Source organism: Electrophorus electricus, chromosome 3, assembly GCF_013358815.1.
Source record: "Electrophorus electricus isolate fEleEle1 chromosome 3, fEleEle1.pri, whole genome shotgun sequence".
Classification (NCBI taxonomy): Eukaryota; Metazoa; Chordata; class Actinopteri; order Gymnotiformes; family Gymnotidae; genus Electrophorus; species Electrophorus electricus.
In genome coordinates, this window is record NC_049537.1 from 8,100,570 (window position 1) to 8,209,036 (window position 108,467).

Genomic DNA, 108,467 nt, shown 5'->3' on the forward strand with positions numbered 1-108,467 from the left:
CATCACTGAGTGGCCTTTCACTCTACTACAGGGTGTGTAGTCCTGCATTCTCTACATGCAGAAATGCTTTTATGCCCTGGTGTGTGCGTGCGTGCGTGTGTGTCTGAGTGTACAGTGCAGTGCAGCTTCCCAGTATACCTGCTTTGACACATAGGCACACAAAAAAGTAATCTAAGGGCAGTGTGGTAAATGTTTAATCGCCTATGGGTATTTGGGTGTGGCCAGGGCTAGGGCAGGGCTCGTACTTTATCACTTTTAGACAGGATTCCAGGGCAGAAGGGAAAACCGGGTCGTTCTTCTCACGGAATTAGTTTATTCGTGTACACAAGTGAGGTTCAAACTACATTTAGTGAGCAGTACTGTCTATTCGAAATAGCAACATACAAAGTCATAAACATATAAGAATAAACACCTATCAAAATAAAATATTATAAGAATCATATAAAGTACACTGTGAAGTGCCCACAGAACTGTTCTCTGAAATGGGCAAAAGGGTAGCAAAAAGAACAATAAACGGTGTACAACAGTTACAGCACTCAGGTAATGGCCTTACATCTGCAAGTGAACAAACTCATGTGCACAGCAGGTTCCATTTCCATAGAAATAACTTTATTTATTTATTTATTTTTGGTAAAAATGTATAATTTGCTTTTTTGTAATAATTTATAATTTCTTAATGTAGACGTTTAGAGGACCTCACCTTCTGATTCAGCAGACCACTGATGACACACATTTGGAAGCCGTTAGGTTGCTTAGCACTCCGAGATATTGAGAATAATGTTTATTTTGTTTACACATCATTTAGGACAAACCTAAGGGGAGACACACACACAAATACACCTGCTCACGGAGGAGCAGGAAAGAAACTTAATAGACCTTGAACAAGCTTTCATTGACTGTCGATTGGTATGTCCAAATCGTTGTTACATTTTCAGTTTGTCAGGTTTTACAAAAAAATATGTCACAATCTCTTAGAATGTGCAGTATGCAAGAGTTTTACACATAGATACAGAAATCAAACACAGCAGTGTATTTACAGTGCATGAAAAAAGTGGATAAATTACATTTGCCATTAGCCATTGCAGAATATATCAAATATGTACCACAAATGGACAAGTTCAGTTCTTAAAAGTAAAACTTCTGCCATTATTTTGCATCACCAAGATTAATTGATTTCACTATTATACCTGCTTGAGCTTGAGCTAATTGAACAATCCATGCATCTGGAGTAAATGCTGAGGACTTTCTGAGCCTCTGCTGAAGAGCTGATGCATAGTAGCATAGAGTTGGAAAGTGTGTGACACATATTTTAGAGAAAATAAAAGAGATGTTATCACACCTCTGCTAATTAAATTAGTGGATTTGAATGACTTGTTTTTATAGAGACATGTTTGGATAACACCCTTCTTACATCTCTGAATAACAACATTTGTACATACCACTCATTCATACAGTCCATCAAACATCTCAACAGGTTGGGCAGGCTGGGGTGTGGTTAAGCATGTGCAAGAATGTCAGTACTGCACCAGGGAAATGTGTACCCCACCTTATGATCCAAACCAGAGTGGCCATGTTCAGCCTGTCACTCAGCCACACTGACCTGCTGTTCAAAAGCTTGTAAGAAGCCAATTGCTGCAAGTATTGAAATCTTAAACACAAAATATCTTTTATGAGATTTTATCTTCTAACAAGTTAAGACAACAAAAGATGATGACCTATGTTTTGAAAACCTTACAAGTTTGTCAGTTGGGCAACATGCTTGCTCTTGCTTCTGTATCATATGCTGTGCTGACCTAAAGTTGCAGGCTAATTTACTTTTAAATAAGGCTCATGTGCTGCAAAAACTGCCTGTTCAATTAAACTCAATGAATTCAAAGTGCTCAGCAGCTGATGATATCAGATGGTTCACATGATGGTTCAACCATAGTAAAACTCTCTCTCTCTCTCTCTTTCACACACACCCACACACCCACACACACACACACACACACACACACATCTCCTGGCCTCAGAGGTGTCATATTTTTGTCAAACAATTACCTCCTCTCATTATAAACATTCATTTCATTATTAAATACATTTTGCAAGGTTTCCTAGGAGAGTTAATGCATGTTAAGGATATTTCCCACTAAACATTCTGCAACATCAGATAATGCAGCTTTTTTTTTTTCCATTTTCAAACATTTAATGAACATTTAAAAATGTGCATTTCTTCAGGTGACAGATACCTAACAAACTACTCCTTATGGATGTAATTATTGGAACACCTACACCTTACACATACAGGAGCTTTTATGACATCCCATTCTAAATCCAAAGGTATTCATATGGAGTTGGTCCACCCCTTTGGAGCTATAACAGCTTCCACTCTTCTGGGAAGGATTTCTACAAGATTTTGAAGTGGGTCTGTGGAAATATTTGCCCAGTGATCCAGAAGAGCATTTGTGAGGTTAGACTCTGATGTTGGATGAGAGGGCCTGGCATGCAACCTCTGTTCTAGTTAATCCCAAAGGTTTTCAGTGGGATTCAGGTCAGGGCTTTTTGTGGCCTAGTCAATTTCTTCCACACCGAACTCACCCAACCATGTTTTTATGGTCCTTACTTTGTGGACAGTGGTACAGTCATGATGGAACAGAAAAGGGCCTTCCAGAAACTGTCCCCAAAAAGTTGGAAGCATACAATTGTCCAAAATGCTGAAGCTATAAGATTTAGGAAATAAGTGGCCTAAGACAACAGCTGAAAAACAACCTCCTACCAAAAAAAATCCCTCCTACCAAACTTTACAGTTGGCATAATGCAGTCAGGTAGGTAATGTTCTCCTGGCATTCACCAAACCCAGACTCATCAATCAGACTCACAGATAGAGAAGTGTGATTTGTCACTCCACAGAACACAGTTCCACTGTTCCTGAGTCCAGTGATAGTGTGCCTACCACTCCATCACTATGCATCTCAGCACTAGGTGACCTTGATCTGTAACTGTATGTGGTCTGCCACTTCATGGCTGAGTTGCTGTGGTTCCTAAATGCTTCCACTTTTCAATAATACCACTCACAGTTGATTGTGGAATATCTAGGGGGGAGAAATTTCACAAACTGACTTGTTGCAATGGTGGCATCCTATTACAGTACAATGCTCAAATTCAGTGAGCCTTTAGAACAACCCATTCTTTCACAAATGCTTGTAAAGGCAAACTGCATGGCTAGGTGATTAATTTTATATACTTGTGGCAATGGGACTGAATGAAACAGTTGAATGCAATAATTAAGCAGTGTGTCCCAGTACTTTTGTCCTTATAGTGTGTGGATAAATAAGTAGACAACATTAATCAACGTAATTAAACTTGTGTAGAAAAAAAGCAAGGTAGTTATTTTTAATTTTAATTCTTTTAGTTGCATGCAGATATTAAAAGGATTGTAATTAAAACTGAGGAGTGTTGGATTGTGAGAATCTGGGTGAGTGCTGAGTTGAAATACCTGCTTTCATTGTTAGTCATAATTTAACAACAAGACACACCCACCCAAAGCATCCAAGTGAGAGTGAGAGAGAGAGCCAGAGAAAGTAAGGCGGGGAGAGAGAGATGCTTCTAATTATGTTTGGTGTGGCTCCCTCTCCCCTTGTTAAAGCAATAAGAGGAATTCTAGTATATCAAACACCTACTGAAGATGACAGAAAGACAATATGCCTTCTAGTAAGGCTTTTGGAGAAAATAATGCATAAGAGCAAGAATAAAGAAATGCAGATATGGTCACTTCTCTGTAGCTTTATTTGAAAACATGCATTGGAAACAAAATGCAGATAGCTGCTCATATCAAACAGGGTGTGTTTACCACACTTTCATTTGACCCCTCACTTGTCATGTACAAACTCAAGAAGGGTATTATTTCATGACTGTAAATGGAAGAGTAAGTGACTCTCATATTGTTTGTAATAGAATTCAGCTCTAGGCAAAGCTCACCTGTTATACCTGCACAATATTTATTTATTTTTGTCTGATCCTCTTTTACCCTTAACATTCACTCTGTCTCACCCACTCACACACACACACACACACACACACACACACACACACACACACACACACACACACACACACACACACTATATATATATATATCTCTCTCTGTCTCACTCACACACACACACACACACACACACACACACACACACACACACACACACACTAAATATCTCTCTCTCTCTGTCTCACTCACACACACACACACACACACACACACTCACACACACACACACACACACACACACACACACACACACACACGCATACACACATGTACAAAATAAAGTCAAATGCTTGTGTATCAGTATAAGTTGCAGTTCAGTTATCATAGTGTGAGACTGATGTACATGGTTGGTTAGAAGGCAAAGGCTTAGGCTGCTCTATAGCTCTCTATAGCTCCCAAGACTTGTTCATTAGCAGTTAAGAGGGATTTTGGGAAAGAAGAAGGTGAAACAGAGCTCAGTGACATTTGGAAAAATGTAAAGCTGATACTTATAAATGAGCTGCATCACTCTAAATTAATTATAAACTCTGCTAACGTGGCTAATCCACTGAGTTTCTGTTACCACTGAAGGTAGGATTAGACCTGTTGAAGCTTGTTTTGAGAGAGGGTCAGAAACAAAGAGAACGAGAGAGTAATCTTTTTTCTAACATTTCACAGGACACATTGAAACTTAGTCATCCACTAACACTGATGCCTGGTTGAGTGGGTTTAGGGTGGAGCCTTTAGGACAGGGTGAAATGCTTGAGGCCAGTGTGTGACACCATAAATCTCCAAAATCACCTCTCTGCCCAATTGTGAAAATGTGAAAATGTTCTGGATGGACATCCTTTTTTCCTAACCTATGCCTTTCTTTTCTGTTTCACCCTGCTCCATTCTTTCCAAGCAGTGTGCACATATTGTGTCATGACACATGTAAAATACAAATGACCTTTTTTTCCCCCTACTGCCTAGGAAATATATCTGTCCCTGCTGTGGCTTTGCTTGCAACTCCAGCAAACTAATGCAGTCCTTCTTAACTGTGTTTATAAGGGCAGAAAACAGGTGTCATGAAGCAGTTGTGTGTTCTTGGGCAGAAGGAAGACCTCTCACTTACTTATAGCATCTGCTGTCTTTCTTCCCTTATACTACTTCTGTAATATCCAAGTGATGCAAAAGCATATTGCAGTAGCAATAAAATTGCTTTGCTGCATCCAAAAAGACTCTAGTTACTATGGGTTTTCCATAACTGCTCAGGGAATCACTGCCAAGTTTAAAGTGTGTTGAAATGTGTTTTTAAAGTGTGTTAAAGTGTTTTCTCCACCCAAAATCAATTTGGGGTTTCCATCATGTTTTCACAATAAGATCTGTTGCACAAGACGTTATGAAGTGTACTATATGACTTAAATACTGAGGAGTACAAAAATGGGTTAAAATGCACAATATTAAATGAATTGTAAAATGTGCTCTGTAGCATTTCAAAATGTGATATATTATGATTTCTGCTGATGCATTGATAACGGTTGTACATTAATACATTAATTACTTGATTAATCAAGTATTTGTAAACTCTCACTCTCTATATATTTGTTCTTTCATTATATACAATTAAACATTATTTTGTAAGTATAAGTATCCAAATGATACATTAATAGACCTTATTTTTATAAGATTGTTTTTCTTTAGGCTCCCTCTTCTGTTTTAATAAGGAAATGCAAATGAATCATTTCCCCAATTACCCTTATCACTAAGGAAAGGTATGACATCTATCATGGGACAACCCCCCCTCTCACACACACACACATACACACAAGTCACGTGGTACGGCCTGCCACGTGCAGGGGGAGTTCACTCTTGTTTGTGGCCACACCCCTGTGAGGGTACGCTGCTGTACGCTGCTGAAGCGTTAGCGTTCGTTAGGCTATTTAAACTGTGATCAGTGCGCCCCTCACTGTTGGTCATTGTTGTCAAAGCATATGTTAGCATCCATGTTTGTCTAGCCTGTGTTCATGTCACAATCTTTATTGTTAGTGTTAAGTGTGTTTATGTTCACTGTTAATGTCATGTGTGAGTGCCACCGTTGTCTGTTACATGTTGTGTTATTAGATGTTTTACAATGTCGAGGGAGTCTGTGTGTCCTGTTCTGCTCCCTGCAGTACTTGGGCTGTTACACATCACAGTACCAGCATCCCCAACTAGTTTACTTCTTTAAACAAAGAAAAAGCTTTGTGCTTTGTGATGAGATATAAATTGAGTCTTTCTAATGAGATGCAACAATGTTAGTAGTTCTTGAGCGAGGTAAATCAACTTTCCTTTACTCTTCTTCAAATCTTCTGCTTAAGATTACTACTGAAATTATAGAACATGTATGACACTTTTCACAATTGTAAATGGAAATGTTTTTTGTACATGTATGTATGTTTTCTTTCAGACATAATCCATTACTGCTATAATATTGCCTCTTTAACCTGAGAATGAGGAAGTGTGAGTTTCCTGTGCTCTGGAAGACATCTTGCATAGTCTCAGTGTCTAAGAAAGGGTATCCATCAATTCATCCACCCAATGACAATAGACCAATGGATCTAACATCACATATGATGAAGACCCTATAGAGATATGCAATCATCTACTTGCTGCAGCAGGCTAGTCACACCTAGATAAAGCAGCACTGTAAGGGTCATGTTTTTTAGCTCATTCCGTGCCTTTAACACCACCCAGCCTTCTCTACTTGATTAGAAACTAAGTGGGATGCAGGTGGACATCTTCACCTTCACCTGGATCAAGATCTGACATTGAGACTCCAGTTTTTTGCAATTGTAGAATGACATGGTACTCTCACCTTTCCTGCTCCCACTCCACACATCTGACTTCAGGTACAACACAGAGACATGTCACCTACAGAAATTTTCAGACAGACAGGAATTGGAGTACAGGGGCGTGATGGCAAGTTTTGTGGTGTAAAAGCTTTGTGGTGTAGAAATAACTCCAGCTCAACTTCAGCGCCACCTCAGAAAGAGCAAAAGCTCACCGTCTTCTGTCTTCATACTGGTCCTTTCACTTTCTATGAGTAAATTACAAAGCACTTTTGTAAGTCACTCTGGATAAGAGTTTCTGCTAAATGCCAGAAATGTAAATGTAAATGTACTGGGAGACGAACTGGCGACAGTGGCACACAAGTACTTGGAAGTGCATCTGGACCACAGACTGGAGTGGACATGTAACACTGACTCCAAAAAAGGACTGAGCAGATTCTACTTCTTGAGAATTGTATATAATGTATATAACAAGATGCTGCAGATGTTCTTTGGGACTGTTGATTCTAGTGCTATCTTCTACACAGTATGAAAGTAATGTAGGTCAGCACACATCTTGCTCTCTTTGGAGTCAGTATTTCAGAAAAGACCAGTCGAAAAGCTGCTGTGGATTAGGACAACCCCTCCCACCCTCTCCACCACCGTGCGATCACTCAGAGGAGCAACTTTAGCTCCAGACTGCTCCAGCCCTGCTGCAATAAAAAGCGCTACAGAAGGTCCTTCATGCTCACAGTGATCAGACTGTAGAACTCTCTCTCTCTCTTTCACTCTCTCTCTCTATCTATCTATCTATCTATACAAACAATAAATAAATGTGATACGTCTTCATAGACAAGCTTTATTGTTGGTTACCATAATAGAAGTTGTTATTCCAAGAGATTCTTAAGCACGAGTTACTGACTTTTTTTACAAGGAATTATCAAAACTGGGCAGGCAAAATATCCCTGCTATGGGGTATTAGAACAGGGGGTAAATCATTTGTAGAAATAATTGAAGGGTTAATAGTTTTCAAAGGAACTAGTTAGACTAGATGATTAATACAAATACAAATTGGATTTTGTTTTAAGGCAGCATAATTAACTTAATGTCTCGGATTATCAGTTCATCTTTTCAAAGAGTATGAAGTATTATGGAATCTTTAGTTTTTCTTCCTGGACTGAGAACTTTGTATTGGCTTTGGCAGCTGCTTCATGAGTCTCCGGCTTGCTCTCCCTTTCCCGTGATAGCAAGCATCTTGGTTTGGATGAGAGCAAAGCTACTGGAGGAGTTCCTCTCAGCACCAGTGCTAAAAAGCACAGGGGTACCAAAGTCACAAACAGCGATCTGAGGACGAGTGTCAGGACTGTGGGGTGAGGCGATGCTGTTTTCCTGCATGTAGGACTGGCAATTCAAGGCTGAGAGGCATAAAGTGGTACAAAGTTATAGTTAATGTAACTACATAGACAGGCTGTCATAACTGCAGAAGGTAAAGTGGGAAGGAGGTGTAGAGCTAGAGAGAGAGAGAGAGAGAGAGAGAGATAGAGAGAGAGAGAGAGAGAGAGAGGCACTCAAACAGATGTGCACACTGGAACTTACAGGTCTGTCAGGAGATATTGACTGCCTAGATTCTAAAGAAAATCAAAGAAAAGGAATTTCTTTGGGGGGGGAAATGTATTTTAAAATAAGATAAATTATATGTTTTTATTGTTGTTCCTGATAAGCAAAGATAAAAATTCATTTGACCTTTGCCGTATTTATTTAATCCACCTGGGGAGGACACGCCCATCACCCCCCGCCCCCCGGCCTCCAGGTCTTCTGTTTCAGCGCTGTGCATTGCTTGCCTGTGCCATGCCTAAGACAATGGCTTGATACAACTCATCTGCATCTGCACGCTTTGAGTATTACTGCCAGCATGTTTATTTGTTTCTTGTGCTTTTCAGCCAGCTCGATGCTGTGCTCTTTTGCTGCCTTATTCTGATAACAGAGAATAAAGACACTCCTATTTTGCACTTACTTCCTCTCGCTCACTCCCTTTCCACGTCACGCCACCACATCATCTATGACATTGAGCTGACAGCAAATGATCTGAAAACTAGGTGATCAAAACTAGGTGATCCATCCTACCTGTTCTCCTCTCCCTCCAGGAGCTTCTTGTAGGTGGCGATCTCAATGTCCAGAGCCAGCTTGATGTTCATCAGTGACTGGTACTTACGCACCTGCAGGGCCATGTCCTTCTTTGTCCTCTGGAGAGCACTCTCGACCTCCTGTGAGCTGTCTTTAGCTTGTTTCATGGCTAGTTCTCCTTTCTCCTCTGCCTCTTTGATTTGATCCTTCTCACTACTGCACTATTATCATGAAGGCAAAGAATATTTGCAAGATAAAGAAACTTAGCTGAGGCTTTAAGTTTCTAGTTTACAATAAGTGATGTTATCACTATGCATAGGGTGTCCATTTGTTTCATATTTGGGATGTTTCAAAACACAGATGCATGCGCATACACACACACACACACACACACACACACACACACACACACACACACACACACACACACACACATATGCAGGCCCACATACAAACTTTGATTAATGTATCCTGCACTGTTAAAAAACTGTAAATCCAGCCATATAAACAAAAATGTTGTCATAAATATATTGTTTTTTTTAATGGTAAATCACAGTTGTATTACTAATTAAATGTTTGATGGACCCATGTCTAACTTTGGTTGCATTGGTTAGCAGGCTGGGATCAACATAGAATTGAATTAGGAATTGAACTGAGAAGTTTATATTCAGTTACTACATTTATTTTCTATGAAAGTCCCCAGAAAATAGAATAGAACTATTTAAATTAGTTCAGAATCTTTAGAAATGTAGAAATTGTTTTAAAGTTTGAAGTTGTACATTTTGTTTCCTCATTTTGCCATATAGCCAATAAACTAATTTCTCAAAATGCATCAGTTCACAAACAAGATAAGAACACTGGAATTCTGGTGACATGTTTTGGTGAATATAACTAAAGGTTGTTGCAAAATCCTACTTCAGTGCCTCAAAGTGACAAAACAGTGACAATGGCTGTCAGGTTGCTATGGTAGCTGGATACACATATACCTTGGCCGCTGACCAATACTACCAGTACTATAGCAGAAGCAGGCATATAGTTCATTTAGTAGAGGTCGGAAGCAAGCTATACTTGTGAGGTAATGGCCTGCTTGCCTAACCAGCAGGGAGGCTGTATTTTAATGGCTAAAACAGAAAATGGAAAAATGGAAAAATGGAAAATGGAAATGGACCTCAGTACCCTGCCAATAGTACCAATGTATTTCACAGCGGCAAGGCAAAATTTGGAGTGATGACAGGTTGCTAAGAATCTCGGGTACCAAGAAGCTGCCGAGTAAAAAGATTAATGACCACTGATCCTGCACCTATGTTGAGTAACTGAAACTCTGGTACATATGGTAGGGTATTGTTAATTGCATTTATTGTTGTCTGTTATAGATCTTATGTGTTTTGCACTTCTAGGCATCAGCATTGAACCCTGTATTTCAACAGCATTCTTGTTGAATGGTATCTTGAACTCTAACCTACTGTACTGGCTAGGATACATTATATGAGTAAATGACAAAGCGCTTTTGTAATTCGCTCTGGATAAGACTGTCTGCCACATGTCATAAATGTAAGTGTAAATGTAAATGTACATGAAGACAGGAAAAGGAAGGTGTACTGCAATAGGAACAAATAGCGTTCTTACCAGTCCTTTGATAGCATTTATCTCTGAATGCATGCAGTGGATTTTTCGCTTATATTCAGCAATCTCGGCTTTAGTGCTTCTTAGGACATCTGCAACTCATCATACTAAAATAGAAAATATTCACAAACATGAAAAATACATACAGACATACACAGGTGCATAGAAAAAAAGAAAAGAGGTGGAAAAAGAGATCATTTGAAAAATTTTGTTGTTTTGTTTCCTGCAATAAAAAGTCCTGTCCTGTAAAAGGTTCCAAAAACACTAAGTGCCCCAAGACAGCCAAAAAACACTTCTAACTGTATCAGTAATATGCACGCTCTCCTACTTTCTTCTTGGAACAGCTCTCAGCTTCACATAGCTGCCCGCTGTATTCAAATATAGTAGAAGGTTTGTCATGCTTCTCCTACCTTCTGTTGGTACCTGCTCTCAGCCTCAGCACGGCTGCGGTTGGCGATGTCCTCGTACTGAGCACAGACTTCAGCCACAATGGTGTCCATGTCCAGGTGCCTTCTGTTGTCCATCTCCACAATCACTGACGTGTCTTTGATCTGACCCTGCAGCTCCTGCAGCTCCTGTCCAAATGATTAAGAAAACGAGGCTATGGAACGGGCTGGATAACGCTCCTCAAACCAGTAAGCCAGTCTCTATTTATCTGTCTACGTTTATCTGTCTACATTTACTCGTCTCCATTTACCGGTCTACATTTACCTGTCTCCATTTATCTTGTTCCATTTATCTGTCTCCATTTACCTGTCCCCATTTGTCTGTCTCAATTAATCTGTGTCTATTCAAATGTCTCCATGACTTGTTTCCATTTATCTTTAAATCATTTCTGCTTAAAAACAAACAAATCAATGTGAAAAAAACATGCAAATTATGTTGATACTGCAAGTGTTCTATTATTTTTAAGTTGATTTAATTTATACTGCAAATAAAATAAAATGACAGACTGTTGTATTACAGCATAATAAATAATACCTCATTATAGATCTGTTTTAGGAAATCAATCTCATCAATCATGCTCTCCAGTGTAGCCTCCATACTTGCGGTACCTAGGCTTGCCTCATCAAAGTCCTGACACACACACACAAACACACACACACACACACACACACACACACACACACACACACACACATGTTCGATCACCTGGATAAATACTGCAAACATAACTTTCAGTACAAACATTCAAACTAAATTATGTGAAATGCTGTAGAAAAGGTGAATGATGCACTCTGGAAGATAAACACATCCTCACAAAGCTTGTGACTCACTTTTTTGATGATCTACTTCATACCTGTAAAGGTATGGGAATTCAAATGAACAATTTCAACTATTTTTCAGGTTTTCTTTTTTACTGACAGTAGCACCTAGCTGGAAGGATGATGATTAACATTCCTCTTTAGCATGTTTTATACTCCTCTGAGGTGCTGCTGTATGTATGCTGTATGTTAAATGCTGTCATACTTGTTTTTAAGTCTTCCACCAAGCCCTGCATGTTGTGCAGGTCAGACTGCAGACATAGTTTCTCATTTCCCAGGCTATCCAGGTGTCTGTGCAGTCTGGCGATGTAGGCTTCAAATATGGCCTTGATGTTGGAGTGAGAGGTGGTCTGCTCCTGCAGAAGGCTCCACTTGGTCTTCCAGCCTTTTGTTCTGCTGCTCCAGAGAGCACACCTGGGGTAGACCAGCAGATTCTGGTATTTCCATTTACATGTACTCACTGAGCATAGTGGCTCCCAATCCTGTTCCCAGAAACTCTCAGGCAGTCTACTTGTTGCTATTGTTTCAGAACCTGTAATGACTGATCAGACCTGATTACCTGGATCATTTGCATTGTCAGCTGGAACAGAGCAAAACTGCAGACTGGCTAAACAGTCACCCTTATCCAAAGCATCCCAGTTTTCAAATTCCCAAGACAGCTCAGACCATGAATTTCTAAATTCTAGAACAATTTAGAGACTAATCCAATTTATATCTGGTAACTACATCTCACATCTCACACATTCTCACACTTTCCTTTATCACCAGGCATGCCTTGACTTATTTACACAGGTTTTTGATAAATATTTACATGTGTTTTGAGAAAAACAAAGAGAGCGATAAATGAAAAGAAGGCACTCAGGTAATAGACACTAAACAGCATAGCCATGGGAGATGGAAATCAGTGAAAAGTGCTAGGTTACAGGAAGGGTACACAGTGCATTGTAGGCAAATTGTGCCTATATGAGTGCCAATCACTCTCTAGTCTACTAAAATTACACTTAAATACAGATCATCTATAAATAGTACCATATCATATTTTTCCTCTATAGTCAGTGGAACTAAATCCAACATTTTCACTCCTTTCACTGCTTCAGCCTCCACTCTGCTGCTGTTCTACTTCTAGATATCAGCATTCATCCCTGTATTCTACAGTATTCTAGTGCATTGGTATGTTGGACTCTAACCTACTGTACTGTACTTGGATATATTCTATGAGTCTGCTAAATGCCGTAAATGTAAATGTAAATGCTGAGCAATGTAATAGCTCTTTTATACTCTTTTAGCACAGAATCAGCAAAAATAGCAACATTTCTCCATGCATTTCCCTATACACCTTGTCCATTACTTAAATACACTGATAACCTCCTATAATACTCGTGAATCAGTTTTATTTTTTAACTCAATTCTGCTCCACCCAACTTCTTAAGAAATGTTTTTTTTTGTTTTTTGGGGGTTTTTTTGTCTGTCATGTCCTACCTTGTAAAAAAAATTGTGTTGCTCTTTCTGTTTCTACTTTTTCTACAACCATTGTTGTTAAACACCTTTCTTAAGAACCCTAGGTTACAACTTGGCTTTCTGGAAAATCATTAACCCATCTCGAATCTTTTCTTCCAAGTAAAAGATTGGGAAAGAGTTGCAGTTAGGAAGCTTTTGTTGACATTTACAGCTGTTATTACAGGGTACAAGATGGGAACCACGACCCAGCCTGCTTCCACAGTCATACTCAACAACCATACACCCAGGGCTTAAAGATTCACCCACCAGCAACCCTATACCCCAACAATAGCCCCTTATGTGTTGGAGGTTCCCTCATAGGGGTTGTGCACACTGAAGCTCTTCCTGATGGAGCTGGAACCTGAACCTTTGAAAGAGCAGCAGTTTTATAAAGCCCTTGAGGAAGACTTCATGATTTTCCACCAAAAGGCAGCAAAGAGGCAATAAGACCCATTTTAAATCTACTATATGACACTGACACTCTATTATGACACTGAAACTCTATTGTCTCTATACATGACACTGACACTCTATTATGACACTGATACTCTATTGTCTCTATATGTGACACTGACACTCTATTATGACACTGACACTATATTGTCTCCATACATGACACTGACACTCTATTATGACACTGACACTCTATTGTCTCTAAATGTGACACTGACACTATTATGAAACTGATACTCTATTATGACACTGACACACTATTGTCTCTATATGTGACACTGACACTATTATAACACTGACACTCTATTGTCTCTATACATGACACTGACACTCTATTATGACACTGACATTCTATTGTCTCTATATGACACTGACACTATTATGACACTGACACTCTATTATGACACTGACACTCTATTGTCTCTATATGTGACACTGACACTATTATGACACTGACACTATATTGTCTTTATACATGACACAGACACTCTATTATGACACTGACACGCTATTATGACACTGACACTTGATTGTCTCTGACACTCTATTATGAGTCCTATGTGATCTCCTTCTCACTTAAGCCCTGTATATTCTCTTCCTCCTAGGTCTTAGCACTGCTTTAATACACTAAATCATAACATACTATATTTTTGTCTCAGTTACTGGCATTACAAACCTTTCTGGTTTAGATCTTATCTCAACAACAGACCTCATATTGTTGTCATTATTAAGCATAAATCAACCATTTATTTTTCCCCATAAATTAGTCCTCAGCTCCTTCCTATTCATTACTTGCATGCAACCCTTAGTCGTATCATCTTTCTATGCCAATTCTGCTATGATGTTGATGATACTCAAATTTAGTATTAAATGTATCACGTATCACTTACTGCTACCTGTGGTAATTTGTAACATAAAACTATGCACAAACTCTCTGACCTTTCTACTGACATTGGAGGGGTGCTTGTTAAACTACCCCTTTAATATACAACCTTGTGTACAACCTCATTTTTAGACCTTATATTCCAACACTCTCCAAAAGTGCTTTCTTTCATCTTTGTAATATTGCAGGCTCTCACTATTTGCTAAACAGAAATATTGGTCTATGCCTTTATAATTTGAATAGTTCCCTTTTAATTGACATTAACCTTGTGTATTCTTAATGTATTCAAAACCTTGCTACCATATTTCCTACCTGTATGCATGTACTGTATGTATGCATGCATCTGTGTGTGTGTGTGTGTGTGTGTGTGTGTGTGTGTGTGTGTGTGTGTGTGTGTGTGTGTGTGTGTGTGCTGTGTGCTGTGTGTAGAGAGAGAGAGAGAGAGAGAGAGATTATGTAAGTGACCTTGGGGCTACATAATTCATTAATATTAAAGTTGAACCCTCTAGTAGCAATAATTGTTTGTTGGAATCAAGTTCACAAAGTGGAATATGCTAACTCTTCGCCTCTCCTTACTCAGTAGGTGTAGACTGCTTTTATATTTTAGTGTGGTGGGAGAAAAAAAGAGTGGCAGGACAAACCTGTGAATATATATCTGTGTGTGTGTGTGTGCATGTGTGTGTGTGTGTGTGTGTGTGTGTGAAGTCATTTGCAGGAGGCTCATTGAAATTGATAATACACTTAGATAAAGAGATAATGGTCGGAGTTGAAGAGAGAAAGTGAATTTTAACCCTGCACCTTTCTATCCATATAAAGTCAGCAAGATGTCTTTGACAAGTGGGTAAAAGCAGGCTTCAGATATTCAACCTCTTGTCAAACATCTGTTACTTTGCCATGTAGTCCACACCGGGACCAAGAAGTTGTAATGTAAGCATAGTAGGCTGATAAGTAATGTAATGGAAAACAGAATGTAAAAATTGGAGATTGCAAGTTGCAGTGTAAAGCAATGCAATGCAGTTTAGAACTATAGATTACAGTGGGTGCTCATAATAGTGATTATAACACACACTGTTCCACACAACACAGTTTAGAAACAGTATTTATGAACACAAACATTCAACACCGATGAAATATAAAAGTTGATACAGAAAGGTTCAGACTAAAACATTCAAATCGTAACATACATGCACAGAGAATGACAGAGGAAAGAGGAGATAGAACTGTTCAAAATGCCTTACTTTAGTGACGGAGTTCAGTATTTTGAGCTGCTCTTTTTCCTGCCTCTTGATGGCCTGGATGTTAGGGTCCATCTCCAAGGTCAACGGAGCCAGGAGGCTTTTGGTGACAGTTACTTCTGTCATTGGGGGCCACACGGTGGGACCAGCATGCCAAGCTGCCCCTATACCCATACCCAGCCCACTGGCAAGCTCTGGACTACTGCCATACACCCCACAGCGCAAGAGTGGACCTCCAGCAACCCTAAATCCTCCCAGTGCACCACCTGCTCTGTTTGAGCTTTCCCCATAGAAGCTACGCACACTGAAGCTCTTCCTCACAGTGCTGGAACTTGGGCATGTGAAGGAACGGCTGCTGAATGAGGCCCTTGAGGAAGACTTAATGTTCTCACCAGACATTAGCAAATGGCAGTTAAGGAAGAAGAGAGAATAGATTGGACAGAGAGTGGAAATGGAAGGTGCTGGAGGAGAGCCAGGCAGATGGAGGGAGAGCCAACCTCCTACTCTTTTTATCAGAGACAGGGAGCAGCACAAGTCCAGCACATTGGTTGATTTTTAAAAAGGGTTGGTACCTTAAAAAATCTTTACAAATCTTAACATTACATATTAACTACCTTGTGGTATTTACTGAGGATAGGCCACATGGCTTAAATGCCTCACATCTTATTTAACTGCTTGCCATTTTATCTAATTGTAAATGAACTGGGTTATAGGTTTATAAGATTATTCACAAGTTGCACAATAAGCAAAAAAGTTTGAGTGGGACAAGAGTCTAAAGGAGCTAAAGATTTTCAACTTTTTCATTACTAATTTAAATACACCAAGGTGTGTCACCTGTATGTTTAATGTATGCATAAACATTTCACAACTGAGTAAAACACACTCCTATAGTGTATGTTTTTCTTTCATACCTTTCTCTGTCCTTTCTGATTAGTATTCAGACACTGTCTACAGGATAAAATATCTATACACCTTTTCCTTTCTGTTTGCATCTTAGGATCCCCTTCAGCTTTTGTACTTCTATGGCTAAAAGTAAGAGCTGGGATCCCACTCCCACTCAATCCCAATCAACCATTTCACTGTGAGTTATACTGTGTATGACTATGTATGTGACAAATAAACTTGAACTTGAACATTGATAAATTGCTGATGTGTCCTGTAACTGTTGATCAAATTCCCATATTTAGTTTTAGGTTGTGGCAGTGACAATGCTGGTGGTGAAGTGTAGGTCTAAAGAACACAACAGTAAGTTAATAAAGATAAATAACTATACTTAGAACAAATTCATGAAATGTTTTACATTCACACATGTAAATGTATCTATTTCAATGCACTGTTGGCATTTAAGTCTTGAATATACCCCAGTACTCTAGATGAAGATCCTAGAACAACATCTTTAGCAGGTATTGGGATTTTAGGGGGGTCTTGCTCTTGCTTCATTTTTAAAATAAATGCTTTTTAGAGTGCAAAAATGGTTATGTATGAGAGCTGCACATTTGTTTCTGATCTTTATCTTCACATGTAACTTGTGCCTACATTTCTGGTCAGGGACTCCAAAAGTGTTGACTTGAGCAACTTTCATTTTTCACTGTTTTTTCGTGTGTGTGTGTGTGTGTGTGTGTGTGTGTGTGTGTGTGTGTGTGTGTGTGTGTGTGTGTGTGTGTGTGCGTGTAGCTCTCTCACTGTAAGTTTGCGAGTGTATGCCGGAAAGTGTGCTGGGGGGTGTGTTTGTGAGGCACTGCTCCTGACTGAAGTGGATGTGGTTAAAGTTAATACAGGACAGAATGGTCTCCTTGTCCTGCATGGTGGGTTCATTCTCTCTCAGACAGCTAAAGGCACTCAGAACCACACACATGGCACAACTCTCTACACACAAAGCCTGCAGATCTGCATCACAGAAAGGAGAGCTGAGTGAGAGATAGAGAGAGAAACAGAGAGAAAAAGAAACAGAGAGAGACACAGAGAGAGAGAGACAGAGAAGGAGTGAGACAGAGACAGAAAGAGAAACAGAGTGGGAGAGACAAACAGAAATGGAGAGACATCACATAAGCCTTTGTTCACCCCTTTGAGCAGTATATTCTAACAGTTACAAAGTGATTTGCTGAAATATAAGACAAACTCATATGCAGGTCAGGCTTCTCACAGGCAGGAAGAGGGTTTTGGGGTAGTAGTTAATATTCAGCCACTCTCTCCTGAAGTACTGTGACTCTCCGAGGAAGAACATGGTCTTGAGCTCAGGGACCGTTAGACTGTTGGCCCTCAGGGGCATGAGGAAGTCACCCAGTCGAAGCAGGCTGGAATATTCATCTCCAAACACACACAGCAACACATGGTTCCTCAGAGACAATGCACAAGCTGTCTGCCACATCTACAAAAGGTTGGAGGGTACACACACACACACACACACACACACACACACAGAGTTCAAAGGTGAAATGTTCAACTAAGCCTCAGCACTGGGGTAGGATTTGGAGGTATCAGGTACCAAGGTGTTTATGTGCACCATTAAGACAGTCCTACATTTGACAGGACGAGACCCCTACTCCAACCAAGACACATAAAAAGTCAGAGTGAAGATAACATCAGGTTAACCATCAGAGCGAAGACCTAACCTTCCATTAGCTGAGGTAAAAGGATGAGTCTTTTAATCTAAAGACCACCACCTGAGTTGTGACGTAGGCGGTGGTAGCACAATGCTGGGGGGTGTTTTGCTGGCACAGAGGCTGGTGCACTTTCAGAGATGGATGTATCCATGATGGAGGAGGATTGTAAACATTGAAGCAACACATGAATACATCAGCCAGTGTGCTCAAACCTGGTTACCACCGGGTCTTCAAGCAGGACTGTGATCCTAAGCATTTCTCCAAAGACGTGACAAAATGACATAAAGCCAACTAAGCCCTGACTGAATCTTCTATAATAAGATAAAACAGGTCTGAGCAGTAAAGTCTAAGGCATGAATGAGTTATAGCAGCTGAGACAAAGGCCAGTCGCCTAGTGACAAAGGCCAAAATAAACCACCACTGTCATCAACAGCTTTTAAAGTGAGCTACATGAGCCCAGAGAAGGAGGACATGCTGTGATAAGAAAAGTTTTTGGTATAGCACATTTGCTCTGAGAGCTTCCACTCTCCTCTCTCCTCCTTTCCTGCAAATGCATTTAGAGAACTGATGTGTCCTTAAAAATGGCAAAATATGACACCTTTACAGGAGACGGCTTGGAGGACGTAGGACGGAGGAATCGAGGAGGCAGCAGTTAAGAGATCAGAGATGCACCCTGTTCTTGTGCTGATGTGCTGAGTTCAGTTCCTTGGTAGACTGAGTACCTTTGGTGAATAAAGCAATTCTGCTTCTGCCAGAAGGAAGAGGCCAAACTTCCATCATAGTACTGCAGGAAGTGTCTGGAAGCATCCCATGAGCATTTCACTCAAGTTCGGTCATTAAAAGGCAGTGCTACCTTCTAACCTGTGGAAATATGTTATAGTGAATAAAAAGAAAGAAAGAAATCTGTCTTGGCTATGAATTTGAAGGTCTTATACAACTAAAACACAAACACTGACATAACACAGGACCCATGTGGTAACATGAAATGTGAGTTGTAAAAAAGTTTAAATGTCATTAGCTGAGGTGCATGTAAAACTTTGCAAAAGTATTCACTCAGGAAAATCAGAGAAACTACAGGGCTACTCTGGATGAACACTACATTTACTTTTACTTTTGCAGCATTTGGCAGACGCTCTTATCCAGAGCGGCTTACAAAAGTGCTTTGTCATTTACTCATAGAATGACACTACAAATGTGCAATATATACAGTATAAATATGTTGACAATCCACATTATTAGAAACATCTACCCTGATCCTTCAATCCCACTACTCATCTATTTCATGAGAGTATATGTTATTCGCTATCTGCAACCAGCTACAACACATCCCATCCATCACAGCTCAGATTGTGACCACAACAACACTGTTTCTCCTACTTCATCTTCTTCTTGCTGCCAGTTAAACTCGACGCCCTCACAACGGTGTAAGTCACCCGTCCTAATCAACACTCCAACCTCCCACTGGGGTAACATCCTGAAGTGGCACGGGGGCACACCAGTGGAACATTCCAGTAGAGTCCAGCTGCACCTCGTCCATCTCCAGACAACCAATGTACTGCTGCTGTCGTTTCTCGGTTAACCCTAGTTCACACTCCACACACAAACACACAATTCCAATTACAATACATTTAAATAACAATTATAATCGATGATAATTGGTAACATATCCATTCCATCCATGTTCGTTTGTTTACAGTTTTATTTATATATAGGGGGTGAGTATCCTAAACAGCAGGATGCAGGTGAGTGTAGCAGCTGCAGAATGGGGTTGAGTTTCTGTAGCAGCAATGTCTGGGGGGGTCTGGGGGGTCATGGATGTGAGATTACTGATTAGTCTTGGTAGATAATGCAGGGAATCAGAGTGTTAGGTAGTCTGACTGCCTCTGGGAAGAAGCTGTTAAGGGTTCTGGCAGGTGACATGGGTGATCGGGTTCCTTCGGTTCCCCTGTCAGGAGGGTGAAGAGACTGTAAAAAGGGTTGGAAGGATCATCTACAGTGCTGGTGGCCTTGCAGAGGTAGTGTTTGTGGTAGGAGGTGTTGGTGGTGGGTGGAGAGATGAAGATGATCATCCCAGACTGTAAGACAATTCCCGTACCAGACTGTGAGACAGTTCCCATATCAGACTGTCACACAGATAGTCAGGACACTCTGTATTGTTGTCCTGAGGTGCTGAGGATAGATGGAGGCATGTTTGCTTATCTCAACATATACAGGAAGTGAAGACACTGCTGGGCTCTGCATGAGTTGTGAGTCATGAGTCAGCAGTAAACAGCAGTGCACTGAGCACGTAGCCCTGAGGCACTCCAGTGTTCAGTGTGGTGGTGCTGGTGTTGATCCTGACAGACTGAGGTCTCCTGATCCAGAAGGCTCATATTTTTTCTATTTTGCAGTGGGATGAACCAAAGTCCATGGATAGCTTTCTCACCAAAGTTTTTTTTTTTTAATCCATGTGGGTTAGTGATACGTGAATGATGAATTTGGTAAGTCGCTCTGGATAAGAGCGTCTGCTAAATTCTATAAATGTAAATCCAAATATAAATGTGAATGGCGGACAACTCATGTTGGTTGAAGCGACAGGTGAGACAAAATGTGTCCAGTGTGGTGGGGAGGCTACTCTTTACGTATTCCATCACGAAGTGCTCAAACTACTTCGTGATAAATGGTGTGAGTGCTACAAATCAATATCCATACACATCCATTGTTATATACTCATATATCTGTATGAGTTTGGTGTTTTTGTTTAAATGCAAACAGTAAACACACACTCAACACTTAGACATATGCACCACATATACATCCTGTCAGAAGTGCCACATGTACATAGATTTTATTACACACACACACTTTCTTTTTCCATTTCTCTGATGCATTGCAGATTTGGATTTTGAAATCTGACATCAGAAGCAGTGCAAGGAAGCCAGATCGTATTTATCTGCATTTTAATCTGCTCTGTAAGTCATCTGCCTACATCCCCTCTCTCTCTCTCTCTCTGGCAGGTTCACTATTACTGCTGGGTACAGTCATGCCAGCTGAGAAACAGGACTCATTTATCACTCTGTCAATCCAGTACTCTATTTCACCACACACACACACACACACACACACACACACACACACACATACACACACACACACACACAGATTTGCTCACAGCCCACTATTTCACACTGCCATGCTGATGAACATCACTGTGATCACTCTCTCTCTCTCTCTCTCTCTCTGAAACACATAATGTGCACTCTAATGCACATAAGTGCTAAACTGTGTTTGTGTGAGTGTGTGTGCTTGTGTGTGTAAAACTCTAGACACTGGATCTGTTCTGCATGTCTCACCTTCACTCCAAGTGAAGGCCTTGGACAGCCAAGACTTACAACTGAGTCATGGAGGAGACAGGAAGACACACACACATACACACACACACACACACACACATTATCTTATCAGACAGTAATTTTTGTTGTATTTTGTTTTTTGGATTTCTTTCATTACTAAGGTCTGGCTTTAGAGTCTCACATAATAAAGGAGCAGTGTAGCCACAAACGCCAATGCTGCTAACAATGAATGAAACTCATTAACTTTATGAAAACAACATTACTCAATTGCATTCATTGTTATTCATGTTACGATGTTTGGATAGGTATTGATTCTGGCTATTATCAGTGAAGATAATCATAATAAATATTAATTTAGGTATTAATTTAGATATTTCCATTTCTAAAATGTGTATGTACGTGTCTGTTTCTTAAAGAGCACGTAACTTCAGGTGTAGTTAGTAAACGTTACTCCAGATGTTCGTGGCCTATTATATGACTCCATCTACTGGTAAGAAACACTATGACACATAGTTAACAATAGGCATAACTGGCAGAAGCTGTTAGTGTTCTGATTGAAAATCACTGTTGTGGTTATGTAATGGGATGCACTGAAACAGTGTAACAGAAATGTCTAATTACAAGCCACTACACCCACTCCTTCACTCTCTACCAACCATTAAAAAATTTAATGTTTAAATCAGAGATTAAGAGTGTGTGTGGTTTACCATTTCTATAGTCACTGTATTTGCAGTCTCAGGTCATTAATATTTGAATAACATATGGAGCAATAGAGGCTGAAAGAGTAGCGTGCAAGTAGCAAATTAGATACTCACATACATAGCCTGCCTACATACATGCATACATACATATATACATATATAGACAGATATAGATAAACTGATTGAGGGACTGACTGACTGTCTGACAAACTGATTGATTGATTGATTGATTGATTGATTGATTGATTGATTGATTGATTGATTGATTGATTGATTGATTGATCGTACAACAACGCCAGACCATACGGGGTTTAGTGACCTTGCTAGATGCCTAGTCCACCGGGAGCTTGTCACATCTGCTCTCATTAAGTTTGATGATCGCCCCAAAAACTACTGGGCATTGAAATCATCATTTGTGAATACCCCCCTTTCAGTCGCAGTTCACACCTCGGACCCGACTAGACTAGAGAGACTCCTTTCCTCACCTATCAAACCTATCATGAAATGTCAAACAGATGTCTTCAAACTAATCTCAATGCTTTCCTCTCTCTCCTTAGCCTCCTCGGGGTGGGCATAGGCTGCAAACATGAAACTCAGTAGTGGAATGTGGAACTGGAACTGGAATGGAATACAACCAGACCCCCCCCCCACACACACACACACACACACAGGACATAACAACAGAAAGATTCTGTAAATTATGACAACATATAGAAAAAAGTATGTAAATATTTTAAATATCTAGCCAACTGTATGCAAAGTGACCATTCACTACAATAGTTATGTCACATTTATGTCAATCTTGTTAACTCTTCAGAGTGTTGCTAAATGATAAGCTGAATTTTGTATAAATAGATATTTTTGACAAAGTCAGTACAAATTTAAACTGCATGGCTCAACCTACAAGAGACTTCAGGTACTTGTTCACACAAACTTCCCGAAGCCCTCCTGTAAGTCTGGTTTGTATGAATATATATGATACAGTGTAACAGTTAATGAAGTTTAATGAAATAATATATAGAACATCACAGTAAACAGGGCTACACAAGTGTACTTGCAATCATATTATCATATAATCAATGCAGGCTATTACAGCAGCACAGCACAGTTCTTATGTTTATATAGCATCACCAAAAACTAAACTCAGAAATTCACCACCATTTCACATTAGACCCAACATGCCAGTTTGTGCATTATAAACACCTTGACTTGGTTGCAAAGAGACAGTCTCAAAGAAACAAGGTGTTTTCACAAAACATTCACAAATGTGATGAAACCAGACACATGCATATAGCCTTTCACTCAGTCCCATCACAACTAACCAGTTGCAACTGTTACTGGAAGTTAATTCCTTACATTAACACTAGTTCTAAGGCATCCGTAAATTGCACTGTGGTGCAACAAACAATAGAGCAGAACTGATCAGTTCAGTTTTAGACCATCATCAAACACTCAGTCACCTCAGTCACTCAGCTTTTCACATTATTTGCAAACTGCTATTGTATACATTTTAAAACCTTTAATGACAGGATGGAGAGCAGAGGACATTGAAATCTATACATTTATATGTCTATGTCAATACATTTTTATTAACTTAGCAAGTTCCTCCATCAAATTTCCAGTTCATCAAAACACTATTTCATTGTCACCTCACCTCAACCACCTTTTTCATGCCATCTTCATGAAAGCCATGTATCCATGGCGGGTGGTTTCTGCGTCCACGGTGCTTGGTTTCAGACTGGTGAGACCGTGCTTGGACCCAGAACTGCCGCTTGCAGCTATATTTATCATCTCACTGTTATTGTACCCACTTTACATTCTGCCAGGTTTCTGCACCTAATACAGCTGAACGTTGCAATAGTATTATTTTTACATGTGACTCTTTTCCAGCTGTTAATCAATTTATTTCTTGTTTTTTGTTTGTTTACTTATTTCTTTCTTTTTTTTCCCCATCCACTGGCAGTACCAACAATGATGGTCATCTGGGCAGAGCTACCACAAGCACAAAATACCAATAAAAAGTTCCATTAAAATAAGTACAAAAGACACAAACTAGCTTACAAATATGCTTTGCCTTGCAAAACAACTATTTTCATCTGGGTCCATAGTTGTCTTTAATTTCAAAAGGAGTAAAACACAAAATCAAATCAAGCCTGTCTACTTTTTTTGCTTGCGTGCATTTGTATTTGTGCTGGTCTCAAAGTTGTAGACATATGGTGGTTCATATGACCTCACTCTAGAGTATGAGTCACTCTCCTGCCATTTCCTCTGTTTTTTGGGGTTTTTGTCTCATTCACTCCCACTTCTCTATCTCTGTTCTCTCTGTATGGCTCTTATGTCTAGTTGTGGTGAATCATTTTTCTGGCAGTGGGAGGGCTTGGTATGGGCTCTCACATTCAGACAAAAACAGCATTCATTTCTCTTTGCTTCTGTGTCAAAAAATGTGGTGTATTCACATAATCCATTTCACCATTATTAATGTAAATATGCAATAGAGTGTAAAATTTATATAGGTTACTTTTGTGATACAATAAATTACATGTATGTTTAGGTTTATTTAAATGTTGGAATTTTTAAATAGTTACAGTTCAGCTGTGCAAGGAATTACTCCTCTTGTAGAATTAGACAGATCAGTCCAGTGTCAGAACATTAATTATTATAAGCATTTTAAACACTGCTGTGGATCATAAAGCCACAGAGAGAGAGAGAGAGAGAGAGAGAGAGAGAGAGAGAGAGAGAGAGAGAGAGAGAGAGAGAGAGAGAGAGAGAGAGGGGGCTTACCCTGCAGGAAGCTTGTGTTGTGAATCAGTAACATGTTTGAAATCTTCCTGAGATCATGAGATGGATGGCAGGCTTTGGTAACAACACTCCCTTAAAGTGTAACATTTCAAATAAAGTGTACAGTGTAAAACTCACCAACTTGATTTGCTCAACTCCTTGTCCTTCACAGCATATTACACAAGATTTTTATAGATGACATTTAAGTCATGGTTTATTTGCGAATTGTTATGTATGTTCTTGCAGATATTTAAACTCAGCCATTTCTTTAAGTAGCTAAAAAAGTGACATGAAAAACTGGACAAAAATTAAAGAGAGAGACAAGAGAGAGAGACAAAGAGAATGAGAGAAAAAGAGAGAGAAATTTATTTTCAGAAATATTTTGTATAGGCTTCTCACATTTCCTTTAGCGTTTGGCTGTGTTAACACTTTCAACTATCCTGTTATGTAGGTCACAATGATATTTCAATGGCTACTCAATTATTCCAGCAGTGCGTGTTATGGCTATGTGTTAGTGTGTTTAGGATTAACAATGTGTTATTTTATTCAACCGTTCGCTGTGACACAAAGAAAAGTTTACACTGTCCAGATACAATAAGCGCAAATCATCTAGCTCACGTACTGGGAGATGTAACTGAGCTTTGTTCTTCCCTGTTTGGAGAAACTCTACTCTGGGAGAGATATGCTGAGCTTTCCTAAATCTGCAAGCTTACTTTTTTTTGGACCTACTTATGTAAGATTGAGATTGACACCTTAAAAGGACAAAAATGAAGAGAAAGCGAAGGGTTCTCAGTATACTCACCAGTTATATATAGTCATAACCTCTGAATAAGTGTACAAAATTCTCAAAACAGTCTTCTATTGACAATATTTGATCAATCCTATTGTCCTCTGATATACTAGTGCATGAGGCTATAGTGCACAAGATATATTGTGAATCATTGTTTTAAATATATTGTTTTATATGTAAAGTTACATTTGATTTTTTTCTTTTTTCTTTTTTAAAATGAATGTTAGCTTAGACAGCCATCCAAGGGAATTAGCCCAGCCTTTCTTTTCTGTCTTCATGTTAATTGAGAGACTTTTTAAAGATTTAAATTTACAAATCAAAGTAATATGCAAAGTAAAATAGAGCTGATAGTGCTCTTGTCCTTGTGATTGTATGCGTGACTATGGGTGGGTGGGTGGGTGTGTGTGTGTGTGTGTGACATGAAAGGAAGCCAGAGAGAGAGAGAGAGAGAGAGAGAGAGAGAGAGAGAGAGAGAGAGAGAGAGACAAGAGAGAGTTCTCTGACTCCACAAAGAAGGAAGTAAAAGAGTTGAGTAGGGAGGGTGAGAGATAATATGGGCAGGGCCACTACAGGAAGGCAGAAAAAAAGGGAAATGTGGGAAGGGTCCTAGCTGGTCTGAGTGTATTCCACACTCAGAAAGGAGGGACAGGAGCACTGGGTGCAGTATAAAAGCCTTGCACCACCCACCCCTCAGCTCTCGAGTCCTGCGTTCCTCCAGAGTGCACTCGTTTTTCTTCCTCACCGCCTCTCACATCCCACTATCACCATGAGCTACTACATGCCCCAGGCCTCTCACATTTCCTTCAGCCGGTCCACGCCAGGGTCGTATCGTGCTCTCAGCACGTACGGCGGCGCAGGAGGGCAAGGTACAAGGATCTCCACCGCTTCTGGGTACGGCGGCCTGCGCTCCTTGCCACCGGGCACCGCCGTCTCCTCCTCCACGGCCTTTAAGGTGAGCTCTGCGTCCACGGGACTGGGCGTGGGGGCAGGCACAGGCACTGGGTCCTTCAGAACAGCAGGCGCCTCAGCAGGGGTTTCTGCCGGATCTGTCCTGGGCAATGAGAAGGGCCAGATGCAGAATCTGAATGACCGTCTGGCCTCCTACCTGGAGACGGTGCGCAAGCTGGAGCAGGAGAACAGCGCGCTCGAGCAGAAGATCAAGGAGGCCATGGAGAAAGCAGGGCCAGACACACGTGACTACAGCAAGTACAATGCCATAATCGATGACCTGAGAAAGAAGGTAAGACATACCGCAAGAGGTAGGTTATCCATCCTACAAGAAAATATATTGAGAAACAAAAGAAATTCTAAATATACACACACTAAGGCAAATTTCCATGACTTGTAAACTTTGAAAAGTAAAGTGTATTTTAGACTATTAGCTTTTTAAAATTTCTCATTTTCCATTGCAGTTTTTAAAACTTTTAAACAAGTCTTAAGGGAAGGGGGAAGGAATGGGGTTATCAAATTTCCACCCGTTACAATGGAGGGAGAGGCGCAGCTCTTTGTCTTTGCCTTCCCCCTCATTCTCCTTCTCCCTTTTTTGCTATCCATTTTATATATTAGAAGGAAGTTCCTCACAGACCCTGATAGTTGTCATGGGTTTTCAAATGTCGGTTACTATGGAGAGAGACAAACACAAATATGTGTATAATTGTCTCTAGAGCCTTTGCAAAAATATTTAAACCACAGAGCCTTGCCAGCTCACACATCCCACTCTGTAACTAAGAGTCATAATGCAAAACAGATGTGATCACATGCTTGCTCACTTACACACACACACAAAGCTAAGAATGCAAAAGAGGAACTGCTCTGAAATTCAAAGGTTGCTAGTGTTTGTTCCCCTTTTTACTTTTGCCACATGGCTATGGACATTCAAAATAAAATTAATGTTTGAGTTGAAATTTAATTTGTGTGACAAATTATATCAAGGTTTACTGACACACAAGGCCTTCTGCTAAGCACAGGAAAAGTAGCTTCCGTTATTGTTCTATCAGGATGCCATACACAGTAAAAGAATAACAGGTGTTCTTTAAGAAAGGAAACTCTGTTCACTATTCCTAACCCAACCCCCAAAACATACTCATACATGCATCCACAAAAAACCACCTCCTTGAATAAACAAAGCTTTACAAAAATAGACGGAAATGACAGAAAATCTATTGATTATCTCTTAGCCTATCAGAACATGTCATGCTGTTATGTTCTATGAGAAACTTCATTATACTCTGAAAACTTATATTTACATATTACATTTACATATTACACTCCAAAAGGATTCTGAAATATTTTCAGGACTTTCATAACAACTGCCTGCACAACCAAATCCACAATGCTGACCAAAAGCAACATGAGCAGTACCAAAATTAATGCACATTGAATAGCTATGATTTAATTTGAGCATTATGCCAGTTTGATTAAATTAAACATTACTATCTCTCACATTCCAGGAACTACTGTAATTAATAACTGCTGACAAACATCTTAATGTTCTAATAAGCCCACCACATTATGAGATTAGTTCTGATTTCATGACCAAATCTGTCATAGCTATAATTTAGACCTTAGATCAGGGGTAGAACACAGACAGTCAAGGGCAAGCTCTGTACTATGACCTAAAGAGTCAGACAATGAAATCCATTTGAGGCCAGACAGAATATATAGCTTTTCACTCTAAGAACAGTTCTAGGTTACATGTCCTGTATCTACAAAGAACTGCAGGTTATGGTTTAGTGAAGTTAACATACTGGTTTGTCTTCAGATATTTGATGCCACTGTGGACAATGCAAGTCTTGTCCTGCAGATCGACAACGCTCGTCTGGCTACAGATGATTTCAGAGTCAAGTGAGGACCTAATTGAAAGTTACACAATAAATGAACATTACGTATAATTTTTGCAATTTAATTTGTATTTAAATGTCATAATTGTACGTCTATGTGTGTGTTATGTAGATATGAAAATGAGATGGCAATTAGGCAGTCAGTGGAGGCAGACATTGTAGGTCTGAAGAAAGTCATTGATGACACCAACATGGGTCGCATGAACATTGAGGCTGAAATTGAGGCTTTAAAAGAAGAGCTTGTCTTCCTCAGGAAAAACCATGATAATGTGAGTTTTAATTTCTAAATTAATTTGCTAATATTACATCAGTTGTATTTAACATCAAATGAGCATGAATCTCTACCTAATATTTAGAAACATTAAACAAACAATCAAAAATTCTGTATCTTTTCCCCTGGGATAAATCTAGTCTACTGTATTGTAATGTATGCTGTGTATCAGTCTCTCTCCCTGTCATCCTCTACAACAGGATGTTGCAGATCTGCGTAATCAGATTACCCAATCAGGCGTGCAGGTGGATGTTGATGCTCCAAAGGGGCAAGACCTAGCCCAGGTCATGGAGGAGATTAGGACAAACTACGAGAGGCTGGCACTCAAAAATGCAGAGGAGCTCAAAATGTGGCATGAGAATCAGGTAACAACAATGTGCTTACCTTAGGCTCAAACATGTCAAAGCGAGAAAAAGAACAGACCCAAGGCAGATTTAGTATGAACAATTAAGCATCAAATCTTCCAAACTTGATTCCAAGTTGTGACTTATTATTATAGGAAACAAAGACACCCAGTGTCATGAATTGCAAAGCACCATGTTTACACTGTGCTGATACTTGAGTGCTACAAAGCCCACATTATGGTGAAACGTCAGCATATTTAATGTGAGGGTGTGAGTGAATATCCAAGGTTCATATCTAAAACTATATTGGTTGACTTACTGCTGATTTATAAATGCAACTCTCCTAATGCTTTCTTTCCTTCTGCAGATAGCAGAGGTGCAGGTACAGGTATCTCAGAACACAGAAGCTCTACAAGGAGCTCAGACGGAGATAAATGACCTGCGAAGACAGATCCAGACACTGGAGATAGAGCTAGCTTCCCAACAAAGCCTAGTAATGCAACACCCACAAAACACAAGGGCAGACATGTTAAAATGCTCAAATCAGAACACTGTCCAATACCAGCATCCACTTGTAGAAAAAAATTATATCCATGATACTTACAAGATAAATACAACTAGCAATAATAATAATAATAATAATTTATTACCTCAGAAAGCATCTCTGGAGGACACACTTCGGAACACAGAGCTACATGCCAATGCAGAGATGGAGAAATACAACACTATCATCCTGCAGCTGGAGGGAGAGCTGGCGCAGCTAAGGGCCAAGATTACTGAGCAAGGCCAGGAGTATGAAGCCTTGCTCAACATGAAGATGAAACTGGAGGCCGAGATTGCCACCTACAAGAGCCTTCTGGATGGGGGAGATCTTAAGTGAGGGTCTATTCACACATATTCCTGGAAGATGATCCAGCTAATTCAAGTACATAAAACTGACTATGTTTCTGTTTGATTTTACAGACTCCAAGATGCACTGGAGTGAGTGACATCACAGATGCAGGTTGTAAAGGTGATGATTGAAAGGGTCAAATCCACAAAAATGTAAACTAATTTCAAAACGTGAAAATCTGCATGAAACCCTTCAGAAAATGCTTTGCCAAATTCCTCTGAAAGGGCACTGAAAATGATGGTTTTAAACATTTCCACTAGATGTTGTCTGTGAAGAAACAGTGAATAAACTTTAAAGTCGATCACTTTTAACAATAAGGCCCCAACTAGTTTTGAAATAGTAAATAATGTGAAAAATTAATTTAGCCTCTGTGAACACCTTTCATAAGTTCAATTGGGTAAAGATAAAATAAACCATGTTCTGAAAAAAAAGATCAATATTTGTCAGTTTTTTCAAACATATACACATTGTCCAGTTGGTTGATAAGAACCTCCAAGGAAATTCTCCTGACTAGACTATAAAGCTGTATATAATTCTATGGATGCTACTGACCACTGACAACAAATCAGGTTTGCCTCATGAAAGCTCTGGCAAATTGTTCAGTCAAAGTTCCTGATGTTATCTTTACCTAGAACACTTTATGCACAGTACACACACAAGTTAAAAGAACTTTAAATTGTTTTTCTCTAGCTTCTAAAGTACTTCATTGCCCTACGGACGTCTACAGAGTACCAACACAGCACAAACTGCAACAGATTTACATAGCCATGGTCTACTTTTTATCACAATATATTACGACAAAATTCCAAAATTGTCTACCTGTTGGAAAGTAAATTAAACTACTCTATAGAGACACCTCTAACCCTGGACTACAGAATGTATCGATATGCACTGAAGCTTGGAGAGCAGTGTCTAGTACATTAGTAGAGTTATGCCTGCTGCAAATTCCTCTGCACAAAAAAGCTCTACAGCACCCGCAGTTGATCACTAAGGCCTGGCCCACACAACGGTATTTGTAAAATACTAAATTATTTTGAAAATGTGAGAGACCCCACACACAGTGACAGACTTCAGATTTTTTTTTTTTTTGTCCTTGGTTGTTCTTCAGTTATGAAAGTCCCCACACTAAATGAAACACCACACACTTTTGTGAGATTTTGCTCATAAGCAAGCAGCCAATGTTCCGATTCTCAGAATCCTGTAGAATTTCATGAGAACAAATGACTTTCAATCAAAACAAACATAACGGATGACAGTGATTTGATTGTTATGTCAGTAGTGTGTGCATTTTGCAGAGAAAAAGCCATATTAAAGAAAAAATGTGGATGAAGACATGCTGTTGCCAAACTTAAAAAGTTTGTTTGCAACTTCTCTGCACCGCTTAGTTTTGCATTTAGAACTATGCACTGACAGCTTCAGCTCAGATCTCACTGCTTAAGGGTTTTTTGCATGTGATGCCGAACACTACATTTCATATTAGAGAACCAGCATCCTCCTTACCGTACAGGATATTGAGTCATAAATATTGAACAAATTTAATATTAATGAACTGCAATCGGTGTGGCCCTGAATGGACTTTGAGGATATTAGAGATGTAAAGATTACATTATATACACTCACACCATAGGATAATGTGGGAATATAAATTTAGGATCACCATGAATTTGGGAGAACTCTTGCAATTGTCAAGAGGGAAGAATTGGCTGCAAAATTAGCCCAGTTATCCTGCAGTGTGGGCCTTAATTAATATGCACCCTCAGTCTAGTTTTATCATTTTAGAAGGCCTTGGCATTGCCATAAACACGAAATATCTGTGCATGCATACACATGTAAACCCATTTTTACAGATGAGGAGGGGAAATGCTCAGCTATTATAACATGTCTATTGTAAATATTTTTGCATAGTGTAGGAAACCATCATTTTTAAAAAAGATGGAAAAAGTTATTGAATAATTTTTTTGTGACTATCTAGACATATAATACATGGCTGGTATAGGAGCCCAGAAGACATTGATTATGGATTATGGACAATTGATTATGCATTTTATATATAGCTGTGACGTGTGGATACACATTGTATTGTTCAGGACATTAATCACATGACTGCAGCAATAAGAGCATGAGTAGATGATGTCCATGATTCAGATTCAGTACCATGATTCAGAACCATTAATAAGCAATTGTTTGCTGTTGTGTTGCTCCCAATATTTTCTCTGAGCTTAAACACTTTCAAACAAATGAGAGGATGGGGGAGGGGTGGAGCTCAAGGGTTGTATATGTGTGGCTGTGGTCACTGGAACAGGCAGAATGAGAAGCAGAGACAGAACACAGACAGTGAAGTCTGGCTCAAAGGCTTAGGGCTACCAGCTTGGAATATTTGCATATTGCTATGTGGCTGTGTGGTGATACATGGAAATGAGAAGGTAGGATGTGTGTGTGTGTGTGTGTGTGTGTGTGTGTGTGTGTGTGTGTGTGTGTAATATCCACAGAAACATCACAAGTGATCTCTTTCTTTTCTATTTTAACATTAGCTATAAGGAAAGATCTGAATTTAGGGGCCTGTGCTGGAGATGAGGGTCATTCCAGCAGTTAAGAGGGTTTTCTCCTTTTCACAGTTGAGGGAATAGCACAATAACCTATAAACCCAATTGCAACGCAAATGAGACCACTTACTAGTACACTTCTAGTACATGGAAGCTCCATTCTAATTTTAGTGTTGTAATTCTAAGCAGAGCTGCATGACTAAATCAACACCACAGATGCAAAAATAATGATGCCATGCAGTGTTAGTGACTGGATCAATAATACTGTCCAACAGTATTGGTGTGTTGGTGTGTGTGTGTGTGTGTGTGTGAGAGAGAGAGAGAGAGAGAGAGAGAGAGAGAGAGAGAGAGAGAGAGAGAGAGAGTGAAAGGGAGGATGTTCTGTTTGTAAATAGATCCCAGGTTGAATTCTTGACATTCCATGAGCAGCCATTCTTTGGGAAAGAGGATTCTCTTTCTGAAAGTCTAGAATGTGCAGTACAGGCAGAAAGTCTAGAATGTGCGGCACAGGCAGAAATAAAGGTAGAGAGAAAGAAAATAGAATAGAGATTTAACTGTATTGACACAGTCAGTTTTGATTTTTGATTATTTTGATTTTATACAGATATTGAATTTTTCTACTATTTCAATATATCTGTCTTGAATGGAATTTCAGCAGCAGAGGAAAGCATCAGCATCCTTGATAATAATTGCTTCAGGGCAAATATGCACCATTAGTCTGATGACCCTTACCTCTCCAAGAGTTATCCACAATCTAGCTTCTCTGTATGGTGGTTTCTTCTACTGACTATATAACGGTCATTCCATGCCCACTCATCTAGGCCTCCCAGTTCATGTCATGGATTTTCTTGAAAATAAAATACATGTGAAAACTTATATTAAATTCATGAGACCTATAGTGCTACACCAAATACAATCTTTTATGTGTTTCTAAGCCTCACCAAAAGCCTATTTTTCACTGGATTGGGTTGAGATTTGTACTGAATTTCCAAGAAATCCTAAGGATAATTTGCAACATGTATTCATGTATATATTTGTTGCTGAAAGTTTTAGTTGTGAAATTAATAAATATAAATCCTTTATACCTAAAAAAAAAATCTTTAATTTTGAAAAATTCATATCTCGACTAGTTTTCACTTTCTTGCAAACAAATGTTTTTAAAGTTATTTGGTGCTGAATAAAAAATTATTAACATGGATCTTGTTAAATATAGGTTTGAAGCTAAAAAAAAAACAAAAAAACATTTTTTAAAGTATTTTAACTTTTTAATTTTTTTTTTTTATGGTGTTAATATTACGAATTGTCTATATATAAACACTTAAAGATGTTAGTTTCAGAGTTAATTAATCTTAATCACTACTTGAATGAATGAATTATAGATTATGCAATTTAAGACACGTTTACAGCATTTACAGCCTGTCTAGATTACTGCATTGCTCCCTATAGTGAATGTCAGCAAACCAATGGATATTTTTTTAACTACTCAGATCAATGGTATAACCATTTTAATTATGTTATTAACACTTTAAATGTTATTTAGTATAACCTACAGAAACCTCCTATTGACATTTTTTATGAAGTGCTATGAGTGCTATTCACATTTACAGTCTCTTTCTTTCTGCCAGATGTGGTAAAGATGCACTGGTCATCTGAGTGGGCAGAGCAACATTATGACATCACCTTTACTACATCACTACCTGCCCACCATAAGCCTCTTTCATATCCACAGTCCAGCTGTCCTGCCTTCTCTGGCTATTCTGATGACATCAGCGCCCTTGGTGCATCCACTCTACTGAAACACTATGCTGACAGGTATTCCTTTACTCCAGCCTACCCAGAGCCTGGCACTTTCCAAACAAATAACCCCCTCCAGGATGCCTGGCCTCTGGGCCACAATCCAGAGAGGCTGCCTGAGCTAGAAAGAGTGAAGGGGTCTTTGGGGAGCACAAGTAGCCTTACGGAGCAATTCAGCACTGATACCATAAGTCAGGATTACACTTCCACCTACAATGGTCCACATGTGTACCCTAAACCTACCTACCTGCCGCAGCGAGCTTTTGCCTTGCCAACTTCCTACCAACCTCGTGCACTAGGGTATACCTATGTCCCCTATGTACTCCCTTTGGGCATACACACACTCACACATCTGAGTAGCAGCCTCCCAAACGACCATGGTGGACAGGCCTTTAAATGGCCTGACAATCTCCAAGACCTTCCTCGCAACAAGAAGTCCAGATTTGACCAGAGCAAAACTGCCAGAGTGTCACCTTATGCAATTAAGGATTACAGCAGTCACCCAGTCATTGATGCCACTGGAAACAGAAGTGCAGACCTCCATAATTTCAAGACAGGTTTTTTACATTTTGAATTTGAAGGTAGACCTGGTGGGAAAGACCTGTCATCTATAGCCCATTGATACCACCTCTTATGAAGTTCCCGAGCAGTACACTTACCTCTAAGTATTGATTTATGCAATAAACACAGTACCTTTAAGAGAGGAAGTTTTTGTTTAGAGGATACACATCTCATCTTGAAACAGCAGAGTAGTAATTATGAAAGAATATTAGTCAGTAAATAAGGTTTTAGTAATATTGTGGATGTTTTAGGAATTCAGGTGATTCAGGCAAAAGATCATATTTCATAATAACCCATTTATTATTATGAAGCAGGTTCCAGCACAATTTGGAACAGAATCTATATCTTTAAACATCCTAGGTCTTACTTTTGGTGGTATATCCCCTTTCCTGTTCCTTCTTTATGTAATCAATCAGTGAAATAAGCCTCTAAGCATAATTCCCTCAATCAATACATTTAAATCCAAAGGAAAAGCAAGATAGATGGGGGAAAGAACAGAGGAGACATAGAATAGTCTCATTCTCATTTCAGACTCAGGAATTTATACTCAGGAAACTCAGACATTTGTGTAATACCAGGGCATATGTTTTATATCAGGGCAAAAATGTGCATATTTATAAAAGTGATATTTTGATTTTGACAAGTTTACTGTTTTTAATGGGCCCACTATACTATATATACCTCAGCTGTTGTCCTCATGAAATTATGATTGAAAAGGGAATGAGTTACTGCTAAAAAAAAAAAAAAAAAAAAGGCATTTACATTAAAGCCCAAAGGGTTTGATTACATTTGAATCCCTAAAATCATCCCAAAGCCTCCAATGAAGAACAAACAAAAAAAGCCAAATGGAGGTGATCAGCTTCCTCTTTCTAGTCTGCCATTGATGTGAGTAACAAGGAACACATGGCTTCCCACGGTTGGCTGATATGCATCAGTAGGCATGTTTTGATGTGTATTCCGGTCCCATTCTCTCTAGTGGGACCTATCTAAAGGCCCAAAACTTGTGTGAGATGTGTGAAGGCAAACCACTGGTTAAAACTTGAAATTTACAAACATGTCACAAATGTCTGTTTTCTGTGGCTGGTTTTAAGTAAATGTTTAAAAACTACCATGTGTTTACTTATGCATTGGTTTATGTTGAATACAAAGTATAGGTACAAGTGTTTATTCAATTTATTATGTTTTTCCTCTTAGAATATCTGCCTTAAGAAACCATAATGCAAAATAAAAACACTTTTACAAATTACAATTTGTGACTATTGATGAAAAAAATATTTTCCAAAGTAAAACGTTGTGTCCAATTGTATATTCTACTATTTAGCCAACTTACAAGCAGTGAAAATATTCCATATTGCAATTTTACAGTTTTTTGTATGTTCTACCCAATCTTATATGACAACCCTTTGAGACATATTTCTACTGTTCCATTTGTATAAACTGCACCAACCATTAGTTTGCACCAATTTTAACCACTAGGTTCCTGTGTTTAAACTTACTGTGACACATTCAATTATTCTTGAAAGACATTAAACATTAACTTATATCCCTCCTATCAGTATTACATGAAAAAATAAAATCTTGGTTTATTTTGCATTAGCTAAAACACCAATCTATCCTAGATTAAAATAAAGTCTAAGAATAATAAATATAGTCTATGTATAAACCCTTACTAAAACCATTAGGATGGCAATGAATATTTACAAATATTTTGAGAAAAAATCTAATCGACAATAACCTGACTTTTAGACTAAAATCCCTAACCCTTAGATTGACTGTTTCTCTGTTAAGATCTTCAGAAAAAAAATCCCCATCCACAAACCTCCTGTGTACCAGTATGCAGGATGACAGATGTTCTATTATCTAAAGACTCCTCCTCTAACTGCACCCAAATTTGCACCCTATATAATTCTAGCACACACATTCACAGTCTTCCTCCCAGGTTCCCAGACCACTGCACTCTGGAGAATTTTGTATTTTGAGAAGATTTTACATTGCATTGGGAAGCCTTACTCTCATTTACAGTTTTTACATCTCATTGTTGTGGATTAGTTCATGGTGGTCTTTACATTGTAGCTGAATTTGGGGAAAAGATCTTACTGTTGATTACTCTAAGACAAAGCAAACAAAACACAACTGTAAATATAGTTTACCTTCAAATTTATATGAACATTATATAGCAACAATAGGCTTTGGGAGAAATAGCCACTTTATTAGAAACACCTTGGTTGTGTTTATAGTCTATGGCACATCTATTGCCATCTATTGTACAGTTTGTATTAGCCATTGGACAAGTTATGAGCGCAGGATGCTTGGCTGCACATCATTGGGTGGCAGGTCATGCTTAATTAAACAGTGGTACTCACTCATGTATTAACTCCAGTTGAACTCGTGCCCTATAAATCTGCACCAACCACCCACATCCATGCCTCTTCCATATCAGTGTTGATGCTACTTTCAGAATGGTCCGTTACTAAAATAATTAGCAGTCATCCATGGCCATGTGGTCAGACTGATGGTTTATAAATGGTGTACCTGATAAAATGGCCAGTGAGTTTACAACTGAGGTAGGTGTTTCAATAAGTTCCTAGTAAGTGCATTACAGTGGCTTCCCAATCTAACCAATTCATTTATACATTAGGCAGGGTAAGTTTTAGGTAGAGCAAATATTAGGTATTGAGGATCATATCTCTATCTTTATTTTTAGGACTAAATAGAAAACTACTATTAAATTACATAAACATAATTTCACTTGCTTTTACATGTATTCTTGGAAATTTTGCTTGATTTTGCATATACACTTGGATGCAGATAATGGATTAAAATGAATTATTGGTGCATCTGAAATTTTAAATTTGATAAAAATGTATAACATTAATATTAGATGTGCAGATACATATCCTCCTATATAAAACATGTTTATTAGAGACTATGTACTGGTGATGTATTACCTTAAACCGATCCTTACCCTGACAAAAGTGTAAAAACATACACTTCATATTTATAGTGAAATTCAAATTTAAACAATAACACAGGATGCCATACCTGGTCAAGTAATTTACTAAATACACCAATCAGCATCACTATTAAAATCACATACCTAATATTGTGTAGGTCCCCCTTGTGCCTTCACAGCAGCTCTGATACTGACTGATGTATGAACCTCTGGAGGGGTCCTGTGGTATCTGGTACTACTAAGTTTTTAGCAGCAGATCCATTACGTTCTGTAAATTGAAAAGTAAGGTCTCCATGGATTGGACTTTTTTTTTGAGCACATCCTACAGATGATCACTTTCTGAAATATATGCCAGGTAAATTTGTTATCTGGATTAAGTAGTTTTTGGGATGAGTTTGGTGTGGACAAATGAAGTGACATGCCCCAAGCGATCAGCAGGAGGCTAAACAAGTGTTTTGCTTTGGTGCATTGTAACTGCGCAAGTGCTAAATAGTTTAAGTTGTGATGGCAACTGCTAGCTGCTATTATGGATTATTGTATCACTGCAGCTAAGGTGACCTATTGAATAGTATTGTATTGTATATTTTATTGTGTATAGACTGTATAATGTGGGGTTTTGAGTAAAGTCCCAAAAGACCCTTCACAAGACCGGCCCACCAGGAAACCTCGCCAATAGCCAGTCCATGTATAATTATTGGGAAGTTTGGAGAAGATGAGAAGATACCAAGGTGTTTTCACCTTAATTTTTGTTGTAGGCAGTCATTGGTGCTTCACACACACACACACACACACACACACACACACACACACACACACACACACACACACACACACACACACACAAACATATATATATATATATATATATATATATATATATATATATATATATATGAGAGTGTCTCGGTTAGATTACCTGCAACTTCCTGTAGGTAACTCGCATTTTTTGGAATCCTACTCTCTAATCCTAATCCTATTGCTCACCTTTAGATACCATGCACCCATTTCCCATAGTAGTTTTCCAGTTCTTGTGACTTTTAGGTAGTTTACAGAACCAAAATACAGATCTAAAAAATAACTGCACTGTAAGCAGCCTTTTCTCCTTTACTAACTCTTTCAACTCTTCCAAGTTCAATTTTATGCCTACTCACACCCATTACTGGACAGCAAAAGCATCTTAACATTATGCGCTTAATTAGCCTAACAGTATTAACAACATAGTCTTGTCGGTGTATTGAAGCCTCTTTGGTATGAATGTGAGACACTTAGTATCTCAGTCATGAAATACTAAGACAAGATGTCTTCAGCATTTTGTCCATTTCCACATTTTTTAAAGATGTTCAGTCAAACACAACTTAGTGAAAGTATGTACATTTCTAACATTCTAGTCTGCAGTCTTTTTTTGTCATGATCTGTATATTTGTGGTAAATGCATCCTGCTCAATAGCCCACCCACACATTCACAGAGTACCTACATGGGCTGTAGGTCATACATATTGGCTAATGTGCCCACAATACATCCCCATCTAACCACATCAAAATAAAACACCAGCACACTGTTATAACTGGAAGGCTGCTTTATTGTTTGGAAAAGGTTTCGTGCTCAAATGAAGACAATCTTTCTCTGATTCTCACTAAGTCCAAGTGGTTGTGCAACACACCTTCTCCTTTCCAACATCAGTGGCAAGAGATAAGAACAACATTGTCAACCAATAAGCACTTTTGAAATATTATCAGCAAATGAGAGAAATAGCATCTCAATCATGCTACAAAAGAAAACATACACAAATTATTATTGATAGAAAAATAAATAAATCGTCCAAAATGAACAGAAGCTGAGCACAGATGGCAGAATACTTCTCTCCCCACAGACTGAACCATTAAGAGATTCACAGAGTGAGCACTTGGGAGTGTACACTCAAACACTTCAGAGTGCATTCCAGTTATCTGCCTCACACTATACTACAACCTCTGAGGATGAAGTCAGACTGATGCCACTTAAGGGTGTTTATTATGTTTTGTTTCATTTTTAATTTTTTAATTTTTTTCTTTTTTGGATGTCTCAGACATACTTTAGAACATCAGTTTTTATCAGTGCTTATTTTACAAGCTCCACTTGTTTAGGAGAATTTTATGCAACATCATCTAAATTTTCATCAAACAAAATAGGCAGCAAAAGGCACCTGAAACAAACACACAGACAAAAAATGTCTGAAACCATGATATAAAGCCTAAATGAACTTAGGAATGCAGATTGCATTGCTGTGTCGTTAGGAGATGAGGAAGCTACGCTCTAATTAAGCCACATCACACAGACTTAAAGTGACCAAGTTGTTATTTATAATCCTATACACACACATACACATGCACGCACACACACACACACACACACACACACACACACACACACACACACACACACACACACACACACACACACACACACTCTCTCTCTCTCTCTCTCACTCTAAAACTTTCATCAAAAGATCATGATGGACACTGGCGTCAACGCCAGTAAATAAAACAAGATTTAAAGGGAGGTGAATATTTCATTCCATGTTATGTATATAAGTAAGTAAGTGTGTGTGTGTGTGTGTGTGTGTGTGTGTGTGTGTGTGTGTGTGTGTGTGTGTGTGTGTGTGTGTGTGTGTGTGTGTGTGTGTGTGTGTTGAAGGGCAGCATGAGGGTAAGTCATCTTCACACAGGACACAGTAGAAAATGAGATGCTGGTAAAGCATTCCCCTCCCAAATACAGCCATCATAAGCAGCTAATACACCTTGCACTTAGCATTAGACCCACACACATTCACACACACCTGCACAAACACATTCAGACATGGCCACAATCAAACACACTCCCCCCCCCACACACACACACTTATATACATAACATGGAATCAAACATTCTCATTCTGTGTGGGCCAGGCTAGAGTTTTGGTTGTTCACTGAATGTACTGCACAAAAGAAATAAGAATGTGAGCAAAGGACAGTCAGTGGTACTTTCTCTCCACTCCAAGCAGAGGTCAACTCAGTGGAGAACAGTATTCTAATATCACATATATATACATACATATGTATATGTGTGCATATATATACATACATATGTATATGTGTGCATATATATACACATATGTACATATACATGTATACATAGATACATTTGTTGTATAGCTCTATATATGCCTTGATTTATATATGATTTATATACTTTTTGCATTTTATATATATATATATATATATATATATATATATATATATATATATATATATATATATAAAAGATTCCCCTCCTTAATGTGAAAAGTGTCTCAAAAATCTACTCCCTCTAGCAAATATTTCAGTCTGCCATGTGAGATGTGGGCAATGGGTGTAGCCTATTCTATTTAGTTTATTTTTTTTTTTTCAGGATTAGATTAATAGCAGTAGTTTTAAGTATTTCTGTATTTACACAAAACTATGCATGCTGTTAAAACAAAATTATATATTACATTATTTATAGACTCTTAAAAAGTTCATTCTTAACTTTTCAGCATTTTGTGCTGTTTAAAACATAGCCTGTACTGTACAATACTATTTTTTTTTGTTGCTGTTTTTGGAATTTTTCATTTATTTAGTTTGATTTTAAATGAATGCATCATGATCTGTTGTATCATTTACACACCTTATCCTTGATGGCTGTGGAAGTGTGAATGGTGTTAGTTTTGTTGAGCAAAGTGGATTTTTTTGTTTGTTTTTTGGGGTCAGGTCAATGCCCTCACTAATCACACATGCATCAACTCTTTCAATCAGTTCCAGTTAGGAGCTAAGGTAAACTATCTGTGACATCACTATACAACAGGTAATGCAATTGCTCTGGTGCAATGGTGGCTTGGCTTACAGTAGGTTGCTCTGAAACCAGTGGGCTGATAGTTAATATGGCTGACCAAGGGGATGGTGTACTGCAAATTTTAGACAAAGACCTTTCCCCCCACAACATCAGTGGTGAGAACTGGTGGGTGATATTTGACTAGACAGTCAGACTTTTCAAATCTAATCTTATTGTCTCACAGTGATTGCCTCCTTCTTGCAATAGCATACAACACTTTTATTACTCCATTTATTGGTCAGGTTTTTTTGACAGTTGGAACATTCAAATTTCCACACAACTGGAAGCTGCTTTGGGTGGTGAATGGAGCTTGGCTCATGCCTTTTAGCCATACAACTCCAATCTTTTAGTGTCGAGACAGCACACCCAGCCCTGCCCTTCCAAAGAAAGCCCCAGCATGGCCCTTCCTCATGACATCAGCATCATTAGAATGATACATTTGTGCTGTATCCTGAGAAAAATGGGGGAACTCAACAAACATCAGTCTGAAAGCATAAAACAGGAGTGTTGGGATGCATTCCCATCCTTCTCCTGAGACATTCTAGAAACTTTCAGACAAAACTATCAAACATAGAATAGCAAGACAAACCTCTTTGGCTTCTCCTTTTACAGTTGTGATTCCCTTATACACACTCTCTTAGGTTCTCTCTGCTTGGCATTCATCCCTGCCCCAGTTACAATAATACCATTGCTAAAGATGTGATGGCTTGTATGTACATTAAAACACAGTTCATTGCTATGACATGAGCTTGACTAAATCAGACATAACACAGACACGTTTTAGCAGAACTCTCTAAAGTAATACAATGTAACAATTAAATAATATCTCAACTACTTTTCTAAAATAAAAAACTGCCACTTTCTCATATTCATAGCCCATCTAAAACTTACCCCTGACAAGCATCATAAATGCCACACAATGTGCTTTGCCCCTCATACTGCCCCACCCTACACCCACCCCTCCCACCTAAACCAACCCTACACCTACCACAGGGCCCACAAGGGGGCTAGTGCTGTAGGTAAGATATTGCTGCAAACAAATACAATAAGAACCTTTAGGATTTACAGTGTTCCTTTTCCTTCTAGAAGGATTTCTCATTTAATCTCCTGACATACACATTCAATTTCTTCATTTACAATCTCCTGAGCAGCAAAAAAAAAAAAGGGATTTCCTTCTTTAGTTCAACTCACCTCAGAGATGTGCCACATTTCTATAAATCAACAAAAGCCACTGATTGGTTACAGGCTCTCTAAAGCCAAAACCCAGAGTTGGTTTATATTAGAGTGTACTTGATAGTGACGAGTAAAGGACGCAGCATAATGAACTGTCTTCAGCCAATTCAGTTTTAACATAATCAGATTATACTCAATTCCTAGTAATAAATTTAGCCAGTGGACAGCCTTTAACATATTGTCAAGCCACTGTGGTGGTCTGTATTAGTGTCTTGTGGACTATGATTATTCATGCAAGATTTCTGATCAAAACATGCCATCATGCAAGTCATTTCTATGCATTGAACAAGCACAATAATTTATTATTCCTTTGGAGGTGTGTATTGAAGGCTCAAGATAATTGCCTCCTATCCTATCACTGTGAAAGCCCATGTAGAAAAAAAGCCTTTTGATGCAAGTATAACAAAGATATAATAGTGTTACTTAGGGTGACATGGGCAAAATGTTGAATGTTTATATATTTTTGTTGTTGTTGTTGTTGTTCCTCCCCCTTTTCCTTTTTTTTGCCGCTCAAATAATGTAAAGACCATGTAAAGCATATTTAGTGCTGACAAACACAAAGGTACCATTTGAATCAGCCAAGCTCTAAGTTTTGTATATCCCTGCTCGCGCTTCCCGATTCTTCCATGATAAGCAGTGTTCATTTCTTTTACGGAAATTCCATAAACGCACTGCATAAGCATGGGGATTCTCCAGATGTTGGGAAAATCATGCTGTGAATCCCAGTTTTCCCTTGGTTTCTCATCTCCCTGCTCAGTAGCGAGTTCCATCCTGAAGTGCAGTGTAGCCCTCTAATACGCAATGTCAAGTATCAATCCTTGGTTAAATTCCTATTTGAGTTTGTTTAAATCAAGTCTTGATGCAACAGTGTCACACAGGAAGCTGATTATGTTTGGTTTAACTTTAAGAGTCAAGCTTGAAGAAACCCCAACACTTCCCAGTGCATCCATTCACCTGTGAAGTTTGTAAACAATTATTGTTTTGTTCCATTACTCTTTGATTTTTTAAATATCATTTTCTTACTTGCAAATGAAATTAATCTGTACACCTATAAAGTCTGATTCAGGGTTTCCAATCATCTTGCCTGCATTTCCAGTTGTTATTTTTAATATACTGTAATCTTGACTGGTCGTGCTCACACGTACCACTGCCGCAGCCTCAACACTTAGATTCCCTGACGTCTTTTTGGTTTCGGCCCTTCTGTTTACGCCCTTTTCCCTCATTGTTGTCATCCTGCTTTTCTTTCTCGCCCTTGGTTACACTGTCGTAGGATGGCAGAGACGCAGTAGAGGGAGTGCCTTCCTTCTTTTCCTGGTTCATCCCTCCATTCTCCAGCTTGTTGTTGGTGACACGACGCTTGCAGACAATGCCCCGGCGGGCCAGGTGGGCACGGTATGCCCTCTGGATCACCACAGCTGACACCTCCTCCTGCTTGCGGCGCAGCGTGGAAGTGATGGGCTCGTAGGACACTTTGGAAGGGTTTGCCGCCACAAAGCGCTCTTCCATCTGCTGACGCATCATGTCTAGGTCACCGCTGTCGCCCAGCACGCGTTTGGTGAAGGCAAAGAGGATGTCGAGGCAGTGGATACGGTCTCCACTTACCATGGGCAGATCCATGGCAATCAGCTCAATGATGTTGGGCTTAGGCACACGTAGCGGGTGCTCCAGTGTATCGGCAAAATCTGGCAGCTTGGCAAAGGTGATAAACTGTGAGGCATCTGGGTCAAATTTCTCCCAGATCTCATAGAATGACTCAAAGTCATCCTCACATAGTGGGTCAGCACTCTCCTCTGTGGCAACACTGAAGTTTTCCAAGATAATGGCAATGTACATGTTTACCACAATCAGGAAGGACACAATGATATACATTACAAAGAAGAAGATTGCCATTGAAGGGTTGCCACAGTCACCCTTCACGGTGGTTCCTGGGTTCTCCTTCTCAGGTTTGCAGTCAGGTGGGTAGTTGAGGATGGGAGCTAACAAACCATCCCACCCTGCTGAGGTGGTGATCATAAACAAGATTATCATACTGTTGCCAAATGTTTCAAAGTTGTACATGTCATCAATGCCAACCTCTCTCTTCACGTATGCAAAGTTAGACATGCCAAAGATGGAGAAGATGAACATGACCAGGAAAAGCAGCAGGCCAATGTTGAAAAGTGCAGGAAGTGACATCATCAAAGCAAAAAGTAAGGTCCGTATGCCCTTGGCTCCTTTGATTAAACGCAATATTCTGCCAATTCGTGCCAAACGGATTACCCTGAACAGAGTAGGTGACACAAAGTACTTCTCGATTAGATCTGCCAGGAACATACCTGAGATATGAAAACAGAAGAGAAATACTGGTCAAAAATGCATTTATGTACAGTATGACTCAAAATTTTACTTACATGTTTCAAAGATAAAATAAATAGGAATGTATGTATTATTGACAATTAGAGTTCTATATGAGCTTAAAGGTCATTTACAAATTGTAAACAAAAAGAACACTGAAGAGTCCTGATGTGACACTTCTTACTGCAACATGAGTCAGAACAACATTAGTATTATACACTCATGTCTACTCACCTACAATGGACAGAATCACTACAACACAGTCAAAGATGTTCCAGCCATTGGTGAAATAGTAATGCCGTAGTGCAAACAGCTTTAGCACGAATTCACCGGTGAAAACCACGATGAAGACAAAGTTGACCCAGTATAGGATGTTCTCTGTCTCATCTGACTGATCATCAGTTTCCACCATCATGGTAACCATGTTAAGACAGATGAGCATCATGATGGAGATGTCAAAGGCTTGCTGCATGACAAAGTCAAACACCACCCCCTGGATGTTGTTCTGGAAGATAAAAGCATGCCACAATGTAAGATCCAAAAGAAATGTGAAGAGGATTTCTGTGCCTTGTTTTCCATATGACCTATGGCATAGGTCTGTCATTTCTCATACCTGTGGTCTGGGGATTGGTTTCTGGGGTTTCTTTGAGCCCAGTTTCTTCATAGCATTGTAGTACTTCTTCTGTTCTTCTGTCATGAAGATATCCTGGCCTCCAAAGTATAGGAAAAATATGACATTGGTTACAACCTGATCATTTGAATGTTTGCATTGACATTCATGCCTGCCTGCACAGGTTTTTCAGACTTTAGCATATACATTCTATGTGACTTCAGAATCTACAGAAAACACTACATTTTAAATAAAAATGTATGTTGACCACTATTATTACATAAGCAAAAATGTGCAAGGGAACAAAGAAGTGAACACTTATCTTTTTCTTCTGTTGGTTGAAGTTGTCAATGATGACACCAATGAAGAGATTAAGAGTAAAGAAGGAGCCGAAGATGATGAAGATAACAAAATATATGTACATGTAGATATTATCTTCGTACACAGGCTGGTCTTCAACCTGGAAATAGTAATGATTATCAACGTACTGTCAATTTGCAACTTGAAATCAACTTGTAACATACAAATACTCAACTGTTGCCAAAAACAAAAACAACGTAAACCAGATTTAAAATCAAACAAAACATCTGCTATGAATGTACCAAAACTACAAATCATCTAGCAAAACAATAAGTGGGTTTGTCTTACCCTTCTGGAGTCTACAGCTGCATACATGATGTCCATCCAACCTTTAAATGTGGCCTGACAGATGAGAAAAAACAGCAAAACAGAAAGAATTGGAACTGGAATTATGATACCATGTCACACTATAACTTCAATGTGTAGGTAGGTAATCATACATGTCTTTGATAATATAATATTAACAAAATCACACACACCACTTGCAAGAGTGCCAGGTAACCAGCTCCAACATTATCAAAGTTGATCTTAACATTTTTCCAGCGGACTTCTGTGTTATTTGCATTGATGAGTGCATAACATTCCGTCCTATTGTTGACGTCGGTAGATTCAAACATTCCCTCTGAGGTTTCATTAAAGCAGTAGTAGTACTTTCCAGCAAACAAGTTGACCCCCATAATACTGAAGATGAGCCAGAATATCAAACAAACCAATAGCACATTCATAATGGAGGGGATGGCTCCTACCAGAGCATTCACCACCACCTAATGAGAAAGAGATAGAGAAACAAAGAGGTAGTTGAAAAACAGAGAGAGAGAGAGAGAGAGAGAGAGAGAGAGAGAGAGGTCTGATTAATTACTAGTATAAGAAGTCATGAGGACCATTTCTGGTCTTCTAATCTCAATGCTATATGGATAGTATCTCCGTTCTATCCATAGTACAGTGGTAACTCTGTCTCCAAGCATTATTCAAGTGTTAATCCAAATAAAAGGTCTGTCTTGAACGGGAACCTTACTCAGTTTAATATGCATAATAAACCAGTTGCACCATAAATTGTGCATTTCAATTTAAAATGTGGAATTCTGCCCTTTTTAATTCTAACAGATTTGGATTATATTCCTCTGTGAATATTTTTGAGAGGAATTTCTTATGCATATAGAAGTATGCACAAATGTTTAGTAAAATGCTTTGTAAACTAACACTGAGTTATGAGTTCCCACTAGTCCTTAGCTATAGATTAAGTAGTAAAGTCCATATGTACTGTACATGTATAAGGAGCATAAGCACATGGAGACACTCAGACATTTAAAAGAATCTCTCTTAACATGTACACACTAATTAGCTGCACACTGGAATGGCTTATGTGCCACATACACTTTGTTTCCAAAATTCATAAACTAATTATAGAGGCAGTATAACTGTGATGATGATGATATAATGCTTGAAAAATTTAATCAAAATATTTTTTTATATATTTAACATGCCTGTAGGGCCTGCATATATGAACAAATATATTAAAATTATATATTTTCTAGCAAATGTACAAATTTTCTTTTTTAAAATAAAATTCTGATAAATTGTGACAAATTATGAGATGATTCATGAATGTTTATTCTGGTTTATGAAGATAAATTAAACAAACCATTTGTTTACATAACACCATAACACATAGGTTCATACTTTTATCTGGTCCTTTTGACTACCAGCAGGTAGCACAATCTATGGTCCCAACACTGGGGGGGTGGGACACATGATAGTATCTTTTATATGAAATAGTTACTTTCCAAGGTTCTGACAGTAGCAGAAAATCATTATGCTCTGATTGAACAAAGAGCAGCTCCAGACATAACAGCAACAGAATGGTATCATGAAAAAACAAAATGTCAAGTAAAGGAGGCTCCGTATAATGCATTGTGAAGACCATCATCACGGGATTATCTGTCATCATCTAAGATCTTCAAAAAATATTGGACAATGTCTACTAAGTGAAATTTACATTACACATTTGCCATCCCAGTATACTGCTTGGAATTCTTAAATCGAGCAGCAGTAATTGAGAGAACAAACCCAGCCAGGGTGTTAGCACAACAGAGGAGAGATCTACACAGCCTTCACCTTATCAGACCACCCCCCTTATGAGACACAGAAAAGTGATGTCACCAGCACACACTGGCTGGATGATGCTCTAACATAGCAGGCCAGCAGCAGATCATGCAGGGCCATTAGCAGGGCCTGAGTGCTAACGGCTTCCCTGTTCCCCTCTGGCACGTGCCATGCTAAACCCACTAATAGTGGGTTACCTTTCTAGTGGGTTACTAATTACCTGCCTAAATTCACTAGTTAGCCTGGTTGAAGTTGCATGGCTAGGTCACCCTTTAATTTGGCTTGACAATAGTCTGTGTAACGGTATTAAGAACGTTTCTAAAACAGAATGTGAAGTGTTGTATTTCTCTTGGATGAGGTGAAGAAGCTTACCTTTCAGGAGTTTAGGCCTATTAACTGATAACTCAAATACTGAGCCTAGAGGGGAGCAAGGACTTCTGCTTTTTGTGTGTATTGGAACAAACATGCAAAATACATGACATGTATCAGCTGAAATCAAGTTATGAACACTTAAGTACAAAGGTGTAAAGATAACTAAATCATTTGGTGCTATAGTATAATAATACTGCATTATCACTGCGCAAGTTGATAAATTACTAATAACCTTAATTAACATTAGTAACCTAGAACTAATTGAAAAAATACAGGCTTTGTTGCTCTGTATAATAAATCAGGTGCTAGTTCTTCCAGCAAATCCGATCTGAATATTTTCAAGGTTTAGTCAGACACCAGTTCCTAGGTTTAGGTTTCAGTGCTTTAACAAGTATTGCACGTAAAAACAAAATAAAAAGGTGCCATGTTTCATATATCCTTTTTGTGCTCCCTCTTGATTCATGGTCTTGATAGCAACTTCTCTGATCATCTTTGGAAATATTTCACAAGTGTAAGGCGACACTGAAATGTAAGATGGGTTAACCTTCATTTGGTGATGTTTAGAGAGAGGGGCATGTCAGTGCTTGTAAGGAATAGATGAATGTGTGTGTTGGAGAGGGAGTGTGGTTGGGCTGTAAATGGCTGTTAAAGTCAGGCTGGATAAGGGTGGAGGTGGATGGAGCTACTATTAGAGCAGTGGTCTGTTTAAGCAATTGAATGGTTGACATATCACAGTCAGGCCTTGAACTAATGCTACAGCACAAATGACTGATTTCTAAGCCCAACCAAAATAAAATTTCTAAAACTACAAAGAAAATGTAAAGATCTACTTCTGTCTGATTGTGATGAGGCAGCTTTTAACATCTCCTAGTTTTTAAATATCTTTGAAAATAATTATAAATTTATCTGACAATTACTTTAACATAAACACCTTAAAAATAAATGTATGTAATTTTTTGGTTGTATGCAAATCCACTAAATGTTTCAGCTGCATCATGACGCAATACTGAGAAAATATCCATGCGAATGTTCCCAAAGAACATGCATTTAAAGTGCATCTTAGCCACAATGGTGTAGTATGGATATCTCCTACAATTATTGGCCTTGTTTTTTCCCTCCTGGCTATGCTTTTTACTTAGCATTATTGCATAATGGAGGTTCTTAGCATGCGGCAGTGTTGTCACAGAGTGACGAGCATGCACTGGGCAACTCTGGATCTTACCCTCATGCCCTCAAACCGGGACAAAGCTCTCAGGGGCCTGAGGGCCCTCAAAGTTCTCAGGGACTTTATGGGGCCCAAGTCTGAGTACCCCAAGGCATTAGCTATAAGGCTGACTATAGACACCTACACAGAGAGGGAGGAAAGAAGAGAGAGAAGGAGAGAGAGAGAGAGAGAAAGAGAGAGAGAGCGAGAGAGAGAGAGAGAGAGAGAGAGAGAGAGAGAGGGCCAAAGTGTTAGAGTCAAGGAAGACTTCGGGGAGAGAGAGAGAAAGAGGACCCTACATTGGTATTAAGCTGGAGAGTCAGAAGCACATAACAGATATATACATACATAAATAAGGGTGTATTTAAGTATGTATGTATATATGTGTATATAAACACAAAAAAGAGAGAGTAAGGTTAAATGTGGTGTTATCCGATCAGAAGTGTTATACGGATGGTGAACGCCCCAAGTTTTTCCTTTTTTTAAAGTCTGAGTATGTATTTTGCTTTGTTATCGTAGATGGACGAAGCTTGGAAAGCATCTTAACAGCAAACCTGGAAGGAAACTCATGGTTGAGACACTGGGAGAGAAAGAAAGACTTACAGAAAGAGGTGGAGGAGGGAAACGTTAAGAGAAGAGGCACAGAAATGTGCACAAACTTACAAGCACATCCACCGAACTTTGAACAGACAAAATACACACAATACATACAAACAGGCACTGCATACAGTACACATGAGACTGGAAGAGAGTCGTCAGGGAGGGAGGGCGGTTTAGGAGAGCAAGGAGGCAGAGAGAGAGGAGCTCCCATCAGAGGGAGAGTCCAGCAGTGACCTTACCCTGGCCCCTTACTCCCCGGCCCCACAGGCCCTCTCAGTGCCTCTGGCTCCATCAGCGCTAAAGAAAGACAAGGTTACAGTCACCTGTCAGAGACATAAACACTACCGAGCTATATATGGTTTTTACACACACATATAAACCTTTACTCAAAACCCTCAGCCTTGCCATTGATCTCATAAGCACATTCAGATTTGTTTGTGCTTGAGGACATCTTTTGACATATATCTTGCAGTCACACTGAAAACCACTGTGTAAATATTTCAAAATATCAGGGCATGTCCTAGTACATGAAGCACCAACATAAAGTGCTCTCCAAATAAATATGCAAAAGGTGATTGCTTTCATCTGTCGGTACTCTTTACATATTTGTCTTGTCCTCATGCACAGGCTAGGCATAAGAGCAAGTGTATATTTAAAATGCAAGGACAAAGAATGTAGAATAGTGAAGTGAAACCAATTATGGAAATTGCCATTGGGACATCATCTGCAGAACATGAATCTTGACATGGTTAAAGGTTGAGCATCTGTCAAACTCAAAAATGGCTGCTGGCAACAACATGGCCTAAGACTTGTCTAAAATTAATTTCTGGTGGTGAGTCACCATTGGCATTGCGATTTAGCCCAACACTAGCCTTACTCCATGTCTGGGAAAATAACCCTATTTTACAGAGCTAGCTGTGTAAGTACTATATTACAAATACAACACAGGTTACAATCTACAGAATATAATCTCAATGCATGTATGTGGATCAATTCACATGTTATACTTTATAAATGAATAACATTTACGGTCATAAGTCATCACTGATATAATGACATCTTTAATATTCTAGTTTAAATCTGAAACAAACCCTTTAGTAAGCTGCTAAAAATGGATTATTTTGCACACTAACATTTAACAGGTCCAAGGAAAGTCAAACTTTTAGTGACATTTGAAAATAACATTCAAAGCCATATAGTGACATGTGACTAACTTTACATTTTTTTTAAACAGAACACAATGTAAGTGGACTGGCAAGCTGAGGAGGAGATTATGTTTATTAAAGTTAAGTTTGACCAAAATTAAAACTGACATGCTAACACACCTAAATATCAGAGATTTGGCATTATGCTAAATGAATGGTGCAAGGAATAACTATGCTATTCACTTCACATTAGCTGTGTTACCATTTTAGGCAAGATATTCTATAAAGGGGTATACAGGGTTTACAATCCTAGATGTAAATCATAAATAAACCAATAAAACACAGCACAGAACACATCTACATCACCACAAAACTAATGTAACACTTTACACATTAAGAAAAGTAAATATTTCACCAACGTACAGTTTTACACACATCAAACTATGTCTGAATTCAATCTAAATGCATTTGTACAAACTCACTGCAGTTATAATAACATACTCTAATATAGTCATTGAGGGACACCACTAGCTCAGAAGCTGAAGGCGGAACACATGCCACCCTCCTAGAGAGAACTCTGGAGGCAGTCAAAAAATGACAATGCATTATCACATTCTGAGCAAGTTGTTGTGCCCCATCTTCCCAGTTTACTGTACATTTTGGGCTGTGAAGGATCAAAAGGGTATTATATAAGAATAAATGGGCACCATGCATCAAAAGAGAGAGATAGAAGGCTATGCAGACAGAGAGAGAGTGAGATATTTCCAAAACATGTTGAGATAGTGATTGAAGACCATAGATACTTACATCCACAATAAAGAAATCCAGCCAGCACCAAGCATTAGTGAAGTATTTGACAAAGCCATAGGCTACCCATTTTAGCAACATCTCCAGGATAAAGATGTAGGTGAAGACTCGATCAGCATATTCTAAAATGATCTGGATGGTTTTTCTCTGTTCAATGTACACATCCTCAAATGCCTTTTAAGAAAGCAGAGAAAAATGATTGTTACACAGCAGTTGACATGAAGACCCATAATCCACTGGCTAAAATCATTGCATATAGTGGTCTACAGGTGGGTCATGGTGCTGTTATTATCCCAGCTAGAGCAAATGTAAAAGAGGAGTCTTCAAGAATGTAACTTCCATCATTTCAAATGAGTTGAAGTTTTAGTTACAATATTTCACTTACAAAATATTTCAGCTGTACATTAGTTAAAATAATACTTGATAATATTTCAGATATAGCATCATCTCATGTATGATAAACATCTGCTAAATAATACAGCATCTATGATGCAAATGGCTGGGAAAATGATCTATTGCATATAATTTTCACACTATTTCTCTTGGAATTGGATATTGGTCCCTAAATGTTTCTAAAGAATTTGTTCATGTATTTACGAGTTCATGTGTTAATCTGCATAGGTGTGGGTGTGTCTGTTTTCAGAGGCTGAACTAGACTGTAGTCAACTATTTGGCTACAGTCCCTATAACAACCACAGAGTGGCACTGCAACTTCACTCACATTAATTTTTCCACTAAGATCCCCAGTTTGGCCACGGTCCCTCAGCATGGCTACAAGAGATGCTGCAGGATCCTCTGCATGTAAGGCTTTTTATACAACATTTGGCTACAGTCCCTTAGAGCAGACCAGAGACACTGCAGCTTAAAGACAGACTGCTGAGCTACAGGAGCCAGTACAGTGCAATAAAGCCGCAGCCATTAGCCAACTACAGATCAGACGGCACAAAGCAGCTTAGCTCACCCCTTTTACACACTGCAAGCCCTAAAAGAACTGGGGCCCATCTGCAGTCCAGGAATGAGCATTAGATAGGAACTGGACAGCATGTTACTGTGCAGTTTTTAAACAAGTCACAATCAGCAAAAGATTATGCTGCTGGTGTTTAGTTTGACTGCTGTCAAATAACTCTGTTGTTTGTGCAGTGTGTTTGTCCTTACCAGAGCCCCAGAGCTGAGTAGAATCATGAAGATAATGAGGGTCTCAAACCAGTTGTGTTCTACGATGAGGTAGCATGTTTTCCTTAGGTACCACCAGTACTTTCCCCAACCCTCAGTAATGGACACATCACAGCACTTATACCGCGCCACACAGCCTGAAGCAAACATGCAAACACACACACACACACACACACACACACATACACACACACACACACACACACAAACAGTGCCCCACACACGTATGAACACACACAAACACAGATTTACTGAAGGAACACACTTGCAGAATGCTAAAAGGCACATACACATACACTCTAAAGCTATTCACACACTCACTCACCCATATTGGTGTGCAATGGCTTTTTGCACAGCCTGCAAAATAATTCTTTATAAAGTGCCCAAAGGGTTCACTTATTTCTGTGTACACAGAAATGTCTAAAAGATAGCACCAGTTCTATCCGCAAGCCTGCTGTAGCTTACCATCTGTCCAGCAGGCCTCTGGATCGAGATATTCCTCCACCACTTCTACAGCAGCTACCTCCTCCTCATCAGGCTTGATGTCTATAGTACTGCCCTCAGAAGAACTGTAGTCCTCCAACTGAGGGAAAAAGAAACCGAAATAAGGAGGGGGGATGGAGAGAGGGGTAAGACAGAGAAAGACTTGTGTTATGAGGAATGAGGAACGATAGCTTTATGAACTCTGCCTTTAGCCCACCATACTGTCATTTTAACTCCTACACTTACAGGGAGATTCTTGCCACCACGTGCTTGTGGATCTGGACAGGCTCTCTCAAATCACACCTTCCTTCTATTTCTCCGCCTTTCTACCGTACGTGTGTTTGAGTGGCTTGTGTGTTTGCACTCACTGCTTTGGTGCTTTTCCAGTCTCTCTTTCAGGACACATTGCCATGCAATATTAACTGATTTCAAACTAAATATCTTTTTTTTTTTTGTCAGTGGTGAAAAATCAGATGGATTATGGCATCACAAAGCTCCTGAAAATTTCATCCAGCCTTGTACTTAACCAATGATATTCTTATTGTTCTTGATTTCCAACAGTATGTGCTTACATCTGCAATAATGCAGAAAAATATATATATCCTCCCAAAAGAGCCTACAGTACTGACCAGTTAGCCCAGTTAGGACAGCCTCAGAAAGCTTCTTCTTACCAAATATTCTAATAGTGAAGAAAAGGCACACTATAGGTACTTTCAAGGGCTACATGGGGACAGATAATAGAAAACTGTGTAATGCACTTTGATGGCCCATTCATGTCTTCATTCTTAATATGGTTAATGCTTTAGTGTGTTAGAACATACTGACATTTAGAAACACTGCAACTGATGACATGCTTCACCTTGGCCAGCACATGAAAGACAATATATAGTGGCCTCATGAGAAGAGTGAGACAGGAGTGTTTTCTGTATATATAATTATATTTATATGTTAGATTTACATCTATTTAATTCCACTAAATATGTATATTTATATCACATTTACATGTTTATAATTTTACATTTTCAAGGTTTATAAAACAGTAAGTGGAGCAAAGAGGTCAGAAGTTCAGAAATGTATAGCTGGGTGTTTCTGTAAATGATTTACATAAGCGAGCTATGACAGCAAGCACATACGCAGACCTGCACAGCATCCCTGGCAACTTCTCAACTAGAAAATCAAGCATCATAAAACAGTGGGCAACTTCTAATCAAAACAAGCATTCTCTCTCTCTCTCTCTCTCTCTCTCTCTCTCTCTCTCTCTCTCTCTCTCATACACACACACACACACACGCAAACACACGCAAACACACACACACAAACACACACATATACACATGCATGCACACATACACACACACACACACACACACACACACACACACACACACAAACACACAAACACACACACTCATAAACAAAGTCTATCATAGTCAGGTCTCCATTGGCAGGGCCCGACCCTGATCTTAGCAAGTCAGGATGACGCTGCAGTTTTATAAAATCCCTATCGTCAGCACACACACACACACACACACACACACACACACACACACACACACAAACACACAGACACACACACACACACACTCATACACTCACACACTCACACACATACACTCACACGCACATAAACTCACACTCATACTGAAAGAGTAACAGAATGAAAAAACACTCACACACCACCACTGCAGTCTTTACTGATCCAGCTTAGCCAACCACAGACTTGGATTCTCCTAGCTATGCACTGATTGGCTGAGTTGCATTACCTGCTACAACATTATTGGATAGCTATTCAGCACTTGGCACATGCGGTCCAACCGAACTGAATCTGTCCCTCTAAACTGGGTCAAGGTGACCTAGACATCACACATACAGCCAGACTATGACAGGAAACTCTTGTGTAAGTATGTGTAGGCAAGAGGAGAGAAAGCAATAGAGGTAATGAGAGAGCGAGAGGGTGGGGGAGAGAGAGAGAGAGAGAGAGAGAGAGAGAGAGAGAGAAAGAGAGAGCTGGAAAATGCCAGAGCAGAAACCAAAAAGGACTCAGTGATGAGTATGCCCTGCTTTTCCATATCATTTCCACCCTCCTCTGGGTCCATACGCCTATCTGTTCCTCGTTTTTGTATTCCTGCACATGCCTGATAGAGTGGCTACCTTATAATTCCTGTCATTTTGGTAGCACATTCTACATACATATCAATCTTTTTTTTTACATGAGTACTGATATTACAGTTGCTCCATCCTTTCTTGTGTCATAAGTGTGTAAGCAGCATATACAGTAGGTATACAACAGCAAGTGAATGCACACACGTGCCAGAAATCAGACCAATAAGGCAAAACATTACATCATCTCCTGGACTGCATCCATTCTCTGGCTGAGTGGATAAGCACTCAGCAGTAGCAAGGAGGCAATAAATCACAGCAGTAACTCAGCTCAACTCTGTGGCCATATACAGCTGCAGCTTAGTTCAACTCTATGGCCATATACAGCTGCAGCTCAGTTAAACTCTATGGCCATACACAGCTGCAGCTCAGTTCAACTCTATGGCCATATACAGCAGAAACTCAGCCCAACTCTATGGATACACATAGCATGAATCTGACCTTAATCTATTCATAATCTATACCTTAATCTATTCACTCTTACTCCACATTTATACACCCTTTAACTGGTAATCTTAACTTATTATATAATTTTGGTCATATGCTACACCCCTCCAATTTTAATAGTGTATATACTGTACTAACAATATAATCTTAGGTAATATGTCTAATAATTCCAGAGTCAAGAATCCCTGATTCACATTTCTCTATTAGACTGACAAAAGAATATGTATCGTCTTAAAGAGTAACTGTCTGCCTGTGGGTCTGTAGCACAGGCGTTTCCCTATGAAATGCTGCTAAAAGCATTTTTTATTATAAAATGTTGACATGCCTTAGGAATCCTGTGTGGTAAGCACCACTAAGCCTTTGGCATATAGAATGCTATATACATAGAATTTTCCACAAGCATAATTTTGGCTAATACACAAATCGATTCAGCTTACATCAACTTACTGGTGTTTTAGTTTTCCTACTCATCAACACCTCAAAATCTAAACTACAATAAAAACAGCAAATAGCTAAACATGTAAGATGGGGAAATGAACTCAATCATTTTTGAGAATAAAAATTTCGATGCTAAGAACCATCATTAGCATGCTTTCCCCTCATTTAAATACTAACATTTTTTGATTCTCACACAATTAAACAAATACCCTTTTTACTCCAACATAAAATCTACATTCTTATCCTTCCCTCTTTATTTAATGTACATCTCAGAATTCATTGTTCACACTCCCACCTCCACACTCACATCTTTGCTGTTCTCCACATCAGACTCGCTGCTGAAGTCTTCTGTGTTGAGGTTCTCGAAGTCGGACTCGCCCACAGCGATGGGCACTCTCACCGTCAGGTTGGGGTTGTGGATGAAGGACATGCGGTCCTCATCAATCATATACTTCCCCACGCTGCTGCCTATCCCGCTGGTCGTGCCATTGCCATTCTTGGGGTAGTCGATCTCCGCACGTTTGATGTCCGTGTGGTTGCCTATGATGTTCAGCTTCTTATCATACATGTCATCCAAAGGTTTGTCCTCATCCTCCAGTGGTGCTTTCTTCAGGACATGCGCCACCAGGAGACGCAAGTGGACCTTCACCCAGGCAATGCCCTTCTTGATGCGGATGATTGAGATTTGCAGGTTGTTCATCTCTCCATCATCGTCCGTGGCTGCCAAGTTATCAGCACTGAATGAGCTCAGCAACAAAGCCAGGAACAAATTCAGCACCTAGAATACAGAAGAGGAGACCTTTATCCATCCTGATCACAGAGAGTCTTAATACAACCAAAGCGCCACACTCGGTAAGAGAATAAAGAGAAGAGAGAGCAAGAAAATTAATGCAAGCACTTGGATAAGCAAGGACAAGCAGATAAATGTGGAGGCAATTCAGAAACTCACCACTAAGTTTCCAATGACCATGACCATCATGAAGACAATGAGGCACATGGACTGGCCGGCCACCTCCATGCAGTCCCACATGGTCTCGATCCACTCGCCACACAGCACACGGAACACAATCAGGAAGGAGTGGAAGAAGTCGTTCATGTGCCAGCGGGGCAGATCGCAGTCCGGGGCGATCTTGCACACACAGTCCTTGTAGCTCTTGCCAAACAGCTGCATGCCCACCACGGCGAAGATGAAGACGATGATGGCCAACACAAGGGTCAGGTTCCCCAGGGCGCCAACCGAGTTTCCAATGATCTTGATCAGCATGTTCAGAGTTGGCCAAGATTTAGCCAGCTTGAAGACCCTCAGCTGAGTGAGAACAGAGCAAAAAGAGAAGTTTGTCTTCAAGGAATGGGGAAAATGCTGCATTTGTGATGCTGTATGCCAGATTATCTCAATTTCCAAGAAAGATTTTCAAATATAGAGATGCATCAAAATGCTTGCAAAATGCATGGTGCTTATTCTGTAAATAATTAAAGGGTTAATGGTCAAAACTGAAATATTTGGGTCAGAGGATTGGACATGACCTAATGAATCATAGTGACTCATTAAAAAAGTGTAGATACACATGCATATACACACACACTCACCAATCTGAAGGATCTGAGCACTGATAGCCCTTCCACATCAGCCAGCCCCAGCTCTACCAAACTCAGGCTAACAATGAAGCCATCAAAAATGTTCCAGCCCTCCTGGAAATAGTAGTATGGGTCCATCGCTATCAGCTTTGCAAACATCTCAGCTGTGAAAATACCTGTGAACACCTGAAATAAGAAACAAAGAAAGAGATTAAGGCTACATTTATATTACAAGCCTCATGGCTCCATTCTGATTTTTTGCTCAGATAAGATTTGCCTATTTTGACAGTTCACATTCATAATTACAAGTGACTTGTATCTGTAATGTGAACACATCTGCCTTCCAAGATGGTGCACATTGATACATTTTATATACAAGTCACCTGCATCACCAACAAAAAAAAAAAGTCTTGTTTGTGAGATGACTCATGGTATTAACACCGGCAAAATGGGCATGCTAGCATTATGTATTTATGTCTTGCATTTTGCTCTGGAGAGCTGTACAGTGCTAAGCACATGTGCATGTGCATAGGAAAAAAGCCACATGAATTCCAATCTGACTACTCTCATTCAAGTTGTATGGCCAGGAGTGGATGAAAACCAAACTATACGCTTAGGCACAAATGGTTTGTGGATGGTGAAAAACTGCATAGACTTCACTGCAAAATATCTATTCTAATCTTGACTACCTTTGACTACTGTGCCTACCTTTTCCAGTAGTTAATGTCACTGTAGCCTGATCCACCATCTGTTTAACATGTTTAGAAATGATCATCATTCTACAAGATTCAGTCTTGGTGTTACTGAGATACCCTGCCCTGTGTGAGACTGTGATCTATAAATATCAAATTTAAACAACATAAGGATGACCCATTTTACATCAGAAGGAGAGAAATGGAGCTAAAAGATTAATAATTTATTGGACCTTGGAAATGTCTTCATAGGACACCATTTGTAAATATATACATGTATACCCAGAAAAGCAAAATTAACCTAGAAAGAAAACAAAGATTTACCTTCCCTGCATCTTTAAAATCAGTTCTGATTCAGGGTGACATGCTATATTGTTATAATGTAACAGAGGCTTATCAGTGATGCTCAGTACTCTGAGGTGAGTGCATCAATAAATGAAAGAAGAGCTCTTTAAGGCAAGCTTCTTCTTCATTGTTAGTCTGAATGTACAGTAGCAAAAGAGCACAAGCCACAGATGGAATCAGAGAATCAGGGGAGGCAGGCCAGTACTGACTTTACTCTACAGAGGCTGAGGCAAAACAAGAGAGAAAGAAGGACGAGGCAAAAAGGGAATTAGAACACAGTAGGGAATGGACAAAGAACAAAGACAAGGAAACTGAAGCAAGCCAGGGGAATTCCATTAAGTTCCATGAAACATCTATGCCCACCAATAGGTGATAAACACAGTCCAGACTACTCAAAACCTTTATTCACACATGTGGCTCCACCATGTTCTGGTTCCTGGCATGAAGCTGTACCCTGCTAAGCCCCTCCCCCTTCCATTCAGCCAAAATTAGAGAAAAGGCACAGGTCCCAGCAGCCCAAGTATAAGGCCCTGTGATCAGCAGAAGATGATGCAAGGTCAGGGCTTTGAATCACCACCATTATGTAATCACCACAAAATGCCTTAATTCAGTGATGATAAACCATCTAATTAGAAAGGCTTCCTTGGGGTGCTGTGGGAAGGAACACTTCAAGGATACTGTGACAATAATACACTGACCCCATCATTCAAACCATATGAGCTGTGAGCAATGAGCACACAGTCAAGCCATGAGCAAGGAGTAATGCTATTAACAGCTGTGCTGTTAAGTGACCGTGCTCCATTCTTGCTCTGAGAATGGGAGACTGGTCATGGTGCTGGTGTAAGAATGTAGCTTGTTAGCATTGTAGAGGAAATGATTAAGCATTTAAGTAAGAAGTCAGGTTCACAGAAAAAATAAAACCAAGTGGCACTTGTCTGCTCTAAAATAAACTGATTTTAATAGAAACTGTATAAATTGTAAATTAATGACCTTATGCATATTTTGCAAAGAGGTTAACAAAAATCTTACCAGGTTTCCATCAGATAGCACTTTCTCAAATTGTGGCGTCATAGGGTAGTGTTCCATGGCCATGAAGACTGTGTTTAACACAATGCATATTGTGATGGCTAAGTCCACAAACGGGTCCATCACTATTAGGTTCACTATCTCCTTTACTTTCACCCAAAGTGGACAACACTCCCAGATCAGAAATGTGTTGGCAAACTTGTACCAGCATGGTGGACACTTCCTCTGAGACTCTTCCAGCTCTACAGGACAAACAGCAGAGAAAAAGCAAGAGTTAAAAACACTAATGGACTGCTTATTGGGAAAGATTTAAATGCTGAAGCAGGTGGTGGTTTGAACAAGAAAGCAGTACCCTCCACTAGTGTGTTAGTGATGACAGTCATCGCACTGTTAGCACGATCTTTCCTTCCAAAAGACGTATTGAGCTGGTCCACTGACACCATGAGAGAGCCTGAGTGTTTCCTCTTTATATCCACCTCCGTGGTCTGCCAAATGATAGGGAAGAGAAGACAGGAGAGTGTGAGGGGCCTGATCAAAAATATGCATATTCACCAAACATTCACACAGTGACAAATGGGCATAAAATAAAGACATGTAAAAACTACCAAGTAACTTCACCATCCTAAGATTGCCCTGCTTTAAGATCTGGGATTTTGTTCTGTCATGGACACCTTCTTCCTCTCACTCACTCACTGTCAACCACTAAACTTACTACAACTTAATTCTAAATCTCACACAATACCCCTAATGGCTTCACTGTTATATAATAATAGCAGTACTAGTGTTATAGTAAATAAGCCTGAAGTACTGATATTAAAGTACCCATGTGAAATAAAGATCTGCTCAAGTTTAATTTTGAAGCCATTTTCAGTTGAGATCAAAATACATGCCTTTCAGTGACTAAGTGGGCATTTTTCCAACTACAACTGTTATTCCACTACAATTCATAGACAGTATTTCTACAAATGCTCCATTATCTAATGGAACCTCAAGTTGAGAGCTCTATCTTTAGCTCTATAATAACAGCTTTGCAAAATATGGGACTCTAAATTAGATTAGTTTATTGTTGTTCTCCATTACATTTAAACAAACACTTGTCCAAAAAGTCTGATGTTATCTCCACCAGCTACTCTCTGACTACTCTTTTCTGCAACAACTCCAGAGGATAGCTTTTTCTTTCATCAGCCAGGCTACTAAACTCTAATAATATGTGAAGGCAAGGCAACTAGACTCCACTCCTTCTTCAAGCACAACATCACCATGCAAAGACATGCATTCAGTAAGACCAGAGGCAAATTCAAACAAGACTAAGGCCCAGTTTCCACTTCCACAACTTTATCCTCTTATAAAAATTCATTAAAATCTTACATTCATCTCCTTCATTCAAACTCTTACTCATGTATTTTTTTGTAGGTTTGTAGCATCAATATCAAACATTTAGTTACAGTTCTGGAAATGAATGCATGAATGAAAGAATGACAGGATTTGTGAGCTATAACTATAAACTGAAATGATTAGTTCATAATCTAACTGTCCAATCATTACCAATTGATGATTTCAATAATAACTTAGATCAAATGAATTTCATGTATCTTTTTTGTGTTGGGCTAATTCTTGATCAGTAATAATTTTTTCATTAAGCTGTTATATCAGCTCAACAAATAGGACAGCGCAATGTAGATTCAATCAGAGTACAGACTTCCTCAATTAACTGTACGATGATCATGGATAAGCTCTGTGGAAGCTGGGCCCAATATCATGCATCAACCAGAGAAGATAAAGGCATTGCCTAAATAGAGAGTATAAGGATGTCAATCTACCATGCTAACTAAGATGAAAGAGAATGCTGTTATTGGAAAGGTTAGGAAAATTTTATCTTGCATCACGCTTTTTTGGGAGGGAGAATGAAGACTGAAACAAGAGGAGAAGGCCAGCAGACAGGCCCTCAAGTTGCATTGCATATTCATAGAAGAGGTAGACATGGTGAATACAGGGAGGAAATCCATAATGGTGGACTTTGAGCTTAAATGGACCTTGTTAGAATAGGACAGGACTTTGCTAGGTTAATTAATAACCATCTATATTTGTCTCTTGATTGTCTTGGCCATTTGAAGAACATTATCAAAAAGAAGTTAAAGTAATTGAAGTGTGATATGCCCAAGATTAAAGGGGGGTTGTTCGAGATGGGGAGCATAAGCAACAAGAGAACTCTCTAAATTGTCTTTTCTCATTGGTCGTGCCATTCATAGCAGCATACTGCGGGCAGGGTTTGGGGACTGATGGGGTTGTTCAGAACTTATCATAACTTGCACGGGACTAAAAATAGAGAGGAGAGAGGAGAGGAAACCATTAAAAATAGAAAAGGGGAGTATAAACCAAGATCAGAAATTTAGACCAGAAGATGAAATCAAGGCCAAAAGTTAGAAGGTCAGGAAAAAAAGGAATGAGGAATAAAGGCCATTGGTGTCATGCCTATACTGTGAACCTTCCCCCTGTGGACGTCCTTACACTGTCATCAGAGGCTGCCTTATCTATTTTCACCTCAGGCAGAAGCCGACCAGGCCCTGGCCCAATCAGAGACACCACGCCATTGCAGTCCACCGTGCTGTTCCGCTTGCAACCAGAGTGTGGTGCCAGCGGGTTGATACGTGAGGAGCCCTGGCTGTAGCCGCTGTAGCTGTTGCGTCGGTACGGGATGAAGAGAGAGCCACGGCGGTCCTCGCTCTCCTCCACTGTGCTGTGCTCGTCGTCAGCAAACTCGTTCTCAGAGCCCACATCCCGCGAGCGGCCTTTAAAGCTGAAGATGCTGCTCCGGCTGTTGTGCCGGGACATGAAGGGTGAGCCGGGGATGCTTAACAGAGACTAGAGTTCGGGTGGGAAGCACACACACACACACCACACACACACACACACACACACACACACACACACACGCACACAAATATGGTGAGACTGTGACAAAAGCTTCATTTTGATCAGCTTAATTAACTAAATGTTTCCTCTCCTATAGGACAGCAGTTACTTCTTAGCAGATCAAAAACATTTACAAAGAAAGACATGAAACCCACAACCTGCTATTGTTTTAGAAGCAGATGACAATGCGTACCTACTGTGATTTGTAATAATCTATTTTTGGTACCTTCTTTGATTTTTCATGGTGGCAAATAAACTAAACATCTAACTTTAGATGACTGCTTGCTGATTGTCACTGATGAGGCACCGTTTGATTTCAGCTGGTACACAGTGGGTGTACTGAGCCTCGGTTTTCAGCTAAAATGCTATGACACTAAAATTCTAATACTGTATGTTAGCTAATATTGGTTCAGAACTTCTAGCAAAAAACTGCAGTTTTTCACTCCCAGCTGACATCCACAGACGTCACAGAGTTCTAGATGAAAATCAGTACTATTGCAGAGTGTTAGCTGCTAGATAAGATTCACTGATAGTGCAGAATGCTGGATGCTAGCGCAGGCATTTTTTGCTGCGGTGGGTCTGAATGGCCTCTCTCTAATGGGGTGGTTGACCACTGCAGACTCAGTACAACAGAGACAGCCCAAGCACCCTCTCAGCAGAGACTATTTCACTTATAGAGAAAAGTGGGTTTGATCTGGTTAAGTGGTCAGATCTGCATTGCTGCACTAGCAAATATGAGAGGAGGCATCAAGAAACAGGCCTAGTACAGTAGTACATCCAATGTTTGCGAGAGAAAGCAAACTAACAATTTGTGATTATGGATATGATATGCATAGAGTCATAAAAAACATAGCTAGACAAGATTAGGTGCAATTTAATTCCAATAATGATCTAATAAAAACACACTTTTCAAAAATACCTGAGTAGCAGAGGAGAAATGATACTGAATGCATGACATCCCCAAACGATGCCTAGTTTGCCTCCACAAAAGCATACAGACACATGCTTGCATTGGAAACAGGTGTTTATGCCCTTAGGGTCTGGCTATCAATTAAACCGTTTTCATAACCACACACATCACAAATGGAGATTATAGAAAACAGTTATTGGCCAATTCTCTTGTAACATGTCATTAAGCAAGCACTTTGAAATGTATATTTGCACAGACATCACAGATACATGAATAACTATTGCTATAACTAGCACAGAGAAGAGAAGAGAAGAGAAGAGAAGAGAAAGAGAAAGAGAAGAGAAGAGAAAGAGAAAGAAGAGAAAGAGAGAAGAGAAAGAGAAAGAGAAGAGAAAAAGACAGACAAGAAGCGGCTCTTGCAAGGCTTTCATGCAGTCTGAATCATATCTATTGGGGTTTTTTGTTTTTTTTTGGGGGGGGGGGGGGGGGGGGGGTTGTTGTTGTTTTTTTACCAGAATTACATTAAAAGGGGCAGGACACATGAGAGAAAGATGGGGAGATCTTCTAAAAAAAACAAATATAGATATTGCAGCTAGATGAATGGACAGGGGCATTTCCTCTACTCTCTGGGCCCAAGGCTGGTGCACTTTGTCTAATCGCAGATGTGAAATAGCAGATGACTCAGCAAAAATGGCCAGCAACGGCAGCTAGCAGGAGAAAAGGGGTTGGTCCTGGCTGGGAGGCCCCTCAGTTTACTACAACCAATTGACAACAGCAGCTATTAGTCACTATCAGCTAATGGACTGCAGGGTTTGCAGGAAGGACACACCTCTCCCCACTGTTATAGCCACAGCCTGGGATTACCACGCCACCTTGGTTTTGTATCAATATTATGGCCCTTTATTATCATTTATTCCCAAAGATTTTTACTTTTTTGAAAATGTGGTTTTTTTGGGTTTTTTTGTTTTGTTTTTTTAAATTGTGACAGTTTTGTGCTACGGTTGGGTTTTTTTGTTTGTTTTGTTTTTTTAAGAAAAATAGAAATATAAAAAAACTAATTTAGATCTGCATTTGTATGTTTGGAAGTTTAACTTTCAATTTTGTCTTGGTGTTTTGTTCATAGTTCCCTTTTACAGCTCAGGATGGTTGATGCTGTAATGTGGCACCTTGCACTGAAAGTGATGCTTGTCTGTATAGCTCTGTAACTGTTAGAGCATAAATAGCTTTTTATGTTAATACTCTTTTTTCACATTATGATGGCCCATTCATGACAGCTAGTCATGAATCCAATACTGGAAGCAATGGAATATTCAAGATGATTATAACTGATGTGGCTCAGTGTCAGAACCATCCATTTTTCTACCCATTGTTCTCAAGATGTTCCGTGGTCTCCTACAGTTAAACGTAAGAGCAACAGATGGCTTAAAAGCCCACAAAGACCCACAGATCCATCCAACGGGTTCTTATTGTTTGGTGTAGCGTCTCACATTAGCAGGCAGCAGACAGACACTGCCATGTACAGTGCTCCAGGTCCCTGTATGTGAATGAACTCATAATGTCATGGTCAAGAACAGAAGGTTAAGATACAGTCAGTTAATTTTTTTTTCTTCTCTGTTTAAGCAATTTGGTGTTTTTTAAATTTGAATGTCTACTTATGTTTTGAACAAACAAACCTTACCACTATATCAGAATAACACATTTATTACAGCCTTTTACAGCCACTCATTTGATTGGTTTAGCATACAGGGTGACAGGGCTGGAGCCCTATCTCCAACCTCTGACTCTGGGTTTAATATAATGTTTATTAATACAGTGTTTATTTATTTTAATATAGTACAAATAAGAAACAACTACCAGAGTTAGAACTACTCATACAGAGAACTGGACCTAGATTTAGAACATGCCTCAAGATTTTGGCCTGCAATGGCATGCTAAACACTCATCAAACAACTAAGACATAACAACCTGACTGTGTGTAAGCATCATGTGTCTTTGCCCTCTCACCTGGTTCATGATGGACGTCTTCCTGCAGAGCCTGTTGTCAGGGAAGCGGAAACGACTCCGCTTACTGCCGTCGTCCGACTCGGATTTCACCACCTTCTCGCTGTCGCCTTTCTCCTTCTCCTGTTCCTTCCTCCACTTTTTCTTCCGATTCCGACGCTCCTTGGCACTCTTGGAGCTTAACTTGGACACCTCAGAGGAGCTGCGGGAGAGACGTCCTCCTCCATCGTCCTCCACGGCGTCCTCCGATACTGTCCCTGCTGACGTGGCCATGGCATTGGCCTGAGTGAGACAGAGATTGTGGATATAATGAGAGGAAGGTAGAAAAAGCACTGGGGGGAATAGAAAAGTGGGCCATGATACATAATACTCATGCATAACATGCATCTGGACTTAGATTATTCTCCTTAGAATGTGCGTATTTTTACATTTATTTGCATGCGTGCGTTTGTGTATCTGTGTGTGTGTGTGTGTGTGTGTGTGTGTGTGTGTGTGTGTGTGTGTGTGTGTACATGCCTGAGCCTCCTCTTGCTGTTTCTTGAGCTGTTCCAGCATAGCTTTAAACTCCGCCTCTTTCTGTTCAGCCTCCACCATGGTGGCCTGGTTCTGCTCCTCATAAGCCATGGCTACTACAGCCAAAATCAAATTCACCAAGTAGAAGGAACCCACGAAGATCACCAGCACAAAGAAGATCATGTAGGTCTTCCCTGCTGCCCGCAAAGTCTAGGAGAGATTAAATAAGCTTTAGGAGAGACCACATTTAAGTGATGTTTGAGTGCAGCAGAGTGGTGTGGATGTCTCCTTGTTAGGATAAGGGAAAGGCCGACATGAAAACAAAAGAAATTTAGAAGGTGGTGCATGTCCCAAACAGCTTTTGTAAAAGGTTCATTCAAAACTATACCACCTAACTTATACAGTAGAGCTATGGACAAAAGTAGAGGAGCAGAGGTAAGAGGAGTGAACACACCAGCTGGTACAGGTTTTCCCAAAAGTCCTGTGTCATGAGTCGGAAGAGAGCCAGGAAGGCCCACCCAAAAGAATCAAAGCTGGTGTAGCCATAGTTGGGATTACGGCCGGCTTTCATGCAGGTGTAGCCCTCTGGACACCGCCTGTAATACACACATTCCACAAGCGTACAGTAACATGCCAGTCTGGTGCAAAAATGAAAAATAGGATTTAGAAATGCATATTGTAATTTAATGATGTTTTTAGAAAAACCTCTGAATCATACCTACTTTAAAAGGTCTTTGCTTTAATTATCTGAGTGTGTGTGTGTAATTTTATGCATGTATGTATGCGTATGTGTTTGTAAGCCTTACCCTGAATCTGAGCTGTTTCCACACAGCAAAGCATCCAACATTCCAGGCAGGAAGTAGAAGTTGGCTGAAACAGGAAAAGATGTTTGTTAATAACTGACCAGATTTCACGTTCCTTCTTTGAAGTGAGGGAAACTTTGTTCATTAAACCACCTGTCTGACTTCCTTAGTATTTCAAACTCAGAGGAGAAACATTCACTCACTGTCGTTCATGATATATTCTCCAAAGTCAAAGCCCCTGCTCCCATTGGACAGGTAGGTGACCGTGAGGTTGCTGATTGGCCAGTAAACACACTTTTGTCGGAGGTTGCCCATAAAGAGCTGGAGACCAATGAGGGCGAATACACTCAGGCAAAAGACAGTCAGAATCATGACATCAGACAGCTTCTTCACTGACTGGATCAGAGCCCCCACAATGGTCTTCAGTCCTAGAAGAAGATGAACACACACATACTGTGGTGTTGTATCTGCTCAACACACACGCCTTTCTGGTTACCTGGTTATTGACACACAAAGCATATTAGTATATTTGAAAATACCCATACTGTACTTACCTGTGAAGATTACATATATAGCATACTATGCATATGCATAGAATTTTTAACTCACCAAAATACACAGACATTCAGTCATACAACTGCAATCCTCCAAATACACCTTATATTTTACTATGAATGCACCTGCCTCTTTGGCTCATAGATGTACACACTGAGTTACAGAAATTATCCTAAATATCTTTGCAAAACTGAAAAATTAAATCAAAATGCATACACAGATGTATGAAATCCAGCCTAAACAGTGCATTATAAGTCTAGACTAGACTAAACTAGACTGATCTAGACTGACCTATAGAGTTTGATGGTAATGAAAACTTCCAACGTTTAGGTTATTGTGGTTACTGTTTTGTACCATTATACATTTTAGATTGCAGTTACATTAGAGGGGTTCCTTACCCCTTTAGTCTAGATTAAACTAGATCAGGTAGATGGAGATGAGCTTTGAACACCACCCAGCTGCTCATTCCAGATTGTACCTTAAGCTCAGAAACTAACGAATCTAAAGGAAATCTCTTCAAATATGGACAAACACAAAAGTGAACGAACAATAATAAGTGTGGATTGGACTAATTATGTAAACAACTCAAATGCTAATTTTATTGCCCCAGAATAGTGTGGAATCGTTTTAGTTTTAAAACTGATGGACTGATAGCAAAAAAAAAATAAATTAACAAAGTGATATAAACAACAAAGGAAAGATTTGCAGATAATAAATTGTACAACAGCAAACAAATTGCATAAAATTCTTTCTTACACCATTACAAAAATCTATTTTATTATTATGATCACATTATTGAAATTTTCATATCATGCAACTCTTGACTGCTTGAGCTGAGCTCACAAGAAATAATAGTGTACAATATAAAAAAATACTTTCTTCTTTCCTCATTACAAGCATATCTCTCTCCCTTGCTCACAAAACCATATGCACATACACATCAGAAAAAATTCAAGGGGTTTCTGATTGTTTCACACAGACAAATGCAAGACTAAAAACGTCTGGCCCTCCTAATGGATTCTCCACACAACACAAAATTAATATCACCCGAAGATGAAATTGGTTATTTTATATAAGTTAAAGGGATTTTATTATTTATTAATTACCCAAAGAAACTCATTAGTACCATTTTGAAATATAAGGGGTAGACAAAATGACAGATTTAAATAAACAACAATTCTAAATATTAGAATATTTGGTATAATATTCTACATTTAAATAAATATGCTTATTAATTTAGTCTCTGTATATAGGGTGCATAATAAAGACTTTGTATATATTCTGTATATTTTATTTCTGGGAAAACGAAACTCAAATCAAAATGAATGCATACATAAGGACACATGTAAAATATGCACTTACATAACTAACTACAGGAAGGCGTGACCATGGGTTTAAACGAAACCCCATACAGTCCCTGAGGTAAACTGTCTGATCAAACCAAAGTTAGGATTCTTACGTAAGGTAAGGGTGTTTTGTATATCACACTAATAAGTATGTGATCCCCAATAAATAATATAGTATGTCAAATAAAAACATTTTAACTCGGTCTTTTCATATTTGTAGTGTTTTTTAGGGAAATTGCACTGTTTAGATGCCGGTGTCTTAACGCTCATGTCACGAATTATTTTACTTTGTTCTCTCATTCACTCTCTCTCTCCCTCTGTCCCTCTCTCCAAATGTTCTTTTTTTGGACATTATTAGAATTTCTCAACACATCAGTTTTGTGGGGCTAGCAAGACTCTGTGGGGCCTCCAATTGGCATTTGAGAGACCTTAATCTTACAAATGAATTAAAATGGGAAATATTACATATAAAATAATATAATATTATATATATATATATATATATATATATATATATATATATATATATATATAATATTATATTTTATATAAAATATATATTTATATATATATAAATAATATTATATTTTATATAAAATATATATTGATATATTTTATATAAAATATAAAATAATTCACATTTCAATTACATTTAATGTCTCGTCTATGCCTAAATCTGTTTTTATTTGGTGTTTCCATTTTAATGTACTGCTTCTGAGCCTTTCAGCAAAATCAGTGGAAGTCTACAGGATCATTTAACTAACTAGCTTTTTCACATGCAGATTTCGACTGAGTTATCATTTTGTACTCAGGCTAGATTTACATTACATTTATGTATGGAGACCAAATAATTTTGTAAAAGTTATTAAAGAATTTGTTTTTTGACCTATTGTTGGTATATATCCCCTTGTATGTTAGCAAAGGATCTTTAGTATTACACAATGGCAGAAGAAAAGTACAAATAAGGTTTTCAATATACAGTTTGTAAAACCAAATTATTATATGAAATCAAGATCTGAGTATATGTACTAAATTATATATACGTTGCAGTCATTGTTAAAACATGTAATATTTACACTTTGATGTAAGAGGGAAAATGGTACTGATAGATTTTGCTAAGTTTGTAACATAAGAAAAAAGTTGAACTGACCAGAAAGAAAAGTACAGTTGTCAGCGTCAGCATTATGACGAGCAACAGGACAATGTGGACGTTACATGAAAACAGCTGAATTCAGCATCTATCTGTGCAGCATACAGACGCATTTATAAAAAGGCTGAAATGCAACCCCCCACCCCCCAAAAAAATAAAAAACCTTGGCAGAATTATTTGGAATATGCTCATGCTGTTTTCATATATACCTTACAAATGTAATGCTGAAAATAGGCTGGTTATCATCTAAATGCTCACTTTCCCTGGCTTTAGCTTAGATTCGAATGTAACAGTTAATGTCAAATACCAGTTATACCTAATTTTATACTTGAAGTGCAAACCAAGATTGAACTTGGTATAACTGAAGTATAATTTGGTTCATGACATAATCTGAAACTATCATTTGGATCATGACTTAATCATATTGCGTGGAGGCCCTGAAGAGTCGCAAGATGAACATCTTAAATATACACTGAAAATATATATTCAATAATTAACACATCAGCAAAACAGATAACAGAGCAGCACCACACACATAAATGCAGAGAGCCAACACAGAGAGGAAGAGGAGAAGAGGACAGGCAAAGGGAGGAAGGAACACATGCAGGACATTTAAACGCCAAGGCTGAAGGCAGCAACATCATCATCACCTCATCATTACGGTGACAATGCTCTTTTAACCAATCATTTGTATCCGGAGAACACTTTATCCCATTGCTTCCCAGCTAATTTCCTCTTTTCTGTTGTTGTAGAGACACCAGATGAATGAAGAATTCCACTGTAAAAATGTCCATTGTCAGAGGAAGTCCACATTTGGGCACACACTACTTCAGATGTGTAATGGCATCTGTGTGTAAATGTGTGTGTGCTGACACACATTTGTGGACATTAAACTTCGGCTATAAATTTGCTAAATTAACAAATCTCAATCTCTCTCTCGCTCTCTCTCTCTCACTCTCTCTCGCTCTCTCTCTCTCTCTCTCAATAACACACACACACAACCCACATGATGCAACTGCAAATCCCCTCCAAGTAAACCTTATATTCTGATGTGTCTCTTTGTCTTTCCACTCCAAGTTCTTTAAAATAAGAATAAGGAGTGCTTTTAAAAACGGTATTTTGGAAAAAATGTAGAAGGATGCAGAAATTCGAGAAAGCCGGTCGTAAAAAAAGAATGAATAAATAAACAAAAAGCAGGTGTCTCAGAAAGCATCATGCAGCAGAAATGTGTCAAGCTAGGCTTGGCAGTCTTGGTGAGTGAACTACATTACCCCCAAACATTTGCTACTGACACACAACAACTACATTTGGAGCCTTAATGAAATGTTCTAATTTCCAAATGTATGACATCTTACAAGACACTATGAAATGTAGATACAAATGCTGTTATGTTTTGATGAATTTAAATTGTTGAACTTTGTGTTTTTACATTAAAACGTCATTTTACAAACTATCAACATAGAAGACACAGTCATTTGAAGCTAAATAATATTTGACAAAGGAAGTACATTTATAAACAATTAATAGATAAGTGGCCCTTTGTTTTCTATTCTGTGTTTGTCCATTTCACACTGCAACACTAAATATGCCTCAGCGATCAATGTCTCCATTGTAGTAAATTACCTCATTTTAGTCCATATTTTTACATTTTAGTTGACTACATTCATGAAACATTGACTGAAATAACTGTAATTCTGTTAAACAGTGGCTTCCTTGGCCTCCTGTTGCTGATGATTTGACATCAGTGGTCAGACAGCAGACTGCAAAGCCTATCAAAAATGTATTACTACCATTTCATTAAAAATAAATAAATAAAAATAAAATAAAGGTATCGTTTCTGCAGCATCCTCTTTTCAAAAAAACTGCCAAGTACGAAATGAAAAATATCAAAAAAATAAAATGAGATTGATAATCGTAAGAATAAGAGTAATCAATATGAGTCGCTTGCGTCAGCGTGGAAGCAGCTCAGCCTTCGTGTTTAAACGCATTCTCACCTGGTATGACAGAAATAGTTTTGAGAGCTCGTAGAACCCTGAAGGTTCTCAGGGCTGATACATTCCCCAGGTCCACAAACTCTGTTACATATCTGCAACAAGGGAGGATCACACACAGAACAAACACTATGACACAACACACACAGCACGCACGACACACAACGACACGCCACTACCACCGCACTACCACTGCACTGGGAGGAGGACATCACGAACAGCCTGTCCAACGGGTGGAGGAAGAAAGGAACGGAGAAGGGAGGAAGGGAGAAAAGAGGCGTGCGAGAGGCGAGACAGCGAGCGGCGCCATCTGCTGGCCCTGTGCCCTACTGGCTGCTTACCTGGGATCACAGCAACAGTTTTCAAAGCCCTCAGCACCCTGAATGTGCGTAGAGCCGACACATTGCCTAGGTTTACAAACTCTGTTATATACCTGCAGAATGAATCGCAACAGTTATCAGTTAAAGAGAGAGAGGAAAAGGGAGGGAGAGAATGATGACAAGAAGAGAAGGAGTGGGAAAGAGAAAAGAAATCAGCAACATATGGAAATAATTATAAAGTTTTTAGACAAAAATAATAAGTCGGCATAAAATGTATAAAGGTCTCTAATCTAGTTATGTGTGTTCAAACCTACAATCATTTCACTGTCAAAGATGAGTACTGGCCATATAAAATCCTGAGCAAATGAAATAAGGAATGTATTCCTGAATGTTTCTATTTGGGCTTTTAAAATTGAGCTGCAGATCACACAGCTGATAGAGAATTTAAAAAAATAACAATGATTCATAAATATTACGGTATCATGTAGATGTAAAATAAAATAACATAAAACTGTACCGCCAATAAAAAAAAAAAACAGATTTCTTTTTCTTTCTGAAATCATTAATCAAACATTTGATTCATGTTTTGTCTCTAAAGTAATTGAAAGAAATAATCAAACAAATATCCAGAACTAGGGAGTGAGGACAAAGGACGAAGAAAATATAGCAGAGCTAATAGACACAAACAAGGGAGTTAGGCATTAAACCCTGAAACAGTCCCATTTGCATTAACAGTTGTTACGCTCCTATCAATTACCTGTAAGGGATAGAACAGAAAAGACCATCACATACCCAAGCACACAAACACTTGCTCCCTGTCGCTCACACATACACACAAACACAAATAAACACACTCGCTCCCTGATGCTCACATATACAAACAAACCCAAGCACACACTCATTCCCTGTCACTCAGACATACACACAAATACTCCCTATCCATCACACATTCACTCAAACACACTCTTGCCCTCTGACCCTCAGACATACCCACAAACAAACACACACTTATTCACTCCCTATGCCTCACACACACACACACAAACACACTCTTACCCCGTCCCTCACACATACACACAAACAAACACAAATATACTCGTGTGTGCAAAAATAACCTGAGGGCTTCAGATACCTTCAACAACTTGTGCAGTGTCAGTGTTGATTTTTGTGTTGTATTTCAGGTTGCACGAAGCTTCCACAAGGTGGTGGGTTTTTTCTGCTTGCTGCCAAGAGCCCACAATACCTGCTTAAGCTTTCCATGAACATTGTCATGGTTTTCAGTAATTACAGAAATACCTAACAGCTGACATTAGCATCTCAGTGATGTCAGCAGAGGTACATGCTGCTGAGCACTGCAGGCAGTAGGCTGTCTAATGTGTGCCAGGTGTAATGTGGACGCAGTTCAGAGGGCTTTCACTTACGCCATAGAGATGACCATGAAGTCCAGCCAGTTCCAGGGATCTCTGAGAAATGTGAAGCCGTCTATACAAAAACCTCGAGCCACAATCTTTGTGAGCGACTCGAAGGTATAGATCCCTGTGAAGGTATACCTGGGAAAAGAAGGACAGTGTGAGTGTGTGTGTACGCGTGGGCATGCTCTCTACCTTTCATTGGGTAGGAAATTAAGTGGTTACAAATTTGAAGTAAAAATTATACAGAATAGAATAGAATAAAATACTTACTCTACTTGTTTGGACCATTCTGGGGGTTGGCTGAATGTCATGAATACACAGTTGGTCAAAATTGTACACATAATGATCATGCTGAAAACTGTAGGAAATAAGTCAAGGAAATCTTGGAATACACCCAGCACCATGTCATTTAATCTATTTTCGAAGATAAATTCATGATAAGCGAACTTTACTATTGTCCAGAAACCTATTCAGTACTGCAATGGTTTATAAGTTCAAAGGTCAACTTGAAAGGAAGCGTGCACTAAGGTTGTCGATTGGTGGTTTTTTTTCCCATGAGCCATCAGGAAGCAAAATAGACGCACAGAGCACCACATCTTTGAAAGACTTTAAAAACATCTCCTGCCTCGTGTATAACAGGAAGTGCTTTATATGAAAAGTCTAACATAGTGTTACGCTTAATTGTTAAGAAAATCAACACTGATCATTATATTAAATGAAAATTAGTCATATACATATTCCTAACACAGAATCAAGTAGTTTGATTAATACTTAGAATGAAAACTATAAATAAAGTTTATTACATATAATATGAAATGCAGAATAGGCAAATAGGAACAGACTGGCTGGGGATGTAGATATCAGCCCCAGTAGTCATGACAAAACAGTTAATGTTGCCTAATACACTGAAAGGATATGAATGTATCAAAATTTTAATAGCTATTTGCCTAAACAGGCTAAAAGGGCTAATGATATACAACGATGGAGTGGCACTGAAACGGAAGAGCGTTTTCCCTTTATTTAGCACTATAAAGGTCTGTGAAGGGGGAAAGAGAGACAGACACACAGAGAGAAATTATTAGAATGCACACTAACAATGGAGAAGAACTTGTTCGGTGTTCAAATTGTTCAATGTTTTCACCCATTCTCACATCACATACAAACACACAACAAATCAGTGAATTGTAGCTGGAGAATGTGCATAAGTAAGAATGTGAGAAAAGCCTTCTGTAACTTGCATTTGCTTTGATATTTATTATATTGGTTACATCCATGAAAAGTACATTGAGATTTTGAAGTGAACATGAAAGCCACTATATAAATAAAGTTTACTATTATCATTAGTATTAGTGATAGTACTGGTATTAGTGGTAATGGTAGTACTGGTATTAGTGGTAGTGATAGTACTTGTATTAGTAGTAGTGATAATACTGGTATTAGTAGTAGTGGTAGTACTGGTATTAGTGGTAGTGATAGTACTTGTATTAGTAGTAGTGATAATACTGGTATTAGTAGTAGTGATAGTACTGGTATTAGTAGTAGTGATAGTACTAGTAGTAGTAGTGATAGTACTGGTATTAGTAGTAGTGATAGGACTGGTATTAGTAGTAGTGATAGTACTGGTATTAGTGGTAGTGATAGTACTGGTATTAGTAGTAGTGATAGTACTAGTAGTAGTAGTGATAGTACTGGTATTAGTGGTAGTGATAGTACTGGTATTAGTAGTAGTGATAGTACTAGTATGAGCGTTAGTGGTAGTACTGGTATTAGTGGTAGTGATAGTACTTGTATTAGTAGTAGTGATAGTACTGGTATTAGTAGTAGTGATAGTACTGGTATTAGTAGTAGTGATAGTACTGGTATTAGTGGTAGTGATAGTACTTGTATTAGTAGTAGTGATAATACTGGTATTAGTAGTAGTGATAGTACTGGTATTAGTAGTAGTGATAGTACTAGTATTAGTAGTAGTCATAGTACTAGTATTAGTAGTAGTGATAGTACTGGTAGTAGTAGTAGTGATAGTACTGGTATTAGTAATAGTGGTAGTACTGGTATTAACAGTAGTGATAGTACTGGGATTAGTAGTAGTGATAGTACTCGTATTAGTAGTAGTGATAGTACTGGTGTTAGTGGTAGTGATAGTACTTGTATTAGTAGTAGTGATAATACTGGTATTAGTAGTAGTGATAGTACTGGTATTAGTAGTAGTGATAGTACTAGTAGTAGTAGTGATAGTACTGGTATTAGTGGTAGTGATAGTAATTGTATTAATAGTAGTGATAGTACTGGTATTAGTAGTAGTGATAGTACTGATATTAGTAGTACTGATAGTACTAGTATTAGTATTAGTGATAGTACTGGAATTAGTAGTAGTGATAGTACTGGTATTAGTAGTAGCATTACACTAAGAGCCAAGTGAAGGGTAAAAAGCATTTAATTTTAGATTTTAAAAAGAAAATAGAGAGCACATAAAGAGTATATTATGCTACATTCTTTTCCATTTTTTTTATTTTTCTCTCTGCTGAAATTGCTCATTTTCTCATGTCAGTGTCGTTTGCAACAAGCTTTTGTATGACCAAATGTAAACCATTAAACCATTCCTCATGTTAAAAACTGGAAAAGAACTACAGGGAGCTCTGGAAAAGAGATGGACCACTTACTGGAACTCACAGAGGGGCACACTAATGCTAATGCTAACTGTTAGCATCACCATCAATCAGGAGCTGGAAGTTCTGACTCCAGAAAGGGGGGGGGGGGGGGGAGAGAGAGAGAGAGAGAGAGAGAGAGAGAGAGAGAGAGAGAGAAACCCTGCAAAGTTCCCTTGAGCCTATGTACTTCTACATACAGAACAAAAATTCACTTGGACTAGATCAGAACCTTTACTACTCCGCACTGAAATTCATAGAAAATTCTCACCTCACACACACACATGTGCACACGAACGCGCACAAACGAACGAATGAACACACACACACACACACACACACACACACACACACACAGGGAAACACCACAGAGACACGTGTAGATGAGAATCTTCCTGAAATCTAATTAGATTAAAAATAGAGCATGCAGTGAGAGAGGAGACAGAGTGAGTTCCTTTATCTAAGCCTCTCCCTTCTTCACTCCTTCAGTCTCTCTCTCTCTCTCTCTCTCTCATCAACACCTCTTCCCTTCTATTCACTGCTCTTTCTCTTTTCATCTGTGTCTTAGTCTAGTTATGCATTTGCCTTTTTGTCATCTTTCCATTGTGTAATTAAAAACCACAACACGTTTGAGCAAGATCTAAAATTGCAAGATTCATAAGCCAGACAGAACACAATATGTCCTCCATTTAAAGACATCTGTCACTGAAACACTGAATCCTAAAGCATGTCACATTTGCAAAAACTGTGAACAGCCCAGGAGGCTATGTGTGTTACTGAATACTGAGAACTGACTTCCCCAGAGTCTCTCTCTCTCTCTAACACACACACACACGCACACGCATGCGCACACGCACACACACACACGCGCACACACACATGCACACACACACGCACGCACACACACACACGCACATACACGCACGCACACACGCGCACACACACACACGCACACACACGCACACACACACACACAGACACACACATGCACGCACACACACATGCACACACACACACACACATGCACAGACACACACAGACACACACACAGTGACAGACTGTGGGCTTCCTCTGATTCCTCAAGCTCCCACACTCACAATACTGCTCTTCTCACCCAAGAGCAAAGCTGAAGAGGCATCTACCCTTTATTTCTCTGGCCTACTTACTGGAAACAAATCTCTACTTTATCACCATATTACCTGTAATTAGTATATGTGTCCTACAAAAATAATGTAGCTGGGTAGCAGGCTACAGTGGTAGCTCAGTGGTTAAGATACTTGACTAGTAATCAGAAGGTTACCAGTTCAAGTCGCACCACCACCAGGTTGCTGCTGTTGGGCCCCTGAGCAAGACCCTTAAACCTCAACTGCTCAAGTTGTGTTCAGTCAGAATTGTAAGTCGCTTTGTAAGTCGGATAAAAGCATCAGCTAAATGCTGTAAATGTAAATGCTATTTCATAAGGTTAATGAAAATATCTGATGAGCATAACTTCACAGTATAATATATAAGAATGCTTTTATTATTTGGATCATGCAATTGATTGTTTGTCTTTTCTGCCACATGCCACAATAAAAGAGCATAGGCTTACCATAATGAAGTTCATATGAAACTATTAATGTGACACCAACAATACCCTGAACCCTTGCATGAGAAGACACCATGGACAATGATTAGCTGCTGTCTTCAGAGACAGTGAACTGCGATCTGCAGGTAGAACAGATGATGTGTGACCATGCACTGATATGCCTTTCGCACACACTCCATACACACATGCACACAAACAAATGCAAACTTTCTGATTCCAGTCTTCATTATGAAAGAGTGAAGTGCCACAAAGCTACTGAAAATATCTTCAACTACAAAGAGGCAACTGAGAGAGGGCAGGGGTGAGAGACAGAGAAAAAGAGACAGAATAGATGTAGATGCAGATGTCCCAAGCATCTGACCAAGTCTAACGGAAACTTCGAATGAAGCATAAAACTTGTGGCAGGAAAACAACACTTCTCAGACACCTTTAACAATTTACTTAAGAGACTTTATTTAAGACCAAATCTTTACTCAGGAGCATATATGCTCAGACACAAGCTTCCACTCTTTCTGAACTACTAGGAATAGCCAGCTCAGGAAAAAAAATAAAATAAAATAACTGTGATGGTGAACTGCAATGTGTAAAATCTAAGGCAGCTCAATTCACCTTAACGCACACAGTGACAAATCACTTGCACACTCATTTGATAACGTACTACCCAAATTATTACTAAATACTAATTATTACTAAATTAAATGCACTGGTTGACAAACTGAAAATGGGCAAAGGAATGATTTAGGCTAATGACTCCTTATCTGTATCATAGGGCGTATCTACCATCCTGCTTCCTGCAAAATGCTTAATTCTTTATAACTCTACACATCAGCTACTGGAGATACACACCGGGGGGGGGGGGGTCATGGTTCCTTTGGGACTAATATCACATGATATATACAGAATAATTGAATAATAGACAGACAATAAAAAGGAAAGACCAGAAGAAATTGAGATAATTGGAGACAGACATGGAATGACATATTGGTTATCTGTGTGTGTGTGTGTGTGTGTGTGTGTGTGTGTGTGTGTGTGTGTGTGTGTGTATGCACGTGTGCGTGTATGTGTGCACGCGCGCATGTGTGTGTGTGTGTGCACCTGTGCGTGTGTGTGTGTGTGTGTGCACGTGTATGTGGGTGTGTGTGAGCGCGTGTGCGTGTGTGTGCGCGCGCGCGTGTGTGTGTGTGTGTGTGTGTGTGTGTGCGTGTGTATGTGGGTGTGTGTGTGCGCATGTGTGTGTGCGCGCGCGTGTGTGTGTGTGTGTGTGTGTGTGTGTGTGTGTGTGTGTGTGTGTGTGTGTGTGTGTGTGTACACACAGAAAAGACAGCAGAGCCTTTGCCTTTGCAAAGGAAAGAGAGACAAGAAAGGAATTTGGACAGACTTGCAAAAGGCGAAGAGAGAATGGATTATGACATACATGTGCGTGCATTCAAATGAGCGTGTTTGTGTGCTTCTGTGCATGCATGCGCATGTGTGTGTGGCTTAGTATCCTTTTTTTGCTGAGTTCACCCTCCAGCCAATATGTATTCATATTCTATTACAGGTCTCCACACTAAACTGCAAACTGAACCCAAGTCACCTCTGAGGCCATACAATTGGAAAAGGTTACAAAACCCATGTGCGCACAAGGGGGACACATATTCAGTCATCTCCTTCAGCCCTTGTGTCAGGAGGGACGCAAAGGTGCCAGAGATACATGAGATGACAATCTTACATTAAGAAGGTATTATGAAACAAAACATCCTGGGCATAATGATATATCAGGCTGTCTGAATAACAGGTCTTGAAAATAGGATTCTAAGTAGCTCTGGAGGGATAATGAACCTGTTTGAGTGTTAAAAAATTCATTTTTTTCAGGACATGACACAGTATTAAAGCAGAATGCAACTATGCACAGTCACAGCACATCAGCATAGAGCTGTCTTCATAAACATTTATTAGGATTTACAAATCCCCTATCAATGAGCTGTGCTCAGCCTGTTCTTTAAGGCTGATATTCAGTCCTAAAACAGAACCTTTCCTCTGAGGTTCCAGGTCATTTTCTCCAGGCTTCTGTTACTGTTCAGTAATGCCGCAGGCTCGAACGCACTGCTTTGCTGTGGCTGCTGCTTTATGATTCATAATACCTTCATGCTAGTATGCATGAGGCTAAGCTAAGTCTCCCATTAACACAGCTAAGGATGGATCTACGGCCATTAGCAGCATGCTAAATACGCAAATGTCTCCTTAAATAGCACACACCAACACATAAACAAGAGCACCATGGCAGAGAGACAGAGGGAGAGATGTAGGAGGTGAGAGCTGGTATTTCCATAGCAATCATTATTACAAACCATAAAGGTTTAAAAGATGGAATTGTCTCCATCAGAAGACGTTTTTGTTTGGTTGTTATTGTCTTCCATGCACTTTAACCTCTAACTTCCCCCTGGTTAGCAAACACATGCAATACTGCCCATATGTTAATAATTAATGATAATTGGACAATTGACATGAAAAGTGTGTATGACGTTTTAGTTACAGCTTAAAGCCATAATTCTTTTTTACTGACCACCTCTAAAATTTCATAACTATGTCATAACATCACTGTTTAAGCTTCACTATAATATGCCTTTGACCAGAGATGATTCTCTAAATGAAATTGTAATTAATATTTCAGACCAAAAATTCTTAAGTTTAAGAAAATATTCAGGGCATGATTTCCCAAAAGAATTGTAGGATTGGGATCAATGTAAGACAAGATAATCTAAATGCTACGGTGCTTATGGGAAATTCAACCAGACTGTTTCTAATATTATTCATTAGAAAACATAATACCAGTGTTAAGTGACACCTACTGTGAGCACAGACACTGGTACAATTGCATTGAATATTTGAGTACATTCAACCACAAAACTAAATTAGTGGACATTAAAAGATAGCATAGCACGATGTCATATGAACATGTATAAATACTGATTTCAAAATGTGTTACTAATATAAACGTTTACATCTTTATCAAATATTCCATCTATATAATATTATTAGAATCAATATCATCATAATATTCCACCATTAGAATTATTATTATAATATATCTAGGTACCAACACAACCTGCAAACCCTGAATGTGATTTTCTGTCAATTCAATAAAATTCTAAATGAAGTTAGGTGCATGCTCACACGTTTCCCAATAGTATGATGAAATCCCTCTCCAGTCTTTGAGAACATTTTGCTCTGTTTATCCCCCTCTCTACACTTCTCTACATTCCTCTCTCCACTTCTCCACACCTTTCTCTCCTTCTCTGTCTTGCTTCCCCTTTCCTCAAGGACACAAGAGCTATATTTTGGTCTCCTATTCAATTTGCATGGGCATGATGCAGTAAGTTCTTACCCACCAAGGAAGGAGGAGACTTTGTGTCAGGACAGGAAGGGACCGATAGCTTACTCACTTTTTTGTTCATATAGAAGGGGTCCAAGTCCTCCAGAGGCACTGCCACCATCTTTGAAGGGACATCCCCATAGATGAAGGGTAAGCTCTTCCCTGCTTCCAGGTCACTGTTGGGCTTAGGGCCACTGTCGTCGTCCTCATCGCGGTGGCTGCTGTCAGATCGGGGCTTGACAGGTTTCTTCTTCTTCTCCTCAGCGATGCGTTTTTCGATGTTGGCCAAACTCTCCCGGGTGAACCTCTTGAAGCTGTCCGGGCCTGGGGGTGCGAGCAGCGGAGGGGCCATGTTGTCATCCTGCAGCAGAGCCCACTTTATTTAGAAGCCAGCCAGGACAGCTGATGCTGAGGCTGAGGTGATGGCAGCAGAGATGGAGAAAAACAGCATCAAAAAAAAAGATCAGCATTTTGCATTATGATGCTATATTTCTTCATCACATTTTCCATTTAAAAAGTGTTTGCTCTGGTTGTTCAGAAAAGGAATTTACAACACACAGCCAAAATGAGTGCAGTCTTTTTTTTACTATAAATTTTATGTTGATATATCACAATACATTCTTAATACATAATATTGCATCGTGCTGCTTGGTGAAAAATTATAGAATTGGCCTGCCATTAAAATAAAAGTCAACCCCTGAGTGAATAGAGAAAAGGTTAAATCTAATGTAAAAGGTGTCACTTCTAACCATAATCCACCTCATCTGCTAGGAGGAAGGCGAACACTGCTTAGCTTGCAACTACTTCAACCCCCTATATATTTTCAGTGTGTGTGTGTATATATATATATATATATATATATATATATATATATATACACACACACACACACACACACACACACACACACACACATATATATATATATATATATATATATATATATATATATATATATATATATATATATATATATATATATATATATATATATATATATATATATATATATATATATATATATCTTACATAAGCAAATTTGCACACCTTCATATGCTGGTCATAAACTTTAATACACTATAACACTACCCGTAATAAATACAAATAATAAATACTGAAATGCTGAAGATTTCTCTCTCACTCACTCTCTCTCCCAAGCCATTTTTATCTTGCACACTCACACACTTTCATTACATCCATTAATAAGTGGATGACCAAGCACAATGATACATCACTCACTCTGTTTGTGAGGTAGAAAGGAAAGAGAAAACATTAAGAAGAATGAGAGACAAACAACAGAAGAAGAACTTGGTGGTTAAGGTCACAGAAATACACTCCGCAGTTTACACAACCAGACAAATATATGAAGACAGCCTATACATCTATAATGTCACTTTACACATCAATTATCATAGGTTTATCTTTTTAAATCACTTCCACAATTCACCATTAAATTCTAATCTGGTAGGCTATAGACATTTAACTAGCAATGCTCAAAACTGCTTTAGCATATCACCTATCTGCTGCTGTGTTTCCTATGAATACAAGTTATTTAAGGTACAGCATTGCATTTGGTCAGCAGAAGATAGGTGATGTAGCAAAACTGAACGCAGAGCAACACCCACACATACCACATAATGTCTACTGTGTAAACACATTACATGTTACAAACGTAGCATGTCGCATAATAAAATTACTTTCATGAGTAATAAAATAACACCATACTGTAATAAATGAGTTGTTATTAAAGGCACTGCAAACTAACAGTTACAATTTTTTAACTTTTAACAAATTCTTGTGCATTAATGATAATTCGGTTTACCTATCACTGGTTTAAACTTCAATTTTTCAAAGCACAAACCCTGTGCTGCTTTATTACTCCTATCATCCCTGCATCTCACAGCTGACTGGCAGGAGTGATTTTAGAAACAAAATGCAAAGCTTCTGATTTGTATAGTGTTTCATCATGACACTGAAATAATAGACTGTGAAAATACCTCTTTAATACCAATAGCTTTACTGTGGAAGTCTTCTCTATTACATTTTCCCTCTCTTCCAATATATTATTCCTGCTTCAATTGACAGCCGTTGGTGAAAGTAACCTTATTTCTTTGCAAGTACTTAGTAAAAACCTGAGCAATATATTTCGTGATGAAAGCAACTCTCCCAATGACAACAGTCATGTAGAAAAGGTTTTTCAATATCATTTAAGATGCTCCATAACGTTCCTGATTTCACTTATAGATACAAGTAAACCTTCAAGCATTAGTTGACTATTAGAAAAAGAACTTCAATAATTTCACCTGTGGTGAGCAGCTCAGATGTTTTAATAAGATCAGGGTGAACCTGTTTGTGTGTGTGTGTGTGTGTGTGTGTGTGTGTGTGTGTGTGTGTGTGTGTGTGTGCGCAAAGTGCTGTGTTGGCCATACAGCCTCTCCCTGGTGACGTCCTGCAGATGCCCCATGCCAAATTGGTTCGGGAGACTTCTCTCTAACTATGCATTTCCCAACTTGAGCTGTGACATGGCCTGTTCTTGAATTCCATATACTGTGGGTGTAGAGACAAGCTATCATCCTTTTAATACCATCTGTAACACTAATGGTCCTTTGGCATTGGGGTTTGCTGCAGCAAAGACAGATAAGTGTAGAAAGCTCAGTTTTCTATGCATGTATTGTGTAGAAAGAGAGGATTACGATATTTTAGCAGATGAGATTCCCAATAGGGACAAATCATACTTACAGGAATATAGAAGAAACATCCAACCCAGTAGTCCAACACTGTTTACACAACAGAAAACCCACCAAACATATATTTCAGGTTTCGCCTAGATTTATGCAAGATTTAATGGGCTAGATTCTGTCTCATTAAAAACATATTTTAAATAGAATTTTTTAAAGTATAAAATGCAGCGCTATAAGTAATTACGTTTCGTTTATTTAAAGAGTAACCGCATAAAATATATTTTGCTGAATTTTAACGGTTCTCTGAGCTTGTACGTAGCAACATGAGAGCATAACCATTTCAAGTAAGAAATGAATTATACATGAGAAAAGTCATAAGGTAATAATGCATTGTTCGGAACGTTCGGAAACCGCTGCCGCTACAACCTTCCTATTGATAAATTGCATATTCATAGATAACCGCCACTCCTATGCCGCTTTTAGATATTTGTAATTGCAAACTCTGAGGACACTTTAACGCAGTGGCTGAGATGTAGTCTGTTCCAGCTGTCAGTGCTTTCTGAGAAGTGGTCAATGAACCCTTAACACGCAATAAAGAAAAATCAGAACCTATGCCATTACCTACGCCTAAATTTGGGAAGTCCAAGAGAAGTTATCACGTGGCGGCATATCTCCTTTAAATGACGTAGCAAGTTATCAATTGCGATTAAGTAGGTTACTACACGAAAAATTTGGGGTGGGCTTTTAAAACATGGCGATTATATTGCTGCATTTCAATACCCCTGGAAACAATCAGGGATCACGGAGTCTGGCGAAACGAAAAAGCAAACTATATCACGGCAGTTTCAGGTTACAAACGGGCCGGTTCCAACCTCTAAATCTCCTTCCCTGGGATACAGTACAGACGGCACATTAAAGGAACCGCCGCTCAAGGTGATACATGAACGACACGCTGTGTAGGATAGGCCCAGACAGAACAGACGCCAGGATTAATGATTACGATATTCTTAACCTTGACTAATTTATCTCAGCAATCTTTAGTACAGTTGCAGGCATTATTCTACTAAATAATTACTTTTAAACGTCTTTCAAAAATTGTATAGACAGTGTATTTCGCCAGCATCTGATCAAGCCTGCGCATGTATAAATAGACGGAATCTCGACAGACGGCTGACAAAATAATCGACTCATCTATATACATAAAAATATAGGGATCCACGCTACTCACATGTGTGCCCAAATGTTAATTCTGCATCTACCGTGATGCCAGGTAAGCCAGCCTGTTGGACGAGTATGCGTAAGAATCCATGGTGCAAATATTCCTACAATGTTGCGTTCTCACCACGAAGAAATACCGTCGTGTTCAAAATTTTACAAAACGTTCTGAATTAGTGCAGGTAGTAACCTATACAAGTCCAGTGTTTCCTAGATGCCATCAAAATCTCATGTCCTCAGCGCCGCTGTCCGTTTCACCACCACTCCGCAGCACCGCTGAGCGAACGGTTGTCCTCTATGAGAAGAAAGCATGCCAGACACTGTCCCGCGCCGTCAACCTTCTGAACTGAAACGTCATTTTTGTATTTGAATCCGTATATAGCCGGTAACGGGGGCAAATGACATAGAAAGTGAATGTTTAGCGTGTGGCAAGATTGTGCGTCGCTACAGGGAGGGGAAACAATCGATAGTGGAGCAACGCAACACTGCGCGAGGAAGGGGCATCGGGGGAAGAACCTACCCTCTATAACCTATCCCGTGCAAAGAATCAAGACATTGGTATAAAGTTAATCATTCATCTTGTGCTCTCACACACAGTATGCCGTTACTCATAATTAGAATACTTGTTTCATTTGTGTTCGCTTTTGCCGGTGCAGTGAAGATAAAGGAACATAGCACCTAATGACACAGGTCATTAAAGGAAACTCATCAAGTCAACAAAAATACCAGTTAATATAACAGTAAACAACTCTACGTTTCCATGGCCAATCAAAAACTTCGCCTCGGCCTTGTTTTCAAATGCATTTATTTAAATTGTGTCCTCTCGGATTTTCCGTGTTTGCTGCCTGATTAGCTGTATTATATCATTTCAGAAGTGTGATCGTGTTTCTGTGTGTACAGGTTACGCACATGCGCTGGATCCGGCGCGTGGGCCCCAGCCTCTGGACTAAAATACTGCAGTGGAGCTGAGGGGAGCTCATGTAAAAGCACGAGCCAACCAGACAGTGAAACATCTGCGATTACTGGTAGCGAGAAAACTCAACGCCTGGTTTTTTTTTGGGTTTTTTTTTGTCACTTCTGTAACCTTACATACGGGCTTTGATATTAGTATGTCAGCAACGTCTTATATTTGTTTTAATACTTAACAGTGTCTTGTGTAGTCCAGCACCACACCCGTGCGGTATGCTTGTCCTCTCCTAGATTTAGCCCGTAATATCACATAATGAGGATCTCGGCTCAATTACTAATTTATTTTTAGAAGAGGCTAGGTGAACCAGGGTTGGTGGTCCCAAATTTAACAAAAAAAAAAACCTTGCGAATTGCTAGGAGTCCAGCCCAAATAAGTATGGCGAGGGTGACTGAAGGGCTTAAAGGGAGGAGGTGAAGGCGATCGTTAAGACAGCTGGCACCTTAGGGGTGTTTGATATTACGATGCACAACGGTGTCATAAATCAAATGAGAGTGATAAACATCTGGTATCCTGCGCTGAATATTTTTTTCCGCAAAGTATTCTCACGCACCAAAGTTTGCGGCGGTCTGACTTGCCTGTCCCACAGTATGCGTATTCCACATTTCGACACACAGTAATGTCAGTCCTTTCATCCCGAGGCCAACACCCTCATTTTACCGGCTCCATACCTTTTTTGAATTTCAACAGGCACAAACCACATACGTGTTCACTAGCGTTTTTCTGCGTATATGCTCGAGCCCTGGCAGCAAGCCTATGCACATCTGTAAGCTGAAAAGATGCTGAGCGTGAGAGACTGCTCTGCGGCAGAGGAGTCCGAGTACCAGATATGCACCGAGTGGGTTTTACCAGCCCACAAAAAAAATGTTCTATAATGAACAAACAGTCTACTTACTTTTCTCGCATTAAGAAAGATCCATACAGGTGTTGTGTTGCTAAGGATGTCGAAAGGACCCTGGAGAAACTGCGGATGTCGCCATATTGTTGCTGCTATCTTCCTTCCCAGTGCGTACGGCTAGCCTGCATAATTGATGACTCTCAGCAAATTCTTAGGGAACGTCTGCAAATATCCTGCTCTCGTACGGGCCAAGGGAACAATTCTCCGAAAGCGCTACTAAATCATAACATTAGGCAATCTTAGTCACTTCTCAATAGAAATACAAATAAAAAAAATATAGAATAGCCTGCATAAATATCCGCCTACACGTGGCGTGTATTATCTGATCGTTTCCTATTTATCTGTAAAAGCTGCTTGTTATGACCCTTAAGCAAAACTGTGCTACAAAAAGATTCACTACAAACCAACATAAACGTTTGGTCTACGTCCACCCTCCCAAAAGGATTGAACGTTTTGCAGTATTTAATATAATTATGGGTTTACGCTTAGCTGGGTAGACTACTGACGAATACGACTATTGTAAGGGTTTCCTGTTAAGTAGGCCTACCATTTTTTTTTAAATGTTAAAGAATTTTGATGATGAACACACATCTGATCAACTCAGTGGTTCTGGAAATGTCTTATTCACAATATAGTGGAGTCTGAATTAGCTTGCATTCATTTTCACTCTGTTGTAGAGAATAGTGCCTGTCCATATACACAAAGTCCTCCACTGGATATACTTTCAAAATGACTCAAACTGATCCTAGTACAGCCCACCTTTAAACTGGCTATTTACTGTTATACCTGGCCGAATCCACTATGTAAAAGCCAGAACGTGAGCTATAATCAAACAGTGGAAATGTTAGGCACCATAAAACTGTCAGCTGGGTCTAACATTGTGTTGCCTGTGGAGGTCATGGCAGCCCTGCACCCATGGCCTTATATTAAAGGTATGTATGAATATGAGATATTGGAGCTGAATCTACATGGGTAGTTGTTTGTCAAAATAAAAATAACGATTTATCAGATGGTAAAATCTGTAAAATGAGACCTAAATTCTTTTGGCTCAAATAGACATATCAGTATTGTTTGTGAGTGCAAAAATATGGAAACCACTGCTGTCTATAATTGCATAAAACTATATATAAATGCATCTATATCAATGCATATATATATATATATATATATATATATGCATTGATATAGATGCATTTATACACACACACACACACACACGCACACACACACACACACACACACACACACACACACACACACACACACACACACACACACACACACACATATATATATATATATATATATATATATATATATATATATATATATATATATATATATATAAACATTCATATTTTTTACTTTATAGATATATGAAGCTGTGTGAAGATCCTGGGCCAAACCATTCCAAATGCATGGACCCTGGAAGGAAGGCTGACATCAAGTGATTAGGTTTGAAATGATTTTCCAGAATCTAACAAATTTGTATTAACTTAGGTTAGGCTTATGTAAATCACAATTTATCTAAACAGCATATTATGAAGAATTCACTAGTGCATCAAGTAGCGTACACAATGCTGTGTTCAGGACAAGGACTCAAAATTCTTATTATTTTCTTTTTCCTCTTGGGAACGCCTGTTTTTCATGTTTAGGCTATGCAAACAATGTCCTAGATACTGCAGGAAACCAGCGTAGTGTATTAAGAAACTATATAGATTGTAGGATCAAGATGGCCATTTTTCTTTAGTTTGGATACAGTTTTGAGTATATTTTCATCTAGCCTTGCTCCAATATTGCGGTAATTTCTGATTATGCTCAGTTTTACTGTTTAGTGATTTTACATTTCAGAGAGGCTTGATATTAAAGGAGTAATAACTTATTTTTCAAAGATATTTCTACACATTATGAAGAGCCATTACACTGACACCTAGTGGCCCGGATGTTTCAAATATTTTGTACTAAAATATATTCTGTTCTTCATCCCAAGTGAGCTGCACTTCATTGTAAAAATAATGCATAATCACTTTCATAATCATGACATTTTACAAATTTTACAGGAGAGCACAACTAAAGACATACATTGCCCCGTCTTGTGTTTATTAACATGTTATTAACTGTTTTTCACCCAAATGTCGCTTGCATCCCTCTGTTTCCAAGCCCTTGAAATATTGTTTGATACTTGGTTGTAAAAATTAGTATGCTTCTTTAATTTTCATGGTTTCTAGCAATGAATAAAACATTTATAAGTAATAGATAAATTATTAATAAATATATTCACATTTATCTGATACTTTTATCCAAGCAACTTACAATTTTGAGTGAGTACAACTTAAGCAATTGAGGGTTAAGGGCCTTGCTCAGGGGGACAACACTGGCAACTTGGCAGGGGTGGGGCTTAATCCAGCAACCTTCTGCTTACAAGTCAAGTACCTTAACCATTGAACAATTTCATTATTCAAACTTCAGTTACTCCATTTAAGGTTTTCATAGCCCTTTGACTTCATTGAAAAATGTAACTCTACTTGTTATGTTTTTACAGAACTGAGCCATGATAACTTATTTTGATTATAGGCAGTTTCCATAAAATGTATTTCATTTAATCAACTAGCTGGCACTTCTAAGGGACAGTTGCATGAGTTTCAGTCTGTAATTGTTAGACAAGGGTTTATTATTCAATATTTTACTGTCTTAGCTGGATATTTGGATTTTAAATGTAAATGTATAGAGTGTTGCCAGCTATTATTTATACTTAAATGGGGATTTTTTCATGTCTTAGATTTTACTTATTTATTTCTAAGAGGTCTTTGTAAATGTTTCCTGCAATTCAGTTTTGTAAATCTGCACTGCGAGTGTGACATATAATACAATCAAACCAAACCAATCCAATCCAAATGTGGCATCCAAAGTACTCCCAGAATGCTGTGCGCCTCTCCGGAAAATGTATTTAGTCTAAAGGCCCTACACAGTTTTTAAAGTTCTGCAAAGAATTTTATATATCTTTCCTCCAGTCTTTTCCTCTAAACTACACTAAAAGGAGTGTTGTGAATATTATATTTTTTCTGTCCCGTTTTACCATTCTGCTGTGTGGGCGTGGATTGAGTGACAGTCTCGGTATCAAACATACGATAAAAATCGTATCAATGTATCAACGAAGAGAAACCAGAGACTTTAACCTACTTAGAGCAATATCACCTGTGCTTTTCTTACATATGGGTCGCTTTACATTAAAGCTATTAGCTAACGCTATCCAGGTCTAGCTACGGGCTTCGACTATACACGGGTGGGAACTAAACGTGGGAAAGTCAATGGCCATTTGGCAGTTTTAAAAAAATGTCAGTGTATCGTATCATATAACGTTATAAAAATAACGTTTGGAGCTAGCTGAACTAAATTACTTAGGATAACAGAATTAACAAACTGTAGCCTGCCACATTTTGTTATATTCTCATTGCTTGCTAACGTATCAAATGAAAACAATGACTGTTAACTTAAGATATCATTCACTTTACCTCCAGTAACGGTTGGGAAAGCTGTTGCTTTCAGCTTCTGGTGGCAGATCTGGAGCTGTATTGAGGCCTAATTTTTCAAATGAATTCGCAGTAAAACGCCTGCCACAAACTCTTTGTACTGGGTGTCACTTCAACCCCATAAAGAAATTTGAGCCATTCTGATTTGGTCTCGTTTCTGGAATAAAATGCGGAGAGTAACCTGCACTTGTGTCCAAAAACTGAGCATTTGTATATACGCGCCATTTCTATTATTAGAAAATCGGAGGTGAGTAAATTATGGGAGGGATTAGTTGATTTCAGAGGTCCTGAATTTGCAATATTAGGTAACTTATGATTCGCTATAGTCAATCGTGTTATCTATGACGTCTAAGATCACACCAAATAAAGAGTAATTCCTAAACGGTCATTACAGAACAGTATACAAAAATACACTTTATTATTATTATTATTATTATTATTATTATTTGCACTCTGCAATACACAATAACTGTTGGACGGAAGCAGAAGTATGAAGATTTTTAAAAACGTACTTCCTAGTAATATAATATTTTTGAGTAAGTAAAATATACTGCAGGGCCTTAATTTTAGTGTTTAATGCGTCAACAAACACATTTAAACATTAATTAGCCTATGCCTAGCTGCGTTGTGGCGTAAGTGATTGGTCAGTTAGTCATGTCTTTGTTAATTTAATTAGAAAAGGTCTACCCTCACAGGGCGGGATTTATTTCGATAAAAAGAATGTTAGAAATGGTCTACCCTCACGGTGGCAGTTTTTATGTTGATAACCTTCACAATGTATCACTTTTACCTCGGTTTATTTTTACCTATTTATTACTGTGACTTTTTCCCAAAGATTTCAGTGTTTAACAAAACACTAGAACTTTGTGTAGACATTAGCCGACCCTCCAAAATTAAGTAGCCACTTGCTGCGTATTGTAAGTTGATGCTTTTACACATGATATTTACTTAACTAAAATCACATGAGAATGCAAGACTGAGACCTAGCAGATGTGTTGTTCAGTGTAATTCACATACGTGTCTTTTAATCGGCCAAACAATGCCTACGAAACGTTAGAGAATATTACCATGTTTCCGAAAAATCCTCTACAGTTTAGTTAATCAAACTTTAATAGGCAAAGTTATAATGCTTATCGTGCAACATTAAAGTCACAGCAAAATCGAACCAGTTCGGTTACAGTCATGTAAATGTAAAATGTAGAGATACTTCGATTTATTCAGAAACACGATATTGTTCGTTATTGCTACAAAACGGAACCCTAATATTTAAAAGTAATTTAAAGTGATTACGCTTCAGCACTGAGAAAAGGACGTGATGACGTATGGGGCAAGTTAAGGCGATAGACGTCACCGAAAAGTGGACGGTAGAAGATCAACGAGGGGCGTGCCGTACCGGAGTCGCTGGTCACAGTGTAGGACGGCGGATGACTGGTGGTTACAAGATTGTTCTTATCGGTTCTGTTTTATTTGCTTTTGGAGTGCAGTTGCGTTTTCTTTCTCATGACCGATATGGCGTTCCTTTATGCAGGCTTGTACGTTACTTATAAACATTGCTAGCATTTCCTTTATATATGGCGGAAGTGTTTGGGCTTTACAAACTCTACAACGCATTTTCCAGCCTTCATGTACAAGATGTCGATTTCGTACAACAAAATAATGAAAGACAAGAAACGGGAGGTTGTTTAGCAGGTTTAACTAAGTTCTATCCTCCGAATGGGCCACTATGTTTACTGGAGGTGGGTTGCGGTTCTGGGGCAAACTTTGAGCACTATCCGACAGGTGTAAGGTTACATGCACCGATTCTAATCCGTATTTCCAAGATTACTTGAAGATGAGCATGGCGAAGAATGACCACTTGCTGTATGACAGCTTCGTGGTTGCGTCTGGGGAGGATTTAAGGGCCGTGGAGGACAATTCAATAGATGTTGTAGTCTGTACACTGGTTTTGTGTTCAGTTTGACAACCCGTCTAAGGTTCTACAGGAGGCAAGAAGAGTTCTAAGACGGTAAGCATTGGTAAGATCTTATTCTGAGTCGCTGACTATGGATATTTTATGTTGCTTCCAGCAGACCTCTCGATATCTTCAGATTATTGTTATCCGACCCACAGGCGTAATTTACGATGGGAATATATCCCCACCACTTTCTGAAATTACTGATTTTGTTCTTAGAAAGTGTTCCCTTAAAATATTTTAAAATTGTTTCCTTTGGAGGAAATGATTTTTGTTCAATGATCTCCAATAAATGGAGCACATATTTTAGTTTAAATTTAATTTTCATGTTACATATTTTTATTTAATTGTACCTAACTTTTTAAATTGGTATTATAACTTCTGACCTTCAATTACATCTACACTGGCTATAACGTATTCCGTAAAACTGTGCCAAGATAAATCGCATATCTCACTATCGTTCATCTAGGTTGCAAGAGCCAGGCGGCGTTTCTAGGGTATGTAAACATCTGGGGGCATATGGCAAAAAATAACGGGTTAATCGAGAGTCCAAAGATACCAAAAGAGGTATTTTTTGTATTTTGATATTTATAAGCAACATTTCGTGCCATATAATACCTTTATTAAAATAGATAAAGGTTTGAAAAGTTATATTAGCTACGTAATATTAGCATCACATTTTTCTCGTCAGTACTACCAGGTACAGGAATTTGCTTAGGCATGATGAAAACTGCTGCACAGAGTATAACGCTAACAGGACACAGTGCACGGACTTTTATTAACAAATATAGAATGGCTTGGGCGCAGAACAACTCAATCTACAATATGTTCATAATAACATTAGGGTTAAATATACGTGGATTTCTGTGTGCAAAGTGAAATTATAATTGTAACAGGTAAATTCTGGTTCTGCAATCTTAAGAGTTCCTTATGTGCAGTCTGTGTGATGGGCTTCGAGTGATTCCAGTTTAATGTTTTCAGAGGGACTGCGTTTGTTTCCAGGGAGGATGGTGACCAATAAAAGCATAACTACTATTCACACATTCTACAAACAATTTCATTTCATGTAACAATGTACTGCACATTATTGTCTTATGAAAATTTATATTTTGAACATTACTTCCTTATATTAATATAATCTTAATCAGTTAAACTACTACAATCGAATGAACTCAACAGTTTGCCTTTATTGACGAAAAGGCGTACCAACCATCAGTAAGCTAGCAGGCTATCTAATTGTAGCAAGGTTTAGACTATCTACGGTATGAAGAAAAACAAAATGTTCCCAAACGTTTTCAGAAGAATTCCCTGCCTAGTTAACTCTTGAAGCTTCGTATAAAATGAAGGAGGCATTTTAGGACACAGACGTTTTCGATCTGTACCCGGTTTTTTGTTCATCGTTTCTTTTGCCGGACCCCTTACAATTCCTCCCGTTATATCAAAAATTACTGCAAAACGCCAAAGGGGCGCCTGCGAGCGATTTCTCAATGAATCGGGGGGAATGGAGCCCTACCTATTAAAAAGGAAAAAGAAAAGTAGTTTCTCTCACTTAGCTTTTTGATAAGTCACTATTTCTTTCTTCTTTTTTTTTTCCATGTTAGCCGTGTAGCTCTATTCAACCGTATTCAATTTTTTTGGACTCGCTCACGGGTGCCTCTAGCGTCTGAAAACACCTGTGTAAACATACATTTTCTTTTTCTAAGCGTTCTCTGTGGTCTGACAGTGCTAACCCTAGCTGTGTACTATATTTATTCCAGTAAATGTTGTCGTGTTAACTATGGAAACTAATCCAGTGAAATCCCATAGCACTTTTTATGGTGTTTATGATGTTGACTACTTCTAGTAATTATCACAGAAATCCTTAAGGAAATTCAAAGACCAGAAGTGTCTGAATTCGCACCATACTTAGTGTAGTATTTAGAGCGTCAGCCATTCTAGAGGGTTGTCTGAATGATCAGAGGTACATAGTGGTTTCCTATAGCATATGTCAGTGCTGTATTTAATAGGATTACAGTATAACAGCCATCGTTGATATGCCATGTAACGGTCCACAGGATGTTACCAGAAGCTCCTGCTCAAGAAATAAGCATTACAGTATATCACTCAGTACTTTTTTACTGATAAATAGGAACATGGATGTAGCTGTAAGAGCTAGGTATTATTACAGTCACGACAAGACACATTTGAAGTTGTAAAACATCTCTAAACGGTCTTACTTCAATCTATTGTGATTGTATCGCTAAGTCTAATTGTTGTTGATGTACCAGATAGTTTACATAACAAGGTCGCAATGATTTATTTCCATGTTGCTGAATTCTGTCTGCTGTCTCCCAGATGGGTTCCATAGTGTTCTAGCTATATATAACTTTTCTAAGTAGTGAATGAGTAAACGAGTGGTCTTTGAACATATCAAAGACAGAAGATAAAGTTGAAATCATGATGTAATAGTCACACTGGGATCTCGCTTCAGAAAATACAAAGCAATGTTTACCAAACACGTTTGTGTCGCTTTGTTGATGTTCTACACACGTGGCTCCTTCAGGACTGGTTCATTTGAAGGTGAAATGTCTCAAAAAGTGCGAATCGGACACCCTCTCTGTGTAAAGAAAGTCATTACATACATGTAAGGATTGTGTAGCCTGCTGCTTCTATATGGTTTAAGGTATACGTGTAAAGTAGTACACAGTCCTTCCATCTTTTCTCAGACCGCACTGCCATTTTATTTTTACTCATGCTCCTCTGAAATGTGAATGTATTTTATCAAAAGCAGAAGAAAATGTATATAAGAAAAGGAACTGTCTTAGCCCCCAAAGAGTTGGTCTTTATATATATATATATATATATATTAATATATATATATATATATATATAGTACAGTGTTACACAAGTCTCTCGAACACACAAGCACAATTTTTTAATTTTTAACAAGAAAAACTTGTACATTATGTATATAATTTTACAAGTCAATATATAGGCAGAAGTATAAGGAGGCCTCCAATAAGGACTGGACAGTAGTCCAACAATTTACAACCCATTACATGAGCACTTGTTTTGGCTGCTATTAATAGTTTTGAGGAGGGGGAACTAATGTTCACTGTGTAATGGATGCTCCTAGTAATTGACCCATTTATAAAACAGTTGGTTGGAAAGGTTCGCTACTTCAAAAAGCTTAATTTCTCCATCATTAGATAAAGTTAGTAAAAAATAAGTCAATATACATGTTAGAAAGCCTCCAGAATTATTTTACAGGTTAAAACATGAAGGTAGACTAAACACTAGTTTGAGTCCAGCTCTTTTGCATTATTGCATAATCAGATCATTTTTCATATACAAGTGCATTACTCCCATGCTGGAATGGGGAAAATATCATTATAGTAAGTAGCATTTGTGCATATTTACACCAAATAATTAAAAAACAGTAAAACTGGGCTATTATGTCTAATCAGGAATATGACAATATATACAGTCTGCTATACTCGACTAGTCTAAATAGGCAATAGGAAACCTACTCCAGAGTATATATTGGTGCTGGCAAAGGAATAGCTCTGGGGCACCCACATTCACTATATTATAAATGCAGTGATTTTTTTTTTTATTTTTTTAATTTTTTACAGGGGGGGGCATTCTTCTTTATGGAGCATGTGGTGGCTGACCCATCAAGCTGGAGATACTTTTTCCAGCATGTTCTCCCAGCCTATCTGGTATTTAATAGATCTGCACACAAACACACAAGAACTGACACAATTGCACAAACGTCTGCGAGATGAGTGCAGTAAACCTCATTTCCATACCCACTTCTAAATCAAAATTAAAATATAAGTAAATATTTTCATGTGTTAGGTAAGTTCTTTAAGTATGCACCCAATTGTAACGGCCCAAGTACCGCAGAGTGCGGAGCAGGACGCGCAGCCTCACTTGACATTTTAACTAAACTGTGGTAAACAATCTACATTGTAGCCTTCCAACAGGAAAGTAGAATTATATTAAAGGAGCTTCAGAATGTTAACCATATAAGCTCTGTTGGCCACTTCAAGGTTTAGCTGAAGAATTTACAGTAACCTTACAGACAGGTAGAACAGAGAGAAATGTGCCCCCAACTCTGAGTGACCATTACACTAGACCAGTCTTTTAGAGGCCTTCTTAAGCATGTTCATGCTGATGTGATAAAATATGCATATATGGAGAAGATGCATATAGCCTGATTGTGTGTTGTAGGTATTATTGTGGTGACAGGTGCGAGCTGACTCGTACTACCTGGCAGCACCTTGAAGCAGATGGTTTCTCAGGACTTGCAGCTTTCATCACATCCAGGCTCCACTAAATTCCCTTATAAACACCACACATCATCGGTTATGCTGTGAAATGAGAAGAGGAACACAGTCCTCAACAGGAAGTTGATCAAACAGCAGACCCATCATTCAATAGGTTAATATGTATTTTTCATATTACATCCTTTTTATTTCTGTAAAATTATTCTGAATATTGGCCTTAAAGTTAAAAGTGAAGTGTTTGTATTAAAATGTTATTGCACATTAAATATTTCCTCATGTCAATGTAGGTGATGGGTGAAACGACATTGTTGTAACAGAGGTATAAAGATGCCATTGTGATGCACATAAACTGATATGTAATATTCCTTGAGATTTGTGAAGCCTTGCCAAAAGGCCCTTTTTGTCTTACATGAATCATGTATGCAATATTTTATTGAATTTTACTAAAGCTTGAAAATCTAATTACCAGCATATTATCTTTGAAGTAAGTTGTGTTGAATGTGAAAGCACCGTATTACCATCCAGTGGCTAGGAAGTATAATTGTTAGCCTATAGCAACAAAGCACAGCATCCATAGCTTAGTTGTCTTGGAGATAATGTAATATGTACCTATATAAAGTTCCTTATCACTTTACAAAAGAGGAAGATAAAGGTTTTGGTAAGATGGCATAAGCTTAGGACACAGGTCTAATATACCAATTATGATAATGAAAGCTGAACACTACTAAGCCTATTGGCGTAACACGTGCACCTGATTTCAGAGTCCCTTTAACCCTGTATTGTATGCTGTTGCTTCAGGGTAACATACTGTTTTCTGCTTTCCCTCTCTCTCTCTCTCTCTCACACACACACACAAAAAAACAGAGCCCAATCATAAATGTGCTTTCAAAATGGAGGGGTAATTATAAATAAAATATAACTAAAACCAATTGTATGCTTATATTTGCTCACAAGACCTTTCTCTCACTTTTTTTTCCTCAATCCTCTTCTCCTGGACTTGCCACTTGTGTGGCATAATTACGATAATGAAAGTTGAACACTAGCAAGTCTCTTGGGGTAAAATTGTGCAACTATGTATCGGTATGGACAATGCTAAAAGTGTAAACTACCCAACTCCCAAAGCCATGACATTGGTGTTTTAGCACCCTTTCTCTACCTGTTCCACCAGGTGAGTTACAGGTGTATGATAGCACCTTAATGGTATTTTTAACTATTGCCAAAAATGACAACATGGGGTCAAAACTTTTCAAAAGGAAAATGCTTCTATGTACTACAGATACACAACTCACTATGCCCCAGAGTTGTTTTTGCAATTGGGCTTTAAACTGATAGGCTAATGCTAGTCTTGCATGAGTTACATGCACCTAGTGTATTTATACCCCCAGAGTATATATGGTAATGCACCATTCAGGATCGGTTTGTGAAACTAGTCTACATGCATGAAGAAGTCTATAAAGGTGTTTAGACATTCCCTAATCTTTGAAAGCTTGTAGGAGCCCACAGTAACACTATGTATCATACCAGTTACTAGGAAAATTAGGGTACGATAGGGAAGACTATCCCTAAGGAGATTATTGGGATCACTGGAACGCATCTTAATATGAATTTCTTCTGTTGAACAGAGGTGATCAAGTAAAAAAGAAAAAGTGTACAGAAGCTGAAAAAATATTTATTTAGACACACTTAACCAAAACAATTGATTTCCTTTTTTTCCTTTTCATAATAAACGTCACCTACTTTTTTCAAGTGCAGGTGTGCTCCCTGATCTGTCCTCGTAACAGCGTTAGCCCCCCCAAAATTAATAAAAACCACTGCTTTAAAGGTTCACTTTGTAGGAATAACAAATAATCAGGCTTTCACTTCAGAATGTGGGTGAATGTCTGAAGCAGCTTAGTTATTCCTTTAGCGTCTTGGCAAGACCTCTAGCCAGTTCTGCTTTAAAAATAATACATACAAATTATATTGTTTCCAACTATTCATGATTTTTTTTAATTTTTTAAAAAGTTTAATTCCTACACACAGTGTATCTTTAAGTCAGTATTAGGCATATGGCCCATTTCCTCTGCTGAATTCCACCAAAGTACTTACTGTATAGATACAGACTTGGCTTAAAGGCCACTTCTTCCCAGGCATTAAGCCAAGACTTGAACTAAAAAGTAATCTTAATTAAGCTTCTAAAAGCCCTTTCAGTCACTACTGAGCTGGGTTGAGGTGGTGGCTCTCTCTAGCTTGTAGATTGACCAAAAAACAAAAAAACCAAACAAAAAACAAAACAATAACAAAAAAAAACCTGTTTTTTTTTTTTTTCACAACAGAATCATACATGATTTAGACATGGCTTGGCCCATCAGTCTCTGAATCCCTGCTGTGCTGCTCAACACTGATCTAACATTCATGATGCTAAGCTATGGAATAGGTAAGGGAATATTGGAGCATTTGGTCAAAGCGGGGAGGGAACTAAATAATGAAAATAAAAGTTAAAAAAGATAATAAAAATAAGTAAGGTACATCTGAGAGAGGGTTTAAATGGCAGGTGCTTATAGCTTTTTTTTTTTCTTTTTGTATATTTTCCCCTCAACATTTTAATTAAGCACTTCTGGAAACAAATTCCCTGGTAAATGAATCGGTGACTGACACCGCCGGCAAATTCACGATGCACATATGTAACACAGGATACATGCAAATATATACATCTGCTCATCATATTTGTTATTTTAAAAAATTGTAGAGGAAAAAAGGAAAACAAAACAAATAAAGAATATAATCTCCTTCTAGTCCATAACTCATTTATTTCTGTCTGGTCTGCCATTCCTAAGATGTTAGATAAAAAATGGGTAGTATAAAAACAAGAAATTAGCAAATTTCCTTTGTGCCCAGGAACCGTTGAGTGTGTGTAGGCAGAGCTGCATATACCTGTCCACTTTGCACTGTTATCGAGGTTGTTAGCCTGTTTTTGACACAGTAAAGGTCCTTTAATGTCTTGAGCTCCTCACTCAGTGTTTTGTTTTGATTTTTCCAGCACAGCCACGCGGTTTTCCAGGCACTTTACATACTCCTTCTTCTTTCTGCGGCACTCACGAGCTGCTTCTCTATACACACAAGCATAAAATCAAATGATGAACATCTAATTGTGAACCTAGAACTTATTTCAACACTATGGACAAACACTAATGAAACTTGTTTACATATATATTAAAACACTTATAGCCATGCAGTGATAGTCTCACACCCACCCACCCACACACCTGTTTTTGGCCAGGCGAATCTCTCTCTTAGCCTGTGGGTCATCATTTCTTTCCCTGAGAGCTGTTAACAGGTGGTGATGTCATGACCACAGGCAGTGAGGAGGAAGATGAGCGGATCTGGTAGGTCTGCATTTCACCCCCTGCACCTACATAACAGAATAAAAAAGTGTGACTGGTAAATGCCTGGTTACCATCTCCGTGCAAGTAATCTAGTGTGCCTTAGTGTTCAGTAAACCACTAGCATAATTTGACTGAAGAACACTAGTGTTTGTTAATTATCATCAGAGAATATAGCCCTGATGTGAGCAACAACATGTGGTTGCCAAGTAGCAGTATCTGTGTGTGTTTGTACGAGAGAGTATATACACTAACCTTGTAGGACCACCTGGTTGCTGGGAACTAATATTTGTTGTCCATCAGCAGTCTGAGCATACTGCAATATAGTATGCTGGCTAGGGTTGGTATTGGTCATGTAAGCGTCTGCAGGCCTTGTACCCCTCAGAACCAGGATAGCCAATTGCAGAGAGCCATTGACGCAATTGTAACTGTAGAAATTGCCCAAAAACATATGAATAGTCAATTACATATTTCTGTACTACAAAAATGTGGCTACAGTTCGACAATATGAACTCTACAAGCTAACATAGGCTGGTGCCATGCAGTGTGTGTGTGTGTATAATTTTATTTATTTATATAAACTGTAAACTTTAACCAACAAATCTAGCAATGGTATAATGACCATATATAATCATTTCTGTCTATTTTGAACAATAAAACAATACACAAAATTGGTATCTGCTGTATTAAAAACAGAAAAACAATCAAAAAAACAGCTTCTATGTACTCAGTGGCAAGTAGTGTGACCTCACCTTACACTTGAGCAATAGCAGGAAAATCTAAAGAACTCTGGGAAGTGCTGAAGAAGCCTGGTGTAATTAATTTAATGACACTGGTAGACACACTAAAATACTGACTTTTGCCTGTAGAAGCCATTTGTTCTGAAAATTGTGTTTGTTTTTTTTAATTTTGTGTATTTTCTGCATTTTTGTTTGTATCTTAATAAAGAAACGGAGAAATAATTGTTTATGGTCATTATACCACTGCAACAGCAAGATATTTCACTCCATACATACCACGTGTCATTTTATTATAACTTGTAAAGATGTGCATTATTCTATTTAAAAATTAAAAGTACATCTTACTGTACTGGCCACTGCTGGTTTGATAGATTGGTGTGGAGACAGACACAGTTGTCATAGTAGATGACGCAGAGGTCTCCTCCACTCCTTCATTCCGAGTCGCCACATCCTCTGCTGAAAGGTCATTTAAAATCTTCCTATAACGCAGACAGTAACAAGGTGTAAGAACTAATTGTGAATGTATAAAAATTGTAAGCAATCTAACAGTCTTTTGTCCAGCAGATGGTACTGTAGCTCTAAACCAATTAATTGTATGTTTTTTCTTTCTCCAACGGCACCTAAAAGCAGGGTAATGTCTTCTTTGGCCAATTTAAATGCCGTAGTCATTTGACGCTGAAGTTGTTAGTAATTCTTCCACCTACTTGCTCCAATATAAGAATTTCAATAGAGACAAAAGAAAGGATTACATTAAACACACTCTACACATGTGAGCTCACTGTAAGCACATTAATGTTCAAAGTGTTAGAAGTTTACCCTTCCCCCATGTAAAAGACTGTATTCATGCCTTACATGTGCACTGATCAGTCATGTTGAAGTAATGTTTAGCCAAAATCAAATCAGCCTGTTAACTTATAAAATGGAGAAACCATAGTTAAACTGTAGGAAAGTATCAATAAAGCATACAGCAAAAACCAGGTACAACTGAGACAACATACAGGATATGGGTATCCAAGCAAACATCACGCATGTCATTTCTTTCATTATGCCATATCAGCACATGGCTACCTGTTGTCCGTTTGAACCTGGTAAATTTATCAAACACCAAACACATTAAAATGTGGGAAGTGCATTTTCCCAACAGAAACCCTGGTGTAAGGACATGCATATGGACCTGTACGATGGGCGTCTGGCAAGAATCTCCCTTGTTTTCTGGTTTGAAGCTCCACTGTCTGTTGAGTCTTGAGAATCATCACTATCAGATCCTTGACCCTGTGAATAAGGATGTACTCACTAGTTACACACCATTGCAGGAGAGTAGGCATTGCCAGTGAGGGTACAGGTATATTGATATTCAGTTAACCACATTAAATACCAGAATTGCTGAGAATTGTTTGCACATCAGTAGGATGTGCAGATTGAGTGTAGATTATACAATCCAGCGTAATGGCCACATAGCAAAACAAAATATCATGCACGCATGCAAAAATGTGCACATAATGCATCATGCCACAAGCATGCCAGGACACCAAGCTCATGGGATATTGTTGCGTAGCTACTATTTAAGATCTGAATTCTCTTGGTGTTTAGGTTGGACTCCAAAAAACATTCTGTATTCAGAAAATTACTCTATAGTGTAATTAATGCTATCGTTGGACTAAGTTTTTTAGAAACACAGATATGACATAATAATCAGAGAATTGCTGCTATTTACAATATGTTAATCTATAGCTATTGATTGTCTAGTGATTACTCTACAGAATATGCTCCATCAAGCAAGAGAGAGATGCATCTTTAAATTCCTTGACTGCCTTAATACATATATAGTATTAATGTAATCATGGCAATTTATCAATCTATAGGAATAAACAGTTGACTAAAAATGACTCTATATGTAACAGTCACAGATTAATAAGTGTAAAAGAACATTCACTTTTCTGATAATAGTACAACAATGCTTAATATTCTAACTACTACCTGGGCCTGAATGGCTCAGGTTGCAGAGTGTAAAAGAGAAGGTCATCTTTTTTTTAGTTTGGTAAGATGAAACTATGAGACACTTACAGTTAAGTAAAATGCCACTCTCACCATGCCAAATGTATGATGTTCTCATCATTGACAGAATTGCTTATTGTTAAATCCAGTGTCAATGAGTGTGTTTACATGCACTTAATAATCCAATCATAATTGAATTTCTCCAGTTATCTTATTATTCTAGTTGGCCATGTAAACAGCATACTGAGAGCGGATTATGGCATAGAAATCAGATTAAGAAATCAGATAGCAAGAACTATATTTTAGGCTCAATAATACCACTCAGCACATGTAAACCCTTTAATCTGATTTCTTTTGGAGTTCTCAGTCTGCACATGCATGCAAACATAACTAGCTCGAGTGTAGAGTTGTCCAGGAAGCGTCTAGCAGAATTAAATGCAGCACTCGCTCGTGGAAAAAAAATTCTCATTTCCTTCTTTGCATCAATAGTGAAAGCTGTAAAAAGGGCAGCACTGCACACTGTTAATAACCATAGCAAAAATGAAGAGCCATATTTTCCAGGGTTCATATTTACAAAAAGCAAAATTTGAAGTTTACATCACATCATTCTGTGAGATTATTGGCTGGTTGCAAAGTAGAAATCCGATTACTGCCTCACTCAGTAACCCAGAGTTTAACCATTACTTGAATATACAAGTGAATGTAAACACACTGATCCGATTAGTGACAAAATCTGATTTTCTGCAGTTATCGGATTATTAAGTGCATGTAATGCACCCTCTGAGCCACACACTCACTAGGAAATCAAGGTCTTTTTAAAATAATTCTTCACTCAACCTTCCAAGTCAACAAAAATAGCACTTTTTCCACTGGCATAGTTTTGGTGCTAAAATCTTGAAATGTTTTACACTTTGCAACGTAAAAATTGGCTCTCTGCCAGAAAAATTGGTTCGCTCTGGCCCCAATAAACCTGTGACCCATGCAACCAAAGGTGGGCCCTGGAGCCACCATGTGCAGTCATTTACATGCTTTACTTCCAATTTACAACTAAATGCAGGAGAGCCACAGTAAAAACAGTAGAAATGAATCATCAGTGGTCCTGAAAGTGTAGGTTCTGGACAATGAAATATGCTCTCAAAGAAGCACAATTTGCTTCTAGCATGTGGTTTTGTATGATTTCTTCAGGCTTGTTTCCCGGATTAGGAAACCATCCCCACTTCCAGATATGTAATCCTCTGGGCTCTCTAAGTGAAAACACAGGCCTGTTTTAGCATGAGGACCCCCACTTTGTTGGTGGAAAAGTTAAATAAGTCTACCAAGCCTCTAAATTTACAATGCATTGTGTCAAAATGAAGACAGACCATGGTTCACAACACATGTGTAACTACAGCATAATGAAACTGGAGACTTTAAAACTATGGTTTCAGGTTTAGTACAAAACTTTTGCAGGTATATTATTCTCTATTATTCTTTAAAAATCTATTTTAAATACACTACAAGCAGAATTTCACATTATCCAACACTAACAGTACAGGAAAGCAACAGCTGCAAGTCTGCGTTTACACAATTTGTTTTTGTCTATACAGAGAAAAAACAAAACACACTGAATCCTATTAGCTTGTAATGTTGCTAATTTGAAATTGCAATATAATTTCTTGAAGGGAACAAGTCGTTAGGACTTTCCTTTTATCTGAATATTCATTTACATCCCCAAATACAGATATTGCACATTGGAAAACCAGTCAGACCAAAGATGTGTGCACCTGAACTTGTGCTGGTGGAGACTGAATAACAGATGGCTGTGCAGACTGGATCACTCCTTGAACCTGAATCTGACCTCCAGGCAGCTGTACCACAGTCACTGGAGATCCTCCCAGAGACATCTACACAATGCATATAACACATGCATTAATGTAATTTTTACTCAGTCATTAAAAAAACAAACACAACTGCCCCATTCTCAAAATACAACAAGCATTCTAACGGTTTTTACAGACACTAAAAATACCTGAGTTATCTGTGATAATTGAGAAGCTGTAATAGTTGTAGGGATGGTAACAGTCTGTGATTCAGTGCCATTACTGCTACTCTGGTGCACCTCCTCCATTGCCACTGCAAATACAAACAATTGGCATTGTTTACTAGCAGTCTGATCGCCTCTTTGCAAGAATACCCCGAGTGCTAACATTTACGTGCTCAACAACAGAAATCAGGACAAGTATGTGAGTCATCTGCTCTAAGAAGTTCCGTACATTTAGTGCATGAGCGTGGGTGCTTTCAGAACAGAATGGTAACGCAGTTGTTCTGTCTTAATTTTGGAGAGCACAGCTTTAGTCAGTGTTCCCACTGAGCCCCTCGGGCACTGAATAAGCTTCTGTCACGCATGCAGTGCTGGAGCAGACTGCACTTATACTTTGAAACGCGCACTAAACACACTGTTCACGGGGGACGCACTCATGAACTCAGCACGGCACAGCGGCAAACCGTTCAGTCATTACGGTGATAAAAATATATTAAATGGATAAAATGTGGGCTGCTAGCCAGACGACTTTAAGCCCTTGTCTACCAGATCTCTAAAAATGTCATTTAAAAATGACAGTTAGCTAACGTGAAAAAACTAGCTGAACTCACGTTAGCCAGCCTGCTTGTTTCTCTCAGCCTGCCGTAATCAAAGATGGATAGCTAGATTAGCTAATTATCTAGCTAGCCATGCGACCTTAAGTAAAAATGCGATAAAAACTAACTTGAGCAAGCTAACGCTAACTAGCTACTGATCTCGAAAGTCTGCAACTTTGCAAGCGTGTTTAAGTTGTTAGCAGCTAACGCTACTTGTCGACAGTTCAAGAAAATAATTAAACATAGCTAACTACTTCATAACTTGTGTCTTGCACTTAGGTATCTAGTTAGTTAGCTACCTAGCATAACTAAATAGTTAGGTTTAAACCAGAGTAGACAGCTAACACATCAAGACAGCCAGCTAGCTAACCTTAGCTACAAGGAAATTTTATGGACATTGCTGTCTAGTCATAGTTTCTAACGAAGTGTGAACATTAGGTTCCCTACACCCACTGAGAGGTACTACTAACGTCTCTCAAGCTACTACCCAAACTCCTTTGCTAGCCAGTTAGCTAGCTAGATCCAATTTGTGCGTCACAGTATAGTATTTTAAGTCAATGGGCGACTTATGCTGCGCCCTGCAGAGGTTTCTGGCTAGTCACCGGCACGCAAGTGCCCGCGTCAACAGACGTCAGCGATACGGGGAGCCATTAATACTCCTTCATCTGCGGCGGCGGCGGCGACGACGACGACGACGACGACGAAGCGGACGGGCGCCATTGCTGTCATCCTAATAGACAGCATTACCAGCATGCTAGCTATCGCAGAAAATACGCAAACACTCACCTTTGCCCGCTTTGATGGCTCCTTGGTATGGCCACAGGTACGACGTGAAATCTTAGGTAAAAATTGTAGTTAACGTTACAAATAAATCAGGGCGGTTTCCATTGAAAAAAAATCTAGCTAACTAGCTTGTTTTTTCCAAAAGGCTGCGGTTACGCCCCACCCACTAGGATGTATGACGTAACTTCATTCGGGCTTTGTAATTGGTCACTGTCTAAAACATAAAGTACTCTACAGTAATGAATGAAACATACTATTTGCAACATGCCAGAGCGCTTTTTAAAAAAAAAAAAAAAAAAAAGACCCTACAGCAAAAAATCCTATACAGATATGGCATCAGTGCTGTAAAACTCTAACCCATCAATGCCGCAAAATAAAAGCCTTTTATTCTTTTTGCCATTTAAATATAAAACAGTAATTAACCAATGTACAAAATCAAACAGGTTAATGGAGAAAGGGTTGCATAATTATGATGTTGCAATTAATATTCACACATGACAAAATCACAAAATCAACCCCTTTTTAACTGTAACATGACATTCTAATTATTACTGTATTCATAATGAACTGAAACTTACCAAAAGTATATATCAGAACAGAAGAAAGGGATGCATTCTATAGTCATGGTTATGAATAGTCCAGGCCTGCTCCCTGTGTTTTCCCTCATTAGTGCTTCTGTAAAGGTGTGTGTGAGCGAGCATGTGTGTGGTTTG

At 38.8% G+C, this 108,467-nt stretch overlaps 3 protein-coding genes and 2 pseudogenes across 7 annotated transcripts; 2 read left to right on the forward strand and 3 right to left on the reverse strand.

The window, feature by feature from the left end:
• Positions 1-7,684: 7,684 nt before the first annotated feature.
• On the reverse strand, positions 7,685-16,271 carry LOC113590228 (annotated as a pseudogene).
• A 10,455-nt stretch (positions 16,272-26,726) lies between these two features.
• On the forward strand, positions 26,727-30,854 carry krt18b (keratin 18b). The gene is made up of 7 exons (XM_027030266.2): positions 26,727-27,316; positions 28,838-28,920; positions 29,029-29,185; positions 29,388-29,552; positions 29,899-30,024; positions 30,187-30,407; positions 30,495-30,854. Exons 1-7 carry the CDS (start codon positions 26,843-26,845, stop codon positions 30,514-30,516), a joined length of 1,248 nt encoding a protein of 415 aa, XP_026886067.2. The 5' UTR covers positions 26,727-26,842; the 3' UTR covers positions 30,517-30,854.
• Positions 30,855-41,665: 10,811 nt separating this feature from the next.
• On the reverse strand, positions 41,666-88,611 carry scn8ab (sodium channel, voltage gated, type VIII, alpha subunit b). 5 transcript variants are annotated; one of them, XM_027030272.2, is made up of 27 exons: positions 88,504-88,611; positions 82,816-83,159; positions 76,078-76,196; positions 75,431-75,520; positions 75,170-75,298; positions 73,432-73,523; positions 68,590-68,814; positions 68,390-68,453; positions 68,038-68,179; positions 67,587-67,793; positions 67,074-67,352; positions 63,788-64,108; positions 61,599-61,731; positions 61,250-61,488; positions 59,196-59,369; positions 58,558-58,914; positions 57,916-58,386; positions 54,546-54,663; positions 54,063-54,217; positions 52,908-53,081; positions 50,374-50,496; positions 47,156-47,440; positions 46,965-47,018; positions 46,639-46,776; positions 46,320-46,424; positions 45,941-46,211; positions 41,666-45,687 (listed from the first exon to the last, which is right to left on the reverse strand). In XM_027030272.2, the coding sequence occupies exons 2-27, from the start codon at positions 83,095-83,097 to the stop codon at positions 44,531-44,533; spliced, it is 5,904 nt and encodes a 1,967-aa protein (XP_026886073.2). In that variant the 5' UTR covers positions 83,098-83,159; positions 88,504-88,611; the 3' UTR covers positions 41,666-44,530. The 5 variants fall into 5 exon arrangements, with proteins under 5 accessions (XP_026886073.2, XP_026886070.2, XP_026886074.2 ...); XM_027030269.2 differs by having other exon boundaries at positions 63,755-64,108; XM_027030273.2 differs by lacking the exon at positions 73,432-73,523 and adding an exon at positions 73,770-73,861.
• Positions 88,612-93,401: 4,790 nt separating this feature from the next.
• LOC113590224 lies at positions 93,402-99,187 on the forward strand (annotated as a pseudogene).
• Positions 99,188-99,907: 720 nt separating this feature from the next.
• atf1 (activating transcription factor 1) lies at positions 99,908-107,506 on the reverse strand. The gene is given in 11 exon segments (XM_035524249.1): positions 99,908-101,270; positions 101,272-101,347; positions 101,504-101,572; positions 101,574-101,649; positions 101,876-101,977; positions 101,980-102,048; positions 102,706-102,839; positions 103,535-103,632; positions 106,119-106,238; positions 106,364-106,467; positions 106,608-107,506. Coding segments are annotated over 10 exon segments (1,002 nt in total). The 5' UTR covers positions 106,463-106,467; positions 106,608-107,506; the 3' UTR covers positions 99,908-101,111.
• Positions 107,507-108,467: the final 961 nt, after the last annotated feature.

Bases quoted from the DNA above. Each gene is read 5' to 3' on its own strand.
- scn8ab (XM_027030269.2), bottom strand. From the start codon at position 83,097: ATGGCCCCTCCGCTGCTCGCACCCCCAGGCCCGGACAGCTTCAAGAGG. The intron at 47,441-50,373 runs GTAAGATCCAGA...CTTTCTCATTAG, and splicing joins CCCGGTTTGAGGGCATGAGG to GTGGTGGTGAATGCTCTGGT. The intron at 47,019-47,155 runs GTGTGTGTGATT...CTCATCTGTCAG, and splicing joins ACCTGGCACTCTTGCAAGTG to GCCACATTTAAAGGTTGGAT.
- krt18b (XM_027030266.2), top strand. From the start codon at position 26,843: ATGAGCTACTACATGCCCCAGGCCTCTCACATTTCCTTCAGCCGGTCC. The intron at 28,921-29,028 runs GTGAGGACCTAA...TGTGTTATGTAG, and splicing joins ACAGATGATTTCAGAGTCAA to ATATGAAAATGAGATGGCAA. The intron at 30,408-30,494 runs GTGAGGGTCTAT...TTGATTTTACAG, and splicing joins CTGGATGGGGGAGATCTTAA to ACTCCAAGATGCACTGGAGT.